At 44.6% G+C, this 144,179-nt stretch overlaps 3 protein-coding genes and 2 long non-coding RNA genes across 8 annotated transcripts; 1 reads left to right on the top strand and 4 right to left on the bottom strand.

Moving 5' to 3' along the window:
• Positions 1–10,757: 10,757 nt before the first annotated feature.
• On the top strand, positions 10,758–17,309 carry LOC135897208 (uncharacterized). The gene is made up of 6 exons (XM_065425790.2): positions 10,758–11,019; positions 14,093–14,160; positions 15,708–15,821; positions 15,924–15,968; positions 16,878–16,928; positions 17,168–17,309. Exons 1-6 carry the CDS (start codon positions 10,938–10,940, stop codon positions 17,201–17,203), a joined length of 396 nt encoding a protein of 131 aa, XP_065281862.1. The 5' UTR covers positions 10,758–10,937; the 3' UTR covers positions 17,204–17,309.
• A 10,831-nt stretch (positions 17,310–28,140) lies between these two features.
• On the bottom strand, positions 28,141–127,475 carry LOC135897255 (uncharacterized). 3 transcript variants are annotated; one of them, XM_065425839.1, is made up of 5 exons: positions 127,319–127,475; positions 37,479–37,625; positions 36,370–36,471; positions 34,359–34,460; positions 28,141–28,449 (listed from the first exon to the last, which is right to left on the bottom strand). In XM_065425839.1, the coding sequence occupies exons 2-5, from the start codon at positions 37,612–37,614 to the stop codon at positions 28,415–28,417; spliced, it is 375 nt and encodes a 124-aa protein (XP_065281911.1). In that variant the 5' UTR covers positions 37,615–37,625; positions 127,319–127,475; the 3' UTR covers positions 28,141–28,414. The 3 variants fall into 3 exon arrangements, with proteins under 3 accessions (XP_065281911.1, XP_065281912.1, XP_065281910.1); XM_065425840.1 differs by having other exon boundaries at positions 127,336–127,472; XM_065425838.1 differs by lacking the exon at positions 127,319–127,475 and adding an exon at positions 97,676–98,121.
• LOC135897226 (uncharacterized) lies at positions 84,422–91,934 on the bottom strand. Its single transcript, XR_010562972.2, has 3 exons — positions 91,347–91,934; positions 89,708–89,844; positions 84,422–84,654 (listed from the first exon to the last, which is right to left on the bottom strand). It is a non-coding gene; the product is annotated as an uncharacterized lncRNA (long non-coding RNA).
• LOC135897248 (uncharacterized) lies at positions 102,171–103,957 on the bottom strand. The gene is made up of 2 exons (XR_010562980.1): positions 103,689–103,957; positions 102,171–102,301 (listed from the first exon to the last, which is right to left on the bottom strand). It is a non-coding gene; the product is annotated as an uncharacterized lncRNA (long non-coding RNA).
• Positions 127,476–129,019: 1,544 nt separating the features above from the next.
• On the bottom strand, positions 129,020–139,858 carry LOC135897254 (uncharacterized). 2 transcript variants are annotated; one of them, XM_065425835.1, is made up of 3 exons: positions 139,612–139,858; positions 131,167–131,277; positions 129,020–129,779 (listed from the first exon to the last, which is right to left on the bottom strand). In XM_065425835.1, the coding sequence occupies exons 2-3, from the start codon at positions 131,267–131,269 to the stop codon at positions 129,046–129,048; spliced, it is 837 nt and encodes a 278-aa protein (XP_065281907.1). In that variant the 5' UTR covers positions 131,270–131,277; positions 139,612–139,858; the 3' UTR covers positions 129,020–129,045. The 2 variants fall into 2 exon arrangements, with proteins under 2 accessions (XP_065281907.1, XP_065281908.1); XM_065425836.1 differs by lacking the exon at positions 139,612–139,858 and adding an exon at positions 131,474–131,584.
• Positions 139,859–144,179: the final 4,321 nt, after the last annotated feature.

The raw sequence follows: 144,179 nt of genomic DNA, 5'->3' as shown, positions 1-144,179 counted from the left end.
CGCCCCCTCTTTTGTTGTTTCGCGTCACGAAGAAATGAGCATACGGTGGTGGCTCATACATTTCCGAGTCCTTTTCATACCAGGTTTCTGTTAATATAATCACAGAAAAGGGGAAGCTTACGCGATGAAAAAAAAGTTCTAGATCATCTATTTTTGATTTTGCAGACCGACAATTAAGGGTAAGAAAAGACAAAGAAAAATTACGTGGTTTTACTTTTTCAGAGAACTGGTGGGGAAAGACAACCATATCGGATAATCACACGAGCAATGCTACTAGGTCAACGATTGCAACCGCGTGTCTTTCTTGACAACAATCGCTCGATCCCCAGTGGCCTTCCGCATAAGAATTTTGCCGTTCGCATGCCAGACAAAACGGAAGTTGTTCGCCGTTGCCCAGTCTTTTGTTGAGCGTAGAAGTTCTCGGTTCTGTTTCGTTATATTCTCCAGGATTGAAGCGCGATTCCCGACGTCTCTTAGCCTCTTACGTGTGGCGTACCACATTTCTCTCTCTTTTTGACGACTGAAACGAACAATTATACCGGGGGTTTTGTCTGGCCTTGCGGGAAGTCGGTGTATGGAAGTAATATCATCATCTTTCAGGCAAGGTACTTGAAGAACAGGTGCAAGTTCATTCACTTTACCGAGCAAATCTTCAGCAGGTGTCACAGGAATACCATGGAACTCTAAATTTAGGCGCCTGCTGCGCCATTCGAGTTCATTGATGGCCTCCTGTAACTGCATCTGTGTTTCGCTCAATCGCGCTTCGTCAATCTTGTCCACTCTTTTCTTGAGCGACTGTATATCTTTGTCCTGCTTATCTAGACGTTTCATGATCTCGTCAAACGTTTGTGGCAGCAGCGGCGGTGACCAGAGCGCATCGTAAATCTGCTTGCTGCTTTACGCAGGAAAAAAGAAGAAAGGTCGCTGTTATCTCGCCACGGAACGCCAACCACGAGGACCATATCTACAAGCTGAACCACTGCATCGTACTTCGGCGCAACGTCACGGCACTGCAGCGACATCTGGACACTGCTTGGCCCGATATAAACCCAGCGATGTCTGCATGGCCTTCCACTGGCAGCAGCGGCGGTGACCAGAGCGCATCGTAAATCTGCTTGCTGCTTTACGCAGGAAAAAAGAAGAAAGGTCGCTGTTATCTCGCCACGGAACGCCAACCACGAGGACCATATCTACAAGCTGAACCACTGCATCGTACTTCGGCGCAACGTCACGGCACTGCAGCGATATCTGGACACTACTTGGCCCGATATAAACCCAGCGATGTCTGCATGGCCTTCCACTGGCAGCAGCGGCGGTGACCAGAGCGCATCGTAAATCTGCTTGCTGCTTTACGCAGGAAAAAAGAAGAAAGGTCGCTGTTATCTCGCCACGGAACGCCAACCACGAGGACCATATCTACAAGCTGAACCACTGCATCGTACTTCGGCGCAATGTCACGGCACTGCAGCGACATCTGGACACTGCTTGGCCCGATATAAACCCAGCGATGTCTGCATGGCCTTCCACTGGCAGCAGCGGCGGTGACCAGAGCGCATCGTAAATCTGCTTGCTGCTTTACGCAGGAAAAACGAAGAAAGGTCGCTGTTATCTCGCCACGGAACGCCAACCACGAGGACCATATCTACAAGCTGAACCACTGCATCGTACTTCGGCGCAACGTCACGGCACTGCAGCGACATCTGGACACTGCTTGGCCCGATATAAACCCAGCGATGTCTGCATGGCCTTCCACTGGCAGCAGCGGCGGTGACCAGAGCGCATCGTAAATCTGCTTGCTGCTTTACGCAGGTCAGTTAACCATAGCTTTGTACTATTAGTGCCCTTAATCTGTCTCGCCTGCCGCTGCTGCCATTGAACCCTTGCAGTTATGTCCAGTACAGAGTGCTCTGTCTGTGAAAAGCCTACCACACGCGATGAATTGACTATTGCTTGTATTAAGTGCAACAACATTTTCCATGCTGGAAGCTGTTGCGATGTAACACAAAAGGTACTTCGCTCGAAAAGTGATACCTATCGGAAAACATGGAAGTGCGAATCTTGTCGGGAAGCAAAATCCGCTGGCATATCGGCAAAAAGTTCCAGTTCAGCATACGAAGTAACCGATGTTGCCTTACAGCTAGCGATTTTTATTTTTTTTTATTTTCACAATACTGCGGACATCTGTCCAAGCAGGAGGGGGCTACGTGAGCAGATACAAAAATAAGCAAACATACAATATATACAAGGGTTACAGTCAACAAGATTCATCAAGTGGGTGGCTGTAACCAGTGGGAATTTCCAGGTAGGGCATTCCAATCATTGATTGTTTTCGGAAAGAATGAGTTTTTGAAAAGGTTTGTTCGTGCGAAGATCGGTTTTAAATACTGGCTGTGTTTGTGGCGGGAAATTCGAGATGTGTCCTTAATAATATAGTCACGCGGTTGTATGCCTAGTTTCACGCGGTTGTATGTCTAGATGATAGGAGAAAAGCTAGAGAAACTATTACCGCTAAGCAAATCTGTTCTTGTAATAGAGGAATCGATTCAGCATATGTCTGGCATTTATCACACTATTACTGTAACCATCTTGAGGTGTTGGACATGCACATCAGTCCCACAGCTGCCTTTCTATTCACCTACTGTTGAGATAGATAGATGTCATTCAGTTGTTTCAAGTAGGAAATCTTTAGTACGAGCTTATTTTTTTAACGCTTCAATACGCACAGTTTTCTCGAGCACACAGCCCGCACGAAGCGCACAGAGCACTATAATACAAGACGCCACGCAGTAACCTCGATGTTGAACCATCGAGCAGCCGCCGTGGTTGCTCAGTGGCTATGGTGTTAGGCTGCTGAGCACGAGGTCACGGGATCGTATCCCGACCACGGCGGCCGCATTTCGATGGGGACGAAATGCGGAAACGTCCATGTACTTAGATTGAGGTGCACGTTAAAGAACCCCAGGTGGTCGAAATTTCCGGAGTCCTCCACTATGGCGTGCCTCATAGTCAGAAAGTGGTGTTGGCACGTAAATCCCCGTAATTTAATTGTTTTTACCATCGAATATATACGAATATATACCATACAATTTATTAACGTCCAGAGCAAGACAAGATGGGGCAAGCCGAACACCGTTTGCCCTACTTTTATTTGTTTCGTGCGTGATTTTTTCCAATAAATTGCCGTTCCGTGAAGTGTGGATTTGCTCCGCCGCGAATGCAATCGTGATATCTGTGGCATTCGAGAATGATTGTACTCATTTCGCGAAAGGAATATTATTTCCTTGTGTCTCCGCAAGCATACGTACGCAGATCGTAAAAGTGCGGCCAACTACGAAACGCAAGGCTTCAAAAGAACGTACGTGGCGTGTGTGCGTGAATGCAGCACGCACAATCTTGCAATCGACGAGTGATCATTGTCGTATTTACTTTTTTTTCTTATTTTTTTTATTTCCCCGCGATGGCACCTAAGTGGCTACGACGTTGCACTGCGTATAGCGTAATGTCGCACGTCCTTTTATGGCCTCAGCAGCCGCATTCCACAGGAAGCGGAATGCAAAAAAGCTCCTGGAGTAATGAAAATAAATAAAATGTGGTTTTTTACGCGCCAAAAGCAGGATCGGATTATGATGCACGCCGTAGTGGGGGACTGTGGAAATTTGGACCACCTGGGGTTCTTAAACATGCACCTAACTTTAAGTACACGGGTGGTCTCCGCCTTTCGCCTCGATCGAAATGCGGCCGCCGTGGCCAGGATTCGATCCCGGCCATGATCCCGGCGAATGTTAAAGGGACGCTATACCTTCACGCTAAATTGATTTAGAGTGATACATATTTCTTGTAAAACTTTATTTTTGTTTAATTTTGCTCTACTGTCTTCACTATTAAAACAGACAATAAAGATCGAAATTTTATTTTACAAATTTCACATCGAAACTCGAGGGCCGGCACGTGAGTGTGAGGTCATATAGATTACAAAGTATTTGATTCAATTTGGGCCATTCTGGAAGCATCATACGGTTTTGGATCTTCACAAGTACAGTCTTTCGCTTTTTGTCGTCCATATAGACCAATTAAACGTTTACTAGAACCTAGCGGGTGTCCTGAAAATCCGTGACGTCACAGAATTATGGTGTGGAGACCTCATTGTATATCGTCGCCATTTGCATCTTGTTATTGTGCATTTTCTGGCTTACCTTGCCCTCTCACGGTAAAGGGGGGGTCTTGTGGGTTCTGAAGGCCTAGCCTAACTTAATAATCCACAGCTGAAATATTATTTCACTTTTGTGCCCATTAAAATGCAGCCAAGGTGGTCGAAAACACATCGGAGAGAGCATTCAAATTTGCAGAATTATTCAGTGGAGGAGCGGAAATTACCGCCTTTCTATTTTCACTAGTGTTTCGCAGGCTGTGCATACCTTTATTCTCAATGCATATTGTCACTGCTGGCAGTTTTCATGCTTCACCTCTGTGAGGGGCTTTCTAGGAGAAAAATCAGTTCATGGAGGACAAATGTGGTGGACCCCATTTCAAGTGACCTTCAAATGACCCATTAGAAAGAGAAAGCATCAACAGTTGCATAGATCGAATAACACAACTTCTCGACTATGGGGGCAGCGATCACAAGCTTTTTAGCCATAAACATTTGCGCTCAGACGTGACAGCCAGCGTACATCGAAGCTGTCAAGTTCATTATTTTGTATCCAGACTCATTCTGATGCAAATGTCAGCGCACTTGTGGCACGTCGTGGGTCAGGTTTCTAGGACAAGGCTCATCTACACAGGCAGCGAACATAACTAGGCAGCAATGGTAAATGTGAGGTGATGGCACTTCTCAGGATGGTTCGCAGCTGATTGCCCGGTGCTCTCTAGAAAGCTGACGCCAGTGTCGACAAACGCACTGTGACGCAAACTTAACTTCATGGTTGCTTTTGGCTCACAGGAGGTTTTTGCATTCGTACACGGGAATGCCCTGTAACTGAGTCTCTGTCGGTTGACCCGGTGGCACGGAGACATCGTTACCCCTTAGCTTGTCAGCAAGACCCACCTGACTTCAAATTCCGAAATTGTTCAGGCTCACGCAAAAAAATAAAAAGACTGCAGAACCCACGGCATATGGGAATAGATCTTATACAGTACAGTGTGCGGGAACCCTATCAAGTTAAAGAAACTACCATGTGAGCACCAAGACGTAGGCCGCTGTTTCTTTACCTACATGGCACATATATAATGGTATTCATGTCATGACGGATTATTTATGTCAGCCATACACTCTAATCATACTATGTCAGTTTTGGTGCATACCAAGTTAACGAAAATACCAGGGGAGCACCAAGACAACGGTGGCAAGACGGCAAGACAGGCATTCAATGGCAAGTACTCAGTGACCCAAGTCGGCGAGGCATTCATTGAATAGCGGCAGATACATAGTGCATTAATCACGTAGCTAGCAGCAGGAGTGTTGTGAAAGATGTTCATTGAAAAGTGTCACATTCTCAGCGAGTTTCGAGAGCACCATCCTAATGCGTCGGTTTGCTGTCCGTGACAAACCCTTGTTTCAAGTGGGATCCATTCCACTCAGCGTAGGAGAAACTTGAGTATCTTTGTCTTCAGTGTAGGGCACCACATTCACAGTGTCACATCCCCAGTAACCCAAGTTGGTGTCGAAGTCATTTTTTTAACAGTGACACACGCCTACTAGCGCAGGAACTTGAAAAAGGGGGTACCAGCGAAACACAAAGGACGCGCACACAAGGAAAATGTGTTACACACGGACGGACGCTGGACTTTCAACTGTCCGTCCGTGTCTAACACCTTTTCCTTGTGTGCGCGTCCTTTGTGTTTCGCTCGTACCCCCTTTTTTCAAATTCATCATGCAACAACTGGCCCAAGAGCTTGCGCTAATGTACTGGAACATATACCCGGTAGCACAAGTTGGCAACAAAGAGGTTCATTGAAGATCTGCACCTACCGGGGAGGACATAACCATTTCTTCATGTCGGCGACAGGGAATTTCTTGCAACAGTCGGGCCTACCCATTCCTGCATTACAGTGATCCGGGTTGGCGTGAAACAGCTTCGTTGAAGAGCGGCACAGCTCTACATACTGGCCACACAAGTTGGTCAGATTGTTCCTTACGAGCCATTTTCCCTCAGCACAGCAGCTCTGTGCACCAGAAATTCGACCACAGAATACCCATTGACCCAAGTAGGCAGGAAAATGTTAGGTACAAAAGCACAGACATAGATAGATAGATAGATAGATAGATAGATAGATAGATAGATAGATAGATAGATAGATAGATAGATAGATAGATAGATAGATAGATAGATAGATAGATAGATAGATAGATAGATAGATAGATAGATAGATAGATAGATAGATAGATAGATAGATAGATAGATAGATAGATAGATAGATAGATAGATAGATAGATAGATAGATAGATAGATAGATAGATAGATAGATAGATTGACAGTATCTATCTATCTATCTATGTGGCAAATATTCCCCAAGAAACGCTTCGCATTAAAAATAAACAAGTCGTTACACGCGGCTGAAACTAGTGACGTGAGTGGCAGCTAGAGATACAGCAGCTCAAGAACGCTGTATTAAATATTTAGCACAAATCAGACTCCGAATGAGTTTATTCATGACAAAATGGGGATAATTACAGCATATGTATATACAGAAGGAGGTCCCGTAGTTAGAAACTGAAATGGGACCTCTTGTGCATCATGACTAGAATTAATAATACAAACAACAATGGCAACATGTAAAATTTACGAATAAAGGTTTTAGGAGACAAGGAATAAATGAACAGAAAAGCAGCATATGAACGTATTAAACAAAAACAAGGATTCGACTTGGTCAACGAAACGTGAAATACAAAAATAGCTTAAGAAGAAAGAAGGTAAAAAAAAAGATATGCGGGAAAGAAATAGAATGACAAAGGGAAAATTAATAGTACAACTCATACTATACTCATATGGGAAAGTCGGAGGACGCTAAAAGAAAATGCTTAAGTTCTGTACGAAACCTGTGAGCTTTGAACAATTTTAAAGGGAATGGTATAATGTATTCCACAGAGATGAAGCTGAAAAGTGTAATGACTGTTTACCATAGTTGGTGCAAAGTAAGGGTAAAATGAAGTTAATATTTTCTGCAAATCTAGTATTATTTATATAAGTAAAGGATGTCTTCGGTATGATGGCTACTGGAATATCATTGTTTAATGCCCTAAAAATAAATATGGCCAGATTATATTTAACAAGGTCAGTCATATTCAAAATATTATGCCCATGTAAAAGCCTAGTTGCGCTAATGCTACGAGGTGAAAATGTCATTAGCCGAATAGCTCGATTCTGAATGACTTGCAATGAAGTTAGGTGACTGTTATAAGTGTTTACACATGATTCAATGTTATAGTTAATATGAGAATGAACAAAAGCATAATAAAGCGACATGAGAGTAGAAAATGATAAATATGGTCGTGCTTTGACTAAAATGCGTATCCAGTATTCCATTTTCTTTTTAACATTAGCTATGTGAAGGCGAAATTTAAGATGGCGGTCAAATTCCACACCTAAACAGGTGCTATGATCAACTGCATTGATTGGGTGATTGTTGATGGAAATAGACAGAAGGAGCTCAGGCGATCGCTGATCTGACGCAAAGAGGACAAAATTGTTCTGATTATGGTTAATCTCTAGCTTGTTATGTTCACACCATGTGGAAATTTTCACGCGATCTTCATTGAGCTCACATGTTAGCGTTGATATGCAATTGTTAGAGCTAAATATAGTAGTATCATCAGCGTACAGAATACATTTCGATGAGAGGAGGCAACTGGGTAGATCAGTAATATAAATTAGAAAAAGTAGAGGACCTAATATGGACCCCTGTGGTACACCAATGTTAATAGTGGCTTCTTTAGAGTAGTATCCAGAAATATTAACAACTTGTTTTCTATCTTGTAAGTAATTGCGGATTAGAAGTAGTGATGGACCAGTTATTCCGATGGCTTCAGGTTTAGCACAAAGAATTGTGTGATTAATTGTGTCGAAGGCCTTGGATAGGTCAACGAATATCGAGGCTGCAAATTTACCTTCATCAATTGCTTTTTTCAGATAATCAGTAAGAGATTTAAGTGCCAGATTACTTGAAAAGCCAGAACGAAAGGCGAACTGAAAACTGGGAAGAATACTAAATTTGTCTAAATATTTTGTTAGACGCTTTTCGATAAGTTTTTCGAAAACTTTATTGAAAAGTAGAAGAACGCGAAGGGTCTATAATTCCGTGTAAGCGTGTGATCACCTTTTTTGGAAAACGCGAATGACTCGACCGCGTTTGAGTTCACGTGGGAAAACACCGGTTTTAAAAATCGGCTTAATGATAGCTGCGAGGATGTTAGTGATATGTTGCGCGATCATTTTATTATTATAAGCTTTAATATTATCTAGACCAGCACTAGTTGCTTTAAGGGTTCTAATTACTAAAATTACTTCATCAGGTGTTGTTGGAAAAAGGAAAAATGAATGCGGTAAGCGTTGAAAGGACATGTTGCAGCATGAATCAGAATCAGAAGTGTTATTGAAGAAAGCATCACAAGATGCGCTTGCAATATCAAGCGGAATAATGTATTCCATGTCATTGTGAATGATTCTCGAAATGACGTTCTGAGAGTTATGGTTTAAAAAAGGTGTTAACTATTTCCCGCTTTTTCCTAGTGTTATTAACACATTCTATAATTTTTTGTTCGCTATAATACCTCTTCGCACTTCTAAGCTGTGCAGAAAGAGAGTTAGGAAATTTTTTGTAACGGGCAAGTAGTTTAGTATTGAAAGTTTGCTTCTTTGGTTTTTTATACAAATTTTCACGAGACCGCATTGCTTTCAGAAGGCGATGTGTAAGCCATGGATTTTGTGGCAATGATACCTTTCTTCTGCATTTTATTTTGTGAGAGTGAGAGTTGAAATGCGATGAAAGTGTGATTAAAAACTGCGAAAAAGATTTTTGAGGTTCATTAGATGACATAACTTCTGACCAGTCAGTTTCAGTTACGCTTGCAAGAAACATCTCTTTGTCAAGTACAACTCTGTAGAATGATGTGTTAAATAAGGCTAATTGATTGCACAGGCGTACAACGATAGGATAGTGATCGGTAATATCGGTGGTAACAATTCCAGCCTCAGGTGGATCTCTTAAGTTCGATAATGCGTGATCAATTAAGGTGCCATTAGCAATGTTAGGACAGCGAGTAGGGAGAGAATTTAAGCATTCATATCAAAAACTGTGGAAGATGCTTGAATTACTAGAAGAATTCGATGCATTGGTATCTGAGAGGTTAATGTTGATATCGCCCATGATTATTGCATTACAATTAGCGCATGATACCTTTTCCATGCTTTGATCAAGCGCACTACAGTAGTGAGTAACTAAAGAAGAAGGTGAGCGATAAATGCAGCCAAACACTAAGTTCTTGTTGCCTATACTGAAGACGGGGGAATCAAATTCAACAAACACAGATTCACAGTTAGAAAATATTCAACTCCAAGTCAGGCCTTCGTTTATATGGAATGTTAGAAGAAACAAATATAGCTGAACCACCGTGATTACTCGTCTCTCTGTGAAAATACTCAGAAGTGGATGAGTTAAAGCAGAATAGGTCCTTGTCTTCATTACTAAGCCAGGTTTCAGACACACATATTATTGAAAAGGTATTGTTAAGTGTCGAAAAGAGGTTCCCAAAATCATGAAAATGCTAGCGGAGACTTCTAGCATTGAAGTGAATAATTGAATGGTAGTCGCGTGACATGAATTTATTCAACGCAGATGTTGACAAGTAAGAATCCATGGTGGATGGTAATGACATTTAAGAGTCAGAATACCGGCAGTTAGTTGAAAACAGAAAGGTCAGACTCATCAGCAATGCGACAAGCACGGCTTTTATTTGTCTTTCTGGCCTTAATCTGACAAATATCCGTACACACGTGCTTCCAGCTATTGGCTTTCATTAGCACCAGTGCTTTGGAAAAGATTGCCTTATTTTGTGGCTCAAGTGGTCATTAACAAATATGGGAAAGTTGTTGTCATATTCGCCGATGCCATTCAAGCAGAGCCTTGCCTTGCGTGCCTTGCTGATAAACTCATTCTTTTTCGTTCAAGAACAGAATCTAGCAGTTAAGTTTTTTCTTACCATTATCTTTAGTAGCGACTCGATGAATAACACCGATATCGGCGGAAGTCACGGGACAACGAATTTTCCTGCCACTGAAGCATATGAAGAGAAAATGCGCTTAGGTGTAATTCTAAGGGTAATAGAAACATGCCACTAAAATTATCTTTGGATGTAGCTATTCATCAATGGCTTGTAGATTGTTGTCAGGGGAACGCCTAAGCGGACAAAAAAATGAGCAGTTGACATGAATAAGCATAATTTTATTAAAGAGGAAACATTAGGCAGCATGAAAAGTAAACAGATATTAAGTGAACCCGGTTCAAATACTCCTCATCGTAATTTATGGTAACATAAAAACACACGTCGAGCAGTTGTAAAATTATGCGGGTTAAATTTGGATAATGCAATGGAACTGTTCTCTTTATTTTTTTTTTACCTTCGGCGAAGCATGAGGGAAATCCCTCAGACATCTTTGGTGAACATGCCGAGAGCGTAGTCTCCGCGGCCCACGTGACAACAGTCCCCCTGTGCGGGCTCGCATGTAGCGAGGGATGCATCGAATTGCGGTCCACACGCCCCCCTCTTCAGCGAACGGCGCAGATGCGAAGACTCCGAAATACATCGCCGTCTCAACGTTCCGACAGTGGGCGGAAAGCAACGGTGCGGACGCGAAGGACGCTTGTGCCAGACGTCTTTTTGCACTCCACCGTGAAGTTTGCGTGCTTCGAACGTATTATACCGGCTTTTATTCGTAACAGCGATGAAGTTTCCATCCGTGCAGGTAGTTCTTAGCAGCTTAGTTCTTGTTGCTGCTGCCCAGATACAACTGTGTCCTCATCAAGGTAAGTTTGGCCTCTCCTTTGAATTTGTTTACTTTGTATGATAAGACGTCAACGTTGCTTTATTAGCCGGTGGTACACCAAATTATTAAGTGGGAGCGCCTTTGTGTTTCATGTCATGACTTGTTTCGTGCATTCGAAGGAATAATATAGCGACTGGTCTTGAACTTTCTTGTTTCGGTTACAGCACCCCCTGCCTCATGTCACTTTGGTGCTGCTTTCCATTTTGCCATTCCTTTTTTTTTGCGTTTTCTTTTATTTTGTATTTTTATTTCATTCGTTCAGAACGCCTAATAAGAGAGATTACTTTCTTATCTGATATTGCCTCGATTACAACCCTTTTAATCGCCTCGCATGCCTTTCAGTTCTTACGTCAATTTAAAAGGGCCCTCAGAGTTGTATGTCTAACGATCCTAATTGTAACATGTAAGTCACAACTGATGGTTGTGGTCATGGTGACACTAGGCGGAATTAAAGTATTCTGGATAAATTAAGCAAGTTTTGAGAATTCTGTATCAAGTAGCGACACGTTGGGGAAAGTTTTCTACGGTATATTTTTACCTCTGATCATTGAACTGTCTCGGGCGGGCCTAAGCCGTTGTCCATAAACAAGCGTATGGAACTTTAACGATATAATACGAAGATTATTAACACGATAGCGTTAAGGAGCTCGTGTCGCAGAAAAGCCGGTGTCGTCGGTGTCGGCGTCGGGTGTCGGCGTCGGCGTTTGCGGCGTTGACCGTGAGCGATAAATCACGGCAGGCGCTTCATAAATAAAAAGCAACTTCCAAGATTGGCCCGGTGGGAATCGAACCCGGGTCTCCGGAGTGTGAGACGGAGACGCTACCACTCAGCCACGAGTTCGATGCTTCCAAGCGGTGCAAACGCGCCTCTGGTGAATGCGGTGTTGCCTTCGAAACGAGCCGTGGAAAGTTATAGTGCGGTGTATATCGGTAATTATGAACATGTAACGTACAGAAGTCACAATTACACGAGTTGCGAAGTGCGTTTCCGCTGCATTTCTTCTGCGCTTTCCGCACACGCAGAGCCATCTTGCGGCAAACACAGAAGACCCCCTCCTCTCAATGTACGGCGCTGCCCCGACAGGAGGCGCGCCGCGCGCGCATTGGGACCGCTGCCAGGCGCGTCGCGGGACTCCCTCTCCCCTGACGACGCTTCGCCGTGCTCCCGGTTTAGATTACTATCTATCTCTCTGCCCGTGCCGATGACGACGTTTGGCTGGCGTAGATCGTTTCCCCTCCGAGACACCGAGTTCTTTGGTTCGTTTCGTTCGCTCAGGCGCACGTTTCGTTGCCGCGCCGAACGCTGCGTTGCTCGACGCTCACCGCGTGATAGGTGGGCGCTAAGTCCGATGCGGGGCGCATCGTAAGTGATTGCTGTGCCGTAGCGCATTGTCTTATACCCCTTGGCGGGTCGACGGGAACGCTGTCGCGTCCCACTCTTGAAGGCGAAGCTTAAGCGTCCTCCAATTTTTTTTGCTATTTAGCGAAATATCCCTGGGAGCCGTTTCGGTTTTGGCTCATGAGTTCACTGCTTTTGCTCTGAAACGCCACAAAGCTTGTCATTTTCAAACCCTTTCTATTGTACAATATACTTACTAGTCACAACCACATGAAGTCCCGGGACAATGCAGCCAAGAAAAACATAACAAAAGTATTGGTTGCTTAAATTAAGGAGTAGAAATGGTAAGGTAAAAGGACAATGAATGTGGGTGGTTATAACCGACGCGTATGGCTCCCACCGCCTGCAAGTTATGCTTTTGTTAACTTTAATTTAACTTTAGCTAAGTGTTTCTACGCTTCAAATGTAAGGGTAAATAACTTCTACTTTGCTTTCCTTGGCTTCATAATATTTTGGCTTCACATGGTTTTAACTAACAGAAATTGGACCCCTCGTTTCCTCTGCTCCTCATTAATTAAAAAAAAGAAACAATCGCCGCGTTTGGCACCAACGCACTATGCGATTTATCTTTCCTATATAGCCATCCTCCTGCTGATTAGCTTCCTATTAGTTTGTTAAGTGTGGTAAAGGCACGCGGTATGGAAAAGCTTATTTCGTATATTTCTTTTTTCCCTTTGCGTTCCCCTTTGCGTTCCCTATCTAAAGAGGGCTTGTTAAGTATGAAAGTCTAGAGCCTCTCCCACCTCTTTCTTTTTGGCAGTTTGGTAACATTTTCTAACACATCAAGCTGGTAACGTCGCGCTTACTACAGATTTTCTGTTATTTTCCAGAATTTTGTACGCTGTGAAAGAAAATTATTGTTGAAATTACTTCTTGTGCAACTATATTGAGTAAATACAACTTTCTTCTTGCTAACGTCGTTATTAGTATACCTCAAGAATTATTTTATTGTTTTCATTCTTGGCAGCGTAACATACTGATATGGCAGGGTTTGTAGCTTTTATGCGGCGCTACTTGAGGTGCAGTGCGTGCTATAGTGATGAAGTATTACCACTCGCGAAATCCCACAACATTTAACAGCTGTCACAAGATCGATAAAGACGCTGCAAATGGAAATTCTTACGACTAATCGTCCAATTTGAAGAGAAATAAAAACACCTGTAAAAGAAAGATTACTAAAAACACGGGGAAATGGAACAGAATAAACAGTACAACGAATAGGAAAAACAACAACCCATCTGCCACTGTAGGTCAGCTGCAATTACGTTCTGTTGATGACAACGTGGTCGAAAGATTCAGTTCTCCGGAAATGCAAAAATAAATAAAAATAAAATGCTTGTTGTCTTAGATTTAGATGCAGATTATAAACATCTTGGAGTGGTCGAAAATTATGTGGAACCATTCACTGCTGAAACTTTCACAGCCCCAGTGTTGCATTCGACACCAAACCTCAAGAAGCAATGGAACGACAACACTTCAAGTTGCGCCAATATGTCATGCTTTAGTAGAACGTCTCCCTTGTTTCTAATCGGCGCACAGTACTTTAGTGCCAGATGTGTTCATCTTGCAGTTACTTGTATTGCTACTTTATTATTAAATATGATCCGTTTAAATCCGAGCAACGTCTTTCTATTTTTTTTTTCTTTTCTTGCAGCAAGCCTCACAGAGGAACTTCGAAACTGTCACGGCAGAGAGCTCAGCAGCAACGACGCGTTCAACACGGTAAATATTCTATTATAAATACCACTCGCTCGAAAAACCCTCGGTAACCTTTTTTTCTTGTTTTCTTCATTATTGTGTCAACAAGTTATTTGCATCGCAATTGGTTTCGGATATAACACGTACCGAGGTTTCCTAAAACTTCTGGTTCTTCCGAGGAATACTGATAGCGAAACACGTCGCGTATCAGCGTTCTTTTGCAAGGAAAGGCAGTAATTTTTATGCCCACGGCACCTGAACAGTGGCTCTGTTCTTGTGATTTGAGCGCGAGTTCCCGGGTTCGAATGCCAGCCACGTCAGCCGCGTTTACACGGGCGTGTAATAAAAAAGAACAATCGTGCACCGCACATTAGGCATACGCTCAAGTAACCAATCTTGCGAAAATAAGCAGGAGCCAAATCATGATTGTTGTGCTGGCTTTCGGGATGCTTAAACCTCCACGAATAATCAGAAAATTCTACCTTCGTCGCGCGACTCGTATGGAGCGAGCCAGCTGGATAGATCCCATTAGTAGGAATTTCTGTCACAAGAATTTTTTCACTAATATATTAGACAACGTCACCCGGGCACGATATATCCAATTGCCCATCAAATTCTATCAGAGGGGAATGAAATGTAGGTGGGAAATTCGAAAGTAGCCGCGATAATTTTACGCGGGAAGTTCCGGTCGCGTCATGATGACCTCATTTTATAATTAGGCCACCATTTTACGTAGAAATTGATGTTTCAAAAACTACAGCTCTTCCCATAATTTCAGATACACTCACCGGCAACGCAAGCTCACTTTGAATATTGCGCTCTTTGGTCATACCTGGCCCTTGCGTCATTAAAAATGAAACATTCATTCACTTCGAATAGGAGTAAACATTGTTCCTACTGCTAACTGCGCTTGATGTGAGTATTCTCCAGAACGTTCTGACTTCATTGAATGCGAAGTCGTAGTTTTGGCCTGTGTGTAAGTGTATGTGTGGGAACATAAATAAAATATGGTGCTGGTGTTACGAAAGAGGCACGTAAAAATGTTTGGAAGCATGGCCATCCTTATTTTCTCTTCACGCAGCGCCACGATTAACATGATCACTGTTACAAGATTCGGACTCTATCGAGCTCAACCAGGTGGCTCTGCACATGCACATATTTCCATGCTTTTACTGTAGCGGTACCCGTTTTCCCGTCGCATCTTTTTTTATGTCGTATGCAATGTTTATTGGCTGTTGTACAATTCTCAACAGTAGCTTTCAACCAGTGACCTAGCGGTGACCATTATGGCCACCTCGAATGCGAAGGTGACATAGTCACCTAGCCAGCTTGTTATAATCACCCACGCGATGCATAATTTTCTAGCATTCTCGTGTATATCTCCTCGAACATATTTTTTTCTTTCTTCCCCAATCTTTATTTAACTGCCTTGTGCCGATACATCTCCATCTGCCACATATAGTTATACTAGGTGTAATGATATGCAAGTACAATGCAGTATCACTTGCTAAATAGCGCAGAGGCTATTGACGGTTTTTTTTCTAATATCGTGCGATGTTTACTTTATGCAGCTGTCGGAGTTCAGCAAGAGATACGAGGATTATTGCGCTCACAAGATGGCGCCGGATACGTCGGCCGCTGAGCTGTTCGCGCAACGATGTGCGGACAAGAACTTCAACAGCTTGGTGAGCGCAAGGGCTGCCTCTTCCATATTACTTATTAGGCGAATTTCATTACAAAACATTTATTCAGTGTAACTGTTTCTAAGCTAATGTTTTCTCTTGCAGTTTTACCGGTGCTGGGCGGACATGCTGAGTGCAGACTATACATTGGTAAGCGTCTCGCGTCAGACCCGTTCACGTAAGCCATATGAGTACCGTGTACTACTTGGAATCGTTCTCTTGCACCTGTTTAGTAATAGTACAGACGAATAATTCTAATGTAACAAATATACATCTGTCATTCCACTATCCTGTGCATTCACATCACCACGTGTCACTAACCGAAAGATGCTAAAAGGTAATTAAATGTTACTTGTTTTAAAGACCGCACGCTCTTCTGACTTCGAAACGGAAGACCAGGTGACACATACAGCAACGTAGTTAGAAGCAAATTGTATAGCACGTACTTTTCGAAGCAGCTTTGTAATTGCCTCAGTGCAAGTAAACTGGATGTTGCGAGGTACTCGCCCCAGGAAAGGAGCCACTTTCCCTGCAGCAAATTTTGTCACTCACTTATTCGATCTGCACGTTAACACCACAGTGCATTAACGCCATGTTTTATATCTAACGTCACTTACAGCGCATACATAGACGAGGGACAAAAATGACGACGAAGAGAAGCGCTGTTTTTGTCCTTCGTCCATGTATGCTCTGTAAGTTATGATTGATACCATGGAATACCAACTAGCCCGTACCTAAACATTGCTTTATATCAAAGTCAAGTGCCCAGGTAATGTTTCCTTCGTGAGTCCAACACAGACCCTTCCCTCTCCGGCACGTACTACTCGCTCTCACTCTTTCTACCTTTAATGCTGCGCGGCAAACTTACCACTCTGCATGAAACGCGAAGCTGCTCGTTTCTCTCGTAATCAGCATTTATTGATGCGCTCCGAAGAAGACTCTTGGGGTGAAGGAGAACTCAACTAATAATCTGCTGCGCAAAGTTAGGAATAAAGCGACTAGGCAACGGGGAGAATCCCAAAAGAACGCAAGTAATTGACACTGCTCTTCATTTCACAGAATTCGGCGGGAATCGACAGCACTGACTTAGCTGCATTCAAGAAGTCATTAGTAAGTTTAAGCAATTTCTCCTATCTTGATATACGCGCAAGTGTTCCCATGGAGCATGAAACTCATATTCGTATTCAGGTATATAATAGACCTTTTGTGCTAAGCATCCAGTGTTTCAGAGAAGTGTAGTAGACTGCATGCACTGACGTTTTATAAAAAACTAGACACGTCAGAATACAAACAGAACTAATGGGCAGCTCATTATTGCAATACATTTTGATATGTATATGATTTTTCAGGATTGCCAATTTCACGTCTTGGGTATAGAAGCCTAGTCAGTACATCTCACCCACACGGAAAGAAGTGAAAAGGCCAGTCACCTGTTACAATTTGTCATTTTTTTGCCTTGTCGGTGCAACTTTCAATAAAGGTTCTGTTGTACGCGTTTGTCAAGTCTACACACACTAAGGTACCTGACAAGGCACCACAAAATAACAAACTTACTTCGGCAGCATCAAAAGGCTGTGCTCAAATCGTGCGTCCAGAGGAAGTTTTGACATTACACTTCATCGGAAGAGCATCTTTGCCGATTGAAGCAGGCGGAATTCACGCTCAAATATTGTGGAGAAACCGCAATACGATAGAAAAACACAATACAAGTTTTAATGTCACGCTCCAATTCCGTCCTTACAGTGGCATGTGCAACGTGGCTCCCTGTCTCTATAAACAAAAGATTTTGAAAATAATGTCGTTCAAGAACTTGCCACGAGGAGGGTGACAACACCAGGCTGCTCTAAACGAGAAGAGGTACATAAGAAACGAAAAATATGAAGTGAAGAGCCGAATATACAGTAAGAGGACGTAAGACTAGGCTCTAAAAACAGAGCCCGAGGATTTTTTTTTTTAATTCTGGTAATGTCTAGATGCTGCCCATTGTAAATCGAGCAGGGAGGCCTTAGCTGATCCAAAACCTTGACATGCTTATATAGTGCATTCTTGTACAGTTTCCGGTAACGCTTGACGACAGAATTCCCTAGACGTTATCTGGATAGGCACGTACCTGTAGATGAATAGCCTATTGAAAAGAAACTGTTTTTCTGCGTTAAAACAGGCAAAGAAATTAGGTAACTTTATTCGAGTAGATGACAAGCGTAGATATCAGGCTAATAAGATGGCACTGAGATCGTTCGCTTGTGTAAACCTAATTGTACACAGCTCATAGTACATTTCTGTCAACAATGCTTTATAGTTTTATAGATTCTGTACATTGGTAACCGACAGTGGTGGCACGTAAGGATGCCGGTCGAGAGTTTAAATCCTTGAGCTAGCGTTACAATGACAAACGTAGAATTTTGCAGTTAGCAGTCTCAGAAGGAGAAACCAGAAATAGAAGAAAGAAATGCGTGCAAGCTATTCCCTCAAGAAAACGTAATTACATGCAGAAAAGATTAAGAGGGGAGAAATCACAGAGCCTTAAACGCAAAGCAGAGCAATTACCCTATAAAGAACGTAATATCTTGTGGTAACAAAGAAGTTAAAACAATATTGTCCGCGAGCGCGACGATTGACGTGTCACATCTTGAACGACATGGATCATTCGTTTGTGTCGTGTGGTGCTATAGGAACCCAGCTAAGGCCTCTTTTCCGCTCTCGCCACTTTGCATGCGCACTCACTCAAAGGCAAAACATTCACTGGGAATTGTTAGCCAACGCCGTAGCTCACCGTGGTGTATTTTGGCTCCGCTTCGAGTAGTGGTGAGAAAAACAAATATCGCCGGTACATTTATCTCGCGCGTTGGCTTCTACGGTTGCACAAATGCCAATGAGTCATGCGCTATTGATCATAGGCCCAACAAAAAAGAAACAGCCGCCACTACATCCTCCGTGCCTGGCGTGCTTCATTGTACTCGAATTACCTCTTAGCCGCTTCAAGTTGCGTTCTCGGTAAGAACGTGTGCTCGTAGCGCCGCATGCAGCCTTTGCAAGCTATGTCCTACGTCCCAGTATTTGGGTACAGTATTGCGGAAGTTAGAACCACGAATGTCGACTATACAGTCAAGCTCACGCCTGCATACCTAATACACGAGCGTCTGCACGCTTCTCTATACTTGTCTGTCTTGGAGCCTTTACTCCCTCTCATATACAGTATTTCTTTAAATTGAACGAACGATGACAACGAGGTAAAGCGTTAAATGGCAAAGGCAGTCGTCAAGAGCTCGTGCCCAAATATCGGGTGGCGGCCCAGAGAGCTTTGGCTGTGCTGAACGGAACTGTCTGAAAGAGAGTCCGAGAAAATGGCGAAATAGCCTCGGGTCGGAAAAAACAGGCAAGCGCTTCCCTACGGCTCTCAGACGGAGACTGCTCAGAATTCAGAGAACGTTTCGTCAAATAGCAGTTTTATGCCATAGCTTCTGGCAAGGTGTCCGCGCAAGTTGCGTCTGCATTCGGTAGAGTGCTGCCAACTAGCGTTCGAAACTACCGTCCGTGGCCTCTGCTCCTCCGTCGCAGACTGGCGTGTTGAAGCTGCGTCGTATTAGGTGTAGGCGACGACGGGTAGGCACCCCCCTGGGCGTTTTCGACTGCGTCACGATCACAAAGCACGCTAGTCGTCCTGGTACCTTGAAGGCGCAGCAGTCATTCATTCGCAGCTTCGACTGCCGCGAACATGTGCACTTTGCCAAGGAGCAAGTGAAAGTTGCCTGATTTCCTCGAGACATATTCTTTTAGTCAGCCAAAGGTGCTTCTCCTATCTAGAAGAAGATCGGAAGTAACCGAAGGTAAGTGCGCAGAGTGTTTTCTTGTTTCCTTATGTTGTCAATTTATTGCGATTACGTTTATTTTATCGCTGCCTAAATATAGGGCCTGAAGTGTTCCTTATACCAACACTGATAACATTGCTGCCCCCAAAAAATATGTGTAGTTGTCTTTTTCACGAGCATTGTTTGTGATACATCATGCGAGCCCATACAAGTGAAATTATTTATTTCAATTAAGCGCGAGAAGAGAAGTTTTTGGTTTTAGGAAGAGAACACAGGCTTCCAGAGCTTGGGTAGAATAATACCTCGTCACTGACACTAGCCAGTACATAAGTCCTCCTGTCATAAGCATCAGAAACACAAGTTTGAAGAAAAAGTACTCATACGAATCTTAGTGAGGCCCGTATTTTCCTAAGCACTTGATGTTTTCAAGCTATGCCAAATATATAGTTGGCCCTGTAAGAAAATCTTTCGCTCTTGGTCAATGTTGCTGTCTGACTCGTGTTCGTTAAAAAACGCAGTCAGATTACCGTTACTTTTCGTAAGGGAGCATCGTAATGCTGTTCCTTAGGCATTCTGAGGAGGACAATGAGCGGTTTGGGAATTACAGTGCTGGATATATATATATATATATATATATATATATATATATATATATATATATATATATATATATATATATATATATATATATATACGCGTGTTGATATCTCTACTTAGCAATCATGGAATTTCCATTGATATTAGGTTGTGCTCCGGGAATAAGCAGTTCGCGATGTAAGTTTAATTGTAAAATATACTGCACAAGTTTCTTTTCTTGAACTAATTGTGAATTGGCACTGTTTGCAACACATCTATCAAGATGTTGAGCTATAGAGGGTAGGTAAAAAATACGTACCCCCCCTTTCTAAAAGTAGGGGAAATGCGATAAATAAGTATTTTCACGTAACTGCTTATCAAGCCTGAAGAACGTAGCTTGATAAAGAGGCTCGGTTAACACTTGCCCGGTGGAGAGACGTTCAAATCCACGTTATCAATGGGCGTCTGCTAGCGCACCTGCCACGCCCTCTATAAAACAGGGCGTGGTAGCTGAGCTGTTCGGCAGTTTGCCTTCAATTTTCTGGCTGAGAATGCCGCAGTGGACTGCATCGCAGAATGGAATACCGAGCGTTTTTGCCCCTCGAGAACTTGTGAACTCTTAGGTTCGATGGGCTTCAACACACGGTTAAAATATCAGTTATTATCATGTTAATACTACTTGTGTGTATGTGCGTGTGTTTGTGGGCGTGTGTATGTGTGTGTGTGTGCGCGCGCGCGTATCTGTGTGTGTGTGTGTGTTTGTGTGTGTGTGTAACAACTGCCGCGGGTCTGCCAGTTGCACTTCACTCCAGCATGCTGGACCTCCAATAGTTGCGGCGTAATGCCTCGCGCATTTACCGTTAGAGACGCTGAATTTGTTTACAACACAATGTTCGCTTTTAAGGGCTGCTTTAGTGAACAATACGTTTAACACTGTTAATGCCGACAACAAAGGACCGTCGAAGTAGCCTGGGCCTAGCAGTCTGGCGCTTGACCAGCAGGGAGGGGACGAGGCAACGATGTCAGATGATTGACGTAATCAGAAATAAGAACATTCAATTACATCGTTACGGAGGGGTCAGCTGTACAAGCTTCGTGAGGGAGAGTGACACAATTACTCTAGCTTGTGCTGAAGGCTGAAATAAAGCCCCTGGCCCTTCTAAAAAGTAGCGCCAACTGCTTACAGCGCCGCCTCCTTCGTTCCAGGTGAAAAAAAAATATTGGAATAAAGCTTCAAGGCCATTCCGCCTCGCGAAGGTGGATGATCAGCGGAGCTATAATCATCGTTGTAAAATATGTGCGCAATCACCGATAGGTCGTTTGCAAAACACAATCGGTGATAAACACGACAAATCAAGCCAAACGTATCGTGCACGAAGCCTCGGCCGAATCGCGCATCCGGACCACTGTGTCAGCCTTCCGTGCGTGGTAGCTCTGTCATGGCACCGCATTAACCGCTTCGCAACCTGGAGGGCTTTCCACAAGAGCTCCCCGCTTATGCGCAGCCTCCTCGGCACGCCCCTCGCTGGTTCGTACCGCCCGCCACTCTCGCTCACGCTCAAATCTGTGGAAGTTGGGCCTCGTGAGCAGCTTGTTCATCGGCAGTAGGCACTATATGCGGCCTCTCCATACTAGCCCACGCAACATACTAACTGCCTCTTCGGTGCCTTGTGCAGACGAGAAAACGCAGCAGATAACTTGTTAGCGACCACCTGTCACACCAAAAGATCGATGCGTACTACGGCCATTAGCGCGCCGTCGGCGCAGCCAAGCCCAGCAGCTGGCTGAGTCAGGAGCTGGAGTAGCTGAGACACAGTTAAATGAAGTCAAATCTATGCACGCGCTCCCTTTGGGATAGGCAAACGATGCGCGCAAGGTGCTCGTCGTCTGCTATGTTCACTTGTACTGAACTTAGAGGCGCGCTGAAGTTATGGTCCAATTCCGTAGCGCAGTATTTCCCTACTTCTAGAAGATACAGGGGTTTTAGACTCAAGGCCCACAGAACGCCCTGACTTAGGAGAAGCAGAGAGCGAACGTTTTCCAGGCTTGCGGCCGCCGCTCAGTGCATGGCAGTCAGTTCAATGAATCTTCCGACCACCACTGGCCCACCAGACGGAGAGGCATTGACGCGCATACGCGCACACACAGATACCGCCCGCGTTTTTGATGCCTAGGAGAAGGATCGAATACGCACGAGAAGCTTAACCACAGGACACATATAATATCGGCTTCACCAACCACCTCGCGTGCTAAAAGGAGACATCACTGGCGATCACACGCAGACATGAGGCCGTCGGGGGCGCCGTGGGGAAGAAGAGAGTAATGCGCGTGCAAATACGAACGTCTTTTAGCCGTTGTGGCTCCCATGGTGTTTTTCAACGGTTACGGCCGACTCAGAGTATTTGAAACATCGGAGCTTTCGGCGTAGCTTCGGGGCCATGACACAAATTGTTCATCACGCAGACCAGTCGTAACAACACATATTTTGGCTAGCACCGCTTCTACAATATAAGACAAAGCACTCTGGGCTCTCATTTCAAGAACCACATGGAACCTACTTATGTAATAATACAGTAGTCCCACATTTATAATAATATTATAGGGTAAATTACAAGCTCCGGAGTCAAACTTACCATGCGCCTATTCTTTTATGGCAGTTTCGTGTGCGTAATCCGCACAGCAATCTTTTTCGACATTTTCGCATGCCTTGTGTATGTTTCTTTTTACAGAAGGAACTGCGATATTTATAATTGTGTAATTACGTTATACCCTGGCAGTATAAATGACGTACTCTTTCTCTTGTCTTCGCTTACAGAGCGCCGGTTCTTGAACATGGCCCTAAGAGTTGCGGCCTGTTTGATCTTGGTGGTTCTTGTCGCCAAGTGTGCACAGAGTGCTCCTCCAAGTAAGTGATGCATTGTTTTTTTCAATCTCTTGAAGTTTATGTTATCCCCAGCAGCTCCTACTAAATGTTCTCAAATCATTCGGCTGGTGTTTTTGTGAACAAGAGCAAATCCGTCCACGAAGCTTACTTATCCGAAACTTACTTACTTTGCAGTACATTACACCAAATTGTTATTTAATACCCTACTACAGGTCAGCTAAAAGGAAAAGGCCTCAGAAATATTGTTTTCCTTTGAGAACCTAACGCATCAACTGCAAGAATTTGATGTCTTTGAATTGGGTGATATATGTTCGAAGTGATATTTGTTTCCGTGCTAACTAAGTGTTTCCTTTAACAGTGGACGGTGCTGCACATAGCCAGCCTTCAAAGCACGTGCTACAACCTAATACCTATTCGGTGTTGCGTCCTTCGCCATCTTCTGACACTACGTGTTGTCCTGAAAAGATGATGTCCTAGCTTCCGTCTTTACGCCGTAATTCACTCACCATATTTAATGTGCCATTCATGCGGAGAAATAGGGGTAGTGCCCAGCGTTCGGCAAGTAACAATGACCCAGTACCCAAATGCTTCACTGAAGCGGTGCATATTCTGCTGAATGACTTGACACGTCCCATTTTACAGTAGACATGAAAAAAGTATATATATATATGTATATATATATATGTATATATATATATGTATATATATATATATATATATATATATATATATATATATATATATATATATAATATACCTAGCTTTCTGTATATATGAAGTAATGAGACAGAGATTTTGCCAGATTTAGAGGTGGGGGCGTGCGTGCCGAACATGCCATCTTGCAGTATGGAGCGTTCAGCGAGCACTTCCTTCCCGCCCTTCCAACGCTTGACATACCTAACCCTTTCTACAGCTCCCCGATTGCCATCCTACTCCTAGCAGGGTTGTCCGTGAGGGTAACCGGAATAGGCCCCTGGGGAGAGGGAGGTTAACAAGAGGACATGTGCCGTTGTTTACCCTGTTCTGAGGAAAGATAGAAGCATGAAATAATCTGTATGAAATAATCTTGAAAGAGTATTCAAGATGAAATAAACATTCATCCATCCATAAAAGAAGAGAATGAGTAAACGAGGTACCAATTAGGTAGCAGAGAACTTTAGTCAAGAATAACGATGGTGGGCATCGTTGCACATGAAGCTAAATATATAAATATACACCCAAATGACCCTGACTTGTAGAAAGAACCCGATAGTCCACACTTACAGAATAAACCAAGTTCCACTATAAACTGTGAGTGAATTCAAATACCTATGAATATACGTTACTTCAACATTGAATTGCAGTAGTCACTTTAAACACATTGTCTCGGTAGTTTCAAGAAAACTCTGGCACCTGAATAATTGCCTGCAATACTGCACATCTGAAACCAAGTTGGCCGCTTATACATCACTAATAGGATCCCAACTGGAATATGGTGACGTCGTTCAGGACCCGCATGTCAAATCAGACATTAACCCGCTTGAAAGTGTTAAGAAAAGAGCGATAAGATTCACCTTAAACTTATACGGCAGGCATATGTTGGTTAGCAATCTCATGAAAAGAAACGCCATTCAAACACTCGAAGCGCGACAAAATATTATCGGCTACAAATATTCTACAATAGAATCAACAGAAACACTAAGTTAGACTTCAACACTTACATGCGTTTTAACAGAGCCAGGCCAACCAGATGGAAACATGATAAAACAATTGTAATGCCTCAGACAAGCATTATGCACATAATTATTCCTCCTTTCCCCGATCCGTAGCACAGTGCTACGCTTTGCCACCAGCGATTGTTAACGTGCCATCAATCTATTCATTCCTTGCTGTTTTTAAAGATTACACGATATAGCATAGTGCAAGCATTCCCTTAATTTTCGTGACCTGCAGCACAAATCATTGAGCTCCTTGTTCAAAATCTATTCGCAGTTTTGCTCAGTGATTGTGAGTATTATATTCTTGCCTTCTTTATGTTTGTTCGTGGATGAATGCCTTTGTTTATTTTTTATATATTATATCCGCTGTCCTCATTGGGGAATCCTGAAGTGATGCATAACTTCTGTCAACGTTGTTTCCTCTGTGTGTTGGACAGTATTCATTTGATAACTTTATGGTATCGCCAGCAGTGTATGTTTGCTTTTGCTCTACATTCAACTTGTACCCACTCCTGCCCTTGGCCGCTCATGGGCAGTTGGCGGTATTTAATAAATAAGAAATGCGGCTTCCGACTAAAAACATTAAAAGAAAAGAAACCAAGACGTTTCGGCTCCCGTATGGGGGCTTGTTCAAAAACCGTACTCTGAAGCAGTTCAAACCAGATTTTGAACTTTCGGCTCCCCGTATGGGAGCCGAAACGTCTTGGTTTCTTTTCCTTTAATATTTTTGGTTGGTGTCCGTTTTACCCTTGCCTATGAGCGATCCCACCAGACGACCTTCCATAGAATTCATTATTTTAGTAGAAAGCTATGTGAGCCCTGTACATTGAGTCTATCAAAGCGTCACAGTGTCACACACATCGTAAGTGCCAGGTACAGACACACAGTGTCACAGAATGCACACTGTTAAGTCACATTCACTGTTAGGTGAACAGTTAAGTCACAATTTGATGTACAATACGGGGTCCTCTAGTAATACCGCAGTGACTTTTCAAGGAATCAAACATCATGTGCAGCAAAGCATTCCACTGAGATGGGCGACGACAATACCCCCTGTGAATGAGACATCCCAACGTCAAACAGTGGTGCAGCTGGGCAGGCAAATGTGCCTTGTCATTTGTTGTGTTGTGTTCGCGTTTCATACTGGTGTGATATTACCATGCAAGTGCAATATCTGCCCACCGGCAACCATCCCTTACGCAGAATCCTGTAATCCTGGCCAGCATGATGACTACGACGAGGAAAAAGAAGTAACTACTTGTCAGGGCTTCAGCCAAGAAAGCGACTGCAAGATGATCCTGGAAGCCGATGGTTGTCGACGTTGCCAATGTCCACGCGCTTGTCCATCCATCTATTGTGGTCTACGTTGCCGGCGCGTGTTGAGGTCTGGGGCCTGCCCCTACTGCGACTGCCGCAGAGGCAAACAGGTGTACGTGCTGGGAAAGAAGCCCTAGTGCGCCATTTCCTAAAGTATTGTCTGTCTGCTTTGAGATAACGTATTACGTTTACCTTTGGCATTGTATTACTCACTGCATAGACTTGAACCGCTCAAGTTGTCATTCTGATAATTTCATGGATGCGCTTCTGCTCACGGCAAGAATAAGGTTCTTTTTTATTAGACTTTGATCTAGTGCTATTGAACTGAAATTCTTCTGCGCAGGTGAAAATGCGGAATAATAAAAAGAAACACTAGCTCATATCTGATATGTTCATGTCGCAAACAGGCTTACCGCAAATTGGGCTTTAATTGTCTAATGTCTCAAAAACGTGCTGTATTTTTCACGCACGCCGAAGTGAGCGGAAACAGCAAGTGCGATCAGACAACTCATGCGTGAATGGTGTGCAATAATTCAGACTACCTTGTGCGCATCGAAATATCTGGCGCGAGAATTTTACAGCGACAACTAATAAAGTTTGTTTCCCGCTGTCTTCATATCGTCCGTGGCAGCCATCGTCTTGTTCAATCGTAAGAAAAACTCGCAAAAGAACAACACTTCAATTATCTCAATCAGCGAGTCGATCATAACCGATAAGTGCGGGGATGTTAGCGATGATATACATTTATCACCCTCGAAGGCACAATACATTTCCCTATATATGAGATCTATCGGGTGCCACATAGAACAGACAAGTGAATGAGGCGGACAACAGTGCTACGGCAGTTAAATATATATTAATATCACGAGTGAAGTAATTATATGAATGCAGTTCTCATACATGCTCCCTAAAATTGGGCAATGAATCGCTGTCCCCTTCTCACCTGCCTTTTGTTTATGTCCATTACAACCGAAAACCCACCGCTATAGCCTAGTAGCTACGTCGGTACATCGGTACATCACTGAGCTTGAAATCGAGAGTTCGATGACGGGCGTGGCGCCCAAATTACGATGGGCACAAAATGCAAGAACGCTCGTGTGCTAAGAATTAGATTCGCGTTCAAAGGCGCCAGGTGTCCCAAAATTATTACGGAAGCCCCAGCCACGGCGTGCCTCGTACTCAGATACTGCTTCTGGCACGTAAAATACCATTATTTTCCGATCACACCGCCATGAACCTGCATCGACTAAGTGAAATTACAGTTCTTTTCAATATGAATGCACAACAGGCGGCCTAAAAGTGACGGTCTCGTTGGCACTTAGAGGCACACCCATGCCTTTAAACACGTAACGAAACCGAGAAGAAGTGTGTAAAAGTCCAATAACAGCCATCCTCGTGTGTCCGCAACTTACGGACATAAAATTGCGACGCGTTGTATGTGCAGCTATTCCGATACTAATGCGTCAATTTAAGTTATATTCAGCGATTAAGATTTGTACAGGCCTATGTTCATCTTGAAATATAATTACCGGCGTCATTTAAGATGTGCTTAGAGAACTTGCCTCTTTTGTCGCCACAGAAGACTCAGTCCTTAGTCTCAAATTCAATGTTCTCGCAATTGTCATTGTAATGCTAGCAAGTTTTCTGGAAGTACCTGTTCCGAAACAGAATATCACCGACTTAAAACAAGCAGACACTGGAAAAACGAATGCTGGAGAAAATCCCTTTCCAGCTCACACGCATTCATTTGCATTGGCGGACTCACCTGTTCGAGGGCACGGAAAAGGAACGTGCCCGCAGTAAGCGCTTTCATAATCGGGCTGGCAATAACTGCCGTGTTTGGTGGAAAGGTACCAGTGAAAGGAAGATTTCGTATAAACTGTTTATGACGAAAGAAATCAGCAGGTTTCAGAGAGCTCACTCATAAAGGAGGTTTATCAAACTATGTAGCTTGCCCCCCCCCTCCCCCCCCCCGCGAAACAAAGAAACAGTATACGCACCCAATGATTACGACAGGTCAAAATGAACAGGGCTGGACGTGTAATCAAGTGGTGCGTGTTCATGAGCACACATTTTATTCGGCGAGTCGGTTATTTACTTCGTATTAGTGGAGCATAATTTAACAATATTCATTATGTTGCGTGATTTAAATAAAAAGAATCGAGCGAAGCATTCTCGAAAAGTGGCGAGTCTTTGTATAATATCCAATGTGACGTATGTAGTAGAATTCGGAGCAAATGCAAGGTCCGCACAATCGGTTCTCTGTCCACACGCTTGTCGTGCCGGTAGTGCAGGCGTCTTCTTGTACCGACTCTAGCCCCCCCTGCGTGGGCCTTGCTTCATGTAACCTGCATAAGAACATAAGACATGAGCTCTGAAAACATCCGAGACAAGCTTTCTTTTTTTGCCTGTGTTTAAGATCGAACTGGGTAAGAAATGTCAAAGGTGGGAAAGTTCATGAAATTTTACAAGCTACACTTCGTACTTCGTCTACGGAATCATTCAAGCAAGGTTTTATTGGGCGCCACAGTGCAGACTGCAGATGTCAAGCTAAGCTCGGTATTTTGTGATATGAGGCACAAATTTTGTATTTTAGGACATGGTATAGCAACAAATGGAGCTGTTGATGTCAATACTTTCTGAAATACAGTGTAGCAGGCCGACGATATGGTCAGGTGTCTGACCGACGATCAGACTGAATTAGAGTGCACCCTACTCCTGCCCATTCCATCGTTTATTTATTTATTTATCGCCAACGCTCTCCAGGCTCAAATGCGTTCCACACTGGAAGGGTAAAAAGCCAAATCCGTATCAATTCAATTTATGAAAAGCCATGGTAAAGAACAAGTTTAATTTTCTTTTTACAATCAGAGATAAGAGTGTGGGAAGCAGCAGTCTGACATAGATGAAATATATGAAAGAGAAGGGAAAAAAATTGTCTTTCAAAACGGGGTTATAATTCATAACAAATTTTATGAACGGGACAAGCCGGAAACATGGTGCACTGCAAGGTCGGACAGTCTTAAAGCGGTCTCCATGGACGTTACAAAGGCACGACGCAAATAAGTAGAAAAAATGAAACAAGTGATTAGAGTTTGATTGCTGTACAACGTGTTTACAAAAGTTAGTTTCGAGCGTCGGGCGCCGTTACAGCGCATAAGGCTTGGGGCATTCTGCATCACCGCGGGCATTTTTCGCATTTTTCGCTCAGTGCTCCCTTCAGTTGCAGCTCTTTTTTGCATAATGCGTCACCGCAAGCAAGGTTTTGACGCCTCTAAATAGCAGAGAGATGGCGGTTCGCTGGCGGAGGAGATTTCTTTATTAGAAGTGAAGGTAGGATGGTTTAGAAGGGCGACCAATGAGGGAGGTGAATTCGGGTGGGAGCACGGCAACGGGAGCATATTGGCAGGTGCGTATTCTCGTTAGAACTATCAACACGTCAGTGTCGTTGCTAGATGATGCGCGACTACTGCAGACTTTTTTCGAGTATTTTCAAGTTGGCCGCCTTCTTAATAAAGAATCGCAGTGCCATCCTGCTTATAAAAACTCCAATCACTCCTCGTTGCGCGGGTGTCTGCATTCGCGAATATTGTAGAAATGGGAATGCGCGACATAATTGCGAAAGCACAGGGCAGAACCGAAAGGATTCCACATGTGCTCTCCAGTCTCTGTTCTGCAATATAGCACACTTTCGCAAATGCAAATAATTTCTGTAGCATTAATAAGGCATCTCTTCATCGCATAAATGATCTGTACTTGGTCCGTTGGCAGCAAAACGCTGCTGGGTGCATTTATGAGCTCACGGAGTGACCCATTGTTCAAGAGTTTTCTTATACCCTGATATACGGACCAGTATGCTGAGCATTAGTGCAATAAACAGACGCCTTAGTAATGGCGAAAATTTGATTTGCATTTGCGAAAACGCGCTGTATTGCGAAACAGAAATTGAAGAGCGGATGTGGAACCCCATCGGTTCAGCCTTGTGCTTTTGCAAATATGTTACGCATGCCTATTTCTAAACAAAAAATATACGCACATGCAGACACTCGCGCAGTTCGGACAGATTGAAGTTTTCCTACCCGGATATACGGTATATGAGCCACCCAATTTTGCTTGCCCGGCACCGAGCACCTGGTCGACTGCAATAACTTAATGATATTTTCAGCAAGTAGTATGTTGGACGTAGAATTATTACCTGAGGATTTTAACTCTGCATAACAAAGGTTGTTTTCATTTGCGATGCACGACCCCTGATTTCTGAATTAGCACCGATGGGCAGGGATAAGGAAGAGAGCAAAAATTCTCTTTCTTAGCGGCGAACACTACATATCACAGTTTTTTTCCATGATGCTAAGGATCTGCTTTTCGAAGAAGGGTGGATTTTACATGTATCGGCCTCTAAGCATAATATGTATTCCCCAAAGACCATTGCTGTAGGCCGATGCAGCAGTTGTCGCTTTATTATAACAAGAAATGACCGGGGTTTTGACTGGATGACAAGCGTGACGAGGAAAAGAGAGGCAAGGAGAGCACGACAATTTTTTTAGCGTGCTTCACGGTTAGTGAAGGATGAGCGCGCACTTGCGAGCCTACATCTGTCCTTATAACAAAAAGCCTGGCTGGGTCAAGTTCGCACTTCAACGCCTGCCACCCACGACATCTTTAGTTCACTCCTAGTTGCGACCGAGTTTCCTGCTGTGGTGGCTAAAACAGCAGTGCGGATGAAAGAAGAGGGGAGCGGGGGGGGGGGGAGGGGGGGAGGTTCGCATAGGATGTGGAGGAACTGCGGGCCAACTCCTTGCAGTCTTGACACCGCAATTGAAGAACAGGGCAGTCTGATTGATTGTCACCCATGGGTCGTATCTACCCTGTCTTTTTGTGCATTGATCGTTCTTGTTCTGTGCTAGCATATTGTTACAAAGAAAAAAACATCTTATTCTAATTGTGTTGGAATAGATAAAATGCACCCACACCTAATTCCTGAATAGTCACATTGCCGTGTGGCGTTGTGCCCTTGCTTGGGCCCTGCTAGACAACTTTGGAATTGTCTAAAGCAACAGGCTGCAATTTGGCTAACAATGAAGACTACATTGGTTCATCACTCAAAAAAAAAATTAATGTTTTTTTTCGCACTTTCCCATTCCAGCTTTCAGTTCCGGTAAATAATCAGACACTAATGTGGGAAGTTGGGTCCAGCCAGATTGCTTATTCAACTGTTTTGAAGTACCATATGCGTGGCCTACGGTAGCCGAGAAGGACTTTGTTTTTAAGCGGTTTAATTTACAAATGCGTGCAAGATGAGCACGGGCTGACAGCAGATTACCCGCTTTCACTTTTGAGTGCGTTCGCTTGCATCACACCATGCGTATGCCGAAGCTTGTAGGGTAAAAACATAAAGCCCAGTTTTCAACTCCTTAAGCTGCGCAGTCATTGTGAACTGCTACATACGCCAGCACATTCACCCCATATGGGTCAGGTAGGTCGCTTTTCTGGCACGGCAATTCTCTGCTTCTCGCCACTTGTCAAGGGGCACAATCGCCCGCGCAGTGCCGAGAAAGGCCTCTTGTCTTTTGATGTTAAAAAGTCGTGTCACACGCTTCTCGTTCGCCCAGCGCCGCTGTTGGGGTGCTGGGAGGAACTGTTTTATATAAAGGCGCTCGGGTCTCCAATGGAACACGGAGGTTGCATCGTCGTTATGCGAGCCAAGTAGCGTGTGTATACATGGAAGTGACCGATTAGAGGGTCACGCACTCCGTTACGCGTGAGCTCGCACGTCCCGTCTGGCTTCCGGGCGTAATTTCGGAAAGTTGTCTGGCAAGGTGCTCCGGCCCATCAGTACGGGCATTTGCGAAACCTCGCCTTCGGCATGGGCCTCATGCACCCTTCGCGTATACGCCTGCTTTCTATCACGACGCGGCTGCTTGTCGAGGATGCCACGAAGTGCGGACGTGGAAAGTGCGCCCGAGGAATGCTACTCTTGCTTCAGCCCCGCGGGTCATGCAATTTGATTTTTCTCGCTACCTGTATACTTCGGACCTGCTATTAACGGTGACTGCCCGATCAGTAAACGGCCTTGAGGCGAATATACAGGAAGTGCTTGTTTTTCGTCTTTGAGCTTTCTAGAAACAAAAAAAAAATAAATGGGCAGCATCTCCCTGAGGGCTAGCATGTAAAGCAATAACAAGGCTTAGCGTTGAGCTGAAGCTTCCTAGACGGTCTTCTAATGCTATCTCCGGCTGGTCATTTCTGAGCACTCTGGAGCGCTCTCGCGAGCGGCGTTGTCTTCGGCTGGTTGAAAGAGGGTGCGCGCCCTGCGTTCGGGTGGTTCTTCTCCATTGCTCTCCTCTATTTTGGAGCGCTCTGAGGCGCTCCGAGCCCTGTCGTCGGAATAGTCATCGAGATTGAAACGTCATCGCAGCGCCGCATCGCTGCTGTTGGCGGCGGCCCACCGTAACCTTGGCAACCTAGGCCACTGCAGGCTGGCGTCTCGACGGACGCTCGTCCCGCCGGCACGTCCGCCGGTTTTTCCGGCCGCGCCGGGAGCTTTGGATAGGCGAATCATCGGACGTTCGAAGTAGTCACGTGGCTTCGCATCGGCAATTTCCTCCTCCGAGAGCGAGTCGCACGTTCAGCTTACGCGCTTGTCCCCTACCTTTGAGCTCGGGAAACGCCCGATCTACCCGACTCTGCTTCGGGGTATACAGGCGACCAGTCGAAGATACCATAAGAATGCGCGCGGAGGCATCTTCACGGGATGCACCACGAAAAGTAACCGATGATAGTGATCTAAAGAAAGGAAAGACGCTTCATTTTGCAACCCGTGAGGGAGCGCGGCGCAGCGTCGTCAGGGTAGAGGGAGTGGGAAGTGAAAGATGCTAGAGAAAGAGGGAGGATGTAACTGCCGCTGCGCGACCCCCCGCGATAACTCAGTTGGGCTCTAGAGCTCGAAGTCGTGAATCGCGTTCGTGTTGCGGCGGCCGCATTTCCATAGAGGCTAAATGCAAAAAAAAAGAAAAGAGAAAGAAACGCCGGTCACTTCCTATTTAGTCGCATCATAAAGAACCCCGAGTGGTCAAAAATGATTTCGCTGTGTGGTTGCGCGGCAGCGCACTTCAATGGTGCACGAGACGAGACAGAAAGTGACGTTGTCAGCGTTTCTTGCTCGAACTGCACTGTCTGCACCGATCTGACCACTGTAAGCACAAACTGTGTGGCATGCCCACAGCTTCACGGCAAATGACAGTTTTAGCGGAGCGCTTCCGGTCCGCTCTGCAGATACCGGGCTATCCTAACAAATTTGCACAGAGCTCCTGCGCGCGACATTAACGGGGTCGCTCAAACGTGTGCGGCACAACGCTCATACCGGCCGCTGAACGTACAGAACGCTGCCCACGTTGCGTTGCGTTCTAGCGAAGCGTTATAGCGGCGTCTGCTTGGTTTCTTGATCTTCCTTTTTTTTCAGAGTGCATCACTGGCGTCTCTAGGTGACGCGTTTGATGAATGAGCAGAATCAAACGCAGTTCATGCAGCCACGGGTGCGCATGAAATGTGAGTGGAGCGGAACGTAAGCGATGCTCTGCTAAAACTGTGCACCATGTGCACACAACGCTCATACCAGCAGCTTAAGGCAGAATGCTGCCCTGGTGGTGCTGCAAAGCCGCTTCGTCATTTAAGTCTCGAAACTTTCATCTGCTCTGTGGCAGCAGTGTGTTGAGGAATTTGGACAAGTTTCCGTCCAGCATTTTGATGGGCAAGATAGCCAAGACAAAAAGACAAAGACAGCAATATATATATATATATATATATATATATATATATATATATATATATATATATATATAAACTGCTCTTCCCGTCAGAGGCAGGCCAGGCCTTGAATTGTAGCAGCGTCCTCCCCCAGCCTGACAGACCAGAGCCGGTCTTCTGGGCATTCGCTGAGCAGTGTAGTCTCCCACTGCTCAGTGGTTTCTACTTTAGCAAAGTATTTTGTTGTATTATTATTTACTGTAGGCATATATTCTTGATGTGTTCAGATATAAAGAACGCACCCCATGCGTTGAGACCATGTATATACTTTGCTTTTTGCATAATAATATTCAATTGTTGATGACGTCATCTCTACAGCCAATCTGGCGCCAGCTCGAGGGTTATATAAATTTATAACTGCAATGGCAAAGAAGTGTGTGCATATTGTCAACATTCGTACTTACGTACGTCAAAATGAATACTTCGAAAGATCCTCTACCGCAAAACGTACCGCATTTGCAGTAGGGACACTTTCCTCTCCTCTGCCTGACGAGACATCCGTGCTCCTCCGGGCAGTTCCCGATCGGCGGACATGACAGGCTGCCCACCAACGCTGCATACGGTGACAACGAGCAGTAAAACAGGGCACGCGGACTGCGGCTCATTGATTAGGCAGCAGTATTTATTTATTTATTTATTTATTTATTATACCTCAAAGGCCCAGAGATGGGGTATTACATGAGGGATGGGGGATGAGTAAAATGAATATAGCTAATGATCTATACATGTGAACCACAGCTACTCTCACAAATTAAAATAACAACTTTCCCCATGACACCTTGTGGAAGCGTTTGTGACGAGTGGTACGCGCAGAAATTATAAATTAATAATCAGTAAATTAAAGAAAAACCCTGCCTGATGTCTGTGAATGTAATACAGAGTGCATAATTTAATTGGTACCTTCTTAAGCTGCACACTTGATCACTGTGAGTGAGCTTTGTTCTCGAAATGTCACCCCTTCCGCAGACGTGAAAGGATCAAATAGAGGTTACTTTATTAGGCAGAGATGTGGCTTTCGTAGCATAAAAATGATAAATTGACGCTTCGCTTAATCAGAACATGTTCGCTATACTGCACCTTTTGTCAAGTAGCGACAGTGAGTTTTTTTTCTCGACATGTTTAGACGCACAGTATGCTGCCCCAGTTAGTTTCACAGTGAATCTTGACATTCTTGTTCAACGAGCAAATCGGTCTCTGCTTACACAAGCAGTGTGAACATACATAAATTGTGTGCTTTCTTAGGATGGCACTTTATGCAGTAGTGGCACGAAGTTCACATGCAAAACCATCTTTTTTTACCTTCAGATAATTTGACATACATTCTCACATTATAATGAATAACATATTTATCCCCTGCGAACAGTCGATAGAACATTTGAACTGAATCTGCATGCGAAAATGCGCCACTTTCAAATCAAGTGAAGGTAGCGTTTACTATCTCGCCAACTTCTTGTAAAAGTTTCGGGAGTGTAATTTATGCGAACATCTAGATGGCATAGTCGGTAAATATTCTCGCACAGATGTTTGGGCGAAACAATAGGAAAGAACAAAACAAATCCAAATAGACAGGACTCGCGCTCGTCTTGTCAACGTGCCCTTGTATGGCTCCTTCTTTTTTTTTCGTGCAGAAAAGCATGTAAGCAAGTAGGAACTGTAAAGCCCGCATCTGTATCGGGGGGGTGGGGGGGTGGGGGGGACACCATTCGCACAAATGGGGGCACGTAGAACTCGTCCCCTAGCCATCGTTACTGCAAGATGCCGTGGAGGCACTTCTCAATGCTGTCACTGAAGAACATTCACTAGATCGAAGTTTTTCGCCAGTGTACAGCCTTTATTTAACGGTGGCTAGCAGTTAGGAAATTCGCAAATCAGTCGATAGAGTCTATTCTTTATTTACACTATCGGAGAACTTGACGCAAACAAAGGGATTTCGAGGTCCTACTGAACGAATGTCCATTTAGCCCCAACGCGTAGCCTTCCAAGCATAACGCCATGACGAGGCCAATCCCGCGTGTCTTTGATGTCCAGCTTGCAAATAGGTGGCGCTGTAGACAGCATGTGTATGTAGACGCGCGCAAACTGCATAGCTATTCAACTTGCGTGGGATCCTGCAATAGTTGTCTAGGTGCTCTCCACGTGGCTTGGGTGCAATCAGGAATATTTTGCTGATAAACAGTTATTATATGTTCAGTGTTATTTTAGATCACGTCAGGGGTTCTGAAGCTTAGAAGTACCCGGAGATCATATGCACTATTCACAGTATTTATGAGCTCGGTGTGAGTAACTGTGTGCAATAAATGAAACGATCAATTGAGTAATTGGTAGTTTTTTTTTAAATTCTTATGACACTTTGATTCGTAGAGCATCTGCAACCAGAGCGACAGACGCCTGGGTTGCACTATACCTAGGCACCACGTTATACAAACAGTAACCCACGTGATCGAAATATGACGTCTACTCACCGCATTTGCAATAGGGACACTTCCCGGTCCTCTGCAGAACGTAGCACCCATGTTCAGTGGGGCAGCGTAACTGAGGACACTCGAGGAGTTCGTCAACAATTACTGCGGACAAAATTGGCGGCAAAATAGTGCAGAACAAAGGTGGAATATTAGTTACACTTCTAGCACCTTCCCTCAGACGTAGTTGACCTACTTAGCATAAAATAGGCGAGATTTTATATTTTTCAAAAATACTCTGGAGCTATTGTAGCACCATTAAAAACACAAATTGCACAGGACCGGACATCACGCTCCGCCAGCCCCCGGGCTGTCTGAGGTGCACATCCCTTTATCGTTTCTACTTGTTTTAATTGCCATCGAATGTCTTCGTGCACTGCCAAGCAATTTTACCAAGAACGAGTTATTTGGAATGTTACTCGGGAATAGGTTTTAAGATCAGACGCATATGAAAGAACTGCACATGGGTAAGATCAACAGGCAGCGCGGAACCACGTTACTTTATCTGCCGTTTATCTTATTACTGAACAAATTAATTTTGATCCCTCTATTTCATTCTGTAGATTGTAGCTTTTTCTAATGCGCCAAATTGGGCTTTCTAGTGCTCGTGAATCTTGAGAAAACGTCCCAAGAAATGCAATAACCCTGTCGCTGATATAGTTTTCAAATGCATGGAAGTTGCGGAAACAGCTGCGGTGCTGCTGCACTGCAGCGCGATATACTAATCCTGTGCTTTCCTCTAAAAAAAAGTCTGAGTGGTATAAGTAAATAAATCTTTTCCCGCATGTACATTGCAATGAAGCTAAAAGTAAGCTATTCAAGCATAACGACATTTCTATGCCTTAAAGAAAGCTTAATTTTTTTGGTGTGCGTACAGGTAAAATGAAATAGGTGGTCGCATTACTAAGTAATGTAGTGCGAAAATAGCTGCAATACAGAAAGCATACGTTAGGTCTGAATAAAGGTTTGAATTTTGGAAGTTGACCATCGCTATCGACTTCTTTGGCCACTAAATTTGGCATTTCAGGCGCCAGGGGCGGCATTTTTCGAACTTTTCCGTCATCCCTTTCTACGACGTTTCAATAGTGACAGAAATATAGGCAGGTACTCACAAGGCTTCCTATGTCGTTCAGCACTGTCCAACGTCGCACTGTTGATGTCCGCACAGTCGCAGTGAGCACAACCTGTGTAACGTTCTCGTACGACACGGCATCCAAACTCCGTGGGGCACTCAAAGCTCGGACACATTATGTTGGGCTCTGTGAGGAAGGAGGGCGTAGCGTTAAAGGATGACGCACATTCCGCCCTCCGTAGACTACGTGAGTGTAAGCAATTTGAGAACATGAAATGTGTGACACTCATATATGCAATCGTTGGCATGAAAGCGATGACACAGGCACACAATAAACAAATTCGTTTGTGTATACAACCCCACTTGAATAATTTTTCCTTCATCGTGTCATGCTTCATGGCGCATAGAAAACTTATGCCAACTTCTGATATTTCGATAAATAGAAACCAAGAAAAGGACGTCCGATTGGCTACCCGGCATGTGCGAAACAGGATGACGGATTGAAAGAAAAACATGAACGGCAAAGCCAAAATGAAGAAAGCGTTCACGTGGTGGACACAGGGTTATTATAAGCGCCTTCACAGGTATGTTCTTTTAATAAAAAATGTCCAGAGTGCTCGTAGTTTTCTCTAATATAATGATTCAGGCCTAGCATCCAGGATCTTCGCTTTTGTGGAGTGTAGAACGTCAATTGGTGAAGCGTGGTCAGAAGAGGGTAAAGTGGTATGTCCCGTCACAGTTATCTTTGGGATCACATCCTCTGATCATGCACGCGTTTAGTTTAGTAACCATTCGTGAAAAACAAGGAATCACCTAGATATCTCTCCATCACAATATAATGCAAGTTCCCCACATTCCCATGTACATTATTTTTCTTTTTCTACTACAGCGTGACATTGCACAATAAAACGGCGATTATTTCTCGTTGCTTTCTTTAAGCTTTTCTTTTTCATTCGCACTAACACGCTGAGAATAGTGGGTGAAAATTTGCAACGCGTATATTTCTTACAGAAGAATCGAATATGGACACATATTCTTCCTAAATATGTCCTTTCGAGGGATATTATAAGTCAAGCGTGTCACTTACCCTACCCACTTTTACTGGTTAGCCGGCAGATAAGTTAAGGGCCAACGCCCCACAGTAGAAAGGGTAACCACGGACGATGCACCACGCTTGCGCTATTACGCCACTTAGCTCATCGTTACAACCAATCGAAGTTACATTGTCTGAGCTGCTAGCTCAAACGAGAATACAATGGCGCGCTCAGTGGGCGCTGAGCTACACTGATCCTGCATAAATAGTGCTTCATTAAGGGTGAAAGAATCGCCGTTTTTATATGTGCGGAATGAACTCTGTGAAAAGTCTCCGTCATTATCCGTTTACTTTACTATTTGCACCAACGGCTTGTCCATCTAGCCATTCCATAAACGAACAAGCACTGGTGAGGGTAGCCTGACGAAGAGCTCAGCTCTCAAGGTTGCTATAGTGCCGGCGTCCAATATCTGAGACCGGTGACCCGTGAAGAACAGTGTGTGGGTGGCCGCCTTCCCTTTTTCTTGCTCCGATCCAAAATCATTGATCATTGCGTGCAGTTCTGGCGACACACTTACACGGCATTGGAACACGTGTTCTGGTGCCGCGGTCAGGTTGCCGCAAGCCTTTTGTGCTGGCCGAAGGCCTGCGACATGCAAGGAGAGAGTTGGCCTCGTTTGCTTGGCGTGGCGTGCCGGGGAAACGATGGCAAGCTTCTGTCAGCCGCAAAAGCTAAACTATTGGCACATTTTATGACTTGCAGTGAGCTACTTTTATGGTAGACTCCTTGGGTATTCATTCTTGTACGACCCGCTATACGCAGCGTGTCTGAACTATCTATGAGCCAAGACTTAAAAATATGCATATGCCACGTTTGGACAGAAGCTAGCTACCGTTGATGACCGTCCCTTGGAGACACTCAGAATGCGTTTTGCATTCCGCCTAATGTTTTGACTAGTCTTAATTATTCAATTATTCAACTTCTGACATATTATAATTAGATGAAAAGTGTGAATGAGAAAATTGGAGACCAATATGGAAAACCCACGATACAGCTTTCTGTTGCTCAGTGTGCACTACATGAAAGTGTTTTGCCGAGCCTGAAAAAAACCGGCAAATACGCGCAAAAATGCCGCGCGCTGGGGTCTTCAGGCACATTTCGTGTATTCGCGGGCTTCTACCCTCGACAAACATCATGCATCGCCTTGACTTCGTGACACAAAAACTGGAATGCACAGTCGAGGAGGCCGTGTCTGGATCATCCACACTTTCTGCTACCTCGCTAACTCAAAAAAAAGAACGAAAGCTTAACGTCCTTTACCAACCGTCATTTTTGTTGGATCTGCTTTCTGTTTCGATGGGTTTGAGGCAAAGAACGCAAGAAATGGAAAATGGAAAGTTCTATCAAAGTAGTCATCTCAACAATACCGCTTGTGCCTGCTCGTATATAAGATGCAGCAACGATGTTCGTAGCGGCCGATCAAACTGGCACCAGCGCACTTGGTGTCACAACGGAGGCGTGGACCTAGCGGGCAATATATCGTGTTGTTTCCTCACCGCCACAGAACCGGAAACAATGACTCGAGGCACGCCTTGCAAGACCTGATCGCTAATGGTGACCGCTCGGCGGTTGCGTGGCTGTAGGTAGACGGGGGTCGGCGATCGCGCTAGCTCAGCTGCTGCCAGTGCGCGCAGAACCTTCGTTTTCGAAGACCTATTGTGTCCGCGGCGACTGCCAGTGTCGGAAGGTGACGTAAGGACACTGCGCAGTGACGGAGCGAAAAGCAACGCTGTTACACATCTGCCGCTTGTCTTGCTGCGCTTTTTCTCACCTTCTACAATTTGTTGTTTTTTGTTGTTAAGCAATGAATCTGCGACCCAAAGAGTGAAAAGTTAGCTCCTGTGTTGTGAGTTCTGTAGTAAGCAATTTTTACCATTCAAGTCCTCAAAAACAGCGGCCGAGTTACTAAAGCTTTTTTCATTGCTAACTGTTCTTGGCAATCAGTTCATCGCCTTTGGTGAGAATATGCCTATAGCGTCTAGATTCTCTGAAACGTACTCTTACAAAGGGGTCTCACGTAAGATAATTTTGCGAAGATGTGCCCAGTAGACCAGCCTTTGCGTAGAACTGATGCGTTCGAGATATTAAAACTGCTTCATTCGGGTCCAGAACACCATTTGTAAGGGGGGGTTTCGACTTGTAGTTGCGGCTCAATGTCAATCCCTAAAGGTGAGATCTGTAAAACTACATCGGACAAAAAAAAGAAGGATTTTGTGCAGAATAGCGCAAGTATTGGTTCATTTTGAATTCGCGTTACCATTGGCAATTGCATCGCGTTAAGCCGCGCCTTCGCTGTCGATGAAGTTGGCCAATGGGTGCAATGGACTATAAGATATAAGAAAAAGATGGAATAATATTTCTTACATATTTCTCACAAAGTCATTTTATTTGGTAATATATTTGCTTATGCCATTTTTGCCGTATAAATGCTAAACAAAGAAGAAAATGAGAATTAATATGGTGAGTCATCAGGACGCAATTTTTCGTAACAAAGTTTGCTTTATTTCAATTGCGTTAATTGGCGCGTCGTTTTTAGACATTGAAATATTGTAACCAATAATACTATTTCATTCCGCTTCCAGCCTGTAACCAATAATTTTGCGTGTCATGTGTAGCACCTTGCAGCAAGAAACCCGATTCCTACCAGTGCCCATTTGGAAGAAATCACAGTGGGTACTCGCAAGCGTCGCTGATATCACTCACATCAGGGATTAATGATCACCGGCGCCGTTTTGTTTTTATCGCGCTGATCATTATAGTTAACGACAAACGGACGAAAGGCTGCGTATCTGAACATGTTCATACATAGTGGCAGTTTTATGATTATGACCCCCGAAGGGGCAGCTCGACAATACTGTTGTCGTACTTAAAGCCTCAAGCTTCATATTTGCCACCAGTATGTTTTGAGTGCGATATATTATCCGGGGGAACAAGAATTCTTAAGAAAAGCACTCCCTGCCGTGATATGACGTGGTATGTCGCTGAGAATGAGAAACCTATTTCGAGGTCTATTCAACGCGTCCTTAATTTAGACCTCGGATGATAATTTATGTTACAAAAAAGTTAGGCAGGCAGACGCACACACGCGAATAGGGAAACGGACCACACAAACGCCTACTATAATCGGAATGGCCGCACAGTGGCGAAAGAAGAGGGACACGATAAACTTATCTGTGCATGCCCAAGGATGACAACACCACCCGCGAAACATATCTGCCCAAGCTCAAGAGAAGCAGCGCCAACAGTCAGTCAGGGACACGGGCGGGCCTACGTGCGAAATAACTGTTTAGGCATGATATTACATCTTTACATGAGCTGACTCAGGCTGGCCAGCGCCCGCCCTTCTGTTGTGATTGGTACAACAAGCCTCGACCACCGGACACGCGTATTCGTTCCTAGGTTTGAACGGAACTAAAGGGTCACCAAATTTTGGAGCGTATTTACCATCGCCACATCGCAACGAAAGGCTCTGTTGTGTTCCTCCTGCAAAATGCCCTTTATGTTCGATTAATCTCTGACTGATGGAGCCGCCTGCTTGTCCTACAAAATAGTTAACGCAGCTAAAAAGAACTCTATACACTACGCCCATACGATATCCTGCTAAATTCGTGTGTTTTAAGTAATACCTGCCAGGCTTTCTTTTGCCGTTCACATGTTCTTTCTTTCTCTACACAGTGACGCGTGACTTTCCCAAACCACTAGGCACCCGTAAACAAAATGTCAACTTCACATCTACTCCCTACTTCCTAAAGTCGGTACAAGATTCAGTGGACGTAAAAAACTACTCACGACTCTCATGCTATTATTATTGCGTCTCCCTTAAGGTGCTCCTGTCTGCACGCTTAACCTTTCTTAACGGGAATCCCTTCCAAGTATCTAAATTTTCAGTCGTTGTCAGGTAAGTTCTGTCGTTCGAGAGTTCGTTCGAGTGCTCTTTGACTGAGTCCCCGGATAGAACGTAGATAGTCGGACTTAATGACATGATTTTAGCTTTGTCAAGCTCTCACCGCCATTCGCACACCAAAGTACGTAGCACACTTTGAAACCATCCGCGGGCAACGCCACGGCCATTAAAATGCAAATCCGAGCGGAGGTCATGACATCTATGACCGCTAATTATACTGTCGAGAAGTGCTCTCACGAAGAGTACAATGGCCCCCAAGTTGGACAGCCCGTGGGCAGTACTTTACGAGAGATTAATGTCCGGGTACGGTATTAATTACGGCCCCTGAACGCGGAAGTGCTCTACGGGTCTACGAGAAGGCTGCTGCTTGAAGATGGACTGGGAAGAAAAAGAACACAAGAAGATAAATGAAAACAAGCGACGCTACATCCGTCAAGCTGCGCAAAATTGAAAGTCTAGAATTAGTCCCCAATGCACCCCCCCCCTCTCCCCTACCAGACGCGCGCAATTTTTTTTTTTTACGTCTACGATAAAACGCTCGATTCTTTGCTTACGGTAAGACTACCTGCCATTACTGCTTGTTTTACCCCTCCATTATGAATGACTGATGCAATACGGAAGGGAAGAATTTGCCCAGAGCCACCATTTCCAATGTGCTTGACGCAACATGCGGAAGTTATGCAACTTTAGACACTATACCCAATACTTGTAGGCAGCTTCTCTCTTAATACGTGCTCCTTTAGGAGCAGAAGGCAAACCCTGGCCTCTCGCTTCATTGTCTAAATGAATAAATTACCTCGAACCCAACGAAAATACATGTACTTCCGTATCTAAAAAAGGTGCTGAGATTATTGCAATATAGCTAAGAAAATAAGAAAGAAAGGACCTCTATGTTTGTTCAAACTTTATATTTCCAACATCGGTCAGGTACTCTTTAACACTTTATTGGTATTCCATCGAAAAATACCGTCATTCGCATTTTCAGAATTTACGACGATGGCCAAGTGGGCGGGTTTATGAAATATCTTGGAGCTGTACTGTAAACAGTACATGTAAACCTTCATTTCTCTTCGCTATCTGACGGTACAAAGAAGTAAAACAGAATAATTTTTTCTTATAAAGGATCATGGAACCAGCGCAATTTAGGTTTCTTCGGTTTCTGTCAACCTTAGCCGTCAACCCCTAGCGTTCTCTTCCTTATTTCGGCATCTTGCTCCGCCCACCTTTCGGCGTGATACCTACACAATTTCTCCATCTTTATATATATTAGCCTACTGTGAATCCAGTACACCATGTACCAGTCTACTGTGCTGAAGGCTTTTCTTACTATGTGCGAATCGCAATCACACACACAAAACAAATTACAGCTGCTTGAACCGCATGTGTTGCATTACCGCAGACTTGGCTAAAGAACAAAGGAAGTGGTGTGAAGTTGAAGGATTTTCTGACTTAGGTCGTCAAAGCGGTTCAGTGAGAGCGCCGTACTGCTGGATAGGTACCGCTGCGATATTTTTTGGCCCGGGAGATCTAGGTTTGGACTAAGAGCCTAAACAATATGAGCCAAGCACCTTGTTGATCACGCCACAGTGAGCTTCTTTCAGAACGGCATAAAACACTTCTGACAAATGAGGAGCGACGGAATAGCGCAGTTTTCTAAAGGGAAGTTTTAAAACGTCCACACATATAATGTCTGATCATAGACAGCTCTAAATATGACAGACCTAGGATATTCTAAAATGGAATAATAACTGATATTTAACAATTTATTTATTTTAATTAGTTGATTTCATTTTCAGTAATTTGGCTGTTGGTTGTGTGCCACTTTGTGCATTTGTTCGTGGCCAATCCTCCACAATAGGTATGCCTCGCTGTGACACAAGGGCTTTAGATTTATTAAAAGTGCTAGGATGCATGTCGTGTGTCATCAACATTGTTCCTTACGTATTCATCATACATCGTTTTTGTCGTCGTCGCAATGCTGCGAAAGGTAAAAGCGGTGATCTATGCTGTTCATAAACATGAACACTGGATGATAATACACGTCGCATTGGGTGAAAATAATACAATTGTTCGCACCGGCATTAAATGAGCCGCATTTAATGAACCACAACATTACAGCTCAGCTTAACGTACCCTAAAAATAGGCCTGGGATCTTCACGAGCGTTACCGCCCTTATCATAATTCGACTCAAGCAAATACACATGATCTGTTTGTCTTCGTGAGACTGACAAGATCTGTTATTATAGAAAATGTAACCTAATAAACAAGCCACTTAATGTCAGAACATAATGTGGGCGCTCTGTTTAGAATACGAGTGTGAACAATTGACAGCAGTCCTCTAAAAACAGAGCAAATGTATTTAAAGTCATTAGGGTTATAGAATATATTAGCACGGGATACATATTAAAAATAAACTTTCTTTGCCTCTTCCTTCGACTTTTCCGCTGCTGATGTTGCTGTCTTGCACGCAGCATCGGGAGGTGGTTCAGAACGCGCATTTACATGGACAAGCGTGCCAGAGAAGAAATGCAACACTATAAATTCATTTGGACCATTCCATCACGTCGCATGTGCACCATGCCATGTGGCACTGCCCAGAAGTTGCCACATTAGCCTCTTGTCAGCTGTAATTATCCGTGGTCCCCTAAAAGCATTGCAGAAACTAAAGCGCTTACTTTTCTACTAACGTGCAAGTCCACAGGGGAGGCAGATAGAATGGGAGAGAGGAGGAGAGAAAGGTGGTTGAGAATAGATGTATTGGCAGAACCGACGCAGTCGCGTTACGAGTGAATAACAGCACTGCCACTCTCCGCTTGCGGTTGCCATACAGAGTAGGGCAGTGGAGGGAGGTATATGGAAAATATGACATGAGAAGCCAAGGAAACGCTACTAGTATTGACACGACAGCGGTTGCAGGCAAAGTAAAGGTACGTTACGGTAGGTTTCTGCTATTTCTGGAAAATAATTACCATGCAACTTTGTCAAGCGTACATTTGGTGCAGAGCGTGCAGAGGCAAATCCGCACTAAAGCACCTTAGGGTCTTGGTGTCCATATACAGAAGCGGTCGCACGTCAAATCAACACTTCTGTGCCCACCGCGGTAGCTCTGCGGCTACAGCATTTGCCCGAGGTTGCGGATTCAATCCCGATGGTGGCTTCTGCATTTCTACGTGTGTGAAATACAATAATGCCCATCCACTTAGGTTTAGCAGCAAGTTAAATAACACCAGGGTGCCAAAATTATCCCGCAGTCCGCCACTACGACGTATCTCATAATCAGATTGTGACTTTGCCACGTAAATACCCATATTTAAATTAAACTTTACCACTTCTGCCATGATGCGATGTGCCATGCGAAGTAATGACAATGCTTTAAACCCCTCAGAGACTTGAACAATGGTGACAACAATGCTTCAAGCATACACGACTCTGCGTATTCTGTGGACTATACGTGGCCAAGTAGCGGTGGTGCGCGCAAAGTAACGTTTAAGATCAACACACTACTATCCAATCGGACTAAACGCTGAAGAAGCTAAACATTGGCCATGAACATCACCGCTGATTGTCGCCAGTCAAAGCAAGCAGCATGGAGAGCTTCGCTTACGTCGATTCCCACAGTGCGTAAGATCTCAATATTTTTTTTAATTATTATTCCTTTCCCGGTCTTTCTTGTATGCCCATTCTGAGCCTACCAATGTGGAAGTATTTCAGGCAATGTCAGCTTGTAAAGGTCAGTTTTCTCTTACTCAAATTTAGGCCCAGCTTGTCAAAGGTAGTTTTTCCCAATGCGCCTCGTTCTACCTCTCAATAATTGCCGGCAAAGCTTTATGAGAGAATAAGAAAAAATCGCTCTGCCTCCGGGTTTCAGTAAATATCAAGTTACGCCTCACGTACTGCAGAAAACTGAAGCATCTTTCTGCACACGCTTCACCAATATGAGTTCGCGTTTTTATCCACGATATTATTTACCAAGTATAATACGCGTCTTCCCCCACATGTGTATTAACACCAATAATAATAAAAACAAGGCTCTAAGGTCGCAGTGCTGAGATTTGTGCTTGTCGATACGTCATTAAGAAGTTCTTTTGGCGTAGCGCTGCCAAGTACATGGCCGCAGATGGAGAACGAGGCAGACACCTAACGTCAACTTCCAACAACGATTTGATTACCGGGAAAGCGTGACACTTATTTTTTGCGTTGCCAGTATAGTAGAGACTGTTAAGTATGGCATATTTGAACAATTAGCGTTCATTTTGTTACCAGTGCGAGGGGAGACGTGTCTGTGACGTAATGTGCGGAATGCATAAATGTCCTTCGCTCCCAGTAACAAAATCCTTGTTGAAAGTTATCGCTGCCTCTCCTTTGTTTGCCCTGTGCGTCTAGGCACTAGTTCCACTACACCGAAAGGTCTAACGATGCAGACTGCCAGCGCCTCGGTCGCCGGACAAGCACAGCCGGGAAACAAAGATAAGCTTTCTTCGGTTACGTCAGTGGCGCGGCCCATTCGAATGGCCGTGAGAACGAGTGCAAAACAAACGGTCTTCATTCCACTTTCCATGCCCTTTTTTTTTTTCTAACAGCAAGCGTGCCTTAGCAGCAAAAAAAGATGCAAGCGAGATTTGTCCGGGGCGTATTTTCTGTCGTACGCTAACTTGTAAGCCGACGAGTTCACAAAACTTAAGCCGCACGGTGATACGAGATAGTGGCTAACGGATTAGCACACGGACCTCTGCCGTTGAGACGTGATTCGCAGAACGTAATGTTGCCACCAGGAGGCGCGCTCACACGCAGTGCGATAACAATTCCAAAAGTTCCTGGGAAGAGGGACAAGAGTATTGTGTTGGATCATCTGCGGAGACACTACGTTCAGATTACATTATCTGAATTCCACAGAATAACAACAGCAAATGGGACCGATCGGCTTCATTTTCCACCTTATATAGACACATGAGGTGAACAGAGATGACCGTGGCTGACTTCTGTCTGCCGTGACGTTGAAATAAAATTAAATCATTGGCGTTTTTCCGAATTGAACTTAGCAAAATATGTATGTAGCATGCGTGCATGCGTGCGTGTTTGTGTTTTGTTTGCGTTTAAAGCTCTTCAACGAAGGGCAGAAAACTTCAGGAAGTGACATGTCTGCGTTAGCTACAGAAAGTACACTAGCCTTTCCGATGCTTCTAGGGGTTATACAGGTTTCAATTAATACCCATTTATATAGCTTCTGCCGGAGGAAACAAAACATTCCAATTGGCTCAATGCGTTGTATTGGATCACACATAATCGGTCATGCAGTCACGTTGTTCATATTATACTACCCAGATTCAAGTGTCGGACCTCCATTGTGGTTGACATCATTTCCCAAGCGAAAGAATTCAACAAAACACATTTGACAAGCTAAGACATAGGTGCTGCTGCTAACCAGTACAACGCTTTCGCTGCAGAACTGCTAACGTGAGAAACGTGTTGTGCTCGACTTCGAAACAGTGGATTACGACACCGCGCCACCCGGTGGCGGGCGAATGCGAACTGGCGCTCGGGATATTTAAATTGCAGGAACAATGCGCTACACGATAATGCTTCGCACAAGACTGCGCCCCCCCCCCCCCAGGCTTGGCACGAACACGCAATTGCGACACTTTGGCGTGCGAATTCACATGCTCAGTGATAACTGTGTCAAGCGTCAGAAAGGTCAAAACACTAGGAGTGTGTTTATGTAGCGTGGTGAGAACGGTTAGTAAATCGTTCAGTTGCCGCATTTACGTAGCGGTACCGAATCATTATTTCATGTGCATGCGTCCTCCGGAACTTCTCAAGGTGGGAACGTTCCCATGACAGGAAACGTTATCACCCACCCTAAGACAATCTAAGTGCTCTTCTGGGAATTCTTCTCAAATGAATACGCTTTTTATCGAAAGCGGTACTGAACAAGGGGCCCGCGCCTTTTTCGGCTGGTCGCTTCGCCATCTAATCTAACCAGGTGGTTATCAGATGGCAGCACGTGACCGGAGCATTCAACAATTGCAAGCGAAGAACCACAACATAATCAGATTAGTTTGACAGAAATCCATATCGTCGAGGCAGTTCAAGGAACTCTCATTGGTTTCTTTAGTATATGCAGGTCATTTCCCGGTACGCGTTCGATGTAGAGACGTTTGTTGTGGAGCCACTCGACTGTTATTTGTCCTGAATTACATCCAGGGGTGTAAGGGCCTAAGGATTAAAGAAAAAAGTTTACTCATCTGACGTGGAAGGGTTTGTATTTATTCATGGCATGCTTAAAGCATTTCTTATTTGTTTCATAATGAAATAAACGTCGTGGTTATTAGTTTTGTTGACCATCACCTTTCTTATACGTGAGCGATTTGTTTGGCTTTGAGAAAGGAGATTTGGTGCACTAGTTACCGCGTAAAGCGTAGCCACAAAGAGACGTGTAGTTGGGGCCATCGAAGTAGAAATTCTGCATCTATTTGATCTCAAGAGGCATACGTCTTAACACGATGGGCCGCCCTCCGGCAGTTAAGACAGTTTTCCTCTGCGAACACTACCGTTGGTGTAGAATAGGCTTCTCGTGTAAAGATCATGTCCACGTTCCCACATATTAATAAAAGTTGGAAGGCGATTGAATTTAAAGATGAATTCGATAAAACACAAACCTTTCCTGAGCGAGTTCATGGGTGAGATAAGGGCGCTGTCGCTGAGGGGGCTAGGAGAAGTGTCGAATTCCAAAATTTTTCACTGCACTAGTTTCAAGATCGCCCCCCAGTTTTATACTGCACTATCTCCGGAATCGGCTTACATTGTTAGAGTGCCCTTTTTAAGAGATGATATAAGATTTTGATATAAGATGATGCGTTAATTATTGATGCTGTATTAGCTGGGTTTTAGATTCCAAAATTGTGATACATTTATGAGGCATGCCGTTGCGGGGAAAAGGTGTCAGTGGCGTAATGGTTAAAGCATTGGGCTTTTGTACTAAAGGCTCTCTTCGAATCCCGCCACTGGACCACTTTATTTATTTATTTATTTGTTTGTTTATATTCTTATTTATTTGTTTATGTACTCATTTATTTATTTATTCAATAATTCAGTCTTCACTGCTATGGCATAAGGGTGAGAGTGACAGAGAGAAAAAATCTTGGTTTGCATGGTAGGGTTAAAAATGTGGGGCATTTAGTCCAGAGGTGTAATGGCGATGGCGATGGCAATAGCGCTGGGCCGCCAGACCTGCTGAACCTCCGCCTTTCCGTTTCTTAACCCAGCCTCCCAGCTATCCAAGATTAGGATGGCGTTGGTGTAAGGTTTCTGTCCAGGCGGCGGGTGCTTGCACTCCAGCGTTACGTGAAATAATGTCAGGGTGCTCCCCCCCACCCACCCCCTCCTGCCTGGACCACAAGGGGCAAGAGGACGTGGGGTGGAAGACATGTAAGATGGGCGTACCACTGAATGCGATAGCAATATGCTTGAATACTACACAAATGTGTAAGGCTCGTAGCTGTAGTGGCAGCATGAATTCCAGTAAACATAAGTTTATAAGCAACCTCGCGTGGCGAGGCCTGTGTCGACGCATAAACAGCGAGAGAGTAGGTGTGGCCTGTGCTGACACGTTGCAAGAGAGAACTGGATGAGCACGATAAGCATCGGTTAGAACTATGGGGTCTTGACGGCGCTGTTGCGTTGGCTCGACATCACGTTCCCGTGCTGCGGCATGCTTCCGGCGGGCACGATGTGTGCCTCCGCTTCGCGCGTTCGAACTGCAGGGTTTCGTCAACGTTGCCGCTTAGCCTCGGCTTGCTGCTCACGCAGCGCCACGTCCGGGTGCTTGCGGCGTTGAGCTACAACGTGCGTCTCACACGCAGTGGTACATTTTTTTTAGGCATCTGAATCAGTGGAGTGCTCTTGGTGCATAAGCGGGTCCTCATTACTTCAGTGCGATTAGCCCTTCGCCGGAGCTCCTCGGTTGGCATCCTGACAACACGCAGGCGCATGCTGGCGTGATGTGCGGGAGGAGGTGCTTCGCTGCCGAAAGTCGGCAATGACAAGTGCTGTTGCTGCAATGACTACCACGTGTGGTAACATGATGAATCAAGCCGGCAGGGTATGCGCGCTCCGCACAGGCTATGTTAGGATTCCTTTTTGCAAGCGCAGACGTCTGTAGACTGAGATCTTAGCACACATCTTCTTTTGTTTATCAATCTTTACTGCGGGAACACGAACACGTCTAGACATCTCTGGCGATCTAGTGGTGAGTATCTGAGGCAAAAAGAAATCATACAGTTATAGTGAGTCATTGCTCTTCGGAAAACGTATAATACTAAGGAAATCAGTGTATTTGTGTGTAATTATGTAATTATGGAATTATGGAAAATCGCACTGAGTGCTCATAGAATGCGCCAAAAGTCGTAGTGCACAGGCTTGCGCGCGGCAACTCGTTAACAATGATTCGTCTGCTGAGGCATGTGGTTGTGGCCTAACATGGTTGGAGCATCGACCTGCTAGGCGTCATCTGTTCCAATCCTGCCACTGGACGGCTTTGCTCATGCGTATTTCTGATTTAAACTTGATAATATACTTGTGTATAAATATCCAGAAGATCATGATGCCCAGTGGTCACTAGGACACATATCCAGCAGCTGATATCGACCCACATTTATTAGGTGGTCATATCTGTAGACGCGGCCCTCGAAAGAGGCTAGAAACATACCAGATGCGAAAAAGTGGTGGTAACTCGCTAAAAAGACGTTGTGTTTAATAAATTCTCGTCATTGGCACTAGTTCGCTGTTTCTTTTCGCCGTCGAGACCTGCATAAATATCTCAGCTTTCAACCAGCTTATACTTAAGATTTGTACGTCCTTGTACTTCATGGGCAGTTAGGCTCTCTGATGGGTGTTACAATTTATGCCTTCAGAACGGCTTAGAAACGTTTATGTGGCAAAAATGGTGATTGTAACGTTGAATCAGACTGTGTAAAAGGCGTCCGAGGACAGGGCAAGAAAAAACATTTTGGGAGGTCCTCCAGGGGTCCGTTTTGTTCCCGTTAAGCTAGTCAGTACACATAGTACTTATGTGTCGCGCGATTGCTTTCATTGGTTAATTCTGATTAGGACTACCCAAATTACTGTACATGCATGTTTTCGAGCTGCTTCGCAAGCGTTATATGAAGATAGGTTACGTTCACTTAAAACGCGGACAACAGCATCAGGAAATGTACAGTAGGTGGACAACTATGACAATGCGATTTCCGTGACTATTATCGGGGCTGCCTAAATGTAGAAATGCGGGAATCGCTATTATCCGCCGTGGTAACTTCGTGATACTAGTAGTAGCTCCACCATGCCATCACTATCACAAGTGATGACATTGTTTATTGTTGTTTCTTTACTGTTCTGTACATTTGTTCTAACATTGTCACAAAGATTAAAGCCCTCCCTTATTTAATGCCTCCGGGCCTTTGAAATAAATGAAATTAATGAGATAGTGACAAGCTAATGACTTCAAGCACGATGTGTCCCGACGCACATGAGGAAACGAACACGAAAACTAAAAGCCGGTAGCCGACTTGAAGACGAAACAAACGAGCCACATGTGCGTGCACACATTTCCTCGTGCAATCTCGTACAGCAATGTTTGTTCTAAACGCAGACCATTTCGAACGAGATGTTCTTCGCGCTGGATAAAAAGAAAAAGACAATCATTCGAGGCTCCCTGTAAGGCAACTGCTGACAGATTGAGCGTGGCTGGAGGCTTTAGCGTCGCAAGGTGGTCGCGCGCGCGCTGGTGCGAGCGCGCACTCCAACGCAAGCGTTCGGCGCCACCAGAGGGCATCGCCGCGGGTCATCGGCGCATATTCAGGTTTTGAGTGCATGCCGCCTCCGCCGGAGCCGAAGCGCACGTGCTGGCTGCTACGCCGAAGCCTCGAAGGTCGCGAGTGGACCGCGAGAGCCCGGGAGCGAGAGAGATCGGGGAAAGGGAAGCTGGGCGCACGTCGCCCGATCAGTCATGGCGTGCTCGCCGGCCATACGCGAGTCGGCGTTTTGCGCGCCAACTCGCGCATGGCCGTAAAAGCGTCCAACAAAAGCATGGCACTTACGCGCCAAACTCGGTCACGCTCTGTTGGCGCGTAATCGCCGACAAAGCGAGTGCGCGTCTATCGCGGACCGTAGAGATGGGTCATATGAAAAGCATTTGGCGCTGCGAATAAATCTCCATAGATTGCGTTCTCACATTGACCCCGGGCTCCCTGAGTCGGTCTTGTGTAAATAAAAATAGAAGGTTAAAGCGGCACACAACGAAACGAACACGATAGTGCAAAGCGCGAACTAAACATTTGTGGAAGAAGAACATACATTGCCTCCGGCACGGCTCTACGCACAACCGCGAAAAATGTGAAGCTAAATTTAAAGTGAAAGTCAATAAACAACAGTCAGATTTCACGTCAAAGTAAATGAAAGAAATCGTTAATATTTTTCTCTGGTCACGCAATGTATACACATCTGCCAAATTCATAAAATGATAATTAGGCAAAATTATGCGTGCGGTAAATACTTATGCCGTAATTCATTGGCTGAACTGTCCACATCATACAGCTTATCAGAAACTCCAATGTGCACCTAGAATTGGCTGAGAGTTTCGGCTTCCTAGCGTCGTGCTTTTCTTATTTATTCTGTACTGGCTTCGGCACCGAAATCATAATTTCGAGATATCTGAGTGAGCGTATCATTGATAAGTTAAGTTTTGTGACCTAATATATAACTACTGTTTTACCAAAATACCACAATTAACCCACATCAACTCTTCATCTTGAAGCTCAAGGAAGTAGCACTGACGCTCAACTTTTGCTCTGCTCAACAATATCAATAGGTCTCTAGAACTTTTTTATTTCGTCGCTTTCCTATGGCTAATCACACCAGTGCTTCCAAATATTAGAATACACCTGTTTTTTACATTGAGTCAGTATGTGCGGGCAATCAGTAGTGTGTTACCGTGCGGACCGCTTTAGTTATATTTTTTTTACAGCGTAGTATTTGGAGTTCCAGAGCGATTTTCATAAGGCCGTGTGGGATGGCGTTGTCGTTACTTAACGTAGATGCAGCGCAGTCTGTGTATAAGCCCCGAATTCCTTTGGAAACGTAATGAAGAATGATTGCACAATAGACGGTACCTTGCTTAAATCTCAATCAAAGCGACAACTTACACGTGCCGTTTATTTACTTTGTTGTTTCTCTCGTCAAGTACACCAGTTCCGCGTTAGAGGTCAGCAAGGAGTTTCCATGCAGTGGCGGCAGTGAAAGCTGTTTGTTGTTTTCCTGCACCGCCCTCTGCGTGGGAGATGTCACAAAGCCGGTCTTCACCATCCCCAAAAGTAGTAGAACTGCTGTTGCCTACTAGCAAAGGCACTGCAAAAACTTCCGAAGAGCGTGAGGACTCGCATATGCTGATTCGCTGTCTTTGATGTATCAGTTGTCAGAATGGCATACATCTGCGTTGGATTTTCTTCCCACTTCGTTTTAATAAGCATGCGCTTAACGGTCCATCTTCATACATTTCATTTCTTGCTTTTCTCTTTCGTTTTGTAGCTACCGAAAGTGTTATTGCAATATAGTTTTTATTCATTCTCATCGAAGTCAAACAAGAAAGTCACATGAGACTAAGCTCTTTTACAATGTCATCTAAGAACATTTTTGGATGCCTTGTGTTCGGCTGAGAAATGACAAAAGCATTTCGCAGGAAAAAAGTGAAAAGTACATTTTCAAAAATTGTTGTTCATCCACTAAGAACACTCATCTTCTATACGTGAAAACTTCACTTCTTGCAGTTTTCGGCTGAAATGCGACATCTTCGTTTAAGTTTTTCTTCCGACAGCTGAGCTCCGCCTCAAGGCGGATATTCAGCAAATGAGGGCGGATTTCAAATCGTATCGAAAACGAGATTCTACTCCCCAGCTAGTCAAGCAACAGCAGCAGCAGGTGCCGCAAACTACACCGAACCCGCAAGGGGAACATTCGGTTTACTCGGTCAAATGCAGGGCCCCTCCCCTGACGAAGGAGGGAAACCTGGCGGAACCCGAGTCCAGTAGCATCCTGTTGGGAATTCAGCAGTCGATTAGCTCTTTGCAGCTAATAGTCCAGCAGCTAGCGGAAAGCATGGTGGCGCTCACGGCAAGAGGGACGCGTATCGAAGCACACATGGCGCCTGCAAGTGCTAAACAAATGCAAAGTACCAATCATGGCGAACAACTCAACTAGAGAGCTGGTCGTGTGGCAGCGGAATTGCGCTAGCTTCAAAAAGTGCAAGGTTCCGCTGCTACAGTTCGTTGCTTCACAGGCGGACAAACCGCACGTGATAATCTTACAAGAAACTTTGGGTAGCGAGGCGACCCTGCCCTCCTACCAGGTCGCCTCGTCGGAATTCGAACAGGGTAAGCGCGGAGTGGCGAACCTCGTCGCGAACAAATGCTCTTTCCAGGAAAGAGATTTGAAATTAGGCAACGCGAAAGCGGAGGTAGCAGCGATCGAAATCATACCGAACGGTTGGCTCAAAAACAGCGTATTCGTAGTGAACGTGTACAGCCCACCCTATGACAACAGAGAGTCGTTCGCATCGATAATAACGAAGGCGACCTCAATGGCCAGGAGGGCCCCGCCAATAGTGGCGGCAGATATTAACGCGTCCACGAAGCCTGGGGTTACGCAAGGCCAATGCCTAAGGGAGAGCGGCTATTGGAGGCAGGCACTAAGTGCTCGCTAGGGCTGTTGACGGACCCCCGCTATCCGACTCGACTAGGCACGTCGGTGGCGCGGGACACGACACCCGGCCTGACCTTCGTCAAAAACGTGCGAGGGGCCGAGTGGCGCAACCTGCACGAGAACCTCGGCAGCGACCACTACATACTGGCGGTGACGATCTCCATCAGGACAGCACCACCGAGAGTTTTAAGGTCACCGACTGGGACGCCTTCCACAAAATAAGGAAGGAAGGAAAAAACCAGTAAAAAATACACAAAGGACAAGAGGAGAGGTTCACACCACAACGACTAGTGTCGTTGAGGTTCACACAACAACGACAGGACCAGTCGTTGTGGTGTGAACCTCTCCTCTTGTCCTTTGTGTTTTTGACTGTTTTTTTTTCCTTCAAGTATGTACCAACTGTCCCAGATTTCAACCCTTCTGTAAGGAAGGAAGACACAAGCGAATACGCAGACCTAGACAGCCTCTTTAGACGACTTAAAGACAATGCTAACACCGCAACGAGGGTCATCCAAACCTAACTGAATGTGGAAAGGATGGACGCGAGATGGCACACCTATTAGAGGCAAAGAATTCCATCACGGCCAGGTGGAAAACGCAAAGACTGAATCGCAGACTGCGAAAGAAAGTAGCGGCACTAAACCGGGAAATTGAAGCGCACTCGATCGAGCTTTGCAAGCAACAGTGGAACGAGGTGTGCGCGTCGGTAGACGGACAAATGAGAGCCCGGGGCAAATGGAAACTGCTAAAGAAACTGTTAGAAGACAGTCAATCCAAAAGCGATGAGAGATTGGCATTTGATAGGATTTTACACAAGCAAACGGATCAGGGCAAAACGGAGAGCGAGCTCTTAAAGTAGCTGGAAGAGACCTATCTGCCACTGGGCCCGTCAGGCGACCGCGACTATCCACAATACGCCGGCGCAGAGGTCGAAGACCTTGACGCGCCCTTCGCGGAATCGGAAATTTTGGAAGCCTTCCAAGGCCTCAACGGACTCTCGGCGCCGGGCCGGATGGGGTCTCGAACAAACTGTTGAGAAACCTAGACGGAAAGTCAGTCGAGAAGCTCACCGAAGAAATCAACAGAGCGTGGGAAACGGGACGAGTAGCAGAGGTCTGGAAAGAGACCTCGGTCATACTAATAGCGAAACCCGGTAAACCACTTACGGCGGAGAACATGCGGCCGATATCGCTAACCTCGTGCATGGGCAAGACGGCGGAACATGCCATACATAACCGAGTATCGCGGTACATAGAGAGTAATGGACCGTTCCCATATAACACGGTGGGCTTCAGACTGGGTCTCTCCACACAGGGCGTAATGTTACTAGTCAAGAAGCATATAATTGATGGCATGACCAGAGCCACCAGGGGCATACGGGCCCTGGACCTAACGAAAGCGTTCGACACGATCAAGGACAGATTTTTTATGGAAACCATCTCGATGATGGGGCTTGGCCGGAAATTCCACTCTTACTAGGCTCCTTCCTCAGAGACAGGAAGGCGACGATCAAAATAGCACCGGCCACGTCCGATTGGTGCACGCCGGGTGCGAGGGGCACCCCACAAGGGGCAGTGCTCTCCCCGCTATTATTCAATCTAGCAATGACAGGGCTCTCGGACCGGCTGACGAGAGTGACCAACGTCAATCACGCCCTGTACGCAGACGACATTACGGTATGGTACCCGGGAGGGTCAGACGCAGAAGTCGAGCGGACTCTTCAAGACGCGCTGGACACAACGGAACAGTACCTGAAGGAAACGGGACTCCGCCTGTCACCCTGCAAATCGGAACTGTGGCTGTACAGGCCCTCGAAACAAGTAATGAGGGATTTGACGCCAATCGATCAAATACCGATCAAATTACACATGAGCGACCGCCAACCGATCCCCAGAGTGGACACTCTGAGAATTCTGGGGCTGCTAATTGAGGCTAAAGGCGGTAACACGCAAATAGTCAAGAAACTCCCATCCAAAACGGATAACATGTTCAGGCTGATCCTCAGGGTGACCAACCGCAGGGGAGTTCTCAGCGAGAGCAATCTCATCAGACTTTACCACGCCTTCCTCATGAGTCGCGTAAATTACGTTGGCTCGGCGCTAAAATGGACCAAGAGCGACGCAGTGCAAGAGCATTAAAAGACTGCTAGGTATTCCGATGACTACAAGCACGGAGCGGCTCGATCGGTTAGGGGTCCAAAATTCGCTAGCAGAAATCATAGAAGCACAGACCAAGGCACAGGTCGTGCGGCTGTCGACCACCAGGGTGGGCAGACGCATCCTAGAAGAAGCAGGGATAAACACAGAGGCAGAGTGCAACGGACGCTCAGCGCTCAGCGCGGTGGTCAGGGGCACATTCAAGGTAGAACCACTTCCCAGGAACGTCCACCCACAAGTCAACGAGGGGGGCCAAAATGCAAGGGCCCTTGCACTGCAGAAATCGGCCGCCAACTGCCCGGGACTAGCGGCATTTGTAGATGCGGGCCAGTACGGGCGCAGCGACCGTACTGGGCCTATTGGGCATATTGTACTGGACCTACTGGGCGTATTGAGACGACCGCAGCGACGCGGCCGTCTCAATACGCTGGGATGGGACGATCAATAACGCGGCATCGGTCAAGGGGTAACGTCCGAAGTGGCTGAGCAGGTGGCAATAGCCATGGCAATGAGGAAACCCCTAACGTCCTTACGTGTACACAGATTCGCGATTGGCGCCCAGAGCATTCGCCTCGGGCTCGATATCGCGGGAAGCGCCGGCCATCCTCGGCAAAGAGGGAGCCGCGGGTAATCACATTGTCAAATGGTTTCCGGCCCACATAGGGGCTGCCGTGCACCCCGACTTTCCCAACGACAACGAGCTGGCGCACGGCCGCGCGCGAGGACTCACGCACCGCAGCGATCGTGGCGAGCGAGGCGGCGGGGAGGGAGGGGAGCACCGAGACTCGCTGCTCACCTTCAATGAAATAACCACGCACTACCAGCTGTCGAGGAGGACCTTCCCACTCCCCCACGCTTAGATCACTAGAGCACAGTCATCGATATTCAGAATGCTTCAGACAGGGTCGTTCCTCTCGAGAGGCAGACTGAGCCTTTATTCACCAGAGGTAGAGCCGCAATGTCCGGATTGTGGCGAATCGTACTGCACGTTAGCGCACATGCTCTGGCAATGCTCCGCGTTAAGCGGCACTGTGTTCAGTAAAGAAGAAGACTGGGTGGATGCCCTGCGAAGCGACGACCACCAGGCCCAGCTCCTGGCTGTCGAGAGGGCTCACGAAAGGCCGGAGGCTCACGGGCTTCGCGTCCCAACGTGGGTGCAGCCCGCGACCCCTGCCGGCCACTAAACCAAGAGTGGGTGGGGAGGGGTTCCTCAGGACTCAATAAAGTTATTTCCTCCTCCTCCTCCTCCATTTCAGTTTCATCAACTCTTTCTCTAGTAAAATTTATGTTCCTCTGCAAAAACTGAAGTTTAAGGCCAAAGTTGTAATTGCAAAATTGCATTCCAGAAGTAGTGATTCGGGACGATCTTAGGTCAAACGCGAGGAATCTTTCAGCATATTTTAGGGACAGGCATCTTGAACGTGGTGCTACACTTAAGATATCTTCTGAGCGCACATAGGGTTACTACATCTAAACTAGAATATTGCAATTATCATTCCCATACATTTAGTGATCAAAAATAATTAACCCATTTTTTAGATTTAGGACAGCTATCATCAGCATTTTTCTTGCTGATCTTGTCAGCTAAGCCGCACAGCTTATTTGCAAGAACAGCAGGGGCCACGTGGTAATGGCAGCTCTGTTTCTTGTTCTTGCTTTAAGAGCGCCGCACAATAACGAACACCTTGCAATCATTTGCAAAAGCGGCTCGCACGTTATTCAAATGCAAGATGGGATACCGACTAATCACGAAAATCGGCCTCAGACCACGTCACTTCACGTCCCTCCGACCGTTCAACTCGTCGCGGTATGCGGTCGCGTCCGGATTAGAGATCGCCCCGTGCATAATACCGGCCGCGGGGATAATAATCCGAACGCACGCGCGCGTTCGTAGCGGAACACTTTTGCGCGTTGCAATTAAGCGCGCTGCTTTCCTTTCGCGATGGCGCTGGTACGCGGCGAACGTCCATCGTTACTCCTGTAATCACGTGACCTTGCGCCGGTTTTTCCGCACACCGCATAGGCAAACACGCGAGCCCACCGGCATAAAACGATGTAGCACACGGCGAGGAACAACAAGGCCGGAGCGGACTAACAAACAGGCTGCAAAAGCACTGTAACTTCACTACACTACACCAGTTGCGTGCAAGGCGTAGTGAGCGCTGACCGCAGCGTTTTTGTTACAGTATTGAAAGAGTAAATCAATGTTTCGTTCGTCCTATAGGAACGACATTGCCTGTTTTTCTTGCCTGTCACCGGCGTACTTCGTTTATCTTTGAGGCCCTGCTAATGCCGCATTTAGTGCCCCTACAAGCGTGATCAGGTGTGCGTGAAAGATTCAATGAGCGAGCCGAGAACTAAATGGGGCCGCTTCGCTGCAGGCTGCACGGCGGACGCCGCGTTCACTCTGTTTTCCCGGGCAATTTTGCACGCAACTAGTAGGCCAAGTGCAACAACATTATTTAGTGTATGTTATCCCCGCGCAGCCACGCAGATGCTGTAGCAGATCGGGGGCGAGTGTGCAAGTGCATTTAGAACGCCTATCCGCAGTTCTGTTTCTTCAGCCACAGTCGATTGTTCCCGCTCGTGCCAGAGCGATCGCTGAAGCGGGCGAAGCGCGAGTTGAAAATTACGTAAGAGGGGAGCGTTAGTGCAGGTGCGGACGACAGGACTCGGACTGGCGACGCTCTACTTTGACAGGTTTCCTACATATGTAGCTTGAAAATGCATAACATTTATTTCACTATACGTGTCATTTACACCTGCAGTTACTTCCAAAGGTGAAATGCAGCTGCTTGCAAAACCAATAAAAGGCATTTTTGTAAAAGAAGCAACCAAAATATGTTAGCCCTCACCATGAAAGCTATATTGAGACATTCCTGCCATTTCTTGCGAATGCTGCAATCGTTACTAAAAAGAAAATAAACCGTGTTTATCTTGAGCGCACAATTCTTACCAAAATAACTGAAGTGACTTCTCGAGCAACAAATGTAGTCACCCGGCCTTGCTGCGCTACGTGCTTAGTCTGCCTGCGGCTGTATATAGCCCGCATATTCAGGAACAGTCTGTATGATTTTTTTGCTTCTCAAAGTGTGGAATGGTATACGGAAAATTCGAATATGCGCACTGAATTAATGCTGGACGAAATGCCACCGCGCCTTACATTTTTCGCAAAGAATCTCCATGTTTATAAAATTCTCTTAAGGAATGAGCGTTGCGCATGAGGACTTTAATATCGGACGGAATGCTGATTTGCTGTCTCAGCAAGCATGCCTGCACAAGCTTTCGCAAGAGAAAGAGAGGGGCGTGTTCGCTATGATACAAAAGCTGAGAGGTCGGCCTGAATTGATGTTCTGACCTGCTACTCGGCGTCGAGGGAAGGGGAATGGCATATGTATATTGGTGTATGATAGCATAATTAAGCACGGCAGACCCAATTAAGGAAAGTACACATCATAAACCGCCACGGCTTCAAATTCCCAGACTACATTACTCGCCTAACATTGCGATAGTTGGCCCTATACTGACAATTCCAGCAAAGAAAACCCTTTGTATCTTTCCAATAGCTCATTCCTTGTCACTGAAGTCTCATGTCACCTGCGGCCTAATGGAGACATGCTTGTTTTCTTTTTCTTTGTTTGCAAAATCTAGTTTTCTCCATTCTAGGAACAGTCCCTGCTTATGGCTGATCATACGGCTAAATAAAGGCTATAAATGCCCATTTGTAACTATTTATCGAGGCCAGAACTTATAAACATCAAGGGGAAACTACCACCGCAGCAAAGCAGAGCTGAAAAAAAAAAGAAATAGCGTTTCCAGCGCAACAGGTACACAATTGATCTTCCCGTATGCAATGACTCCCCGGCTTCCCTTGGCCAAGTGACTGTTCCGAGCCAGCAAAAAAAAAAAAAGACCTACGTTGCTCGTGAGAGCCATACGCGTTTCGCCACGAGATAGAACAACGGCATCCGGAGTCGACGTCGCTCCTCTACCGCAACACTCTGCACTCAAATTGATAGAGCGGATGTGTATACGTACTCGCGCAGAGCGAGCGAGTTTAAATGAGATGCGCAAAAGAGGCACACGCGCGGGCAAGTCGAAAGGTTAGTCGACCACGACGGCAGCGCGGACGAAGGGAGAACGAGAATTAACGAGACCAACGCGCGCGCTGCGTGACTAACAAAGTGAAAGTGGAGCGGCGTGAGCTGGCGCGGCGAGCCTCCGCAGGCGGAGTGGAGGGGAAGTCACTGAAACACGAACCGCTCGAAGCGACAGCCGCACTGAAAGGGAAAATAAAAATAAAAGCGGGTAGTCGGATCGATGTACCGGAACGATTACGAGAAGAAGAACTTCCATGCGGTACAGATACTGGGTTAACGACACGACCTTGTGGTTAAGGGTGTCGATCGCAGAGCGACGGTGTTCTTGCAGCTATCAGTAATAACGGCGTTCGACAAACCGCGGGCGTTAGTTCCACGGTCGCAGTAAAGGCGGTGCAGTTCACCGTGAGCAAAGTAAAGAAATTACTACTGTGCAACTTCGTTGGTACGGTACTGTGGTTTGGAAGTATAGTACGACAAGGAGGCTTCTTTATATGGTGATGATGCAGAAGCTGCAGCTAAACCACTACATTTATCAAAAAGTAGAAATGCAATAAGGTTCTGCCGGTTTACGGGACAGTGAAAACGCATGGTAACAACAATATATAAATTTTCAGAATTTTTTTATGCAGCTAGCAGGGAACAAGAAGATACTTGATTCTACAGAAAAGCAGTGTATGGCATGTAGATATCGTAATTGTACGAGGAACCATTGGAAAATACTTATATATCTATACTGATGCAATTGATCGAGAGCTTCATACTTTTACATCTTATTTAATCGCATTTGGCCAATGACTAATTGAAACAGATTAAAAATTGCATATGTTTTTCTCACATACAAGCGCCGGTGCAGTAGGCACGACTGTACGCAATGTACAACTTATTGGACGTGACGTACAGTCGACGTACATACCTTATCCATCCCTTCCTTGCTTCCTATCTCTCTCTCTCTCTCTCTTTCTCTCTCTCAGGCATTGTACCCCCAAGGTCTCTTCTACAGACGCCGTGATGGCAACTTGATCGATCAAGTACTTCGCGAAAGATTCGAGGAAAACCGGGCTGCTAAGACTACGGCTTGCAACACCATCATGACGCGAAGCATCAAACACGAAAGCGACAAGGAACGGAAACGCTCCCACAAACATTCGCCCAAAGGCCGGCCAAAGATTGAGGGCAGCGGCCGGGAAAACAACAAAGGGCCGATCGTCTGCGCATTCTTCGTTTTTCCAGCTTCGACTGCGATCTTCCGTCTTCGTTTATCGAACTCTCGCCGAATGCTCGCGCCGGCTTGCATAACTTCCTCGACTCTTTCTTTTCGTCACCTACACACAGGCGCCCGGATCCTCCTCAAGGTTCCTCGTTCCCTTTTACTCGCTGCCTTTCTGGTTATCGCTTCCGATCAGGGCGGTTTACACGGGCCGTTACGTCGCGTCTCGCGCTGGCCATGTCAAGGTACACTCGCGCGGCACGCCTTTGCCACCGAGACTTGGCTCGTTAATCAAGCGCAAGACCTTGAAAGCGCCGCTCGTTGGAAGCGTGCCTTCGGGCTGCATGTTTCCAGCAGGACGCTGCCGGACACTTGAGTGCTTGTCCTACGCACTCGTGCCACAATCGGTTATCGATGAGTGTACCTCTATGCAGGAAACGCATCAGGCCTATCGCATTTCCCTTCTCGTATATTTTAAGCGCGGCTAGAAGCCAGAACGTTTAAGAACCACCTCATCCAATAGCCATGTATGGCTTGAGTTGCCCATAGTGGTAATTTGGACGACTTGGCTGCCGCCATTTGCAAATATATGCCCTGGCCGACGCCGCGGTTAGACCACGTATGGTTATATCTTAGTATAGCTTGATTCGCTGTAGGATAAACACATGTGGAACATATCCAATAACTGCCCCTAAGTAGCAGCTGCGGATGTTGGTGCCGTACGAAAGCCGGCCACTTAAGACGAGAGGTTTGGAGTGTGCCTCTTATATCTGGCCCAGCGAAATGCAATCTCGAGTAGCTGTTTCAGATGCTGTTAATGAAAGTGCGAACACTGGACAACCATTTTTGTTCATATAGCTAATGAATATTTCGAGAATTGAATTTCGAATTTTGTGCCACACTTATCACCTGGTGTAGTCGTCACGTTTTAGTAAGTGGCGCTATTTTTGTTATTGGGGGCAGGTTAAAGATCCCCTGGTGGTCAAAATTGATCCGGAGTCCCCAATTACGGCGTGCCTGATAATCAAATCATGGTTTTCGCATTAAACCACCCTTCCTCCCCAATTCAATTCTTTTTATTCATTTTTCGTTGTATTTTTTCAATACTTGTTCATATGATATCGTACACATCATATCTTGGAGTGTCCATAGTGATATTCACTTTGTAGCAAAGGAATTACACTTTATGCAGACATGAACGGTTGTCTGCCTAATTTGTGCAAATAATGTTGTAGGAGATAGAAAGTGTAATTTGGATATTTAAAGTAAGTACTTTTCTAAAACTAAGATAATTTGAATGCCGTGATGGTTAAGGAAACTGTGGTACTTCAGAAAGTAACACAGACATGTGGCAAGAAATGACGTACAAAGGTGAACGAAACTTAAAAATATATTTTTGTTCCTTTGAAATATCTTATACAGGTCGTGCAATTCGCGAGAGGTAGGTCGACACCGCAGTGATAGTGCAGCCAGTATTTAACAACCTGACTTTGCTTACACTCACGAAAAGAATCATTACAAATCTTACAGAAATAAATGTCGGTGGTTGCACGTTACCGGAGTAGTTTTCAAATATCAGCAAATCCAAACGTTGAACTCTCAGCTAGAGAACAAGTCGAAGCCACGCAACTTCTCGGATTACCGTGTACCGATCGCTACTGTCCACCCGCACTTTCTTGGCCCGGATAATTCTAAACGAGTCATGGCCGACTAAAGTTAGCAGAGTGCACTGACTATTATACTTTCATAATGTTTAGAACGATAACTACATTAAAGTTGAAATACCCCGCTAAGAGAGAAAACAGCAAGGTCTACGTGAATTTTTTGCAGCGACCGCATTGCGGGTTATTTTTCAAGCAAAGCCCAGATACGACGCACCTACACGACTTTCGAGATAAAGACATAACAAGGCCGGCGCGAAGACAATAGGAGAACGATGAACAGATCTACGTGGGTTTTTCATATGTCGGAAGAGAAGTGCATGAGACCAGGATGGGAGGAAATGCTCGGCCACAGCAGAAGAATGCGATTTTCCGTTTCTCAATCGTTGTCTCTGGGCATACCTGTCGAAAGATTCAGTGGCGCTCTTTTTTCCGCTGAAGTTTGCCAGATCGGTACTTACGATACTCGTTGGGCAATCCCTTCTTTTCGTCTTGAAGCTGACCCACATAGCATTCACAACAGGCAGTCGACAACTCTACATCCACGAAAAAGCTGGACCATTTGGGAAAAGGAAGAAAAGAAGACTACGCCCATTTTCCTCCGGACAGGCAGGCTTCCATCCGATTCAAATCTAAGGCCCTTGAGGAATTTGCGTCCGTTCTCTTTTGTTTAGAGACACGCGCACGTTGGTCTTTTTGTTACAGCTGTCTCTCCTTTCTGATTATAATTTAATTTTTAATTTTTAGTGGCTGATGAAACAAGAACAACCTCTTGTACGCGAACGAACGAAACAAAATCGATGAGAAGCGACAGTGGGAAAAAGTGTAGAATAGAAGAAAGGAAATACTTATAAATCCTTGCGACAACCTCAGAATTCTATTTTGACGGGCACAGTACATAGCTTGAACGTGGAAAGCGCAGCTTACGACGTCAATAGCAACGCACTGATCAGCATAATAGGGCATGAAGGGTAATGCAGTCGGAGCGAAAAAAAAATAAGGCATTGCGTCGATTTTATGATAGCACAAGGGAGGTTTTCTGTAAGAGACCAACTAGTGGACATATCCATTTTTTTCTGCTGCTGAAATGCTGATTGGCCTGTGGCGCCTCGCTGCTGCGAACGCGCAGCCCAGCCCAGCCAATCAGAACTTTAACAGAAGACGAAATGGACATGCCCACCAGATGGACTCTTATAGAATGCGTCGCCTCCCTGAAATTTCTTTCGTAGCAATCCCACACACGTCGTTACCGTCTCGCGTGGTAGTCCTTTTGTTTCCCCTTGACTCAAGCATTACCCGCCGCGCGCCGCTGCAGTCGCGTTACGCATCTGAGCACGAGGTAGCGGGTTCGCTCCCACTCCAGCGGTCGCATTCGGATGGAAGCGTAGCACCAGGGATGCTCGCCTACCCCACATAAGGTAAACAATAAAGAGCCCCAAGTGACTGAATGTTAGCTCTTTGGAGTGCCTCATAAAAAATCGCGGTGTTGGCACGTAAATCACCAGAAACCTTCCTTTTTATTTTCACTATTTTGCACGTCCCGCGAAACGAGTGGAAAAATTTGCACTTAATTTCGAGAGCCAGGGGCCGAATCCGTATCAGAATTTTCCGGTCCGCGTACGTCAACATGGGGCCGCCTCTACCACGCGTGCGTCCCACTTGCACGAGGACTCACGCTGGAGCCATTAGCCTGGCGGGTCGCCCCCCACCTTGCATGCCGCTACTGTCCTCTGCCACGTCATGCCTGCGTGTGGGCCCTCGGCTTACGTGACACGACTATGCAAGCTGCCCCAATTGAAACCCCGGCGCTTCCCGCGCTACCAGCTTATTCTGCGGTAGTATATGTTTGCTTCCGGAACTCTACAGCTGACGAAACTTTACGGCAGAGTTCGCACTTTGCCTTAAGAGACGATGTCATTGCCCAGATGGAGTCCACCACAATCTCATTAAAGGTCATTTATGAATGAGAGACGCTGAGTCTAATGAACGAAGCGTGGGATACTGAGTTGGGGGGGGGGGGTACAGGTGTCTGTTTTTCGTGTCATTGTGCACTGCCATATGTGCAATGATTGCGTAATGGCACGATGCGATGATCGTGGCTTGTGCCGGTGAGAGAAAGGTGATGGTGCACGTATTGCGCAGAACGGACGACGCCATTTTATGATTTGATGCAATGCACGATGTTGCATTCCCTTTGCCATAGAACGATAAGCGCAGACAATCGTAGGCACGAGGACAGACTGCGTCGCTCAGCGTCAGGATGTGTTGAGTGAGTTTACAGAAACACGGAAAGATGGGTGATATTGTACGCAAAAAGAAATAGCGCTTGATTGAAAAGTCAGGGAAAGCTAAGGAAAAGAAAAGGAGCGCCAAACTTTAAATCCTAGGTGCTGAAATTTGATACCGAAAGAAAACATTACGACTATCTGAATGTTTCCTACTTTTTTAATGTTTATTCAGAAGATCGATGCTAAGATATGCTAAGATGCTTGCTGGTATAAAACTTTGTAAGCTGTGCCGCAAACTGACGTGGCAAAACAGTAAAGATGACAGCGCCGTGCTATGGTGATCCATTTTTTTTTTCGCACGCTACCCATCGACTGCTTTCTCGTTGCTTCCCTGATTCAAGAGAGTACACCACTGTTGCTCACACATTGCGACAGGTGAACGAGATAATTTTTCTGTGGCCGAAGGAACAGATTGAAGCCACAGGAACATAAACATAAAGAAAGTTACGCAAGTCCCATGGAGTGGCAATCAATGCTTCCCTAATAATTTTACGAGTAGAGAGAGAAGGGAAGAAGGACAGGCAGGGAGGTTAACGAGACTGAGTCTAGTTTGCTACCCTACACGTGGGGAGGAGATCGGGGAGTGAAAGAGAGAGAGAGAGAATACATGAGTCTATAGCGCACTTTCACAGCACTAAGTTAGGGGTAGGATGTCTATAGTCTGGCACTCAAGTCATCTAGCCACGGGAAGAGTTCCGCACGGTGTTACCGATCGGGAGACGACATCGGCAAGCTGAAGGCACGAAGACGAGCACCGGACAGCACGACGATGACTCAGCAATGATGGCGGTGGCACGATGGCGATGACACGCTGGTCACTGTGAGGACGATGTCGTAATGGCCAACTTGTTGGATTCTCAGCAAGGAACGCGATACCTTGTTCTATGACAGCCTAAGTTCATCCCTGAAGGTAGTCGAGGTAGTTTCACTGCGCAGGTTATACTCGTACACCGTGACTGGGTCAGACGCGCAGTCAAGACAAAGCCACGGAGAAGGTTCACATAAATGTATTTTTTCACAGAACGATCGCGTAAAAATTGGCAAAGCGCCAGCTGTGCACCGTTGCACTGGTGGATAGGCTGGGCTGAGAAGGCATCAAAGTCTGGCTCCTCTGTATGCATCGGGCTGATAATCGGCATGTATTACCAATGCTATGTTTTGTTTCGGCAGCTCTGTCTGTTTCACTGGTAAAACCACACTAAAAACTGACGTCAAAGAAGGGGCGTGAGTAAAATATTTTATTTCTATCCCGAAAAGTAGTTTTTTTACTTACTCATGCGTCACTTGTTGTTCGTGTGCTCTGTGAGTAAGCGGAATGCCATTTCATTTCAGAAACAAGAATATTTAAATCATTCCACGCAGAAAAGGGTCCCGAACTGACATATTCTCTCCATCATCAAATCCACTTCTTTCATAACAACCATTACGGTTTTGGTCTTGCTCTTGAGCTGTGTAAACATGTGAAAGGCAGGTTCGCATGGACTGATGGTAAAAAAATAATTCGCCAGCCCTCTCGCGATTCTCTAAAGATGCTCGTCAATGGCGACTCCCCTATAGCGATCCACGATCACGCAAGTCGGTCGCCGCTGAAGAAGCATTCCATTAGGCCATTACAACAGACTGGGAGGCGCATGCATCGCGAGACGTGATAGAAGGTGGATTCTTCGATGTGCTTGTTCGTGTGTCATGAAGTGTAGTGCGTTGAAGGACGCGCAGAGTATGACAAGAGAGGTAAAGGAGAAGAGACACATAAAAGTGCACGATAGAGTAAATGTATTTAGGAAACGTTGCGCAGTCAGCAATAGGTTCCTTTTACATGCACGTGCACAATGCCGTGGCTCGGCCCCGCATATTCTACGAGAAAACGATTCCTTCTGCGATTGCACACATTACCCAACATTTGCGCCGGAGTCTGGCTGCCAAAGCGTGACGCAATGCACTGCAGTACCACGCCGGACTTACCAACCGGGCGGCATTCCGCTACGCCGCTACAGGGTTGCCGACGCACACACACACGCTTTCGCAAATGTTTGCCGGCTCGTCGCAGTGCCGCATACCCGTTCCGACCGTCACCTCTGACCCATTGGCGCCAGCGAGGGCAAAAGTTCCTCGTAATAGCTGCTTACCATACTCATCTAGTTGCTTGAAATGAGACTCTCATTTCCTTTTCGAGTGCCTCGTGAATGTATTGGCGCCAAAATAGATGGACGTATACGTATAAGGAGAACGAGGTCGCACTGCTGGCATCGAGTAATATGTAGCGATCATTACACCCAGCACCATTTAGTTAGTCGCCACAACTCGTTCTCAATCATTGAGAGTGTGGCCTGTAGCATAAACACGGCTTTGCATTAGAATCGCTAATGATTGCGCGTATCATGCTCGCAATACTCGGCCGCGCGAGCATTGCTTATAAGCGATTCCTGGCTAGCGAGACTCGTTCTTGCTGTTGTCCTTGTTCCGTCCTCGAATATATTCCAGTTTCCATGTTCCTTTGTGTCTTGTTGTTCCCGTTGCTATTCTGCGTGTTTGCGAGTGCTGTTCTCGTAGTATGGAACAGAAGATATACCACATTTGAATGTCTTCACAAATTTAGGTGTTTTGGGAACTCCCAAGAGTTCCCGAAAGGTTAGAAATGATGTCACTATATATATTTTTTTCTGCTCGCTGCTTTTAATATGGAGGTCGTTTTGAGCACAGATATTGTTTGAGATATCAGAGGATATGAGCAGCCGGCGCCCCTTACAGGCACTGACATTCCATAAAATATAGTTTTTAGCCAAAACAAAAGCAATAAATGCCATCGTAGAATCGTAGACAAAAGTAGCTCTCTTGTATGTTTCAGAGCAGTAATCCTTTCTCAAGGTACATAAGTGCTATTTCAGAGAAAAGAGAAAATTCTCTGCACTCGTGCGCATGTATCACAGAGTTTTGTTTTATGTAATGTATAACGTAAGCGAATGTGCTGTTAAAATGATCATGCACTTTAGGTGCACGAAAGAGATCACAATTTGTGCTCTGCCGCGACACACTAGCTGAATTGAATATAACCGAGAATATCAGGGTTGTAACCATCATCTCAGTAACACGTACAGCCATTGTCAACAGCGTATACGTACCGCGGCATCGAAGAAAACGTTCAATTTATGAGTAGTTTGTCACCGTAGACAGTAAACCGGAATAACAACATGTTCGCAAAACCCAGCACCAGTTCAAAGTACAGGTACCGGCCTAGCTGCCCAGACCACGGAAACATGCAGCTTTTTTTTTTCCTTTCTGAATCCGTAATCCGTTAACTTTTTCTTTGGGCTGTACGTAACGCCCCCTAAAGCTGCATGAGTTTTCCTTCACTTTCATTAGCATTGCGAAATGCTAAATAATGTATGAGAGTACCCTCATTGCTGAATTGACCTTTATATGTACGTGTCCTGCTCCTGCGTGCATTTCATTTTTCAGAATTGAACTACAGACGTATCATATTGTTAGAATTTCAGTTCCCAAGTGTCAACAACTGTTTTAGGGGCTTCGAGTTTATTCGTTGCTTGGTTTCAATGATTACCAGTACTTGCAGCACATAAACTTCAAGCCTCTATCTCAATCATGTTTGTACTATACCTCCGTGTGCATTTTGAAGAAAGAAATTAAGGAACGCAAGCCCACTTTCTTTCTCTCAAAGGCAGGCTTTCCTTTCGAGGAACCCGTGTGCGTTTCCTTCGTAGCAATTGCTACAATTGGGGGATGTCAGATTTTCCATTTATTGATTACTTCTCTCCACGTTGCGGGTTTCCACAGAACGATTACGTCAAAACTCTTGCCTTTGCTTCGAGTTGTTGATAAGTTCGACTTCACCCTGCCACCTTGAAGCCGCCTGGTTACCTCAGATGGTAGAACCGCTGCCCCTGAAAGGCGGTAGCCAGGGTTCCAGTCCCGGACAAGGACAAATTTTTCTTCAACTGCGAGGCTCTTCTTTCGAGGAACCTGTACGGGTTTCCTTTGCAGCAATTGCTACGATTGGGTGATTATCTCCTTTTTCCTTTATTAACTCCACATGGGTTATGAAAACTACCGTTTAGAGAGCGTTCTCTCTCTCTCTTTCTCAACAGGCTGATTCAAGAGCAGTTTCTTCCTACAACAGCAGCACTGTATGCAACAGCCGAAGCAAATGTGACAGGTCGCCAGACTCACACCTCTATACACAGGTCCACGCGTGACTAAAAGACGGAATACATCCTTCAAGTATGAACGCGGGCTGCGTGTGGGCCGCTCACGCACGCTTAGTGCACGACCGTCATGTTTTATTTTGTTTTTTTTTTCTCGTCGCTGGGCACTTTCCTGCCGCCACGCACGCACTCGTGCGATCTCGCTGCCTCACAGTTAGAGTGGATTAAAAAAAAAAACGCGCCGCCGCACTTCTCATAAACTGTACCTTGGCGCCACTGGGAAAGCTTCGAAAGCCCGCTTGACCTTTCGCTTGTTCCGGTGACGCCCGCAAAAGGGGTCAGGTATTCCCCGCTGACCTTCTTCGAATGCGGCGCATTCTTTCGGCCGGAAATCGGGTGCGATAGGCGGCCCTATTGAGCCGCTAGGGCCATCGATCCCGTCGAGCTCCTCGTAGAGAGGAGTGAGCGATATCGGCTGCACGAATGAAGCGCCACGCAACGCGCCTATATACCTACATAAAAGGCATATGCCTAACACCGTGCGACCGCAACGTTCTCTGTGTGGACGACACCGTACAATATTTCAGAGAAGAGATGGACGAAAGAAGAAAAAAAGAACAGTTTACCCGAGGCACGTGCGGTTTGCGACCTCACACAAAGGGAAGATGGACAGAAGGATATAGAAAGTAAACCACACATTAGAACGGTGCTTACTTCACATAAACGCGCAAAGAAATGAAGCAGGTGCCAGATAAGCCTGCAGGAAATTGGCCTATCTGTATTCAATGAGAATGCCAGCACAATATTTATTAAATGCCCCAACCTCGCAATTTCTTTCAACACTTTGTAGGGCAGGTGCATGGAAGCCTTTGTCTTTATTGCTTTAGTAAAACGTGTTATCGGGTGGAGCTTCTGAAAAATTCGCAAGGATATAGATGCTTTTCACGTGCATGAAATTATTGTAGGGTTTAGTTTCTCGAGTAGCCGCTTTCAACTCTGAAAGGAGCTTATTCGATTAATCTCTTCTGAATGATATTAATAATCTAGTTCTCGATTGCGTGCTCTCACTTGTGTCCTGTCTTATAGTTGTTCCTGCCTCAATTGCGCTATCGACAGGGTGACTTTGAACCAGACCGTTCAAGTTATATCGAAGTGGAACTCCGCAATCTGAGCACCTAAGGGAAGTTCCGAGGTGAACAATTTCAAAGCTCTTAACTATCCTTGAAATCATCGGAAGTCCGACCTTTGCATCGACACACGGTTGAAAATAACGGAAAATTCTCTTTGAATTGCACGCTGATTCCAATGGAAGTCGGAAAAGAAAGATATCGAAATAGGGCTCCCCACCGACAAAAGTAATGACTATCCGTGCACTTTACGGTGGACATGAAAATCAATTTGTTCGGAGCCAGTATCCAAGAGGTCAGTGTTGAGAATAAATGAGGTAGCCGGCAAAAGTAGCGGTAGCATAACGCGCAGCTGTCGAGTAGCGTGCAGCTGCAAACCCGCGGGGCTTCTTCACCCAGGAACCTCGGTCAAGAGCCTCTCACTTTTTCCTCTAGACGGGCCCTGCACACTTTTCTTTTCTTCAAAAATTCCAACTTTGCAGCGCCGCGTTTGCAGTCGCTAACGCTGTGAGCGGCAAGAAAATGGAAGCTCCACTCGTCGGCCTTGCCTTGTCAGCACGTGAATAAAGCGATAGAGTGTCCTCGCTCTATACGATAGAGTGTCCTGCGTGCGCCTCAACGTTTGTACAAGAACTTCCTCTGCCACAAAAGCTTCGTGTTCTGCCTTCGGAAACGTCCCCTCACTGGCTGCTTCCTTTTTGTGAGCTACAGTTTTGAATGAAGTGTCGTACTCTGCCTTTCTAGTGCTTGTCCTCTCTCCCTCTCTCTCTCTCTCTCTCTCTCTCTCATTGCTTACGTCGGGTACATCGAAAAAAGTTTAGCTGTCATAAACGCTTGGTCTGTCGTGCATGCGACAGCTCAACCTCTGATACCTAATTATCTGCTGTCCACATTCTGTGGCATAATTGTAATTGCTAGAATAGAATAGAATAGCTTTATTTCCATCTACTTGATGGAGGAGGCTGCAAGTAAAAGCTGCTCCAGTACGCAGCTTGACGAGGCCCACAGCCCCCTCTACAGAATATTCGGCAACAGCATACATGGAAGCACACATGCAACATACATACATATATACACATACACATATACATATGTATACATACATATATATACACATACTCGTATATACTCTCATATATACTCTCATGTATACTCTCATATATACTCTCGTATATACTCTCATGTATATACTCTCCTACATCTTTTTGCATATTCTATTGTTCAATTCAGTTGTTTCCACTTTCGCGGTACACTCGTCGTTGCGCCAGAAACACAGAGATCAAATGTAAGCGTCGTGTCTGAATCATCAGTTACAGGTATACTTTTATATACAGACGGAGTTATGAAACCATACCGTGCCGTTTGCTGCCTTTCTGCATTGGTAGCCTTGAGTAAATAGGCGCTCATAATGGGGCAAAACTGCTGGCTTTCACTGACGACTCGAGTAGTGAGGATGGGTATGCCGTGCCTTTGTCATGCCCACGTCGTGATCACACCATAGTTTCAGGCCTTGTGAATAAACATATGCATAAATTGCTGAAATGTATATATAGTATTTGAAACATTACACAATTATTGTAAAAGCGTGGTAGCGTAGGCAATATTTGCAATGAGCTGAACTGAAACAAGTCTACTTGATGCGCAGAAACATTTATTTAAAAACAAGAAAGATAAAATGCTGACATTTATAAAAAATTCTGTTACGAGCGAATTTAATGCGTGTGCGGCTTCTTAGGGTGGTATCTTATGACCTTTGTCTGTCACTTATTTTGCATTTCCGCGATTTTTTGCGCAGACAGGTGGTTATTTCCGATTCCCGAACGATATAAACAACTTTCGGTCTTGCTTCTGCAGCGGCCGTCACGTGAACTTGTCGTCTGTTTCCAGACAATCGCGCACTTTTCAAAATTATGACTGTGCCTTCACCAAAATTTTTACCAGGATCTACTGCGCGACTTCATTTGACTATTTTTCTATTCATTCATTTGACAATTAGGGTAAAAAAGGAAGTAAATTATGGGACCCTTTCGTGCCGCTATATATAGGCTGGCTAGAAGAACAAGAAATAAAATATAGGGTTATACATCAGTATGGATTTACACTTCCGTGCTACCAATGCTACATTGTTATCAGGCATCTGTTCCCACATGAACCAAATGCAACATCACTGAGCAACATATGTGAGTTAACTACATCTACGTAAAGTGCAATCAAGCATTGCATAGAAAGAAAGCTAAGTTTCTCTAACGGATTGAAGGAAACCATTGAAATTCGATCAATAGAAACAAACACACACAAAAAAGCGCAATAGCGACAGGTTACCAACCACCAGAACAACAAATACGACTCTGTCGTGCCTAACTAATGACGGTAAAAAAGTTTACTCGCAACTGCACAGGAATATTTTGGATATCCACCAATTGCATATCGCGCCTGAGTGTACTCGTTACCAACGCGCTCAAGAAAATTATTCGCGACTAAGGAGTAATCCGAATGTTAATTAAGATATTTACCCTGCCCTGCACCCCCAGCTTTTTTCGGCTGGTATAAGCGCCGCTTTCCCACACGATTCTTTGTCGGGGCTTGTGCGCTACGGTCGAGCACGTTGCCAGACAAAAAATGCGTGTTCTGTCCCGCCCGGGAACCGCGACAACCTTACGCACTTTGACGCGCTAACTACCCGTGCAGGTCGAGTGATAAGCGGCGCTATTCCCGATATGCACGAGCGAAGGCGAATGGCCGCTGCAGACGTGGAGGCACGCGTGCGCGTAGGGGCAGTCATTACTTTTCGGAACCGGACGTTTCCTCGTTTTTCTCGCTTCCGGAATAGACCGCTTCTGCTTTCCGCGGTTGGAAACGCGTGAACTCTGCGATCCGTGGCTATGACCCGGATGTGAACGACCATCTGCGTCATGGGCGCGCAAGCATTACGAGTTCATCGAAAGTGATCGGAGCCTTTAGCTGGTATTTATATTGTCGGGAACTGCGTCGTACATGACGTAGCAGGGCTTGCTCTGTCATTGAATAGCGGGTGCCGTAACGTAGCCTCCTGCTAAAATTACGAAAAGGCAATCTGATGCTGTAGACGTTGAACAACAATGAAAATAATGGGTAGTAAATCATTTTTCTTTTCTTGTATGTGGAAGGACATGGTTAAGAAAAGAAACTGCAGCTTCTTTCGGGTTCAAATCTGAGAAATGCTAGTTGCACAGCTTACATCATACTGCGTAATAATTTTCACTGCATAAATAAAGGCATTGACAGTGCTTGGTATCTGTGTCGCTGGGCTTGGATACCCGCCGTGGTAGCGTAGTGCCTTTGCCATTGCGGTATTACGCCCGATGGCTCTGGATCAAATCCCGGCCAAGCGCGAAATTGAAGAATGCCCGAGTACCATGCATTTGGTGCACGCTAAAAAACTCCAGGTAGTCGAACTCTGTCGGGAGGCACCCACTACGGTGTGCCTCACAATGTTGTCGTGATTCTGTCGCTTATAAACCGAAGAAATTAATTACGTTTATGATTGGATTGCCTTTATCAGTGACACTCCACAAAAGGGTGACTCTTCGATAAGCTTATTTTCTTTTTTCAATGTTTGGGAGCCTATAAGATCATGCAATTGAGAAGGTATATAAGGGTAATTATTAGCAGACAGAGAATTGCCGATGACAACATTGGGATAGAAGAAGGTTGCTCCAAACCAGAAGGAGGAGCTTTACGCGAATATATGTGCAACTCAACCTTCCCCTAGTTGCTGAAGCACTCTACTATTTGCGCACGTAGCCTAGTGTAACATGTTTATCTACTATTTAATTACGCATCTTTATCTACAAACATCGGTCCTGGGCCCTCTAAAGTAAAGCCGTTCAAAAATTGTCATTCCAATTTTGCAGTCAGCCCTCCAGATTGGTGAAGAAATGTTTGGCTCACCCGCACTTCACCTGTCTGTCACGTGACGTCAAAAAACGGTGACAGCTCCCAATCTGAGGTAACGCGTACCCACTGATTATGCATGAATAGACCGAATAAAAGAAAAAATATTATTTTTGATTCGGCGGCTTTTCGCCATTAGCCCACTGCTATTGGTCAATAGTTTACGGGGTGAGCCCACTTCGCCTGTGTGTCACGCGACGTCACAAAACCACAAAAATTCAGCCCGTGAAACTCCTGTGTGTGCGGTAAAGATGCATGAGTATGGCGAGCGAAACTTAATTTCATTCTGAATAGTCGGAAACTGCCCAGTTCCGAAAGGAATAGAATATGGATACCCGTCGATCGCTCTGGTACTGGCCATTCGTACCTGTCAGAATGCGTGGATTTCTTGGCGCAGAATAAACATTTTGCGTGGCAGTATAACGTTATCGAGAACTTTAGGCAAGTATGTGACATCGCTCTGACAACTCTGTTGAGGATCCGTTTTGGTGGCATTCTTAACGTTCCATTGCACGCCACCGCGATTCTCAACCAGCCACAGCCAACTAAGTAAGGGGAAGCTGACCAGTCGTATACACCGGCACCACCCTCCTCATTGGGTTATCTATTTTCACCTTGCTGCCTCGGCGACATCGTAACCCTGTGCACCTATGCACGTCCCTCGCCTGTTTTCAGAAATCAGATTTTATTTGTATTGAAAGCAAACAACAGTTACCTCCTATAAACGAGTTGAGCGTTTGACTGGGTTGCTCAGACACCGCTGCGGGTCACGGCCCGATGCTTGCGTCGGCGGTTGCGTAAATTTGTCGTCAGGAGATTGGAATAAAATCATATTGGAATATTTTTTCCGTTATAGGGCCCCTTCTTAACAAAGAATGCGATATTCCAGGCCCACTTCACATGACGATGAAGGCTTGTCGTCTTACAGATGGAGTTCTCTGACGGCACGTTGTAATCACAAAGAGGTACACGCATCCGGGCATTTAATTGAACAAACGACCAGTCAGATCGCATACAAGTAGTATTTGGCAGTGTCAAAGCGTTATGTTTTAGTTTAGTGAAGTGTAGTGCAACCCCTTCCATGCTACAAACATTTTGCTTTCCATGGAATAAGAGAGACTAAACTTTCGGTTTCAGACTTTGCTTAAAACCTTTAGTTTACTTCAACTTCAGAAATTACTGACATACTTGAACAACCGTCACAAAAACGACTAGGTTAAGGAAACGACAAGGTCGGGACTAACTGGTTCGTGGGGCCAACTCTACCGTGAAACAGAACGAAAATCCAGGGAAAGCCTTCAACTTGGCATGCGACAGCGCACCTTCATGAACGATTTCACGAAATCCGCGCATGCACTGTGCTTTCTGTCATCATTCCATTGACTGATTTGTTTTTGGTCACTTCTTGCTTAGAAAAGTCAGAATAAGGTTAACTCTCCTTTCATTTTGGTCAGGCCATTGGAAATACGGGATAGAAAATGTTTGTGTGCCTTTTATCTTTCACACATTCACCTAGACATTCCGTAATCAGCCTGCCGGATCTCAGGCTAGGCTGCCCTTGCGTTGCGACCTGATTCCTAACGCAGCACGCAACTCCATCAGTCTGCTACTTTCCACGTCACAAATGAGCGGCTGAAAACGTCACGCTCCTGCAGCAGTACCCGGCATATACGACTACAAGTTCTAGAGTCGTGATTCAAATAAGAAATACAATAAGGAATGTAGCATTCCAAAAATTATGGCTTTATGGAACTGTCCTCTGGGCAGCATAAAGATGCATAACAAGACTCGGCGGAGTCTCAGAAGAAGAGCGAACCAACGCTCGTGGTGTTGACGATCTGACGGCTTCCAAAGCCACGTGTCTGCAGTTGAGGTTTCTCACTCGCACTGTCAATCTCGCGCCATACTCAACAGCACTATCAGCATCTGCCAGCAGTCGGGGAGAGTCGGTACAGCACCCAGCGCAACTTCATGGACACAAAAAAACAAGCAAGCAAAGATGAGGACTTCGCGCCACGTGTTCACCATCACCGTTTAGCTCCGCATACCGCGCGGGACCCATCTGCAAATAGGGCAGCGTCCAAAAATATGGTCGGGCCGGCTCCGACGTTCGACATCTACGCCGCGTTCCTTAAGGTGCCAGCTGTGCCCGGACACCTGCGCAGAGTCTGCCTAAATGCGTCCTATCACCTTTCCTGCATGACCCGTCTCCAGACCAGGCGGACTCTCTTTCCCGTCATTATCGGCACGCTGTTCGTGCGAGGGTACCTGCGAGTGCATGCTTGCCACCTCCGCTATCTTCCCGAAGCTTCTTCCCACGTGCCGAACCCATCACGCGCGGAAGTTACGGTCGCTGTATCCTCGTGCGCAGATCCCCGATTAAAGAAAGGCCTCGGGCCGAAAGCACTTGTTGACGCATCCACTTGCCTTGTCGGACATGCGTGCAAATGGTAATAACGTGTACACTGCCCTAAATTGCCCCCTGTTGCCGCTCGACTTGGCACTCTCCTTGAGTGAGTTTACAATGATGCAGACATTTCCTAGCATGTTTTTCCTCTTCTAACAAGCTGCCGTGCTCAAGGAGAAAAAGGGAATGCCGGCTTTTCATTCAGAGGACTCTCTTGAGTAATTGCGAATGCGCTTGCGCTGAACGCGTGTGTATGTGTGCGTAGCCTAATACAAGCTGACAGCTACGCCCTGACGAAAAGAAAAAAGGCTGCACAACGAAACGACTTACTTCTAGGATGTTCATTTTGGGATTTAGATCGCCCAATATTTTACTAGAAAGGCTAGCTTTCGTTCTCCTTGCCTTTGACACCAAGTCACCAAAGATATATAATTGTCCCAATTCAACAGCGAGCTCATATTTGACCAGTGCTGACCCTGTTTAGCGCCCGAGGAACACGTGTACGGTATACGGCAAAAGAAAAAAAAAACGTAGTTATATTGGCCCAACGTATAAATATTTTTGGTGCACAATCAAATTCTGGACTATAACCCCCAAATTGCACACAACCGGCTGCGAGAGACGCCGCAGTAGGTGGTTCTGTATTATGTTAAACCGCCTCGTCTTCTTTAAGGGCTGACGAACCTGTATACAGGAGCGATTTTAGCATTATGCACAAATTGTAATGCAACTGCACATGCAGGAAATCAAGACAGTGACCATCTCCGCAGCAACAGAACGCCATAGGCATTGCGTCACTGCGGAGGTTCGCACGCTTTCTTTGCAGACATAGGAAGAAGTAGCCTCTGGTCAAAGCAAATAATTGTAGCTCCGCTGAGTGTTTTAAGTGAGCGCCTCCGACGCAAGAGTATACCAGCAGCGGCTTCCAAGGCCTGGCTCACTCTAACAGAGTTCCACGCTAAATTATTTTGCAGAGAATGGCACATATTTTTTCTCGCTTTCTACAAATTTTCCTTATTGTAGTCATCGAACTTCTTCATAAAGTCACGATACCCTGGCAGCGATCGCCAAGGCGGAGCCCGCGATACGTTGCGTGAAATGTACCGTATTGTACAGTGCGACACAGAAAGCTAGGGGCATTTTAATTTCTGTGATACCGCTGTGGTCGCGCAGGATATCCGCGATTTCCATTTCTCAAAAGCAGTATGGGTCATATTCTGCATTTGTTACAACAATTATGCGGTTTACGTGCCAGAACCACTTTCTGATTATGAGGCACGCCGTAGCGCAGGACTCCGGAGATTTCGATCACCTGGGGTTCTTTAATGTGCACCGAAATCTAAGCACACGGATGTTTTCGCATTTCGCCCCCATCGAAATTCAATCATTCAATCCATTCAATCCCGCGACCTCGTGCTCAGCAGCCCAACACCATAGCCACTGAGCAACTACGGCGGGTATTTTGCATTTGTCTACAATGCACCTACGGTATATTATTTCTCGCAGGATGTGTCTTTCAAGCACATGCGTCGGCACTATGGCGAGTCTTGTTTTGAGTTCGGTTGCGCACACATTGTGATATATATATATATATTATATGGTTACCTATTTAAGAGACAGAGCTAACGTAAGAATGAACACCAGTCACTGCATATCCGTGTTGCCGTGGGACAGACGGCTACTACATCGCCAATTGAAAACTGGTTTGTCCCGAACGACCGTTTGTCTGCTGCGCACTCTCGCGAAGAGGGCATTTTTTCGAGAGGATATGTCGTTCAAACGCTGCAAAAAAAAAAAAGAAGATAGGCCATTGCTCTCGTTTGTTGTCGTTGAACAGGAGTTTCACTTGAGTGAATGTAGAATGCGTGTCATCTTTCACCGTAAAAAGCAGAAGCGGTAGGGTCTCCGAATTCAAACTCGTTCAGCACGCTACACTTGGCTTCATATCCTGCGAACCATCTCGGCAGGTGCGGTCTAAGATTAGGGTGAAGGGAGGTTTGTGGGAGATGGCTTCGTCCCACACCGGCTTCGATATAAGCTGATGGAGAATTAATTTGATAATGAGAATTTTACGAATTACTACGGAACTCCGTATCTCCAGGCAAAAATTTTTGCTATTACAATGGTCTTATTTTTCGTCCGTATATAATAATCGTGGACTACCTCTAAACCAAACTTTATTTTTGTATGAAAGCTTCTCTTCAAATCTCTGCAAAAAAAAAAGACGGTAGAGTGACGTCTGACGCACACGTAGCGGAATGAGGCTCGTTTCAATATACTGCAATGTATCCTTGGACAAGTTGATTTTCGGACACGCTCAAAGTGTTGCATCTAAATGGTGCCCTCCAAGAAAGGATATCCAGGAGAGAGCAAAAGTAATCTGTCTACAAAAACACAGCAAAATGAAGACGTTGACAGGCTTGTTATACCCACGTTTGCTGTTGGCTGGCACGAAATGAGTGGCTACGGCACTGGACGATCAAAGAGACTTGATATGCACTGAACGTCTCATTCGCTCTATGGCGACGGCGCTTTTGAGAGCGCATCATGGACCGGTTTTGCCACGTTCAGAGCGTTAGCGCAAGGGTGCGGTCGTTTCAGTATTGACCGCAGTCCTGGATGGTTTTTCCCTGCATTTGAGCTCAAGGCAACGTTGTGGGCAATGACTAAGGACAGCGTCATTGCGCATTCTCCCCGTGAATTTCGCGGTAAGGGGGGGGGGGATGGATGGGGGAAGGGGCGCGTAGATGCCTCTGCTGAATTCCTGACCTGTCGTAACTTTTTATCCTCACATCGCTGCATTTCGATATCGAAGGTTTAGCGTGTTTCTCTTGGTGCCACCGCAGCGCACTTTCTGCCGCGGCTGGTATTCAGGTCTCGACGAATTGCTCTTATTAGGAGCATTCTTTGCGGCAGTGTGGTGAAACTCGTATTAAAAGCGGTCTATTAGTATAGCACGTTATTCATAGTCCTGTCACTCGGAGACATCGCACGTTTAATATATATCTTGTTGTAATCGTGGCCTTTCTCCTTAATACATAACATTTAGGTGATGTTGGCGCCTTGAGGTGGTGGCGGCTGCTCTTTCTCATATATATCCGATATGTCCGAAAAATGAAGTAGCAGGCACACGTGGAACAAATAATACAAAGGTAAAACGAATGAAAAAGTTAGATAGTGACTTGACGTAAATGCAGTAATAGCAGCTCATAAGTAAAACCACGTGTTGGAACATAAAGTCATTTCACCGAAACGCAGAAAAGACAAGTAAGTAAAAAAAAATTGGTCAAATGTTACTGTCCCTTCTAATTTATTGGGGTTAGTCTTTGTTGTATCGAGTAATGTTCTGAAGAAGGGGAAGCATGAAGGTGAGATAAAAAAAACAGCAAATGTGGCAGAAAAAAAAGGAAGCATTCCTCAGTGGTTGCTTTGGCTGTTAACTCATTTACTGCGGCAGTAGCCTTCTGCCAAAGTGAACATGACCATCTTATTTAAGTTTCCTACTACTTCTTCGAATAATTGGATTCATCCACTACTAGGAACTGGACCGAAAAACACAGGTTATAACGCGCTTTATAGGAGGAAGGAATCAGGTTATATAAAAGGACATATTAATAAAAAAGTAAATATGTGATATAATATTTATAACACTATCACAACTATGGGGCATTAGAGAAAGGATAGTTTAGATTGCATGAATTCCTCACTTGTTCGTTGTAATGTTGGCAGCTTCGTTTCTGCTGGAATAGTATTGCATGATGTGTAATTCGAATTATAAACATGGACAGATTTTAGCCCTCTCAAGAGTACCTCTGTGTAAGGAAGGTATATTTACTTAAGATGCATAGCTTTTTGGGACCTTTTCTTTACCGCTGTATGTCGAAAAACGTAAACCTTTTCTTAAGGCTGTTCCAAATTTCACTACTCAAATATATTTGATTCAGATAACCTTGGTACACTCTAAAAATTTTAACACCCTTAAGGGTGTAAATGACTTGTCCCATGGGTGACACCCTTTTTGGGTGTATTGCTACACCCCAAGCAACGGGATGCAAATTAACACCCCACAAAAGAAGGGGTGTTAATATGACGTCACCTCGCCTATGGGTGTAAAACCAAACAACACCCTTTCTATATGGGGTGTAACGCAGACACCACCCTTTCAATATGGGTGTAGCAGGGACAACAGCCTTCCAAAAGGGTGTTATCCCTGCAATTATTTTAGCGTTCGCTACAGCCATGTAGTTGATGGCCAGACTAGCTGTTGTGAATGCTGCCTAGCTTTAGCTATGGTACTACCTTGTTCAGTATGAGCCAGAATCTGTGAGGCGCCCTCATATTGCGCTTCTGGTCCGTCATTTGGTAGCATAACGTGCGTCCCTTTCAGGCAAACAACTTAAGGTTTCGCCATTGCAGCAAGGCACACAGGCCATGCTTTTCGTAATCTTCCTCTGCAGTGATAGTACACTGCCGGCAGGATGCAGAGCGCAATAACAATGCGCGCTGCACTAAGGACACAGGATCTCCCGCACCTTGGTGCACCAGTACTTATAACGCCGTGGAAACAGCACACAGCCAAAAGCATGGTTACATGCATTTCAGAAATAATTAAAAACCTCCACTTTTCTTGGTCAAAAATTTTCGCAACCCCAGCTCGACCAGGAGGGAAAGACACCATAGCTCGTTGTTGTAGCTCATATTGAATGCAATTGAGCGCAAGCAATGCATGGATTGGCGACGGTAACAAGTGCAGTACTACAGAAGCATACGTTTGCCTGTCAAGCAGTTTTTTGCCGTTTTAAGCACACATTTTATACCTCTATTCATTAAAGTTGTCATTTATCTCCACGGGATGCTTCTACTAGTACTTTCACATATGACTTAAAGGTAGCACTGAAAGCCAAAGAACAAAGTGCTTCCACGCCGATTAATGTTTCAGCATTTACGAACAAAACAGCATGTGTAGCTGTGCATGCTGTTCAATATATAAGCATGCACTATTTCCTGAAATATATGTATGCTCTATTTACTGCCAGCGACCTGCTTATACCCAATAATTTAGTTTATTTTTCACCATGTGCTTGCATTGAATATACCACAGGCATTGTAAGTTAAGCTACCAGAATAACAATCAGCTAGTCTAAGGTTACCTAATTGAACAAAATCATTGTAAAATTTGTGACGAAATGTCAGAAGAAAAGTATTTATTTCATTAAAGAGAAATGGTTACATAATAATGTTTGCACATTTTAAATGTAAAAAGGAAAATAGGGAGTAAAACCATACTAATACAAAGACATAAGCACCAAATAATGGGCACAGGCTTGCTCAATTAAATTTTAAGCGGAACAGTTTTTTTAAGTAGCCTGACTACGAACTATTTATTACATGTTTTCATTCGAAAAGCACTGCATCTTATTATAAAGCACAAAAATAACCGGTCACATAAGTAAGAACAAGTCTGAGTGTGTCTTTAACACAAGGATAGAAAGTTGTGCGAGTTAGTACAGTAACATGATCTTGGATTGTAGCGCGAAGTGACACGGACACAGACTAGAAGCAGACAGGATGAGCGCTAACTCTCAACTAAATTTTTATTGAAACGAAGAATATATATATATATATATATATATATATAGGTGACTGCAAAAAACCGCAGCACATCTAAATGAATATTGAATACATAGTAGTAAGATGAAGACGGCAAACAAAAGCCATCAGCCATCAACTGCGTGGCAAATCGCAAATCTGAGTGCAAGCTATTCTCTTATCAAGTATACCTGTAGGCATTGCGACCAATGTGCTCCCAAGATGTATGAGGCATTAGTCATTGCAGAGTTGTAAGGACATGACAATCCTAGGATGATTATGTTCTTGAGGCTTTTTCCACACTTTCCATCTTTTGAAACGTGTATACTCTAGTCATGAAAATAAAAATTCTACAACTGGCGTGTGATAAGTTTTGCGTCTTATTTCCTAGCAGCTCATTGAAACGAGCCACGATGACAAATTCAAATGCCGTTACCTCATCAGACATTCAAATTTCTTAAACACAAACAAAACCAGATAGGCATTAGAGTGAGCATGATTTAAATACATTACACTGGTTTAAAGTTAATGCACCACTTTGTGCCAGGTAAAAATGTTAGAAACATCAACAATGTTAAGATTCTACGGCCAACCGTGAAAACTAAATAAAACAATCATTAAGCTTTCTTAAACGGGTACAGGAGCTTTACAACTGGCCGTCTTGGTGATGGACACGCAGATAGATGAGCAGCCATTCCACTGAGACGAGAATGTTGAGGGCTTCGCATGGAAGTCTGCGAGACACTGCAGAGTAGTTCTTGGTCCACATGAAGGAGGTTGCTTGCATGCACATCTGGGCCACCATACTGAATGCATGGTGTTACCGGAACCTTTTCCCCCTGCATTGTGGTAAAAAAGCATGGTTATGTTTATACGATATTTAATATGCAAAAAAAGAGGTGAGGCATGCAGACAGGACACTAGAGTAGAGAAGTGAACATGAACACGAAAAACATGAAAAATTTCATTAAATTGTTTTATTAGATGAAATTTTTATACTTTGTGTCATTCATTATGAGGGTTCATAACCGCAACATATTTAATATATAAGCAGGTAGAATTATCAGCTTGGTCAGTTTGCACAAGCTCGTTTGAGGCAAGAAATCGAGTTACACAAACACAACCTCAACATTCTTGATTGAAAAAGGAACACCTCAGATGACATGCAGTCCAGTGAGTGGGAATTGCACAGTTCAAGAAAAACAAATTAAAACTCACAGACTGAAAGCGAATTAATTGATAGGTTTTAGTAGCACAAGGGCATCTTTGGCCAATGAGCGCCAAGTCTATACTGCAAAAGATAAACTTAGTGCATCTTTACAAAGCAAATATATAAAGATGACTAATGCCTCTCTGCACTACAGTTGCTTTGCTCTAGCGTGAAATCATTTTAATGCATGCACACGTACATACACACGCTACACCCAAGTGTAACAGCTGCAGAATTAAAATTGGGCAGCAACAAAGTCGCAACATTTAACCATTGATCCCAAGCTGTACTAGTGACTGGAGGCAGTACCAATATCGCCAATGACGAGTCGCACTCTTTCTGCCCGATGTTACGCTGCTCTTATTGTCAAAGATGAGTTACAGCCGGCATTGAGGGAAAGCTGCCCGCAAGAGCAGCTCCTCTTTTTGTGTTATTTCTAACCAGAGACCAATGGGGAAAATATATTTTTAGAATGAGAATGACACCGAAAAATTGAGTACGTAAAAAATTCGGTACATTTTTCCGGAATTAACTTGGGGGTTAACGGCTAAAGAGGCAATCCAGAAACTAGAACAAGTTTTGACATGTTTGCTACCAGTGAATGCTAGAAAATATGTTGGCATTCTGTAGTTTTGTCCAACAATGCAAAAGGGATTCTTAATAACTGAGGAAATAAATGGAAAAGTATCATGAAGTATATTTCGTGAATGTAATGCAGAATCACTCAACTTCTGTTACTATATAATCTCCACTTGAATAACCTGCACTTTCTGAACTAGTTAAGGAGGTGCTGCATTTCACTACTCATTCCACCAGTTCAACGTGGCAGCAACTGCATGTTGTGATTTGTTTTACTTAGTGCAGGCTTTGTACAGGGCGAGTTCACAGCATTCACTGCACTTGGCCGAAAGGTAGTGCATGTTTACGCAGCAGGTGTGGTGCCGCTTCTGCACGAGCAAGGTGCAGAAATAAGAGTTTCATACAATAATTACTAGAGGGAACTCCGACGTTAGTGTCCACAGGAGATCAAACAGGAACGGCTGTACCAGCATGGAAATTATGGGAAGTATATGAATTTGCCTAAACTTCTTCTGTTTGGCTTCAAACGGCTTTGTGACTTTGTAAACTAGTCATTTTCAACAATATACTGTGTAATAAATAAATAAACATTAAAATCATCCGACGACAGGATTCAAACACACGAACTCTAGAACAGAAGTCTGATCGAAACCATTAAGCCACGGAGGCATGTAACGACAAGCGAGTGCAACGCCCTGATTAATTCATTTCGGGCATACCAGCGCCTTAAGACGCTTGGCGCCTTTCGATTTGGCCACCTGGACAAGCTCAATCGTTGCAATTAATAGCAATTGCGCATGTTGGCGCCGACTTCTGCACTTCGAAGAGTATAGACTGCGCTGAAATTTACGACAATAAGATTTATATAGCGTATAATATACGAAGCCACAAGAACGTCTGAATTCACAAGCACGAATATCAGACAAATCCATGTGCTTCCCATGATTCCCATGGTGGTGCGACTCCAGCACCAGAGTTCCCTCTAGTAATTACTGTAAGAAACTATGGCAGAAACAGGAGTAATAAACTAAGTTTTGCTGTCCCATAAATCTTACTGGTCATTAATTCCATGTTTTAGTGCAGTCACATGTCTAGTAGGCAATTGTGGTATTTTGCATAAACATTGCAAAGCCAACTGTGATGAATGTTCACTATGGTAAATTGTTTATGATCGAGTAGCACAGACTACTGAAGTAATCTCTGGAAGGCAAGTCAAGTAATTTTCTTATTAGCAGCCTTTAAACAGCATTCGAGCATATGACACATGCACCTCAGATATGTAGATAATATTTCCTTGACTCAGCAAGAAGCGATGCTTCATGTTCCACGAGGCTACTTCTATCAAAGCAGTATTGGTGCTCTCTAAAAACAATGCCAATGCAGATGATCCAAATATTTTTCAGGGGCAACAGTTATGCCTGAAATCATGCTAGATTAGTTTTTTTAAACACATGCTCAGACCATGTTAGAAATGCTTCTTAAAATCCGCCTATTTATTAAATTAGTCATATATCTGTACACAAAGGCTACTAATTAGGTCCCATGCTATATCATCATCTTGACAAAAACTTCACTTAGTAATACACATGCTGTGATAAGATTTGAGACCACACTGAGATGCTGAACAAGGTGAATTCATTATTTTTAAAATGAAGCTCCTGTTCTTCGAAACGAGAAGAAAGGATACTGAGGGTCAAAGTTTTTCTGAATGACAGCTGGAAGATGCCAGGGAAGGCACGTGGAAACTTATTTGTAATTTTCTATTTAAATGTAGAAATGATAAAGGGAAATGAAAATGGTCAAAAAAAAACAACCAGGCATGGGGGTAGAACAAACCTACAGCCTTTGCATTAGGCATGCGTTGCACTAACCACTGTGCCACCGAGGCAGCATTCAACCATCCACAATGGCCCCTCAGATTGTCGACGCTCGAACACGGCCGTAGTACCACAGTGGTTAGTATATCACATGCGTAATGCGAAGGTTATGGGTCCGTTCCCCACCCACAGGTGAATATCTTTTAATCCACTTTCACTTACCTAGAATTTATCGTTTCTATACTTCATATAAAAAACTTAAAACATGTTCCTGTATGCTTTCCTTGGCCTCATTATCTGCTGGCTTCTTCCAGTTCTGTTACTTCCAACATTTATACATATTCTAATCTGGTAAGTAAACAGTTTTGCATGATGCTGGAATGCAATATAAAACATTATTGCAGGGCCGTGTTATGTAGAATGCCTTATATTGCCCAGGCAAGGTGTATTAATGTCAATCTGAAAAAAAAAATTCCCACTCAAGGCAGAAATGCTGTGTAGTGCTGTGTGGAACAGGGTTTACCGAAAACATCTTGTTCAGAAATAAAGCCACCAAACAAGGAGGAAATACGAAAACTAGATGAAAATTTGTGCAGTTGCATGTTAAAAATTTAGCACAGCAACAGATGACATAATGAAGGAAGTGCGAAGATGGTCTATTTTGGACACATGAGGCAATATACTTGAAAGATGCATATGAGCTTACACGTGGAGAAATATCGTTTATGTAGCAGCTAAACTACGAACAGGCCTAGAGCACACTGATACAAGGTGTCGAGCATGTAAATCTTATCATGCCCTTAAGTCAAAGAAACATGGCTGTTTCTCATGATTCGCTACACATGGCTGGCTCACACAACTTAGCCACTTCTATATATGCCTTGTAATTGCCAGGTGGTCTGTATGACATGCGCAAACTTTAAATAAGTACAAGTGCCACGTAGCTGGACAGTACCAAGGTAATATCGTTTGTCATCGTTTTGAGGAAGTGAAACCAATTCTTGCATTTTTCTTAATTAGGTAATTAGGTATTAACAATTATTTAACTGCTCAAATATTTTATTCAAAGCAAAAGTGTCAGTGCGAAAATTGTAGAGCATCCTGAAAAATTCCCAATCCAGCTTTCTACTGCTCAGTATACGTGCAACAAATTTTTCTTTTCAAGCTTGAAAGAAGCCAGTGAACACATGCAAGAAGTGCCATGCAACTAACCGCTCGTGCACCTGAACACCATTTGGCTCCTCCTTTCATGCTTGAAAAAAAACTTTTTGAAAAGAATATTTTAGAAATTGATTCATTATTGACTATGTTTTAGGCAAAATGCATGAAATAGTGTGACTGCCACCTCCATTTTCGGCGACATGAATTGACTCCATTTTCATGTCCAAATCCAGCTATACATGGTGTGTGTTTTGAGCTAGTTCTGTAATTTAGGCTGGTTTTGACTAATTGAAGCTTCGCACTTTAATAATGGAGTCAGGTTAAAAAGAAATCGGTACATAAACAGTCGCTGTCAGTACTCCATACTCCTTTAACTTAGTGCAAAGTGCTTGTGAGCCAAGAAGTTGGTAGTTCTAAGCAGTATTTCTCATTTTGACCTAGTGTAATAGCCCACTTACTATGATGCCATGCTGCTCAGTCATGCTGGTCCCAGCTTCAATCTAGGCCATGGCAGCTGCCCTCCAATGAGGGTAAAATGCAATACCGCTTATGCCCTTAGATTCAGGTGTACATTAAAGAAGCCAGGTTCCCAAAACTTTAGGTTTTGGAATGTAAAAGCCCATAATTTCATTTTAATATCTAAAGGTGCTTTATTAGGAGCAGGGGCATCATTTTGAGCTTTTACTGCACTGCCATGGCACCAAGAAGCTCCAAGTAAATAAAAACAATTTCTTAGACAATGTACATATCTTGCAAACAATTACAAACACTTCTCTGCATGCACCTCCGTTGCTGTTATATTTAGATCCATATGCCAAGGCGGGTTATGATGTTAGAACATGTTTCAATTTTTTTACCGCTTTAAAGTTGGTTATTTTGCATCTCACTGTGTGTCGAACGCACATTTCAGTGCATCAATTTCTTCAGAAAGTGCGCTCCCCTTTATTTATTTGTGCATGCAAAAAGGGTTCAGAAGAACTGCTTTCTGAAGGTCTGTATAACAAGCAAAAAACAATTCTATGTAGGCTGCACAAAGAGAAAGGATTCGTTTGTAAATTTGTTATTTAGTTCTTAAAAAAAGAGGCAGCTGTCAGTATTCTGTTCCAAAGTAAAAATTGGCCCTACCTGGCTCTGCTTCAGTTTCCGATGTTGATGGTCCATTCGGGGGCACTCAACTGATAGGCTGCACTTTGGCGATGTCGGGTGTGCTGTCACCAGGCCCAAGGTCGATCGACAGCCTCACCAAAAGTCGAGTCCAAACGCTATAAAAGAAATATCTCATCATTTTGCTATCAGTTTTGTCATCTTGCGTGTTTCACACACGGCCGTCAGTGAAATATTTCGTCACTTGGATACTGAAAGAAATTCAAGCATTTTCTGGCAGCCAAGCTGATGATGATGATGTGTGGTGTTTTATGGCGCAAGGGCCAGGTTTGGCCAAAGAGTGCCATGACAAGTGGTAATGTTGACGATGTATTATGGAAGATGTGACTTGGCTGTAAACTGGCCTAAAAATTGTCGCTGTAAAGTGCGTAAAATTTACGTGCTATAAAATTATGGCGATGACTAATGACGAATACTATTAACATTAAAATCCATCGTGGAAGAATGATGCAACATAGAAAATATATAGGATGGTAAAATTACTTGGAGCACTGCTGCCTCTCCGGAGTCCTTGAAACACAAGGGCCTAGAGGCATGTGCTATACGAAAGAGCTATCACAGCGGCATCCTCTGAAGAGAGGGCGGCAGCCAAGCTGAATACACAGTAAATGGAGAACATTAAAGAGCAAATGCAGTTGTCACATTAGATTGATCAAGTACAGCAGAAATGGAAATAAATCAGTGATACTGTGTCTGTTGGCTTTGAATGCAAGAAACGTAAAAACAGGAACTTGCAGCCACGCCACTTTGAATTTCCCGCGTTTGCTACACCTCACAAGTTTGGCATCGTCCGGTACTCGGGGATAGTAACCGCTTAAAATCAAGATGAACGAGCGTCGGCATAAATTAACAGGATACTTAACCGGGCAATATAGGCGCATAAAAACTCACGTAGCGAAGCTACTGTCAATTACCCGATGACGCATCTGGGAGCGGTGCAGTTTGGGCGAACAATTCAAAAAGGAATGCGAGTTTCACTTGTTTCACGCCTACTAAGCTAACACAGAATTTGAGTTTCTTACTAAACTATGCTGGATATTTACGCTCCGAATAAAACGCTGGAAATTTTGTTACCTCATATTGCATACGTATGAGTGAGGAAATTGCTTTTATTGTGTTCTACCCAGATGTCACGCAGCAGCTACCACTCTCATGCAACAAAAGCATGAAAGTGGTACTCGTGACACCGAAAACAAACATATACAGCGCCAACGTTACGCCCCTTGGAGTTGGAACTAAGCACGATCAAGCCAGTTAGTTTTCTAGCTTTCATAACGCCATGAACACGACCAAACATCGAGCGAAAAAACTCTCTGCTCTCGAAAATTATTATCGCTTCCATTTATATACCTATCGCTGCCACAAGCAAAAGTCAATGGGCTAGCTGTCCACAAACCGCAGATTAGACTGACAGCAACATATTACGGTAACGTAAAACAATTTCCACGCTGACTTAGCAGCCGCGGTGTGCTCTAAGTGCCAAAGTTCTCGTTTGCCGCTCGAAATTCACACCATGATCACGGGCACTGCATCTTTCACATGAAATATTGCACGCTTTGCTCCGGAGCTCAATAGGACGGCGAAACGCATTTGCACGTACCTGAAATCCGCATGCCGGAAACCCGTCGACGCTTCCGAGAACGGGGCGCACAGCCATACATCCGTACGGCGGCTTGACTTGGACGTGAGGCACTTCTATCAAACATTTCACATGCGACATGTTTCACACCGATTGCGCGAGCACCAGAAAATGACGCAGGCTGCATTGCGACGCCGAGCAGACGTGCAGCCACCGATGAGCTGTGTGCGCGGATTGCAGAGAACAAAGCCATACAAAACGTTAGGCGCGAGAAGATGGCGGCTCTCGTTGCGGCCGTTGCGGAGACGAAGCGGACGAAGCAATGACGCGCGAATGAATGTTGCCAACCGTTGATTCCGCGTTATGCCGGCGGTGGTGGCTTTAGTGGCGTGTGTTGCGGCTGTCTAATTTTTTATTTCTTTTCCCCAAACAGTATAGCTAAGATCAGTTCTTTGTTTGAATTTTTAGTTGTGTCGTTTGGCATTATCTTTGTCTTTTTATGCTATTAAGCGGCCAATTATGGCCTCCCAGGTTCGCGCGCAAATCTCAGAGGTCATAAGACAGCTCGTTCGAAAAGGCCGTTATTGTCGTTGTTAACGCTTCATCATCCTTTCTTCAACTGATATAGAAAGGTAGTGTCCCTTTTCCCGGGATTGGGAGGGGGCGATCAAGACGGCATCGCTCAGCGGGGGGCGGGGGAGTAGGTTGGTGTTTGTTCTTATCGCGAAATTCGCGAACCCTGCGATTTTTTTTATAACGTAAGCATTTCTATACTTCCCCAACAAGAAAAACCATCCGTCCGTCAGTCCGATACCGCACGATATCCTTCAAAATAGAACCCGCAGCAGCGAGTGAATTCACCTTCGTGCTAGCTTCGCTTCAACGCGACCGAAGCGGCGAGAACACTGCGCTCACGAAGCTTTCAGCTTATGCCGCACTATGCGCTTTCCGCAGATCACTTTCAAGATAGGTGTGTGCGCGTCTGTTTTCACAGCGAAGTAAACGGTGAGAACACAGCGCGTGGAGTTTTCAGCAGTGGGCACACTCTGTCCACAATGCAGTTCGCTTTCAAGATACGGTTCGCGCGACCGTGCCACAAGCAGCCGCCGCCGGAGAACGGTTGATAATGGTTCGTCGCGGATGAGGAGGGCTAAAGAGCGATAACGGCTCAAAACGAACGGAACGTCATCAGCGCGCCTGGCCCCGCCACCGGCAGTACTTTGCTTGCGCTGCCGACCAGAGCAGCCCGTGTCGCCGCAGCGCTGTCGCTCATACTTGTCGGATCAAGTCTCATAACATTGATAACGACATGGGCTGCGTGTAGATGAGGAAGAGTCACAATGCTTACGCACACTTAGACAAATCCGAGAGGAGTTCCTGTGTGATTTTTTTACCGGAAATGTACAGTCAGCGGTGGGACCCAGAGTTGACAATGCCTGTAAGAGGGGTGCCAAGCTTTTTTTCTTTTGTGAGAGTCTTGCCCAGCTCCCAAAGATCTGCTCAAGCTAAGACTTTCTGATGGCTGTATGTGTTTTTTTTTATTGTCGCATGCCTTCGAACCGCCACGAATCCTACAGTGTAATGGCATTAATGCAGTATTCACGTCCAAAGGGAAATGCAGCCGTTAATTGGGCTGCCTAAGGTTTGCGGCCCGGCGGCAGCTGCCCTCCCGTCCCCCGTTTCCGTTGACAAGTTAGGGGGAGGGGTCTAGAGCAATCTTACACCCCCCCTCGCCACAGTGGCGTAACCAGAAATTTTTTTCGTGTGAGGGGGGGGGGGTCCCAATTGCCCGTGGAGGGTGAAGGAGCGGGGCCATTGCCATAGCAGCAAAAATTTTACTGTGAGTGAGCGTTACAAGTGCACGGTGTGCCCCACTTGGCTACGCCGCTACTAGCCCTCCCCCCCCCCCCGCGCCATCGACGCAAATCGAGCTATCAGAACGTGCATGACACGCATGCATGACATAACATGAAAGACATGCCGCGAAGCTAGCATGGATGTCGTCACATCATCATCATCAGCTTATTTTGACGTCCATCGCAGGACGAAAGCTTCTCGAGCGATCTCCAATACCCCTGTCTTGTGCCAACTGGTTCCACGTGTTTTCAAGTTTCCCGAATCCATCACGTCCACGTTATTCTCTGCCGTCCTCGACTGTGCTTTCCTTCCCTTAGCACCCATTTTGCAACTCCAATAGACCAGCAGTTTTCTCCCTTACGCATTGCAATGTCTGCCCAGCACGACTTCTTCCTCATAATGTCAACCAGAATATCAGCTATTCCCGTTCGCTCTCTAATCCACATCGCTGTCTTCCAGTCTATTATCATCATGCCTAATAATTTTCATTCCATCGTTCGTTGCGCGGTCCTCAACGTCTTCCCAAGCTTCTTTGGTAACTTCCAAGTTTCGGCCCCATACGTTAGTAACGATAGAAAGCAATGGTTAGCAGTAAGCTCCCTGATCATGATTTAGTAATGCCTGCCGTAAGCTCTCCAGCTAATGTTTTATATTTGTTAATTTCCTTGATCAGAGGCCCCTAAGAGTAATTAACCTCAATAAACGTATTTCTGAGCAGGTTCTAGAGGCTGACAGCCGACCATGACATTCGTTTTCTCGCCAGGCTGCGGAACATTACTTTTCTCTTCTGCATACTAACTCTCAATCAGACTTACACTTTCTTCGACAAGTTCCTCAAACGTTTGTTGCAAATAGTCTGCAGCGTTGCTGAGTATGCCAATGTCATCTACAAACCGTAAGTTGGTGAACTATTTACCGTTAGCCCTCACTCCTAACCATTCCCAGTCTAACTGGTTGCACACCTTCAAGTATTCCGTGATAGCATTGTAAATATTTTGCCATTGATCATATGAAGCCTTTTGCAGATATCTGGCTATGCAAAGTCTGCGCGTTAGTGTCATCCGTTCGATATCAACATTCGTGGGAAACTTCATTTTTGACCACTGTTCGGAGCCAGTGCGCTGCTGCCTAGGTGCCCCGATCTAATCATTCCAGCTACCTGATTCAAGCGCAGGTAGCGCGCGTTTCATGTGCAGCCAATATCAAGGCCTTAACTGGCAATGTTCATTCATCATATACTGTAAGCTTGTTCACTTACTCCCTTATAATTAGGGTGTAAATTAGAAAGACTGAGGGTGTTCCAAGGGTGTTTTCTTGTTGAACACCCTTTTCCGTTAAAAAAGGGTGTTTCAAGGGTGTTTATAAGGGTGAAAAAGATGATTACACCCGCATTACACCCATAAGGGTGTGAAAATTTTTAGAGTGTACGCCAGGCTCATTTACATTTGCTTTGTGTAAAACAGTCACGTTTCTTTATTTTCACTGTTCAGTAGGACAACGTCTAATTCTACCTGACCAACGTGAGTGCAGCATGTTATTTGAGATGACCTTGAAACTGGAATTCTTGCACAATTTTAAATCCAGATGATATTTTTTTGTAAATCAGTGGCTATAGGTGTAAGGTGAGGAGAGTTGCTCTAATAAAGACTGTATTCTTTTCAAGCCTCATGACTCGTATTGAAAGTCCTGCATGGGTATTAATCAACTGTGAGGCATAAAATTTTTCCTGCAACCGAATTCACGAGCGAAATGACGCAGTGCCACATACGAGATATGAGCAACCTACTTTTCTCTGCACATTTGCCATGTTGCTATGTAGGAAACTGAGGGGCTCTAAATCTTGTCAGTTATACTGTGTAAACAATGTGGTGTTGTCGCTACGTCATTGCTGTTGGCACTAACGTCGACGATGATTCAACTTTGAAACTCAACATAACCTAACGCGTTATTCCTTCTTTAGTTTCCCGTTATTATTGTGCAACTACCTCTGAAATACTGTTTTATTATAGCCAAATATTGTCCGCTCGCTCTGTAGTTCTATTGGTTATATTTTATTTTGTGAAAATTTCTTGTTTACTGACTTCTCGTGTTCAAAAGCATTCGGTTTGTCTTTTATACCATTTTTAGCACCACATTTCTGCATCTTAGCGCATTTTTACACTGCATTTTTGTATATGTATTCACATATGTATTCCAATTATTGTATAACCTTTGCATGTACTCTCCCCTCTTACACATTGCCTCTAGGGGCCTGTAAGGCATCTTTAAGTAAATAAATAAATAAATAAATTTACCACCTGAATCTCAACGTAATCTCTATTGTGGTCATGTGCCATGTTTGAGGGTTAGCAGCATCATCATTGCCATGTGCCATTGCCATGTTCCGCCGGCATTGTTTTTTGAGCGAGATAACGAAAAATTGAACGCAAGCACAAAGCCTTAACCTGAAGAGCACTTTTGATGTGACGCACAATATGTATATTCTCTTCCACTACAGCACGCCTCGTTCTGGCCTCCGCAATACTCGCACAATGCCGCTACTCTCAGAGTCTGTGTGGAGAACAACGCCTTGCAATAATTCCCCATCACTGTTGTTGCGATTATCTTTCCTTTCTTTTTTCGAAAATCTCCTGCTTGCGTTGGCATTGTGTATGCAGCACCAGAAACACCACAGGACTGCATGTCTTTATTGGAGGGCTTGCACGTGCTCGCCCGATTTTTGAATGTCTTTTCACTCACCATAAATTTCTGTAGTGCTTCGTTTTCCTGAAAGTTGTGCTCCGATGAGACAAAAAAAAACGCTTAAGGTTGCGCCCTAGATGAGGGGTTAGCGCGTTCGGCTCCCAAATGCACATGGCTTCCGTGGCATGGCGTTCCAATCCCAGTGGAGGGGGGGAGGGAGTGGAGAACATTACGCTATGGTGATGGCGATGCTGGGGATGACGATCTGGCTTGACGACAACAGAAATTCATGATTCTGGCTCGTCTAAGACGACGGAGGTCGTCGTCAGTGGAACGGAATTAACGGACGGATCTGATGGACAGACAAGCAAACGGAACCCAACTTTGAGCACTTAACTGCTGCAGCCGTAAAAAATTCGAGAGAGATGGTGAGTGTGGCTCGGGGTTGTTAACGGCGCTCTGCCCTAAAAGTGCGTTATACGGAAGTACAAAAAAAAAAATACGCGCGCCTGTATTGCTCTGCTTCTGGAATGCGCGAACCTTATCAACAAAGAGTCCCACCAACAACGAGGGGATGTCTGCCTTGATTGCAGCGGCCAGTGGGGGCTGACTGCCATGTCTCTGGCGGATGTCCATCAGCGGCTGGCATGTGTGCTGGATCTCCGACAATCGACTTCGAGACGCTTATTATTGCGGTACTTAAGCTATTTAAACCAGCGAACTTTATCCTTTGGGGAACGACCAACAACTCAACATTGTTGCAGTGTCTGTGTCCCACTTGGCAGGACACGTTTTCTATTCTGTCTTTTTCATTGTACTCTCACTTTGCGTACCCTGAGGAAAATTGTTGAAATAAGAACCTTTGCGTTGATTGCAAGCACATATGGTATCAGAACAAATGCTATGTTCGAATTGTAGCTGTAAGGCACCTCACGGAATAGTGCATTTGCTGGAACAATTACAAATTTTATGCTTGGCCGTGCACATATTTTTGTGACGTACGACGAACTGGCGTCAAAGATTAAAAGCAGGCGCGTGTTTACCTGTTTTCACAGGCACTGCAGAAATGACGTAATCGCATTTCGGCGATTACGCCGAGGTGCTGCCTCGCTCCCTAAGAATAGTACATGTTTGGTTAAAGAGTGGTGTTTTTGTGGAAGCATTCTGGCGGCAATTCGGGTCTGTACGATTGCGTGGCATTATGGAAGGAATTAAAATGCGTGAAACAACTTTGTAAGCGTGAAATGAAATGGAAATTTAGCGGGAGTTAAGAATCAACCTGCCCTTATCCTCATCGATCCAACCACTTCCCCGACCCTGAAGAAAAACTTTTAGAGAAATAAAAATTACCCTGAACGCTCAAATTTCGCAACCGTCAGTATACATTATCTAGGTAAGCATAGCACAAAAGCAGTACTAAGGTGCGGTAATTCTAATTCCTTTCGTACAAGGTTCCTCAGGAAAGAGTCAGTGACGCTGCCGCACCTCCACCAACGTGTTCAGGTAACGTCGCTGTGAGTGTTCGAGAGCCAATAAGTGCAAAAATTCAGTTTGATCACGCTTGTAAACCATTGGCCCCATGAACGAAGTATCAATTCGTTAAAAAAATTGAATAAAGCAATGGCACGCAAGGAGGACGCACCGCTATAACTATGATGCGTGACACATGAAAAGTGGTCCCTTGATCAATCATATTTGTTAATTTGTAGTCCTTTGAATCAAGGATATATATTTAAAAAAGAACTACCTCTATATGAACCTCTAAAAAGAATCATATATAGGAAAGAAATAGGCAGAAAGTCGCTGCTTACCTTCCAGCATGAGGAGGAGCCACAATCCCATTCGTGCACGTAGTAACGTATAAACCATGCCTTCGTATTTTCCAGTCAGTATGCGAGCACGAAGAGAAAGCAGGAAAAAAATAACGGTCACTAAAACTCCGCAGTCGGTGTCCAGAATTCGCAGGGCCAGGCCGCCGGTGATGCACTCTGGACGACTTCGCTCGATGCCGTCATGACCGCGGACGCAGACCGTCCGCGGGGCGAGCAGAGCTCCTTTTCCGTCGCGCTAGCAGCATCTCTCACCCGCGTTTTATTCTCAACCACCCGCAATTTCGCTCCGCGGCGACCGGGGCGCCTTAATGGCGCGATATCAACGCGATATTCTTAGTGACGAAAAGCCTCGCAGTCCCGAGCGACCGTCGTTAGGACGGCGATGTGCACTTCTCCGCGGGTCACCGGTCGTGCACCGTGCACAGTTGCCGGCTTCTGCTCCTTTTTTTTTTACTCTCTCTTTCTCTCTCCTTCTCGCGCTCGCCACAGCGCTGCCGGTACTGAGAGGGGCTACGGTGTTGACCCGTCATTGGCCACCGTCGCCGTAGCCGGCGGTGAAAGTCGCCCGAGGGGGAGGGAAAGCGAAGCGGCGATCGTTTCCCTCTCGCCTCCATTTTGGGTTTCCGTCCGGACCACGCACGTGAGAAGCGAGCAGTGCGAACGCTGCTCCCGGAGGGCGCGTTGGAAGAAGCTGGCTTTGCGTTCCACTATCAACCTTTTTCTCTTCTTGGGTCTGTGCAGTAGATGACCATGCCCCAAGCGCGTTTCTGATGTTCCAAAATAAAGAAAGTCCGGCACTAACACGACGTCTGTGAATGGTAATACCTCTTCGTGCAATGTTGTCTTTGCCACTCGTCGTTCTCTCTGTGTTCATCAAATCTTGTGCTGCTTGAACTCACCATTCGTTTTAGGTAAAGAAAAGACAAATACTTGCGTAAGCTGTTCGCTGGCCCACGTAAAGAACAACGTCAGCTGATAGCGAACGCCTGATGACTCTAATCGATCCGCAATTATAATATTTTGGTCCTATCTGAACCTTAGCGGAGGCCCCTTGGGCGCCAAGAAGTTAATATGAAGAGTAACAAAGCTTGCGAATTCCCTAGCTGCCGGCCCCACGCTCTCTTTTATCTATCCCTTTAACACAGCTCTTGAATTACTGTGAGAAAGTTTGAGAAAGTTTCACCTTCGAAGCTGTCTTTTTGTTCCCGTGGAAACTCTTAGCAAGGTCGCTCGTCAATTAACCACCGGTGACAGCGCGGGCAGGACTTGATTGAATCCGCGCTGCTGTGCTTCCTCGGTGCCTTCTAAGTTGGGCAACTCATTGCGTGTTTCTTAATCTAGAGATTACGCCTCACTATCTGCAAACCAGCTACTTAATTCCCCACCCCGTGCGAATTTCTCGAACGTCACTGCTGCAAAACTGGAAGAGCAGTAAGAGGAGCACTAACAGGCGTCGCAAAGCGAAAATGTGTTCTCACAAGAGCACTATCAAGCCACACTGAACTCGTTTAGAGTAATAAATTATTGAATAAATAATTCATTTTTCCACATGTTGCGCTGAAAGTGGGATTGTTAGCGGGGAAAAATAGAAGTGCAGCTACCTTTTCTCCAAACTACAGATCGAAAACTATGTCGCGAAAGCTTGACCTAGGCGTGACGTCATATAAGTTAAAGTATCCTGTCGTATGTGTCCGATTTCATGCCCAGAGAATGTTGTCGCGAGTTGCCAGTTTGTGTCCTGCGTTCTCATAAAAAAAATTCGTCGTTCTTTATCGACGAACAAACACCTTCACTCAAGTAGGCGATGTCAAGATGCGTCACGTGCTGGTAGTCTGGCGCTGGAACATTTACTCGGCGTGGTAACCTTTATTCTCGCTTCTTTCCTGGCTTATTAAGCCTTCTCTCATGGTAACAGCCTCAGCTTTGACTTCTTTTCCGGCGAGCGATTTACTATCCTAGCATAACATTGTCATCCTTGTTTAGAGTCGTACTAACAATGAAGGCTCAAGGAAAGGCCAAAGTCCATCGTATGTTTAGGGGCTGTACGCGCCAAAAGCAGGATAAGATCACGAGGCAGGCAGTAGTAGGATACTCAGGGTTAATTTGGACTACGTGGTGTACTTTAACGTGCACCTAGACTTCAGTACACGATCATTTTTGCCTCCATCGAAATGCGTCCCTGAAGCCGGGATCAAGCCGGCTACCTCGAGCTGAGTAGAGCCAAGTCATAGGCACATATCTGGCGAGTAAGTTGCAAGCAAATAATCGTACAGCGGTATTACGCGGAGTGTGAATGCAGTTGTATAAGTGACAAATACGGCGTACTTAATTCGTGCCCGAAAGAGTGATGCTGAAGTCAGCAGCAACTTTAACTTATGTTGCCAGAGAACATCATGCGAAAATTTCAGTCAAATCTACAGGATTGCTTTTTTTAAGAGCAGGACACTTCGTGAAACATAGACGACCACTCAATCCCACAAACACAAGCACTGCATTGAACGCGTCTCAACTAGGCTGCCGCCCACCGATACCTCCTGAACAACAATAGGAGACATACATGTATATACTTCTATAAATAGTAAGTATGTTTCCTATGCCTCCCTCGTTGTTGGTTTTCCATAACTGCTTTCTGGGAGGAAGCGACATTTGAAATTCAGATATCTAACGGTTGGTTGCTATGCGTGCTCTATTCCAGGTTGAGAAACTAGCTTACCGCACCTGCCGGTGCTATCGCCGTCCAAAAAAAGAAATATTGAGACACCAGCAATACCTTCTTTTTGCTTTATTGCCGTACATGTCTATTGTCTCCGCAAATGCGCGCCCCCAATTTTCTTCTCAGTTCTTCTTTCTTCTGCACGGCGACGTTTCGCCGAGCCACGCCTTCCTTGTTTACATATTTCTTCACTTCTCTTCTTTCTATTTGCTGGTGCATGCCTCAGGTCAAAGGTGAGGCTGCCCGCCGTTACTCATGCATACATACCTCGCCCAAGTTGCGAACGCAAGATTGTGACCGTGTTGGCAGCACTTCACATAGCCTCCGATAGAAACACAACTGCTGCCTTGTTTTGTACAAGAGTTTACATATTTGTGTTCTGCCTTTGAGCACTAATGCATTTTATTCTCTCTTGCCAGGGATCGAGTTTTGATGAACTAATTTGTAATGGTCTGCATTCTTTTCCATGCTGTCTACGTTATTTCCTGATCTTTCTGTCTCTCTCTCTCTCTCTCTCTGCCCTTGTGTGCGCGGGTGCGTGCGTGTGTGTGTGTGGTGACGGATTTCCTTAAAAAGCATTTCGCCTTCCTTTTCGCCGCAATTTCGCGAACGAGCGAGCAGTACTCCAGTCAGAGGACACTTCAATGTATTAAGGAAAGCATATACCGTATATTATTAAGCGGCCTCTGCCATGGCCAAATCAATTCCTTATTTATTCCTTTGTACACATGGGGAGAGATCGACGTACTCATGCAGTGGGTCGCCAATTAAACACTGACCGATACGGGAAAGGCAATCACCACTTCACAGCGGCGGAAACGTGAAAGATGTCTTATGCTGATTGTCGCTTAGCGTGTTCTTTACGGGCCATCTCCGTATGAAACATTTATGCCTGCAGAAATAAATCAAAACGGGTGTATATCTCCAGTTCAATTCCTTTCTGTCTTCGTTCATTTTTGATGAACATTCCCATTCCCCAACATTCCTTATTCACTGACGTTTATCTTTCATTAATTGGGCAGCTGGCCCTCCAGTGGCCTATTTTACCAGGATGTCTTTATTTCTTATACAACGAATATGTTTCAGAAAGGCAGCGCGGAATGAAAACGAAGACTAGAAAGGCTGATATTAAACTCCATTGTCAGTGAGCGTGCTCATTTGGCTTGTTGATACATGTCTTGCCAACAAGTCCGACGTGCAACGTGCAGTGAGCAGCCTCCACTTTTGCGCTCATTTTCTTTCGAATGAACGCGTAGGAATTAGTCCAACACTAGCTTTACCATGCTTCTAGTATCGTCTTTCATGGCAAAGTATGCAAGCTCGCGCTGGTCTGCGGCGTCGTCGGCAGAGCATAGAGAAAGAAAAAAAGTTAAGAGCGGCCACTCCCATACACCCCCAGCGGCCCAATCGAACCTAGCGCACCTGGCGGTTGATGAGAGCAACTGGCCTGCACTTCCTGTTTCGGTTCCGCTGGCGCGAAATTTGGATTACCCCGCGTAACCGACGTTGGGCTGTCGCGGAAGCTTGTCATTTCAGACCACTTTTCGTCACCCAAATGGCAACGCTTTTATTTGTCGCTTTGATTTAGCGATTCACTCTTTTGTCTAGTTCAATATTTGGTGTGAATTGAGGTAGTGACGCAATTTTTATTTCGATTAAGTAGTAACAGATGGAGATAGAGGTAATCATAATTCACTACGGCTTTATCCATCGCGCTTGTCTTTTGTGTTTTGGTACAAGCGCTCATATGTATCAAAGAGATAGAGTTTCCGCAATGTTTTTATTGCAAGTCAAGATAGGCTTCTTCTGGGTTCTGCCGTTGTCAAAGCACCACGACACACTGCAGTAGCTGCCGTAGCTTGGACCGCCGGACGGCATGGCATCAGCACGGTCTGAAAATGTCAATAAGTGCACGCTTCATTATTTACCAAAAACATATGCACACGTCATAACTGTACCAGGAAACCGCTTTGAATGAATAGCGAACCGATGCATAATATAAAACCACCGACACATCCTGACCTCTGACCCATATAACCCGGACTTACAAGGATAAATGTTGATACCCCGTACAGGGGCGTTCAAAAGTTCCCAGGCCGCTTTCCCATTTAATCCCATGGAGGGCATCGCGGCCTGTGAAGTTTTGGACACCCCTGTACGTACTCAGTATAAGGAGTACATTGGTAGGCAAAATAGCAGTTCACATAAGCGTGATGAAGATACATTCGAAACGTCCAAATACGAGGCCTTTGTTCAAATGCGCGCCACGCCACGCCTACGCGACAATACGTTGTGCAATGTCTTCGCCACAAAAAAAAATGATAAGGAACCGAAAATTACTAGAATGCGCAGTACTTCCCAACACGGCCGCCGCAATAAGTACGTGCAGTAGTCACTGGTGACTTTTCTCCACCGTTACTTTTCTGTATAAACAATCCGCACGGACGCATACACCAGCGTCCGTCCGTGCGCCTTAGACACACACCTCGCTAAAGTACCAAACGCAATAAGCTATGCTCGCTGTTTATGTCACATGCCATTGTTTGCAAGCAATATCGTTAAAATATTCAGGAGCCCTTACTCTATAAAGGAAACGAGCAAGCAAAACTTCGCTACAGCGTGCCTAACGTCCTACTTTATTTAGGTAGCGCCCGTCCCCGGAACGCCGTTTTCGGACTGAATCAGCGTGGCGTCTTTTATGTTCTTTCCAGCGTTCGTCAGCCTCTAGAACGGGCCAACGAAAAGACCGTCAACCGTGACGCGATCATTTAAACGCGGTTTAGGAATTCAATTTTCTCGAAACCGGAATTTTCCTGAAATGCGCAATTCATGATATCGACCTTAAGCGTTGTCCAGCAGATCATTTTTAATCCGCCAACACGAACTATTTCAATGGAACCCCGATACCGCGGTTATCGCAAACAGCGCTGGGCAAGAACGGTTTACCCTCGCAAACCTAGACGCAGCGTCTCGATGGCGTCTGACAAGCTGCGAGTCGCAGTGCAGTGCACAGCCGTGAACCGGTGGAAGGTAATGGCAGCTTCGCGTCGTTTGATTATTTTCACGGAACGCAACCAACAAAGATTATGCCGTTCTCAGTGGAGATAGCAAGGAAGTACAGCTAGTACAGCCCTCTTGCTACGCGTTTCTTGAGGGGGGATGCTTTTCGCAATGTTCGCGTCTCGCCGCCTAATATAGAGCCGTAAACTGCTTTTTTTAGCGAACCTCGTCGCGCTCACAAGTCAATTACTCCAAGCTTCGCTTAAAAACGTGACTCACCTTTCTCACACACAAGAACACCGCCGCAGCCGACGTTCACGAGACGTTCCCGCTGGCACGCCGCTGGTGTCGTTGATTTCTTCTCCATGGACGAATGGTGATTGGTGTTGATGGCAGTACGAATGAAGAACAAAAAGCACGGAAGGTGTTCTCGATAAATTCTGTTCTTATGTATCAGAAACACGCCAAATTTGGGTGTATAATTATTATTTTGTAAAGCGATTGAGCAGAATTCATTACAACATTTTCTTTTTTTGCGCCTGCGTCCCCTGGCGTTTAATGAGAGCATTCGTTCGTTACGTAGCCGTGACGTAGTTCCTGAGGCCAGATTTCTCGGAGTGTCCGCTCTTAGTTTTTTTCTTTCTCTATGGGCAGAGTCCGGTTTTCGAGACAGTCCGCCGCTGAGCGCGGCGCATGAACGCGTCTAAAAATTACTCGCGCGTTTGCGGAAGAACGCCGCCGTCAACTCCGAACTGGTGCGCCACGAACCGAGACGAGAGGAGGGAGTTACACACAACAGTGTGGACTGCCGCGGCACAAGAAAGTGCCAAAGCAGGCAGGCCTCGGCGCTATAAAGCGGCGTGACGCCAGTCCGAAGCGCCTGACAGAACACGACACATCCCCCCCCCCCCCCCTTGCGCGGCATGCGAAGCTTCGACGATGGTTCCTACGGAGTGAATCGCGCGTCCACTTTCAACGCCCAGCGTGGCGAACACCGGCTGCGTTGAGGCGCGCGCTCAATCGCTCGCTGTTCGCTTTCCGGTAGCCCGCCTGCTCGTGCGCAACCATATATATATATAGTCGTCCTTCCTGCTGGGTTGTGGCTCTTCCCTTTCTTTCTTGTTGCGCGTTCGAATATCGCATTGCTCATCGTATATTCAGTACTCATGGCGACCACTGTGTACCCTTAGCATCCTTCGTGAAACAGGAGTAAATGCATCGCGTCGGATACAACGCTGAGTTACGCGTCAAAATCGATACCCGAAATTAAATTATTGTATCGAACACATTGAAAGTGTGATCACTCGCGCTGTTAATTAGAAGCGAGTGCCCAAACCGGTGCGGTTTGGACAACTTACTTCAACCATGTAACGAATACGAAGAGTGAGCTGTACAATACTTTTTGGATATTTGCTTGTTCACTCGATTGCTTTCTTGCACATGGCTCTACGTGTTCACTTGGACCTATAAACCTGCCCATGGCACTGATCAGATTGCTTGTGCGTGATAACTGAACACGGAATAGAATAAATTAACTATTTTTGTCCGTGAACGTCGCCACATACCCTAACGCAGTTACGTTTATCTCGAACTTGGTGGTTAATTTTCAATCACTGCTTCGCACAGATTTGCTTATTGTGAAAGTTCTATTGCGACTGCCTGACACAGCGTCGTCTTAGAACTTACTGTGCGAAAAAAAAAAAAATTCGAGCAACTCTCTGACCGGAGATGTGAGGCCAACAAGCAACTTCCCAAAAATTCTGCGAGAATTACGACCCGGAATTTTTCCCGCACAGAGTGGTGCTGACGACTTCTACAACACATTCTAAAACCGATACAACGACTATCAAATCAACTTTTACGTTTCTTCTGTGCCCAAAATACGGTCGAAAATACGGTAGTTTCTCCACTCGCAGCGTCGAAGCGCCTCCCGCTGGCTTTTGTGACTCGTAGCTAGCGAGAAGTTGCCGCGACTGCTACGTCAACCGCACGCGCGGTGCCTTTTGTGACAGGTGCTCGACGTGGCCCAATATTTGGGCGCGCGCTCGCACTGGTTGCGCCGCGGTTGCTTGTTTGAATGACGCGTCGGCAGGTACCCTTTGCAGTTGCCGTGCCGTCGGCTGTGACAGCGTAATCGTTGGGACACGCTAGGGTCCGATGCTTTTCGCCTGGATGTGTAGCGATTGTTAGAAGGCGTCGAATTTCGGCATGGGCTGCGTGAAATCCGATAGTTACGAGTCTGGGCCAGGTCAGAGCGCTTGCGCTGTTTATAGGCCTTCTACGCATTTGTTCGAATTTTGCGCTATGCCACTCGAGGTTGCCCATGGGCGAGATTTGGCGCTTGATGCAAACGACCTTGTGGCACCACTGAGATGACACAGAAATTCTCGAGGCATTGAACCCAGTGGTGGCTTTGCTACAAGGATCAAACTTTTTATTTATTTGTTTTTTTTTTCTTTCCGCATGATAGAGCGCTAAAGGTAAAGGCTTAAAGGTTTTATTGAAACATATTTGGATACAGGAAAGTATACTGCAAATATTACTACAGAAGGAGGTCCCGGAGCTTAAAATGCCAAAGCGAACCCCCTGTGCCAAGTACAAAAAATAATCAAATACAGAGAGGCAGTGTAGTTGCAGATCAGTGAAACTGTATTAGCAAAGATAAATTAAACATCATGAATACATATATTCATTACGACATCATTAGACAGAGAAATATAGATAAAACCAATCAAGTGCTAGACGGTGATAGATAATGTAAAGTGTAAAAAGCAAAACACGGTTCGTTGTCAGTAAAGGTCATTTATTACTAACAGGCTGTTGACCACAAGTGAATTTTCAATACTTTATGAAACGAGTGTTCTGAATGGACACACTTTATGTTCATGAGCAATGAGTTCCAAAACATTATTCCCGAAAAAAGCGCTGTATACTTGCCGTAATTTGTGCGCACTTAGGGTAATAACATATTATGTTGCGAGAATCTCGTATTATTACGGTTGAGTAGTTGGGGGAGCAGAAATATTATTAATGACAGTACCTTGATTTAGGATGTGATGAATTAAAAGACCAAGTTTTAGCTGTAACGACTAATTGGGCGGAATGATTTTAATTTCTTGTAAAGTGTAAGGTAGATGTCAGGTGAGCAATAAATGTAATCAGGCATACTGCTTGGTTTTGTAAGTGATGAATGCATGACATGTGTGTTTCATACGAGTTTCCCGGGAAGTGAGGTAATATATCAGGTGACTATTTATGAATGCGTAATACAGTGACCGTAAGATGTGTTGCTGAAAGTGATATCGAGATTTGATTAATACACGTAAAGCAAAACCATTTTTTTAACTAGGGATATGGTATGTTGGTTAAATTTCAGATGTGGGTCAAGAATGACGCCTAGGAATGTTGTCGTATCAGATCGATAAATTATGTGGTTATCTAGATTAAGACTCGGAGCTAAAGGGGTTTGCTTATGATGACTATAAAAATCATAAAGCATGCTTTTGTGGCGTTTGTTTCCAGCGCATTCAGAAGACACCAAGACATGACTTTTCAGAGGTCTTTGCTTAGTCACGTTGTTAATATTTTAAGGTCTTTATCTCCAGCAAATATAGTTGTATCATCAGCGTAAAGTATACATTCTGAATTGTTAAGGCAACTAGATAAGCCATATTAGGTACAAATGTAAAATAAGAGGGCCTAATATGGATCCTTGTGGAGCACCTTGATTAGTAGTTATTGAGTGCGATATGGCATCAGCGAATTGGACAACCTGGGTACTGTTAAGTAGATAATTCTGTAAAAGGGTTAGAGCAGGTCCAGTGATACCCAGTGATTCTAACTTAGAAAAAAAGTATAGTGTAGTTAATCGTATCAAGTGCCTTAGTAAAATTGGTATATAACGTCGCGGACCTGCACCGGTCCGCGACATTCTCAATGTGGTCAGTGAATTCTATTAGAGCAAGTACCGTGGAAAAATTAGGGTGGGAGCCGAATTGATGCCGTACCAAAAGGTTAAATATTTCTATGTACTTCATGAGGCGGTCAGCAAAAAGTTTCTCGATTAGTTTGCTAAAGAATGGTAGCATCGATATCGGGTGATATTTACCCAATAATCTCGGATCTCGTTTTTCAATAGAAGGCACAAGTTTTTCTTGTTTTAGTGCGGGGCAAAAGTACTACTGATAAATATATTATTTATAAGGTAATCACACGCGAAAACACGCGACAAGCTCATGGGCGACCAGTAAAAGTTTAGATGTGTGATTGAGGTCAAACTCTGGCCCAGTGCATTTTAGACCACATGTAACACGAAAAACCTCCTCTGTAGAAGTAGGTCGTAAATAAAATGGTTGGGAGTAGCGAGCATAGTGCGAAATATGAGTCGGTTGGTTTGAGGTCACCATTGAGAAAAACTTGTTGAATGCGTTAGCTACACCAGAATGGTTAGTGAGACGGCGGCCAGCATCATTAAGTTCATTTTCTACAGGTTGTTCTTTAGGCATGTTCAAGAATTATTTTATTAGTTCCCGACTTTTGCGATTGTTGTTCCCATTTTGAATAATCTGAGTTTGCTAATAATCGCGTTTAGCTGTTTTTAAAACTGTAGATAATGTTTGAGAATATTTTTTCAAGCGATTTTTCAACACCAAGGTAAATGCTTGCAATTGCACTTTTTTAAATGTAGGTTATCCCTTTTACGAATACACCGCAGTAAGTTATGGGTGATTTATGGGTTTCTGGGGGCCGAGTGCCGTTTGTAAGTAACAAAAATGATGAGGACGAGCTAATTCTTTCTGTTAGCACAAAAATGGTTAAAAGATGCCTCAACATTCGGTTCCTGAAGAAAGAAACGTTTCAGTCAATGCGTGAAATTCTTTGTTGAAGGAACTTGGCGTCGAAGAAATTCCTTTTTGAAGTTTTCATCTTGCATTGCTTGTGCGATTCGACCACCAAGAAAACAAGGTAATGATTCGTGATATCAAAGCTAACAACGGCAGCACTCTGAGGCGAAATGACGTTTGTTAGAACATGATCAATGAGAGTGCCAGGGGCCTATGTGACATGCAGCGTCAAGTCTATTGTAACAGTGATTCCATTCATGGCCGAAGAAGCGGTTTGCGTAATCTGCGCAGCAACTATTAGTGATATCTTTAATGTCTGTGTTTATGTCACCAACGATAATTAAATTTTTGTTTTCACGATGCAGACATCGTGAAGACATCGTAGTGTTCAAAGCGCACACGACATTTTATCATTATTCCTGTCGTCGTCATTATTGCCTTCAATAAATGCTTTTGAATTCCTTGTTGTTCACTCGCGACTAGGCGTGACTGTGACGTTTGTGCATTGCTTTAGAGTGAATTTGCTGTGCAGCATACTCCGCTTGTCTAAAAACGATCGGTATCGTATCACATTACCCTGATATAAGGCACGATGTCCAGTATAAAAAGAGAACTACCCCAATGTAGGACCCCATGGAAAGACTTATGCACGCTGAGAACTTTGTCGCAAAGTTAGGAAGCTAGGAAATGCCGAATAAAATTTCATTCACTATCGCGCCAACGCACTGGTGCTTAATTTTCAACTTGTCAGTGGTAGCTGCCGAAAAGCGCCGTGCAAACAGCTGACGGAGTGAGCGAAGCAGTGTGCGGATGCGATATGGACATCTCTCATACAGTATCGTATATGTCATGCAGAATGAAAATGGCATTTCTTGAACAAGAAAAAAACATTATAACGTTATGCTGAAACTCCATTGGACTTATCTAAGTATGCGTAAGCGTTGTGCCACTTGCCCATTTTCACGCAGCCAGGGGTCATAAACAATCTTATCCCACTTGATCCGACCAATATAAACCCTTATCAACCATTACTGGTAGTTATGAACCTTATCGGAATAATTACCACCGCTTTCAACCCTTATCAGTTTTTATCAACCTTATCGCACTCGATCCGACCCTTATGAAGCCTTATTGGTCGTTGTCAACCTTACCACAAGCGATACAATCGTTCTCAATCTTTATCTGTATTTATCAACCTTATCGAACCTGATCCAACCCTTATCAAGCCATACCTGCCCGTGTCAATCTTATGAGAATTGATCCGACTACTATACGCCTTTATCACTCTTCAGCACCTTCTCCATCCGCGTCGTACTATTATCCATTTTGATGAAACCAATATACCCCTAATCACTCCTTATCATCCTTACCAACTCACTGACTGCTTCTCTGACTGTGTTGTGCGATACGAAGCGCGTGAGCCCTCAGAGATACGTGGTATTTCGGTCGCGGAAGCAATGCGCCCACTAAAGGCACATCCCGCGACCACCGAAAGGGAACAGGGATGCCGCGTGTTCAACATTACATTTTCTCAAAATAGAATTTTTCCGAATGTCTATAATACTGCAAGTGGGTTTTATATGATGTGTTAGAGATGGCTTTTATTCAAGTATCACCCAATCTTTAAACGAAGCCTTCACAGAAGCTGTTTTCCTTTGACCTCGGTTTTGTACTGCAGGTACGACACATTCATATGGTTCTGGTTCTGCAAGCGTAGGTGTTGAGCCCGGATTCCACGTCGGGCTTTCGAGGAGGTCGGACGCGTGATGCCTGACTCCGTGCGAGGTGCTTCAGCGGCTGCTGCTGGCTGCGGCGACAGTCTTGCTTTTGCGCCCTCGAATGACAAGATTTGGATACCGATATTGCGTTTGGGGCAGAGCATGCAGCAGTGCGTTTTTTAAGCTGAAATCTTTATATGGCCAACGAAGCAAAAATGACAAGCCATTCCAATCTGTGAAAGTGCATTGCCAGTGAAGCTGTTAAGCATACGACACAGAGGTGGCACAGAATTTTGAACAAACGTACGAACTCATATACCGTGTTTTTGTATACATTCACGTAGATGCCGGGACCGCCGCCCCGCGGAACCAGAGGAAACTAGACACGCGCGACGTTTCGACGGGACTGCCACCATGTGAGAGCGGAAGCAAAGTAGATACGTAAGAGCTTGGAGCGCCGCAAAGAGAGGGCGGTGCGAACGTAGACATGGTCGACGTGAGATGAAGTGGCGCATCTGTTTTCACCAGCTCAATATTTGATATGTTTCAGAAGGGGCTGATACGTCTCGCCAGGCTGGCCAGACGTTTGCACGCACCACACAACGATTCTCGCGGTTTCGGCACTGAAATCCTCCAGACGGATGAAAATAAAGTAATCGGCCGCAGGGGCCTTTTCGGCTTCGACGTAACACCTCGATTCTACGTCACAAACGAGAAACTTGAGCAGAGCACAAAGCGAAAGAGCCACTTCGATGTCATTGTCAGCTTCGTTTATTTGGACAGTGCTGCCGACATAAGTAAAGCAGTCTGGAGTTCGCAATAGAGTACACAAGGTAACCTTGATTAATCCGCGTGTTTGCTTGAAGTTAACAGTTAACTGACTCATTTGTGTATGCATATATACATAAAGATATGCAACGGATGTAATAAGTAATGTAACAAAAGGTGCTAAACATGCAAGTATACGGCACCTGTATGGTCAGTCGAAGCACAGAGAAGCTAAAAGATGTTTTAAAGCAGCCTGCCCCACGTAGAAGCAGTCCAAACCTACCGGCTAGCGAAGACGCTAATATTACTTGTTTAGGAAACTACTGCCTATTATGGTATAACAATGTTTGTAGAAGTTATACGTCTTAACTTTGAAAGACTTGGGTGAGTGTGGTGTGAAAGCGGTGAAGTGATGATGTTATTAAGGTATCTTAATTTAGCATAAATGAGGAGAGAGATATTCAATTTAATACATCTACCCTAAACTTGTTGCTAATAATACATGCGCAACTTCTCCTTTTATGAAAACCTTTCGGTTGACTTGGGAGTAGCAAAAGAAATACAGAATATAATATAGATTAATCATCAATTATTCTATCATCATCTTGTTGAACATCAGTGGATTTTTTTATCGTAACTTTATATATTAACCTGTTCCAGGTCGTTAACAAACCAGCCCGTCGTATTAACATTCTGGACTTTATACTCACGGTCACTCCCGAAACGATTGAATCCATAATTCATCTAAACGGCTTTAGTGATCACGATCGACTTCAGGTAACAATCAGTGTTTCGCTGCCCTTTTCAGGGATCTCAAAGAAAATAATAAGCGATTATAACAAAGCAAACTACTCTAAAATAAACGATGAAATTGAAGTATTTTTCAAGCGCACGCTGCTTCCTTCTTTGCCTAATCGCTCGGTGGAAGATGACTGCATATGTTTCAAGAATAAAATGTTTGCTCTAATTAACAAATATATGCCGTTGATCTCCATAACAAAGGACAAATGTAATCTTTGGTTTATTAATGCCCTACATAAGCTAAGGAATGAAAATAAACGTCTGTACAATATGGCTGAACGTGTCAATAATGCTCCTGCTTGGGCAAGATACGGGCTTTCCTTAAAAACGTACTGTTGCTTGAGCTGCAGCTAAACATAAATATTTCTCCATAATTACGTTCTTTCTTACATACGAATCCGAAATTGTTTTGGCGATGTATATATCACCAGACCGCTACTCTAATCGGATAGCCTTACTTAGTGAAACAAATACTCCCCTCTCTGACAAGGAATGGCCCTCTGCTTTTAATGTTTTTTTTCATCGATTTTCAGCTGTGAGGACGTACTCAAATGGCTCGAAGCATTCCTAACTGATCGCTACCAATTCGTTTCTGTAAATAACAAATCATCCACTCTTCTCCCTGTAACTTCTGGAGTCCCTCAGGGATCAGTTCTCGGTCCTCTTCTTTTTTTAATTTATATTAACGATTTACCCCAACACGTGTCTTGTAAGATACGAATTTTCGCCGATGACTGCGTGATTTACCATCCAGTTTCTAATGCTACTGACGAAAACACCTTACAACAAAGTCTTAACAACGTGCAGTCTTGGAGTGAAAATTGGCTGATGACTCTTAATCCCAACAAATGTAAACATATGTCTTTTACCCGTCGCCGTAACCCTTTCCTGTCCTTTTATACTATAGTAAACGTTCCCTTAGAATCAGTAGAATCATTTAAGTACTTGGGCGTCACACTTTCTCGTGATCTCAGTTGGGGTACGCATATTTCCAACATACTTTCATCAGCTAACAGAACTTTTGGCTTCATGAGACGACACTTGCGTGACGCCCCGCAGAACGTAAAACTACTAGCTTTCAAATCCCTTATCAGACCGAAAGTCGAATACGCATCACCCATCTGGAATCCATATCAAGTCTATCTAGTTAACGAGCTCGAGTCCTTTCAAAACCGCGTCGTCAGATACATCCATTCCTCATACTCATACGACGTAAGCGTATCATCCCTAAAAGCAAAATCTGATCTACAGCCCCTTGCACGTCGCCGTGCTACTGCTAGCCTTTGCCTCTTTCATAAGTTTTTTTACAGTACCTTATTTCACGAGCCATATATCACACCACCCGCACGCATATCTCTACGAACTGGGCACCCATTACAAGTCTTACGCCCACGCTCCCACACAACTACATTTTCCTCGTCTTTTTTTTCCCGCACAGCATCAGATTGGAACGCCCTTCCCCACCACGTAGCTGCAATCACATGCCCGGCATCGTTTCTGGAAAATGTGTCCTTGTTGGCTAATCATTAACTTGCTTTCTCACGTGTTATTATTTCTGTTGTTTTGCACTTGCGAAAATGTAGCTTCAATGTACAATTTTTTCTGTATACCTGTGTTTATATTTGTATATTAATCTGTACCCACCCCTTATGTAATACCCCTAGCAAAGGGGTCTTTAAGGAAATAAAACTGAACTGAACTGAACTGAACTGAACTGAACCAATGTACCTGATGTAGATGATTATGACTGGCAATTCATGGAAAGTATTGAAATATCGGTCGAGGGAATTTCATGTCTTAATAATAATCTCAAGTTATCTACTTCATGTGGTGTTGATAATATTAGCTCCTAGATATAAAAAATCACCATTTCTATATCCAGTAACATTTTGTACAATATAGTAAAGCAGTCTTTGGGTACAGCTGCCCACTGACTGGGAAATGGCCGAAATCAGACCCATATATAAAGCTGGGAACAAAAACTCCCAGGAAGATTACCGTCTAATTTCATTAACCTGCATTTGCTGAAAGATGCTCGAACACATAATTTCTTTTCATATTTATGGTAACCTAGAGCCCAATAATTTATTTTTTCACCATCAACACGATTTCAGGAAATGATTGTCATGTGAGACACAGTTACTAGAATTCACGGCTGACCTGCACCTTAACATGAAGAATAACCAGCAGACCAATGGGATTTTCCTTGAGTTTTCCAAAGCATTTAATCGTGTAGCCCATTGTCGCCTTATTGCATAGTTACCTGCACTTCGAATTCATGCCTTCACTCTCTCATGGCTTTGTAATTTTCTTTCGAATCGTCAGCAGTTCAGAGTAGTTAACAATAGCGCTTCGTCTCCTTTTTACGTAAATTCCGGTGTGCCTCAGGGCAGCGTTCGTGGCCCTTTACTCTTCCTTATTTACATAAATGATTTGCCACTTAATGTTTCTTCTCGCTTACGTATTTTGGCTGATGACTGCAATATTTACAGATCAATTAACAGTACTGACGACCACCTGACCCTTCAAAGTGATCTTAGCCTAATTCACAATTGGTGGGACACCTGCTTATTGGCTTAAAATGTATCATGATCTCAGGCAATTTCATATTAGCCCCGAGAACGAACTACAGGGGCGCTGCGAGCGCCGCTCGCGTGACGTCAGGGCAATGACTCACGCCTGTCGTCTGCTACAGTGCGGGCGGTGTCCGGGCGCATTCTGCGGTGTTTTCGTTTACTCGCCCTCGTTCTCTTTGCTTGTGTACTTATGGTGGTCATCTCAAATATATTTTTACGACGTCTTAGTTTGCGAAAATTTATTCAAAGAGCTTATTTCTTAGACGACAATGCAGCTCTCGAAGGTAACGCTACAGTGCCAGCCGAAGCGACGCAGACCAGCCCATTGCGGGTTTTTCAATCGACCACCGCAAAAATAAACAAAATAAGAATCCAGTTACGATACCATGCCTGCCGCGGTGCAACAAATATGTCACAGACGCTGGCTATATATGACTTCTACAATAGTTACAATCCGCTAAATCTGGTTTGCTCACGATGAGTATAGTTCGTGGTGTAACATTGAATGTTTGCTTTTCTTCACAGAAACGCTCGGCACTAATACGAGCACTTAACTAATACTGCAGTTAGGTTCTACAAGCACAACTTGCTTCTTTGTCTGCTTCTTAAAATTAAGCGGTTCTTCACGTGTTTATCTTAAGCGGCGGTAATTTGAAGTAAAGCTATTGATGGCTTACGTCTATTTAGAGAATACGAAATTGAGTGTAACAATATATATGCCTTTTCTGTGCCACACGTTGAACTCACTTGAGAAATTTACTGGTGCTCGTTGCTTGAGGAATATACGTGACGAATTTGTTTGGCGAACTGACACTGGCTGCTCGGCCTAAATGTTTTAGTGAAATATGCCTGTTGGACCGCATGCTGCAGCCAGAAAGATGTCGAAGCGTCAATCATTAGTAGTATGGAACATATTGAAGATATAATTCCACTGTGGAGGGTCAAAAGTCAAGTGAATATATATGTAAGTATTTTGGTGTTTTCTTTATGAATGTTTGCGATTGGGTTGGAGCAAACTTTATTTTGCCTGCAGTTGGGCAAGGTTCTCTTTTATGTACCGACGAAGTGAATAGTTCTCCGTTTGCATAATTAAACAACGCTGGATCGAGACATGGTGAGACAGAAAATGCTTGAATTTTCCTTTTCTAGGCAATCTAAGCTGCACTGTAGTAGCTCGAGAATATTTTAGCCATTCCAATTGGAGCTGTAAAAAATGCTTTATGGTTTCAATTCGGAATTGTAGGGACTGATGGGTTTCACGAACAAAGCGTGCCTCGCCATACCGACAGTCGGTTGCTCCCGTTGCGTGCTACCGCTGAGTGATGGGTGTGCCATATTGTCGATAAAGGCTACTGAGGGCCACTATGAAACATTTCATCGCTTGCAATTGATTGGCTCTCGATCATAACAACGAAACTTTTCTCTCAAGTGATTGCTACTATGGTATTTGTGAATTAACTATGTAAATACTCCAAATTACGCGCCGTCGTGTTAGCAGCCATAAGCGTTTCGTTTTTTGGAGGCCTGTTTCAGAGAGGGGTGAAACTAGCAGCAAGCTTTTTCATAAAAAATGGGCGCCTAACTCTTTCTTTTACGCATTAATAAATGGCCATAGTTGGCTAGAACAACTCACCAGAGTAACAAGAAACATGGTGACGGCTTCGCTGGGCAATGTCTTTCCAACACGGATAACATGCTGGCGCCAATTACCAAGATTTTTCTTTCATGTAAAATGCAATGTCTCTGGGCAATGTCTTTCTAAGACGGATAACATGCTGGCGCCAATTACCAAGATTTTTCTTTCATGTAAAATGCAATGTCTCTCATAGCTAAATACTGAGGGAATGTTAAGCGTTTAGCCAAGCATCGTACACAACTTCGCGTATTGAATTTGCAGACATTCTTTTTACGCAAAATTTATGGATAGACACGGCGCATATATGCATCGTAAAACCAGTTGCCCCGTTCAACGCTAGATAGCTTGCGATATCCAAACCGCAAAGTTTCTCGACGCGCGCGCTCTTGAAGAAGAAACTGTGGTTAAGGCATGGCAGCTGAAAGAAGCCGACGTATCCTTCAGTACCAGGGGCGTAGCCAGGGGGGGGGGGGGGGCTTATGGGGCTTCAGCCCCCCCCCGAAATTTTTTCGTGCTGTCCGTGCACCACCGACCAAAGCGACCCCCGGCGCCGGAAATCACTCTGGATTTTGTCTAGAATGTCTTTTTGACGCTCGAAAAGACATTTAACCGCGACGATTGCGAACTCGGGCTGGATTTCGTGGCAACGCCCATACACCGGCAGTCACATAACGCCAAGCAGTCCCATCCGAGCACAATGTTTCAAGGGCGCTTTGATGGTGAGCGGGCTCACCGCGGCATCTCACTGAGGCCACGGAATCTATGGAGCGCATGGATATCAATTGCGAAACTTTATGGGTATAAATCTCATAAGCTCTTGATGTGAAACGTGCATTGACATTTCCAAAGTCGTGCTTTAAATTTTCAATTGCGGAACTTTGTGGGTTGAATGTTATAAACATTTGACGCCAAAGGTCCATTGACTCTTCTAAAGTTTTACATCGGAACATACAACGAGACAAGCCAAATCAACACACTAGCAGACGAGTTGACAAAGCACGCAGCGAGGTCCAATGAGACGATGCGTTGGGGTGGTTCATTTGTGCCGTCATGTCGCATAAAAAAATATCAACACTTTTATAACCTACGCCAGAACAACCATGTCAAGACACTAAAGCCAGCCAAAGTAACTACGTTCTTATTTATTTTTTCTACTTTGACTTTTATTCGCCGAGAACACATTGAGCCTTTTAAATTTTTTTGTTCTTGCTACCCTACCCGCGGGCTGCCAGAGCGAGCCAGAGCGCATATATTTTTCTCGTATGGCCCCGACCACCGTGCGGTGCACTTCGGTGGGCGTTCGGTTTGCTCTGGCCGAGTGGATTTTCACCTGACAGAGTTTTGGAAGTTTTCTGGCTAGCAGACGAGAAAAAAAAATGGTCGCTCGCCGCCAGCACTGTGGGGACTCGAAGGATTGCACCGCGTTCCTTGAGCGGAACCTTTCCGGAAAGTCTTGTTTCGCCGGCGTAGGATACTGAGCAATATGCGTATGGTTCTCAGTGGGCCAATCGTCTCATGTTTTCTTCGGTATTAATTCTGTAGCCCCATTAGGTGCCCGATGTAGGCATTCGATTCTGGCCAACATACTTTCCTATGCGTTTTTTTTTTGCATTTCGGTGCCTCCGCCCCACAGAAAAAAAATTCATTGTTGCGGCGCAACGAATTGTCGCATGGTGAAAGTTCGATTTTGATACTTCTTTTGCGGAAAGTAATGGGCGACGGGACGCTTCAGCTGCCGGATACGTTTATTGTATTATTGCGAAAGCAATTATATGGACTCTCCAGGCGCATTCCTGCCGTCGCCGTCGCCCTCATGTTTCGTATAACGTCCAAGGGTGATAAAATCGTGACCATGCGCTGCATGCTGTATGTGCGAGTGAAAGCGTAGGGGGGGAGGTGGAATGGGTGAGCCGACGATGGTGGCTCAGTCTTGTGTGCGCAAAGGAGAAAAGAGGGGAGCAAGCGCGCCGCCTTCCGTCGCGCGCAAAACATCGGGGGGAGTGGATGGAATGGGGGCGGAATCTAGGATTCTGTGAATCTATGATTGTGCAACATGTTTATTTGCCTTGTTTGACGCATTACATACAGTTACTTTTTCTTACATACATAGACTCATTGGAGACTTTTACGTATACTTAAATATCTTGTTGCGATGTTTTGTGTATACATGCAGTGAACTATGTTTCCAGTGACACTTTTTTGTCCTTTATCAAGCCGTATTTTCACATTTGTATATCCCATTGTATCTTTGCATTTCTAATGTACGAGGGCGAGTCAAATGAAAGTGCGCCTACCCTAACCGCGCAATAATGGTTCGGTTCATTATCTGCGAGGCATGCGCGTAGGAGAACGGCATGTCTCATTTACAGAAGTGACACGCAGGTGTGAAGATAAATGTTCTTTAATGCTCTCATACAGTGGGTTGAATATGGTTGCGTCACATAATGGACACTTCAAAAGTTGAACAGCTCGGTGTCGCGAAGTTTTTGACAGCTAAAGGTGTTTCCGAAACAGAAATTAATCGCCGTATGGCTGCCGTTTACGTCGAACACGGCATTTCATTGACAACTGTAAAGCCTTGGAGCAAACGGTTTAAAGGACGTTGTAAAGACATTCCAAGACCGGGCCAAAACCATCGTGCAATCACCCCCCACACAATTTCAAAGGTTCATGAGCTGATGAAACAAGAACGGAGGATAAGCATCGATGAACTGGCAGACCGTCTGAACATCAGTCACGGTTCGGTTCACGCCTTAATTCATGAGCTTCTCGGTTATCGGCTCTTTGGTGCGCAATGGATCCCCAAGATCACAGCGAGAAGACGGAGAAGTTTCGCGCTGCCTTGACTCATCTGATCGGGTATCACAATGAGGATGACGACTTCAAGTTTGCAATTGTTATCGGGGACGAACCTTGGTGCCACTACTACGAGCCTGAAACACGACGGCAAAGCTTACAGTGGAAATATTCGAATTTACCACGCCCAAAGAACGCAAAGGCCATCATTTCCGCTGGAAAGGTGTTGCTGACTTTTCTTTCGGTCGTCAGGGTCCATTACTGATAGAATTTGCTAAATCTTGAGAGGCTATCAATTGTTTCCGATATTGTGAAACGCCAGAACGGCAGTGTGTCGCAATCACGAACGAACAACGTGGAAATTTGACGAATGGGGTCATCTTGTTCCACGACAATGCCTGTCCCCACGTCGCTTATGAGGTTAATACAAAACTCGCAAAGTTCAAGTGAGAAACGCTGCAGCATCCGCCATACAGCTCAGACCTGTCACCTTGCGACTTCTACATTTTGAGGCAACCGAAAAAACAGCTCAAGGGAACCAGATACAGACTTTTTGAAGCAGCAACCCAAGGAGTTTTATAAGACGGGAATCACGCGACTCGTTAGTCAATGGGACAAATGTCTAAATTCTCATGAAGACTACTTTTAAAAGAAGTGCCCCATTGTTGGCTCACATTCATTTGACTTGCCCTCGTATATCTTGCAGAATTCCTGCTTTTTATACGTGCCCTCTATTGCGACTGATTTCGGTGCAATTACAATACACGACCGGTGACAGCTGCTTCTGCGTAATACATTAAAACAAATTACAGCGTCATTGAGATTTTTTACTGGCCATTGCATATATACAAGAATGTAAGCACGGTTCTTGAATGACAAAGTTTCATTAACACATTTGTCCTCAACTTGTTCAGTTCGTTGCCTTTTAATTTTTCATATCAGTGGCATGCACTGCTTTCCTGGTTTCGAACTGATATATTTCTATAGTTCGTGTGATATTTTCTTTACTTAAATAGACAAAAATATGGAAGCATTGATATCAGTTATTTTGGGCAATATTTTTGGCACATACGAGTATATTCTTTTATGAAAAAATACATATTTTATTGTTTTGTCTGCGCGTAGCGTTCAAGAATTCGTTTGCAGAATCTTTGGCAATGACAATGCAGTTATTATTCATGGATTTGATCCCTTGACAAATTGTTTAAGAGGAAGCTTTAGCTCGGGCCCAATCCGACGCGGCCTATTCAAATACTTGTAAAACGCAGAAACCCTTTTCTTAGATAATCCTGCTAATCGCTTTTATTGAAATTCGTTGCATTTGAGAGAGAAAGTTAAATCCTAGTTCTGTTGGAAACACAACTTCGATTTAGGGCCTGAATGTTAAAATATTTTGAAAAATTTGAAAGTTTGAAAATATAGAAGCATGACGTTTACAAACTAATAGCTATGCATGAATTACAGACATTGTGGTTCTGTAAACGGCATCTATTATAACAGTCAAAGCGGACAAGTTTGCTATGTCAATTTGTATCTTACGTGAATTGGTTACGTTGTGTACAAGGGTTCTGCACAAGCCGTATTTCCACAATACTAAATTTTTTTGAGATTCATGTGTAACATATCCATTTTGTCCGCTGTAGATGTACTATTAGATGCAATTCACAGAAATGTGATATCATTTTTCATTGTTGAGTCACGGAGTTTTAAACTTGATAGTTTCGTTGTCTGAAAATTTTCGATTTGGCCAATTTTTAATAAATAATTGACCACCCAAATAAAAAAATTTGAAACCAGTAGTCACTAGAATTAAACTTTTTCTTTTAAATGCAACAACAAAATTTCTGACTACGCCACGGGCCCGACATACATACATATATATATATATATATATATATATATATATATATATATATATATATATATATATATATATATATATATTTGTACACACACAGACACACATGGGGCCAGTGGCGCAGCCCCCCCCCCCCGAACAAACTTTCTGGCTACGCCACTGTTCAGTACGTACGGCTCGACCAACCCATACCCCAAGCATACACGAAGGGAACGAGCGCACGCTGCCGCCGAGCGAGACGGAGCGAGCGGCGTCCTGGCCGTGACGTCACACGCGAGAGGGCGCCACTCCTAATTCTCGCCGCTAATAGTCGTAAGCAAGAGAACTCACATTTCTCATACAACGTCAATAATACAGAATCGTGTTCACCTATGGGTGTTCACCTAACCCAAAACTTCCTGGACAGACCACTTTGCAGCTATCTGAGCAAAAGCTTCAAGGATATTAGGTTACCTACGTCGTAATCTGGGTGATTTGCCTTACAACATCAGCAAATTCGCCTATCGGACATTTGTTCGACCACAAATCTAGTATGCAGCATCCATTTGGTCCCCACATCCTACCTACTTAATCGACATGCTTGAATCAGTCCGGAACCAAGCTGCCCGTTTCATTTCACGTAATTATAGCAACCACAGCGTAACGCAAATAAAACTCCATCATTCCCTCTAGCCTTTAGCTCTTCGTAATATCACTCTGTTATCCTTGTTTTACAAATATGTTTATAATGCCACACAATCCTCACTTCATATCCAGATCACCTCAAACACGTCTCGCCGAATAAATGATCACTTAAGTTTTGCGCGCATGTTAGGTACAACACATGCTTTTAACTTTTCCGCACTCTCTACGGCCATTGTCTTGTGAAACAATCTTCCTGATAACATTGCTTCCGAGTCAGATACAGAAGAATTTCGTCATCTCCTACACGAGCATTTTTCATAACAGCACGGACAACCCACCTTATCTTGTTTCTTGCACTTGGCAATGTGCTTAGAACTTCTTGCGATGTTTTTATTTCTACTAATGATGCATTGCTCTCTCGCTCTTATGAATTGGTATTTTGTGCTGCGTCACGTGTTCACATGTATGCTCTGTATATATTATTAGTTTTTTGCGCCGTTTTGGCTAAATATCTCTTGAAGGATTGTATATCTTGATCTGTTCCTTTTTCTTGTATTGTACTTTTTAGTATTAGGGCCTTACGTTATTTTACTCGTGTTTTTTTCCTTGAAGTCCACCTTTGTGGAATTTTGTTACTTCAGTTTTTCCTTTTTCATGTTTTGATCTTTCTAGCAATGTTGATGAGCTCTCCATTGGGACATATCTTTTGTAGCAGAGTTCACAAGGCTGCCTACTCTTTTTTCATTTTATGCTTTTAATTTTTTAAACCCCCTTACACAATGTCCCCATAGGTCCAGTAAGGTATTTTAAATAAATAAATAAATAAATACTGTGACGTTCCGTTTAGCCTTTCCCTAAAGCTTCACAGATGCTTCTTGTGAGAGAAATGAATTATGCGGCACATCGCGGCGTTCCCTGAACTGCTTGGGTTATTTTTTTTTTCAATCTTCTTTTAGTATCATGTGAACATCATCATGGACCTGGCTGCGTCCACTGCAGCGCGAAGGCCTGTCCCATACTTCTCCAACTACCCCAGTCATGTGCTAATTGTGGCCATGTTGTCCTTGCAAACTTCTTAATCTCATCCACCCACCTAACTTTCTGCCGCCCCCTGCTACGCTTCCCTTCTCTTGGAATCCACTCCGTAAGCGTTAATGGCCATCGGTTATCTTTCCCTCCTCATTACATGTCCTGCACCTGCCCATTTTTTTTCTTGATTTAAACTAAGATGCCAACTCGCGTTTGTTCCCTCACCCAATCTGTTCCCTTATTATTCCCTTAACATTACACCCAGGATTCTTCTTTCCATAGATCGTCGCGTCGTCCTCAATTTAAGTAGAACCCTTTTCGTACCAGTACTCACCTACGGGGCAGAAACCTGGAGGCTTACCAAAAGGGTTTAGTATTTTATGGGAGCCGTTATCTTCAACAGCGTGCTATTATTTCAGGACATAGCACCTTGATACCGAGACATGCCCATTTCGCTTAAAATGTTTGAAATAACGTTTGGCCCTCCCAGCTACACTATTGAGCTCAAATTTCGCAGAAAGATCGCAATTTGCACTGTGCGTTGTTCAAGCTAGGCCTCACTTGGCGCGGTCAATCCCCGTGTTTAAAAAGTAAATTCAAATTTGCCGTCAATTACAGAGTCTGGAACTGCTTGCGCTACGGCATAAGCACAGACATGTGTCTCCGCCTGCCGGCAGCTACAGAAAGTAGCTGTTCAGAGATAGTTTACGCGAGTGGCCCACTCTTCTAGAATAGGCGAAACACCTCCCGTCGTTGTGATGTCCTGTGTGACCACTTTCGCTGTCTAATCGTCACACTATATTTACTTGCTGGCCGAGGAGACTGAAACTGTCACGCAGAAAGCTATTATTCTAAATTAATTAGGGCCATTCAAGGCTGGCCAGTGTCAAGGAACCACATTCAACGAAAGAATTTGCAAGATATGAAAAAAAAAAACATGAAGAGACGAACATGTGATGTTGCGCTTGGGTTGTACCGAGTGAACACAGTATAGTTAGAACACTGACTACAGCATCACTATTCGAACGGCCATAACAGATGCCAGAATACAGATATACAAAAGCAAATACCCGCCCGCAAAGGCTGCATGTACTCTCGCGTCCCTTGCTGCAGTGTTCCAAGCGAACATCGGCACGGGCGCCGTCAACTGGCTTTCATAATAGTAGCGACTGTCTTCCAGGAAGAACGTGTTCGTTGATGAGCAATTTTGCTGTTTATTAGTTTGCACACTAGCTCAATTGAAACAGTGAATTTAGTAGCAGGTAAGCGTTCGGCAGCGGAGCATTGAAAAGATGCTCTTGGAAACATCTCAATGTAGACTCTAAAGCACTTATTGGATGCTTGTTTGTTTGAATGATTCTACAAGAAACAATTTGCTAGCCTGAATCTATCGCTTGAATAAAATATACTCTGTGCTTCGAAACGCAGCATTCAGAGGGTCTTTTAAAAACAGCAACAACACGCCGCCTGCTGTTGTTGTGAAGCTCAACAAAGAGTGCCAATGTTAATTACAGACGACGCTACTTGCACAGAGTGAAAGAAAGAATCATGGGGGTAGTGGGACGAAGGATTAGGTAGGTTTATGAAAACCCACGTTTGCATGGGTTTCGGCCGATGGCGTCACAGCAGCCTTCACCTGAAGCTGTGAGTGTGCCAAGCGCTTTAGGCTGCATATATAGAACTGCCCAGCCATTATGGGAAACATGTGGGCGTCCATTGCTTTGGGTTTTACAACACTGTAAAATAATTTACACCCTGAAACTGAAAAAGGGTGTAAATGTGTCTATAACTCACGCCTTTAGGCTGCCAGTTATATAAGAGACACACTAAGGAAGTGAGTTAGACACATTTACACCCTTTTTTCACTTTTAGGGGTCCACATTATTTTACAGTGAAATCAGTAAACGCGTTCGTGTTGCTTTCCTCGTACTTGTGTTTGCACTTGTGTTTGACATTGTCTTTCTACACTGCCATTTTCCTACTGTAAAACGGCTTGTCTAAATTAAATGTGACAAATTTACTTCCTCTATGTTTATCCTTCCATATAATTGGTATAAACTAAAATTTTGCCTTAAGAAATAATAACGGTGCTCGGAACGGACAGGGGCATTTGATATACTAGAGATTAAAGTAACAAAACAAAAACTTTACCCACAAGCGATTGTGTTTGTGTGCGCTGGAGCGAGTCATGAGAAGTGGCAAGCCTTCAGTAAGTTGTTCTTTTCAGTTTAATATGCTCAGCAATTTATTTCAATGTGCTAATAACGCTGCTCAGGCTTTTTACCGAAAAAGGTGCAGGTTCGTGAAAACCAAGGCCGAAACGATGTTCGTGCCAATTTCCTCACTGAAAACACTTCCAATTTCATTGGTGAAACGAATCAATCCAGTCCGACACTTTCGTCTCTTCGCTAACTGCGCCGGTCACTTCTTCACCCAGAAGCTTCTTTCGACCATACGTGCGAGAAATCACTACATTTCTAGTAACTATACAATGACATACAGACGATATTTTTCATTCATACACTGAAAAATACGAATAACGCTCGGATGTGGTAATTTTTTTCAGCGGATGTCCTTGATGGCCTGATCATTTGGGCGCACTTGCTGTGTCCTGCGGACGCCTCATTCATGTGCATTAGAGAACACCGGGACATGCCGGGTACATTGTACGGACATAGGGAGACCTTCGTCACAGCGTTTCCTATAATGAATACTACATTCATTGGGAGGCAGATGCAACGACAGGACGGCCACATAGCAATATCAGTAACATCGCGGGCACATGTATGCGCGTACGGCACCATCGTTCTTTCAGGGCTTCCTCTAGGCACTAGTAGCATATAATAATTTACCTTAATTTTCCAAAATAAATGGCGCTAGGAAATACGGGAAGCGCAATATACACAATAACTACTCACATCATAGTTCCGGATAATAATTTGATAATTTGAGAAAAGACAATTCTGTCACGAGGAAACTTAAAGACAAAGCCTTCATGAGGACAACTGTTCGTGTGAGGATCAAATGTTTGGGACATTGATGGTAGGGTATCCAGGCGTGCACGTCTGATGGATGTCATATGTGTCTTTGAAAAGTTGAACGGAGGGCCATATAAGCCTATGGGCAAACGGGGCTACACCACCAGGGCACCGACCGCCATGGCGCTCTATTTAGAGTATTTTCTCGATGGGTTCCTCAACAATTTCAAAGGACCCCTCAAAAAGGCCCCATTAGAACTTTGGCAGGAAAATAGTTGTAACGCGTCATCCATAGAGCGTTGAACCAGAATCATGCATTAAAAAAAGCTTTAGTGGTAACTAAACGATGTCCGATGCGCAGAGGTGACCAGCCCCTCATGCACAGAGGCTCTGTTTCTTTGCTCAACTGTACCGATCGCAAGGGGCCTTCCTCACATACCTTGTCCTATAGAAGAGACGAGTAGTTGATCCTCTCCAAATACATGTGTTCACTTGTATTGTACTGAATTGTATGCCAACGACATACACAGAGACATCTGAAGTGTCAATTTATAACTAGACCATGCGTTTCTTCACCATACGTGTTCCTTCTTTTTTTCAGTGCTGGTGGAGGAGGAGTTCATGGATTTGGGACTAGCATCACTGTCTATTTATTTATTCATTAAGTATTTATTATACGCTCAAAGTCAAATGCATCGTTTTGGAGAGTGGGTTACAAACGAACGGTAAGTTACAGAAAGATACAAAGAGCAAACAGTAATGTAGAAAACATTAAGGTAGAAAAAAGGAACAGCAAAGACAAAACAAAACTGAGTCATACAAACATAGCGACGCGCTATATGGCACCGTCAGTTACCAAAAAAAAGATGCAAATGAAAATTATCTGAACGAAGCAGGATCAGTGATAGAAACTAGATTGTCGGGAAGGTGCTTCCAGTCACGTGTGGTGTCCGGGATAAGAGTATATAAATGTGTTTTTGAAATAGAATGCACACAAAGCTTTACTAGCATTAATAACAACCTAATGAAAAAAAGTATGTTTGCTCAAAGCAGCAATGTTGCAAACATTATATTGTCACGTGGTAGTGGCGGTGAAGAAGGCTGTGAAACTGTGATTAACAAACCTATCGTTTTATTGGGTGAACCTGTACCCTCAAAAGCAGGCTACACTCAAAGAACAACGATACCGGCGAACACACTCGGCGATCGTCGAAAATCTGAGCAGCGGGCCAAGCGCATCGGCTTTTATACATCAGTCGTCGGATGTTCCAGAGTAATTTCTACACTATTCGCATCGCGCATACATGCAATCAGATTACAGAACGTTCGGTGACAGACTGCGAATGGAACCATCTATAACATTCCAGGAACTTCCGATACATGCGGGCGCGTCCTGCGCTCGGCGATATTTGTTTGGCGGTGAAACGTGGTCACCCGATGAAGATAAACAAGTACATGGTTCAATATCAAGAAGTCCTGGTAGCATGTTCATAGGCATGTGACCTCTAATCTAATTAAAAGCATTAAAACAGCCGCTGAAACGGGTAACAATGTAAATATCATCATCATCAGTAGGACCTTGATGTAAACTCAGCGGCGAAAATTTTGGATAAGGCACTGGGGTCATTGACATAATTTGCATGTTTTACTAAGAAACTGTTCTCACTGCGTGCTGGCGGTCGGCGTAGATCATGAACACGATTTTTCCCATGGTATGATTGCACAATGGCAGCCTAACTTGTACATTTTAATGTCGCCAGAACATAAACAGCTCCGTCGTAGTGCAGCAAGCTCTGTATGGCCTGGTGCTCAACAGGTCTCGGGACGTCACCCAGTTCAAATGCACGACCCTGTGCAGGCTCCCATATTTTCGCAGCTTTTCCAGACAGCGACCTCATCGTGTGCCATTCACGCGACGGCTGTCTCATGAGGTACTACGTGGAGGCTTTGCAAAAATTGCAGACACCACTTCTAGGGGCACAGGCGGGTTTCTCCCGTAGCACGCGTAGTTCCGGCCCATTATTTATATTGCTTTTGACAATTCATTTCGCTTCGCGATACAGCTCGTAGGCAGCATCAGTTGTTGGAAAAGGCTTGTCAGCGTGGCGTAGGCGCCATTCCCACACAAGGCGCCACGTCCACTGGCACACAATACAAGAACTTTGCGGCATTCTTCAATGCACTGTGCTCTCCCTTGCAACCCTGGTTAAAACAATCGTTGTTTCGCCGGCCTTCATGCAACAAATGAATTGTGCACGTAAGAAAGGAAAAGGATACGTACACTCAAGCTTCACGCACCATGCCGTAGAGTCGATGTTGCCGAGCGTGGCACACGCAAGAGCCAGAAGAAAGGCGTGCCAGCTCGCGATTTCCGAAATGTTGGTTTCCTTACGCGGCTCCTGCTGGCCGGATGGCCCAGTCCCCTATTGTTGCCCTACTCCAATTGTGGCCTCCTGGTGGCGGTGAAATGAAGCCTGAAGCAAACCTTAGCCACTTTAGTAACAGATGGCGCTCGGTTACTTAAGACTTCATTTGCGCATTTAGGCGCTGGCGCACCTGTTTGCGTTGGTGTGTGAAAGTGTGTGTGTGTGCGTGCGCCCGCGTGTGTGTGTGTGTGTGTGTGTGTGGTGTGTGGATGCTCACAGTTTGTTGCCGTTCTTTTATTTCTTTGTCATTTATGATTATACATTTGGCTCGATCCTGGCAACAATATTGCGAGAATGTTTCTTTTCTTTGCGATTGTTGAAGCGAGAATTTGGCAATGTTTAAGTGCTATCCCCTTAAACATACTTTATTAGAATACTTCATCATTGTATAACGAGGTGGAAAAATAAAGATTCGTGGTGTCTAATGAACCTTGCTTTGTCTTGCTCAGTACCATTATTGAAGGGTTCTCAGTGCGAATGAGTAGCAAAAGCAGACGACGAATCGATAAGCCATTCATTTAAGACTCCCGTAAGCGCGTCCTCTTACACTCACCAAGTATTTTTTCTACTAAATATGCTGAAAAAAGCTGTACATATAGAGCATACATGGTTGACACGGCCAGATGCTAGTTTCTTGCATCGTATTTTGCCTATTTCTAACGTTATTTAGTATTAAATTGAGCCATTCTGAGTGTAATAGCTTCGTACGCCATAAGAATTGCATATTTGCATGGCGTTTACAGTTGTCACTTTATCGCCTAGCCTTTCCTACGATGCGGCCAGCAATATTACAACACAACGCAACGAGCCCTCGAAGTGTTTCAATTTCTTTTCTAGCAAAAGAAGAAAAAGAGGAATGCTCAGAATAGAACATAGGAGTCGTATCGTAGTCGTATGAAATGATGTACTGTGCAAGTATTGCGTTTATTCTGACTGCACCTTAGGAACAGCGCGAAGGACCAAGATAGGCTGAAGAAGCCCCCAAAAACAGGGGCTCCACCGCATGGTAGTTGCGGATCAGCGTATATTTTTATAGCCTGGCTTGCACACATTGACTTTGATGATAAATATTGTGAAGCTATTCACCGACAGGTGCTGCTTACTGAAAATTTCTTGGTTGATTGAAACGGCGTCTATTAATATTATTTATAAAATACTGTTTTTCATCTAATAAATTATTTCTACAGGTGCACAATTTTGATTTCTTTTAAGATATTTTTGCCTGACTAGAGTAAGGGATAAGGAGCATGCAAATGACAAAAGTTTTTCCACTCAGTTATATCCAAGCTTTTCCTCGTCGGCTAGTGCATACGTTGTAGATGACCATACCTCGCAATCTTCTGCAGTATATTAACGATAAATCGATATCGCTCATTTCAATAGTCTTTCAGATAGGAGAGTCTTTGATGTTACGCCTACTCACTTGCATTTCCTAAAATGTTCCGTAGCGTTAATATTCCGAAAACGTGCAATAATTCTGCCTCAACAAGCGTAAAAGAAAAAAAAAACCTTTTCTTCACGATTCCATGTAGCGTACCTGTGTGCGGGTCAAGACATGACTAATAAAAAATAATTTATTAACTTATAGTTCGGTTCGTAGCGTTGACTTTTCTGCGTCTTTCGGTGCATCGTTCGTTGAAGCGTCATCTTTAAAGCCAGCCTTGAGGAGGGATTCGATAACAGTCGAGATAGCTGGCTCCAAACCATCTGCAACGCCGCCCTCCTTTCCTTTCCTGTCGGGACTGAAGATGGTATTCAGTACCTGAGAAAACATTTTCTCGAGACCTTTGCCACTTTGCTGGTTTCCCAAAAGCGAGCCCAACAGAGACAGGACACTTGTCTGCGACCCGCTACCCTGTGTCCCAAGGAGAGACGGTAGTCCTTGAAGTATCAAGGGCGCAAGCTTAGACAGATCGATAGATCCGGCCCCTGGAGTTCCGGAAGATGAACCTTTGCCGTTCAACGCGTTCAGTCCATCAAGCACTGTCTTGAGTCCTGCCATTGGATCGGCTTCAGCTGACTTCTTCGATGGGCCATCGGCATTTCCCAGGTTCGAAAGTAGCGAGCTCAGGAGAGCGGCCGTGACGTCCGGTTGATGAGTGCCCGCACTCTCTTTGGCGTCAGGCTTCGTCGCGGTACCACTCTCTTCCGCTGGCACTGCATTGTCACTTTTCTGCTGAACTGCGGCTGCCAGAATGTCTTCTAAAGGTGAGCGCGCAGGAGAGGCTGCTTGCTTTGAGGCGTAGTTCTGGTAAAGTTCGAAGCCCTTGCTCAGCACAGCCATCCAGTCAATTTCACCTCCTTTTGAGCAGTATTCTGCAAGAAAAGTAATGTATTGAAGTTCCAGAATGTATACATAAATTCTAAGTAAAAACTGAGGACCAGGCAGGTTGTGCCAAGAAATTTTGGGGAAAAATAGAGTGAAACTAAATACCGTCGTTTACCATGACCGTGGATAAATATCAATCAATATTGCGAGAAAGTTACCTGCTTTGAAGGTATAGATATGCACATGATTTAAGAACGAAATATATTTTGCTAAAGCTGGCGGTCACAATTAAAATACACCAAAATATATTAAGCGCTTGATTATTCTTTTCATTAGATATGATTATGGCATCAGATAGGTATTGTGTTTTTAGCAGGGCCTGTTAGTACAGATGAAATAAAACATTTTTCTTAGTGGGCTCGAGAAACATTCGCTGGCTTGGGGAACATGACTGGGACTTGGCGAATCCATTTTTTTTCCTTCTCCCACAGTAATCACATACCGGATGCGTATTCGCAAAGGACGAATACCGACTGCTTATCATGCATGCAGCTTTATACAAATCAATAATTATCCATCGATGAAAAAAAGAATAGACAATTTTTTTCCAATTCCATAGCTATGAATGAAATCACGTTTCCAGGCATTTTAGATACATATCTCCGTCTGCCAGTTTTAAACAGCTACGATAGGTGATGTGCAGCGTCAATAGTATTTAGGATGCAATGCCGAACATCGACTTTTTTTGAGCGCACGGGGGTACACTTGTATTGTTGACACCCCAATCATCCGTGAGATCTGTCAGACAGTGCCATAAAGATTTGTTTAGGTGCATGCGTTTCATATGAACTGTCAAAATTAAAATCAACCTATACACCTTTAAAAAAACTAATAGTAATATTACCAATACCATTAAATAGTTAGATTTGGTTCATTATTCGTGAGTGAATCAACTTTTTGTCAAAGAAATGAAACAATGGATGAATTCTTCAACTAGTTTGCAAACATTTCTAGACATGTAGACATGTAGGAAGTTCAAATCTAAAGTATAAAGCGGGCGGCCTCAAGCAAGGCAACTGAAACAGAAACGTTTCTTTATATATGCCTGCGAACACTTTGAGCGCGATCAATTAAACCTGTAAAGATAGAAGCTTACACTGTCTTGGTGCTGAGTTTAACGAGACCAATGTGTTCAAGGCGCCAGTACTGGTTGCATAATTCTTTTTGTGTAGCTTGCGATGCACAAATGACATTTGTAAGTTCTCTTAATGCACTAAGCTTCTGGTGTCTTGTTGTTTACTTCATAATATGCCCGTGGGTGCACAAATTCTAAATCAAGAAATAAATCCATCAATGTACATGGGTACGTTCAGATTTATATGTAGATCGCTAATAATGAGACAGGAAGGAAAGTGCATGGAAGTGAATGCTTACCTGGTAAATCCTTTTGCGAAGAGGCTTGTGACGATGCCTCGATGACGCCGAGGATGGCAAGTGCAAAGACAGCTGACGACACCAGCTTCGCGTGGAAAGCCATGATCTTTCCTGAAACGAAAATAGCAACATTCGTTAAGCAGTTGTGACGCTTCAAACGAAACTTCTGCAGCCCTCAGAAGTTATCAAAAGTATCTGCCTAATTCAAGCTCTCTAATTCCGGACATATAGGCGACAATAATGCGGCAAAGGCAAAAGTGTTTAAAACTTCATGAGCGACACATTAGGCAGAAATGCGACGTCGCACTGAGGTATTATGGCGGCTTCAAGGGCACCCCTTTTTCTAGTGGACTCAAGAGTGGCCGTGTTCCGGAGCCAAGATGCCGTCTGCAGACCGTCTGCGGCGCGTATGACGGCCATGCGAGAAGAGCAGACGAGGGTGTTCCGGGCCAAGTGCTGTGTGTGCCGCTGAGGCGATGCAGCTCGGCAAACACATCGAGAGCCCTTCCCCCCCCCCCCCCAAGCCCCCGCACGCGACGAGCACAGTAGGTGGAACGGCCACTACGTCTCGCTCTATAAAAAATGATATAACGATGAGAGGGCCAAGGGGCGAGAAGGTTAAGAAGGCAGATGAGGTAGAAGAGCCCGTGCTGGGATGAGAGTAACATTTCAAAGCAACGGGGTGGGGCGCCGTTATGGCGTTCTTAAATGCTGCCCTGTTTCCTCTGGAGCTGTTTCCATTGTGTCTCTTCGTGGCCTGAATAATACGTCGCGTGTTTGTTTCGAAATGAAGATACGAAAGGTTTGAGTTGATGCAAGTACCTGTAGGTGACGGCAGGCAACGAACTGTACATATTTTTTTGTGTTAAGGCGCATTTGTAATGGAATGTTGTGAACAGTGAACCTGCATTTATTGCATGATATCAGCAAGTGCCGGCTGGGCAGTGAGCTTCAGAGCTTTGCAAAAATTTAGAGGGGCAACCAATTGGTCTAGTTTGTTACCCATTGTGAATATAGCATAAGTTTCTTATATTGGCTTTGCATATTCGCCTTACACATTTCGTAATGGTCACGTACATTTCCATAGCTAACCAACTATTCCACAATTGAGTCGTTCAGAGGAGAGCGTGTAAATATCGAATATAATTTACCATTGTTGCCCAGTAAACGGCATAAGTTACAGATTATGCGATGAAAACTGCCGATGGTTCATTGTGGATGCAAATTTCAGAGCTTCGCCATTTGAATAAACATTTATTGATCACACTCTTTGAACACTGCACATTTACTACACCAGTGGTGGTTTGTCAACGGAAAAGCTCTGAAGGAGCTTCGTATTGTTTGTTGAAAACCCTGCACATTGTGACGATGATGGTGTAGACGTAATAAAAATTGTCGAAGGGCCCTACATCTATACGCATCCCTAATGACTAAAAATCATCAGGCATGCTTCTCTGTATCTTTCTGTGCCGATGACAAGTCCTGAGAAGGCGTACCAACTACTGAGTTTAGCAAAGCGTTTAACCATGGGATGCAAAAATTTCGCTTGATATCACGTAAGAACTGATATTAAGAGATTCATTGTGCGCATAATTGAAATGAAATCAGGCGTTGCAGTACTCAAAGTATGAAAAAGTTGATCCACGGCCTTGCAGAGAAATATGTGCACTGGGTCATGCGAAGGGCCATTAAAAAAAAAAGGAAAGCGCAAGAACAGGGAGCACTAAAAATTATTCTGTGTGTACGTCACCAGTTCAAGCAACAAAAGTTTGAGTTCCCTCGGAGTCCTGTAGTAATTTAGATTTGCCAAGAAAATGAGCATTCGGTTCTCAACCCACTTCCACTTCATGTTCCATACATAGATGTGCTTTTAGCCAGTGGCGTTACACGGCTCCCGGGCACCCAGTGCATCAATTTGGCGTGTAACCCTCCCCCCCCCCCCCCCCGGTTCCCCTATTTCTCTTGGCAGTCTTTTCTAGTTCTTAACTCACATTTTCTCTAGATAGTGGGAAACATTTTGAAAGGTTCACGCTCCCATTTTAGCTTGTCTTGCGGCATGAATGCACGTAAACATTAAAAAAGATTCTGCATGGTGGCACTTTGACATGCCAAATTTCGTATGCGTTCTAGAAATAGTGCCGCTAAGCACTGCAAACCCCGAGCCCACTGTTGGCCGCTAAAATACAAATTCATTGTGTTCTTATCTTGTTCGTTGTCGCGTCGTTGCTCGCTATTGAAAATTTTCACTGGTTCTAGTCGGACTTCAGAAGCAGCGGAAATATCACGTATGTGGAAAACTACTACGAAAGCGAATTTGCTTTCCGAATGCGTTGGTCGTCCGGGCGGTTCCGGGCGCCTATGTTCCCGCCCAAGGCGGCATTGTGTGACGCAGTGACGCGCGCTGGAACATCGAATCAAAGCTGCTTATTCGTAGGGGTCCCGTCCGGGGCTTGTCCACCTAGCCCTACACCTTCCCTCGACCGCACTATTGACTTGACTGCTTTCACTGCAGTATACACTCGCATAACAGTCCGTAATTGAGCATTCATGATGCCGGTACATTTACTTTGAAGTATAATTTAAGAGCCTCAATTGATTTTACAGATTTTGGAATATTACCGGAGCTAAGTAATGGAGGCTGGAAAATATACGGGCACCGTCGAGTATCGCATAAGAGAAGCAAAAAAAAAAGACCGCCCTCTTTAACGGGAATGCTATGTTGGCCAGACGGGTTCAGGCAACGAAACTTAACAACATCATTACTACTAAGAGCAGCTCTATCTATAACAATGACGGGGACAAAGCGTCTGGTGAAATTATTGTTTTTCCTTTCTTTCGCGCACATGCACACGTACGCGCATACATAAATGCATACACGCAAGAAAAAAACATAAGCACTTACGCACTACATCCACGTTTCACACGCAATATCGAGGAAATGAGCTGAACCCGTTAACCTGTACACTTTACACCTGGCTAGAAATTGATAACTCAATGCTACTTTCACTGTACTTTCAGTGGCCAAGTATGCCAGATTTGTGACGGCGTGAAGCACACATTCAGTGCTTGGCAACGTGACAAACTTTGGAGGCAAACCCACCCGCCATGATGGCGTAGTGCACTGGCGTTGCGCTGGTAAGCATGAGGGTGCGGCATCGCATCTCAGCAGCGGAAGCCGCATATAGAAGGTGGTAAAAATGCAGAAACGCCCGCTTACTGTGCATTGAGTGCACGTTGATGATCCCCTGGTGGCCAAAGTTATTCCAAAGTATCACAATGCGGCGCGTCTCATAATCACGTCGTGGTTGTGGCACGCAAAACACCGGAATTTAACTTTTCTATAGCCAAATCTCCGATATGGGTGCAAATGCTTTTCACAGCCGATGAGAAATCGAATCAAAGACAGACACTTCAGTGATTTCATCCACGCGGTATCGAAATGATGTCTCAGAAACCAAGTATTGATAAATACACTGAGGCATCGTTGCTGCTATAAAGGAAATATTACCTTGTTCCTCAATTACTGCCTTTTTTTTATGAAAAAGACGTCTGGCCCCTCCGTTATGCAAGCCAGCAGGCTTGAAAATTCCCTGTGCTCTGAACTAATTCACACCGACAATGCAACTTTCCAAAAAAACATACTTCTGTTGAATCCAAACAGCGCTGTTTTAGGCCGCTTCTGTATCGCTTGCTGCCGTCTCCGATATACGCGTGAAGATGCCATTGCTCGCCTATTACGCTATAGTCCAGTGGTTTTGACACTCAACCTGCAACTACGCATTGCTATGGGTTCATGAGTTGCAATCCAATTGCTGCTGCTGGGCAGCGTTCTGATTTCTTTGGATAAATGGCGAGAATGACGAAGAGGAGGTATCTCGACAGCGATGACACAATACCGGCACCGACATGATGGCGATGGCCATTGGATAGGATGGGTGGGCGCAGCAGTGCTAGTGCCGTATATTTAACTGTTGTCGCAGGTAAATTTGCATATAGCGAGAACCAGCAAGACGTACACCGTGCAAGCAAACAATAAAAGTATTGTTGCTTTGGATGCTACGTTCACTTGTCAAAAAAGATATGGAGCACCTGTGCCGAAGCAGGTTGCTGCTCCATTGTTAACTTGACCAGAACGCGGCTTTCTGCGCATTTACACGTGAGCCAAATAGACACTGGCGGTCGCAGAAGTAGCCTACGGAACTGGATATCAAACACCTGGCCAGTGTGTTGATTTGAGAACACAAAGCACGAAACATTGTAATCGGTGAAATATTCTGCGAAGAGTTCAATGCTATTGCGACGATCAGAAAAGTGCAAAGGCGAACACAGTTAGCACAAACAGGTAGTTCACTGTGCAGCAGGACGAAATAAAGTAACAAAATTAGCTTCTACACTGCAATAAAACGTAGCGCATGAAATAGGGTGAATGAACGGTCATGTTGGTAATGTTGCATTTTTGGTTAGCAGCAAGACAATCTACACAGGAAATAAGAGAAATGATAGGACAGCACTCTCTCCTGTACCTTCTCTTACTCGTCGTGTAGATCGAGCCGCTGCTAACTAAAGATGCAACATTAAATAGCCTTTAAATATTGTTCTCGCCAGATTACATAAAAAAAAATTCTTCTTACTGCTATTGCGCCCCTGATGCAAACTAAACACGAAAAATTACACATCCACAATACATTTTCAGCATTCTTGCAGCGGTTGCTCGTTATTGTTTTAGCTGTTGGTTATGAGCCAAGAATTGTTTAGAGGCTGTCGTAGTAGAAATAAAAAGTAAAAGAAAGGAAACAGACATTGCGGGTTTCAGCGTACATGCTATTGGGAATTTAAGAGGATGACTTGGAAACTTAAACGCGGAATAAGATCCTAGCAGCTTCACAGTTCGATCGTCCTGGAGGTAAAGCGTACCTACTCATACTTGCACTAGAACTAAATGGAGTATCGGCCCTTGACAACATCTCGAAAAGTTAAAGCACACATTTGAAGCAGATGGTAAATAGATCATAATGCAAGCTGCAGCTTCCTTGAAGTCATGAGTACCAGTGTCATTAGCGGTCAGTAATATAGCAAACGTAGTGCCTGATTTCAGCTTACAATTTTATGCTTGCTTCGTACATGCCGAATAGCAATTAAATTACAATTTCATGCGTGTCAACTCACATAGAATTTCCCGTTACTGTTGATTAACATAAACTTTCTAACTTGAAAAGCGGTGCTTCTTAAGAGGTATTTCAGAACTATGGCTCCAGTTAAATCGTCTAGAGATTTGAAATGCTCCTATCCAGTGTGTGGAAACTATGCATTGAAAGATTAAATGCAATCAGGGTGAAATGCCACACGTAACTAAATATTTTACGCCTACGAACAGCGTTTTTCATATGCGAAGTAGCAGCATCTCAATAAACGGATCGATGGGCTTGGTGCCTATAATAATGTAGCTTGTAAGCTGGATGTCGTCGTCCACTTCTTTATTCACCCACTGTGCCCCAGTTCTCGCTGGGGCATGAACCCAAAACGTACTAAGTTTGTAATGTACAATGTACTTGCTATCCACTAGCTATATTGAGAAATTATGTACTCCATTATATAATGCCAGTGGCGAAGCCATACAAGCTTGAAATATGTTTCTATTCACGATATGAAGTCAGAAAATGCACTCCGTAGTTATCTCCGTAGACATAACTTGTCTTGCCATTTAGAGCAGCAATTAAAGTCGTTATGATGCCCTTTTGCCAGGAAATTTTTATCACCTTATGTACACTGCTCCTGCCCTGCCTCCTCCCCCCCCCCCCCCTCTACCAGGGGCCGTAATACATCCCACACCTCTCCTCACTAACATGCGGGCAAAAAGGAACAAGTCAGAAATAAAACCGTTCGTAAAAACGATAAATAAAGAGGAACAGGTTTAGAGAGAGTAGACACAACAAGACTGTGCTAACGCAAATAGTCACAGCCGTTGCACAGTATCTGACCTAGCCTTTCTGTTAATATTTGTCTGGCAGGAAGGCACCCTTATTTCCTGAGCCGTTCAAAAAGGAGTCTCGTTACGTTCACGCGGGGCGCTATAGGATTTCTCCTTGCCAACGCTGCGGCTGCACAAAAACGCTATGCTGACACAAAGATAAATACAAAACTCAACGCAAGGTTTCACGTCACTGCGTTTGCCCATGTGCTTGTAAGCAAATGCTGATGACTACAGAGTTATGTCATAAAGTTCGAGCCAGTAGACGTTGCTATGGCTACTGAATTACTATATACATATATAAGTCGTCGCACATGAGGGTGAAGTATTTTGTCATAGTAGTGGTTTATGTGTCACTAGAGGATAAAGAAGTCAAATCAAAAATAAAGAAAATCTACGCTCGGGAACCAGCCTCCATACCTTGATTAACAGTGAGGTCGACAGCTGGACCACTAGATAGATGATCGAAGGTAGTAGCTAGTAAAAGCCTGTGTGTTCTTGCTTGTCTATGTTCTGTTTTTTTCTCAGGCCTTTACCTTCGATAAATGTTCAACACAGTTACTTAGCAAGCAGCATAAGGAAATAGGTAGGTCACTTCTCCATTAAGTGAAAAATCACCCGATCTCGCAGTAGAACGAGAGTAATAAAGACAGGTTAGTTTGATTACACGACAGGGCGTCGGTTTCACTGGGCAACCCACCCAAGAGGTCACTAAAGTGATCAGGAAGAGGTTTGCCTGAATATTTGCAGGTCCATAGACACCATATCTCCTTCCCTTAATGGAGCAATGGATGCATCATGTTTCGCTGAAACATCTTGTTTTTTTTTAATGAAGACGATTTTCGAGCGGTCTTAAGTAGGCCAATATTGTCGAGCAAATTGTAAAACTGCGCGAAAGCAGAAATAGTGACTGACGTATTCCGAAAAAGGAAGTTGGTTGATTGTCAGTTTTTTTTTGTGTTTCGAATTAGGAGGAGGAGGAATGCCAAAGTCAATCAACGCAACACAACGTAAAAAATAGGTTCAGAAATGCGTAGATACTCTAAATTCCGATTGCTTTCAGTGTAGGTTAACATTGACGATGTTGTTTCACTTTAAGTGATGATTGGTTGCAAAGTTGAGCTGTACAGTTTCCCGAAAGTGTTGCGAAGACACACCGAGGCCGAAGTTGCAGCAAAGCGAAACGCGTAAAGTGTAGAAGTGGGATATAGAGACACCACCTTGATAGGCCAGGCACGAGTGTATACAGGTAATCTTTCCAATAGAATTGAACTGACCCATGAAACTGTCATAGCATTCCATCCGTTGAATACCTCAAACACAAATGATTTGACCATAGCATTTATATGTGGGACTAAAGCAATAAATTTTGTTTTCTGACACTACTACTGACAAAAGAGATAGGCTGACCGTGGATATGAATAAACAGCGGTTCTCAAAAATAATTAAAAAAAAACAATAAATTAATGGGTTTTACGTGTTAAAATCACTTTCTGATTATGACGCACGCCGTATTGGAGGGCTCTGGAAATTTCGACCACCTAGGGTTCTTTAACGTGCACCTAAATCCAAACCGCATTTCGCCCCCATCGAAATGCGGTCGCCGTGGCAGGGATTCGATCCCGCGACCAGTTGCTCAACAGCCCAACACCATAGCCACTGAGCAACCATGGGGGGGTTGAAAAAATAATAATGCTTAAGACCTTCAAAATATAGGGAGATAGGTTTGCCTTCACTGGCCATATAATTCAAGCAGAAGTTAACAATGCGGAGTACTGTTAAAAATGTAAAACAATAAAGAGGAAGGAAGTACTTGTACAGGTTCGGTAACGTGTAGCTTTGGACGAGTTGGTTTGGAATTATTCGAACCAGCGTGGGAAGGAACGCGACTGCATAATAATACAGAATAGAGAAACACGCCTTGCGCGCTTTCTGCTTCTGCCACGCGCTGGCCGTAATAATTGTACAGGATCAACATTACGCTCGCGCGTAGTACTCAAAACTACGCAAATAAATTGGCGATGATTATCAGTATGTTGAATTTTCTTACTACTTCTGTGTCAACATTATATTTAATGTGAAAATTAAGTAAGGTGAGATAGCAATTTTTTTTCAGTTTTTACGATTGTCCTCATTGGATAAAAATGCTTTTTCAGGTAAACTACCCAGAAAAACTCATCTGAAAATGTTCACACTGTTCTTCTAACAGCAGTGCTCAAAGGCGCATCTATGTTGTTTTTCATGCACCCACCTAAAAATATCACATAAGAACCAAGCAGGCAAGTTCAGCGTGTTGCGATATTCACATATCAACATGGCTTATAAGTAAGCTTTTCCAGAGTTTATGGTCGCCATTTCCCACGTGACTGCCCGCACTTCGATATAGTGAACTCGTATATCTATCGCGACTCAAAGAAAAGTTTTGAAATGAAGTATTACACGATGCCCGAAAATAAAAAAAAAATAACCGCACTTACCTTAGTGAACTACTGTGCGGCCGCGCAACCTCTCAAGTCTACGAGCCCGGTCAGCCGTTTCTTTCTCCCTGGTTGGCTTATTAATGTAAACACCTATTGCACGACACGTCAGCGTGCCAGCCAAAGGGGACGGCCTCGCGCAGGAAGCTGCGCCGTTGCGCCTCACGACGCAAGGCCACGCTCTCGCGGCGAGCGTCCAGCGACGTCGAAGCCCGTACGCTTTCCGGCGGCGTCTGGCAATCGAGGCAGGCCGCGCGCGGCGCTGTTTTGTTGGTCGCTGTGGCCGTGACGACAGCCGAGGAGGAGGCGGGGGACGCCGTTCGCTACGTCACGGCCTGCGTAGAAAGGAGGACGCGGGCGCGAGAAGGGCGACGCGAGACATCGTTTACGGTTTGCGCGCCGACACTCTTGCGGTATCGCGTCGTGGGCCGCGCTGCTCTTAATCGCGCAACACCAGCCGCGGTGGCGTCCGCTCGACACCGAATGCCCTAACGGCCGACGTCCGCTATGAAGCGTGCGTCTATCTATAGACATCTTTCTTGCGGGCTCTTCAAGAGGGTTCCAAGAGATTCTTACTCTTTTCAACGCGTGCCCATGAGTTTCGTCTCAGCTGTTTGAGTTTCCCTGCAAGAGCGAAAACTCGCGATCCAAATAATGTTGGCCTGTGATCGCTATTATATCGTCAGCAGAGGAGTCAATTGAGCCATATAGTACCGTTATTTGGCTGTTTCTTGCGGGCTGGTTGCAGAAAGAGGATGGTTAGGGTGCCTTGAGAAGCGTGTCTCTATAGGTTGAAAAACGGTGAGAGCCTCTCAAAATTTCTAGTGATTGATAGAAAAGAGACACGTCAATAACTCACACGTATAAATGCAGGAATACGGGCCAGCATCCTACGTTTGCAACACATTGCGACATGCAGCCACCGGTATTTCACATGTCCTACGTAGCAGGCGTTAGTCGTCGTTTGTTCACACGAAGTAGTAGCAAGGTCTATTGGTGCGAAATTTGGCAATAATAAATTTTGCGTACTTCTTGCTTTACGAGAATATGGACTTGTATGGTCTTACGTTTTTCCCATTTGACTATAATGATTGACCGATAGAGTTTGACATTTTTACTGTCTTAATCCCAATGTTTCGAGCCCTGCAGCTTGCTTAAATTGCGTTATGCTTCGTTCATGTGTACCCCTAAATAAGTGATATACTTCAGTTGATAACACGTCAGTACATTTTACCGCAGAAGTGGAAGCGTTTTTCTGCATGGTCTAGTAGGCAGGATTTATGCTATTGCAGGAGGGATCTCGCTGTTGAATTTTCGTTTCTTCTACATATTACATGAGGTGGCCACTGCAACATAGCCGAGAGTTGGCTACTCTATTTCATAACACTAAAATAGGGGTGCACTGGTTCATAGTTAGAACACTGCCGGAAAAGTTCAAGCTCGACGTTAAACCTTGGGGTAGCTGTGAATTCTTCGCCCTTTGAGCGAAACTGCAAAAGTTATTGTTGCGTCACATCCTCAGTTTTGAAGGCTTCAAAATTCAATAAAAATGAGGGATGGCTTTCAGAGGCTCCTTTGTCCGAAGTTAAACAGTGATATTATTCGTTTTTTTCTCTGACCATCCATGCCACTAATATCTGTGGATCCACAGCTCAAAAGCAGTAAGGCGGCCGTCTATTCTCGATTCCACCTCACCAGATATACGTTATCTGATGCAAGCTTCCGTAGTGGCTCAAGGTAGCTGCACACGTTTTGAGAAAAATGAAGTGTCTATTAGGCATTTCTTGAAAGACCAAAGTGAATCAGCGTTGAAAAGCGATTTTCACTAGAGGAGTGATGCATTTATAATGAAATTATTTATATTTCTTGATATTTTGACCAACCAGAAGAAAATTCATTGTGTCTCATATAACGCTACAATGAGATATGCAATTCAGCTCTACGTAAAATACCAATGGCAATGGATTGCCTGTTTGGATGAATTGATTTTAAGTAATTGATATATACTATTGAAGCAATCAAAGCAGAACTGCAGGATTGATAATTGTAGAATCCTAAGCAACCTTTATAAATTTCGAAAATATCGTTATTATTTTTATCCTATGGAAAAAGGAAAAGCCACCATAACTGTAGGGTGCACAAGGGAGTTTAGATCTTCATTTCAATAAAGATGAAAAGTAGAGGGAATGGTAAGCCCATACACGGATTGGTGTTTAAACATATACACCTGGCTCTATTTACTTAATCATGTACGCACAGCGAATTTCCTCTGCCCACACATGCTGGCCAAGTGACAACGTATGCGGGTCTGAAGAGCAACTGGTACTTAAAAGACAGTGAAATTGCGTGAGCGATTTCCCCTACTCTAAATACGTCCCTGTTAAGCCAATCAAGCGGCTATGAAAAGAGTGAACCTTGTGGAACGGCCAGTTGGAAATTTCAAGATGCAGCGCAATTAAAATAGCTGGTGCAGGATGTTCCACGCGACATGGGCTTGCCAGATCTGCGCAGACACCGTGCATTTAGATTTAATGAAGCCCTTCAAAAATGCCGTGTTGAAAACTGCCGTCGTCTAAACACCATTCTGAAACAAGCATGCTTTCGCCGATGACGACCACGTTGCAAGACTAATCATCGCTACGACGACCCCTGTCACAGCGAAAATTAACTGGGGAAGGTGACTTACTAACTAGACACACGAACGGTGTGACCAGCTAGTAAGTCGCTTACATCCTGCCCTGTTATAGAGATTCCTGCCATAGCCGCAACGGAAGAAAAAAGCGAAGGAAGTCCCTCAGAAACCGCCGTAGCAGGCATACCTTGTTGCAAATATTCTACGCGGTTTTCCAGCATTATACGCAAAGCAACAAGCAGAAAAAGCGGCCCCCCAGTTCTTACGCTTTAAAAAGACAAAAGAAAACAAAATTGATGTTTCACACATATTGCAAAACCCTTATTCCACAGCTGGCGCAGTCATATTGCAATAAGGCTCGCTCTGTTTAGTATGGTGTTGGTTCAAGTAAGCAATTGCATGTATGTGCTTGCGTGAAAAAAGCTTTCTTCATTCGCGCATATATTCTAAAGCGCCCTCATTTGCAGGCGTAGTTCCCAGTAATATAGAAACGGCGAGAGACCGCGCCTTTCTTGTATCGTATATCCTGCAGCTCGCTTTTTACTTCTACCTTCGTTTGACTTCCTTCATCTGCGTGCTGGTATGCAGGTCAGCAACAAAGCGTGACTTGACCCAATGTAACCTGTTCGGCTTGAGTATTAGTTATACTGTGGGCACAACGCATGCCTGCTTTCAATTTCATCATCTCCAAATACGATCATACATTTTACATTTTCTTGTACATTTTAAGTCTAATATCATTTGTAACATCAAGAGAGGCACATTATAATGGGTAAGCAGGTCTTCCCCAGTTTCATGCACTATAGATTCGAGAAAACAATCGCAGTCAAGCGCGCAGCAAGGACCTGTCAAGAACAAAATTTCATTCACTTTAAAAGAGACGCTTTTTGGTGATGAAGAGGCAATACGGTATTTCTCGCTGCTAGTTTCAAAGTAATGACTGACAGATAAAACCCCCGTTTACTATTCTCAGCCAAGGGAGTTATAATCCACTCGTGGCCCGGATAATTTCTTATTTATTTGTTTTGAACTTTTCGCAAATAAGCAGGGGCTAATGAGCCGTACACCAGCGCCAGTGGCGGATGTAAAAATGAACGAGGGAGATAGCCTATGACAGGTCTGCCTGTAAAAAAGAAAATGGGAAACTTCCATCATTAAATATAAAAACATTCCTTAGGCACTATAGACTTTCAAATCTTGAGCGCCGCAGATACGCGAATATTTCTTGAAGTGCCTTGTGCAACTGCATGATCTCTAGCAGCAGATATTGCTATTAAGTCACTGTCAGCCTGATTGGCCTCTCATCTAAACTGATGATAAAAAATAAGGAAAAGGTTAAGAAAATGTTCTTTACTTTATTTGCACTGTCATGAATTATAGCGGCTGCCGATGAATGCGTGAAGCCTCTGTAAACTTGTGTGAATATAGTGAACCTTGAATAATAGAGAGTAACCTAAAGTTAATTCGTGTGCCCTATACATATCCCCATTACTGATTGCATTCATGAACTTGGTGATAAGTAGGGCTTGAGCACATGAGTCACGGCATAAGTATATCTGCTGCTTACAATAGTCCTGACACAACACACAGGTGGACTCTTTCAATAAATTATCGAGTGGAGTGCTGACACAGAATCTTAAAATAGTGCTTCCGTCGTGGCTTCTATATCTGAGTGGATACCGCGCATGGGTAACACCATATCAGCTATGCTCCTACGAGCGTTCTGTTTTTGCTGTACTTGAAGGAAACTTCATGACACTTGTATATCGTTCGCTGCGCCAGGAAATGGCAAATAGCGTTAACTTAAGAAACGCTATGAAGTCGGACAACTACGCGCGTGCTTACGAGAAAACATTGTTTGAAATATTACGGGCATTCATAAAGATTGTCGCAAAGCATGTCGTAGTTGCGGCCCTCTACGTTAGCTTAGTCAAGT

Source organism: Dermacentor albipictus, unplaced genomic scaffold (assembly GCF_038994185.2).
Source record: "Dermacentor albipictus isolate Rhodes 1998 colony unplaced genomic scaffold, USDA_Dalb.pri_finalv2 scaffold_35, whole genome shotgun sequence".
NCBI classification, from domain to species: Eukaryota; Metazoa; Arthropoda; class Arachnida; order Ixodida; family Ixodidae; genus Dermacentor; species Dermacentor albipictus.
Note: the sequence above shows the minus strand (reverse complement) of the source record. Positions and strands in the feature narration are given on the sequence as shown.

Bases quoted from the DNA above. Each gene is read 5' to 3' on its own strand.
- LOC135897208 (XM_065425790.2), top strand. From the start codon at position 10,938: ATGAAGTTTCCATCCGTGCAGGTAGTTCTTAGCAGCTTAGTTCTTGTT. The intron at 15,822-15,923 runs GTGAGCGCAAGG...TTTCTCTTGCAG, and splicing joins ACAAGAACTTCAACAGCTTG to TTTTACCGGTGCTGGGCGGA. The intron at 15,969-16,877 runs GTAAGCGTCTCG...TTCATTTCACAG, and splicing joins TGAGTGCAGACTATACATTG to AATTCGGCGGGAATCGACAG.
- LOC135897255 (XM_065425838.1), bottom strand. From the start codon at position 97,733: ATGGTTTATACGTTACTACGTGCACGAATGGGATTGTGGCTCCTCCTC. The intron at 37,626-97,675 runs GTAAGCAGCGAC...CCTTCCTCACAG, and splicing joins GCTCCTCCTCATGCTGGAAG to AGCCCAACATAATGTGTCCG. The intron at 34,461-36,369 runs GTGAGTAGACGT...CACCGTATGCAG, and splicing joins GTGTCCCTATTGCAAATGCG to CGTTGGTGGGCAGCCTGTCA.
- LOC135897254 (XM_065425835.1), bottom strand. From the start codon at position 131,269: ATGGCTTTCCACGCGAAGCTGGTGTCGTCAGCTGTCTTTGCACTTGCC. The intron at 129,780-131,166 runs GTAAGCATTCAC...CTTTTCTTGCAG, and splicing joins TTCGCAAAAGGATTTACCAG to AATACTGCTCAAAAGGAGGT.